Source organism: Amblyraja radiata, chromosome 32 (genome assembly GCF_010909765.2).
Source record: "Amblyraja radiata isolate CabotCenter1 chromosome 32, sAmbRad1.1.pri, whole genome shotgun sequence".
In the NCBI taxonomy this organism is placed as follows: Eukaryota; Metazoa; Chordata; class Chondrichthyes; order Rajiformes; family Rajidae; genus Amblyraja; species Amblyraja radiata.
The window spans coordinates 5,956,718-6,100,896 of NC_045987.1; the positions used below are offsets into that span (position 1 = coordinate 5,956,718).

Below are 144,179 nucleotides of genomic sequence, written 5' to 3' on the forward strand. Positions count from 1 at the left end.
TCTGAACCATTCTTCAGACTCTATGAGGTTGCCTCCCAGATGTGGGAGGTGGGGATATATATTTGCGCCTTAAGTTCCTCTCTGCTAAGTTCTGGAACTTCTGCAGAGACGATGTCTGTCACCAAGATCATGTCGAGAAACATGATATAGACCTTTCTTGTGATGTGGACTTCTGACAATTGCATAGAACAAGGACTTATCATTGACAACATCAAGACCCCATAGCCACACCTTTAATGAAGGGACTGGTACTTGCATGATAACACTATCTTCTGAATGAGAGTTAACAAGAATGTCCACATTAACTGCGCCATGAGAGCTGCTGATGCTTGTTGGTTTGACAGTCATGAGCACTATGTTATCTTCATCAGCCTAAAACAAAGGAACAGAAAACACTGTTGTTAAAATAAAATCAATGTTAAAGATCTAAAAATCCCGGAGATGGAAGCTTTTCTCAGATAACAGCTTACCAGAAATCCGTTGACCACTACCAACAGAAGCTACAAATTGTCCACAGTGTCTGGAATGCCCTGATGTCAACCACTGTTAAAACCTATTAAGGGACTCTTGCTTTTTCTGATGGAAAACACCAAAGATAATTTAATGAGGTAATTAAGGAACCTACGGTCAGCAAATCAAAGCCATTCTTGGACTAGAAACTCAAAGGAAAAGAAACAGCTGCCCAAAAACTCATGCATTTGGTCATTACCTGATTACCAATTACCTGATGGGCTGATGATTTGTTGATTATCTGATCTCTACTTCTCCGCTCTGAACTTGAACAAACATCAAGTGCCCTTGTTCTGTGAAACAACTCTTATATTGGAGAATTGGAAGCACTAGGATTTCTACAGTACCTTTCTTTTGTCCAGCAAACTTAAAAACAACCAATCTCAACCAGTAGCCCATCCATTTTATGTGCCGTTAACTGTTCAAGTCAATTTTTATCTGTATCATTTTCACTTTTCGTCTGACATATTTATCATTGCTTTGGGAAAATCATTTTCCATACTAAACGCTGAGGCTAATGTGTTAGTATTGTTTTGAACACGCACCACAGGGGAAGCCATAGCTGGATATTTTTGCCTTGACAAGACTATACTCCTGACCTCACACTGCCCTCCAAACATTGAAAAGGATTTTTGCATCCAACTTTTCTAAAAATAGTGATATTTTCAGCAATTATCTAATAGTTGCTGACACCCATCTCTGGAGCATTCTGATCTTTGACTCCTGTCTTTGACACCGGGTGCTCAAAATACATCAGTTTCCAGCATGAAAACACCAGACAAATATTTAGAAAAAGTTACCATTAATTTAGCCAGTGGTGAAGAATTGTGACAAGTGTCACACCGAATCACGCCACGTTAGGTGACAATTCTCCCTGTAGCATGAGAGAAGTAAATTCATTGGAAGTAAATTCCAACCATCTTAGTTCTCTTATAACCCCCAACTCTGAAATGGCTTTAATCTTTTCAATTCATTTTATTTTGCATTCTCACATCAGTTTGCAGCCCCACTCTGAATGTGCTGGAGTTTGTTGGGCACACTCCAATTGCTTGTTCAAACTGATCTTTATTGTATGAATTTAGACAGTGTGTGGCAGTGTGAGCAGGATATTTGTCTTTGGGTCCTGAGTACCTGACACCCACCCACACACATTTACCAGCAGGGGTCGCTGGCTTGTGAACAAGAGCAGGATTCCAGGCTGATTTTCTCCTTTCTTGTTGAGCATACATCATAATATGTTGTGGTTTGTGTAATTCCATCAGTGTGTTGCATTATTCTATCAGTATGCTGGTAAGATACACCAATTGTGTTGGAAGTAACACAGCAGGACAGGCAGCATCTCTGGATAGAAGGAATGGGTGACGTTTCGGTCGAGACCGTTCTTCAGACTGAAGATGGGTCTCGACCCGAAACGTCACCCATTCCTTCTCTCCAGAGATGCTGCCTGTCCCGCTAAGATACACCAACTGATCCGTATCATTTATTAACCTAGGAAATTAAAGCCTGTGGTTCTCAATATATCAGCAATAAGATTTCCCACAAATTCTCTTTACATCAGGGTATGGCAATCCAAGCGACTTTGTCATTTGTAACATACTTAAAGCGGTTTAGAATTATCCCAGAGAAAGCCTGGCTATGTCTTATTAAGCAGAAATGGAGCAGTGTCCATGCCACAAATATTCTCCAGTCCAATATTTTCACATTGGTCCTATAATATTTCTCGGAAGTTTGGTTATGATGTGTCCGCATAGAACTCATTTCTATCTGATTTTTTAAAATAGGAGCTGAGTACCTGTCTCGACACTTTAATAGTTTATTTACCAACAGTCTGCTTGACTAAATCAAAAACAGACTTTTACATCTATGCTGACAAGTAGGCACGGAAACAATGTAGACACAATTCCAAACATAAACACCAAATTCCTGCTTCTAACGGAAGACTGACCACACATTATGGAGATAGTGTATAGAGCAGGGGTATAGAGTGACAATGCAAACTTACATTCAGTAATCAGGTCCAATAAATGTTAGCAGCTGAGGACTAAGCATTGCCTGTGACATGAAGAATGTTTGCACGGCACTGGATGAGAGGGTGTCTGCGGCTAGACTGCATTAAGAACAGTTTGTGCAATCCAGCTTCCAGACAGCTTCAGCTCTCTGGAGTAATTTAGCAGGAATGGTAATTACAAACCCCCTTTTGTTTTGGTCTGACTGACTGTCTGTGGACCTCGGCACATGTTGCGTGCCAGACGCCTGTTACTGCCTGTCAGCCTGAAGCAGCTTGGAGTGTGCTTGAAACAGCCAGGAGACTAGCAGATATTTAAGTTTAATTTCTCCCTTGTCTGTGGTACACAAGCACACACAAAGCGAGTTTGGTTTCTTCTTTGTGTAATTTTCTAGTAATGTTGCTGTATACAGGTTAATACACAATAAGCGAGTTTGGTATTCCGACTGCACATGCCCAGGTCATAGGTCACTCGCGATAAACATTCTTGGCAGCTGTGCTGCTGCGTGTGTGCAGGCCTGCGTTTTGTCCGTGGTCGGCGTTGGGGCCGGGTCTCTGGGCACTGTTGAGTTGCTGCTAGGCCGTCCCCATCCCCTCCCGGGTGTCCTGTCCCTGTCCGGGGGGCGGCCGGAGGAGTCCGGGGTGGCCCTGGGGCTTGTAGCAGGCGCTGGGGGGGGAGACGCTCGCTCCAGCTCGGCTCTGCCTGTCCCGCCGGGTTGGCCCGCAGCCCTGGACTGGTGTGGCTCCGGGCTTGCAGCTGGTGCGGGGGGTGGGGCGCTGGCTCCGGCTCGGCTCTGCTCCGGCTCCCGAGCCGGCGACCATCAGCTGCGCCTCTCGCTTTGTCCAGTGGCTGTCAGATGGCCCCCTCGACCCGAAACGTTAACATTTCTCCGGGGATGCTGCCTGTCCCGCTGAGTTACTCTAGCATTTTGTGTCGATCTTCGGTTTAAACCAGCATCTGCAGTTCCTTCCTACACACCAATCTAGCTATTTTGCACTCTTTTGGACGCTCCCCATACCTTGTGATGTTAGTCCTGTTCCCTCATACTATTTCTCAATAGCTCTAACCCTGGCACACTGTAAAACTAATTGTGACTGTACTGATATTAATCCAGTTTTCTTTCACTGTCACTTTGTAATCTCTTGGCTCAGCAACTTGTACCACTGACCATGTCTCGAATGATTTAATCCGACTGTTTTACACTGTAATGTAAGAATCCATCTATCACATCCTAGTTATGATCAATGTCTATATTGAAAGTATTCCACACATACACAGCAATCCCTTTGTCCAGCACCCTGGGCCATCCATTGACAAGAACTGTTAATTTTCAATGAAATAACTATTTGTATTTTTTAAAATAGCAACCAATAATGCACATTGAAGTCAATGATCATATTTGGAATCAACGTTCAAAGGAGGCTGTTTGAAATCTCTCTGTTGCTGCGGTATAGTCCTTAATTTTGACCTTCTGGCTTTACCCATTTGTCTTTTAAGTGCAGCTGAAGGGGACAGAGAGTACAGTGTGCAATTAAAGAGCAATGACAACCTCCCAAATTCATGGCAGCTGTTGCTCAAGAACATTTCCTCACCCCAAGCAAAGGTTTTAGATTGTGTCGGCTTGCAAACAGCTGATGTGTGGGACATTTTCTAGTGCTGGGTGCCTGGCGTGTGGTTAACTCCCTCTCACAGTCCATGTGTGAAGCTGAGAAGATAGTAAAAGTTGAATTTGTTTGAACTTCTGCAAATTGTTGCATTTGTCAATTTAATTATGAAGCAGAAGTATTGATAAAATTCTCTCAGTATTGGTAAATGCCCAGGAACTGTGTGTTATATAACAATCTGAGAGTAGAGAAGGAGTTATTTTCCCGACTTTTTTCAGTCTTCAACACTGCACTAACTAGCTGCTGGCATGAGTGAGGTTGTTGTATAGAATGGTCAAAATGTGACTTTGCAAGAGCAACAGGGTGAGCATGGATTGTTACGGATTTGAGATGAATAAAGTACATGTGTATATATATTGTTCCATGTGGAAATAATTTTGCCCCAGCCTGCCGTCTCTAAAGTTTTCTCCACTGTCTAAAATTGATTTACTGGCCTTATTCCACTCCTTTTTTTGTTCAGGGATGTAATCTTCTAGCCTCTGGTACTATCTGTGCATCTAAACAGACTGGAACATTATGGAGCTTTACATTTTCCACCCGAACCTCCTTCAGCAATTTAATTGGTATCCTTTACAGGCCAATTGCCTTTTCAACTATGAGTGCTGGCAAGCTTTATCCTTCCCCTTTATTTTTTTATCAGATTCAATTTCTCACATCCCTTTTCTTTCCCTGTGACAATGAGACCAACTCACCAGGAAATAATTTCTTCATGGAATCCTTTGCATAGTGTATAAAACTGCACCATATAGAAATATTGTACCAATAAACCTATTTGTTGCATACAACAACATGTACAGTCTCTGCAGAAATTCATTGTTAGACATGAATGTCTGGGGTGAGACTCGTCCTTGATTATGCTGGTGGCCTTGGCGAGGCTGCATGACGTGTGGATAGAGTCAATGGAAGGGAGGTTGGTTTGCGTGATGGTCTGGACTGTGTCCACAATTTCTTGTGATCTAGGATGGAGCTGTTCCCTAAACATGCTGTGATACATCCAGATAAAATGCTTTCTTCGGCACATCTGTAGAGGTTGGGGGCATGCTGAACTTTCTAAGCCTTCTATGGAAGTAGAGGCATTGATGTGCTTTCTTGGCCATTCCTTCGATATGGCTGGTCCAGGACAAGTTGATGGTGATATTTACTCCTAGGAATTTGAAACTTTCAACCATCTCTACTTCGGCCAATGTATACCAGGGTAACAGGTATCACCTTTGTCTTGCTAACATTGAGGGAAAGATTGTTGTCTTGGCACCAGGTTAGGAGGTTCTCAATCTCCTTCCTGTACTCAGTTGCATTGTTTTTTGATATCCGGCTCACTACTTGTGTCGTCTGTGAATTTGTAAATTTATTGGATTTGTATTTGGCCGTAGAGCCGTGGGTATATATGGAGTAAAGAATGGGGTTGAGAATGCAGGGAGGATTGAGGATTATTGAGGATTATCCTAGTGGATGATATATCACCATTTCTCACTGATTGTGGTCCATTGGTCAGGAAGTTGAGGATCCACTTGCAGAGGTGAGTGCGAACTCCAAGTTCCACGAGTTTGGAAATGTGCTTGGATGGGATGATAGTATTGAAAGCAGACCCATTCTATGAATAGGTCTGTCGCAGGTATCTCTCTTATCCAGGTGTTCCAGAGATGAGAGTAGGGCCAGGGAGATGACATCAGCCATGGATCTGTTGTGGCAGTTGGCAAACTGCAGTGGGTCAAGGTTGCTTGGTATCCAAACCCAATTATCCTTAAGTAGGTAGTAATAAGCTGCTTTCTTGATTGAGGGCAGTTCACATAGATCAGGTCGTTCCCACAATGAAATGGGAGAAAACATTTAAGAATTGGTCAAAAAGGGTGCCAGTCAAGATGGTGCATGGAGAGGGGCACCTTATGGACACCGGACAATTCCCTCTATAAAGGAAACAATTCCAAAGGATACATTCTTTTAACTTGTGCAATCTCAAGTTAATAGGTTCCTACTGAAGAGTTTTTCTCATATACAGTTCCAGCCCAGAAAGTGCGACCATTCAGAATGTGGAGAATGATGCATTTAAAATGTCCCGACATTTACATTCGCAGTTGGAAACAAGCCTACCTTAAAAGAGCCTACTTTAACTGACATGCTGATTACTGCTAAGTCTTACATCACCCTCAATTAACCTCAACTATTTTGCTTCTTTTAGAATGAATTAATATTTACATGAATTGCTTTTGCAGCGATTTCATTCTCCTAATGTTCCATTTTACACTCTATAAACAGGTATTAATGTTGAGACGTGAGCTGTCCAATACCAGACAGCTGTATGTGTAAGTTCGTCTTGGATCGCATGCAATTTCTTTCACTATTACATCAATATCAACCGTGCTTCCATTATTGTTGTGATAAATGTGTGTTCAGAGTGTCCCTTCAGAGCTATCAGTTATCAGTGAGCAATAAAACATTCAGCACAGCTGCTGAGGACAGCTTTATGCACCTGCAGGTGTGCATTTCTCAGAAGAATTGGTGTCCATCAGAGCACTGCACTTGTCAAATTCATTCAGCTTTTATTAAAGAAATGTGTAGTATTGCCAATGGAAAATGTAATTCTTTTAAATTATTTTTTTTAATCATTTCTAGAGACACATTCATATGGAGTATGTTTGAAATTTCTGTCAAAGTTCCCCTGTCATTCTTTGGAAAAAAGAATGATCTTTAAAGAAAAAGAGAAAGGAATAACTAGTGATTCAAAGCAATTCTAAAAAGTATGTAGATGCTATTTGGCTGCAGAGCACCCAAGAAAACACTCTCATAGACACGTGTCCATATATATTTGTCTGTATATATACATGCACAAACATAGATATAAATTTGCACATACATACCACAATGTACTTGCACACATATATTGTTCAAGTAATAGGTGGATTCCTTCATGAAATTGCCTGTTACTGAATTTCCACTTGCTTCATGTTTCATAGGTGTTCCCAGACCCTGCACTTGTCCAAGGATTGTCAGCCATTGAACTTCTTTGGAGATGTATTGTTGCTGCCAATGGTATACAACAGGTAGGAGCTGTGCACCCGTTCAGTCAGGCAATGTGCAGTGATTTATTTCACTGTAGATTAATTAATTCACAAGAAAATTAATGCCTAGAAATTTTAGTATACCCTAAATGGCAAGAAACGGAAATGACACAGCAAATGTTTTAGTTGTCGGCGTACTGCATCTAAATTCAGTTGCAACTGAGTCTCAAGGGATTGAGCACTGCACATTGTGATAGGCAAAAATGTGCTGCCTAGACCCCTTCAACCTTGCTCGAGCAGGGAGAAGTGAAATTGGGGGGTGAGGGAGTAAGAATTGGGGAAGGATCACAATCTTGCTTGGGAAATCAATGGTCAAGGAAGGCACTCCAGATGGTGATCAAGGGTAGGGGAGAAGAAACTAGGATCACTGTTGAGGATCAGAAGAAAGGGAAGCATCTGCAGAATCTGGGCGTTGTGGGCAGGTTGAAGATTATGGAATCATTGCACTGCCAGGAATGAGACGGGTGCCTAAGGGTATTTTATTAAATAATTTATTTGTTCCTCGGTTTCCCAGGTCGATGCTGCTGCAGTACGGCAGCCAAAGATGATCCCAGTTCCCTTGCAATTTTCCAAAAGCATTGTTGTGAATTAATTTACTCTGGAAGTCAAGGGACCCAAAGATGATCAGAACTGGACAGGCCCACTTGAATTTTTATGAGTGTCACAAAACCACTCTGAAGTAGTTGTTGATGAAAGGAACTTCAGATGCTGGTTTACAAAAAAATAATACAAAGTGCTGGAATAACTCAGAGGGTCAGGAAGCATCTCTGGAGAACATGGATTGGTGATATTTCCAGTCAAGCCCCTTCTTCAGACTCCTTCATAGTTTTTACCATGCTTCACTCATGGCAACATCACATTCAATTTCACAATGATGAACACAGTAGCCCTATACCCTTCCATCTATTATAAAAACCCTTTCATGTCCCTTCTGTCCCTTAGCAAATTCATACTCAGACTGCTAAACCCGCTTTAATCTAAGGGGTTTCAATTTTGCCAAGAAGCCCATTGCATGTTACTTTGTTAAATGTTTTTATTGCACACGATCTTATCTGCACCATATTTCTGGTACTTCATGAACAAATCAGTCAAGTTAACTAACCGTTATTTGTCTTTGATATATTTGCATTGGTTTTTATTATATTAGTCTCCCGTTTCATTTTTAATTCTAATTCATTTTATCTCAGATTTTACTTCGGAGTCACGTGAGTGACTACGTGAAGAACCCATCCAGCACGCATGCGCGACATTGCGTTCACGCAGTGCAACAGCGACGCAGCGGGAGTCAGGCGCTCCCGCTACAGTTTAAAAAGATGGACCGGAAGTTTATTCTGAGGTCGTTTTTTCCAGAAAAGAAGGGTTTTGTTTTGTTTCAACAGGGAGAACATGAACAAAACATGACTATCCAAGAAATCTGCCCCCCGTTCGACTCCAACGGAGGAGCGTTCCATCAGTGGGGGGCAAGAGGCGGTAGGACCGCTAACCCAGCGAACCGCCATCCCCGACACCGAGCCGAGTCCAGTCCCGCTAGCGCAGCCTGAGCAGCGGGCTGGATGTAAAGCAGCACGGAAGACTAACCGGACGGTGGTTTCCGATTCTTCGGACGGGGACGTCTCACCGCCCGCTCGGGGCAGAGACAGCCGCCTGAGCCGCATGGAGCGGCTCGTGGAGCGTATGCTCCAGCGAGACTTGGTTCGAGAGGGGCAGTCTCGCAGAGGGAGTTCAGGCACTCCCACCACAGTGCCTCATGCACTGGCCATCTCTTTTCCTCATCCGAGGGCAGCTTTGGCGACCAGGGCTGGGCTGGTCAAGAAGAGGGGTCACTGGCCGAAGATGTCGGGAGTATGCTTGGGGTACAGGAACAGGAAGAGCTGCTGGGTGTGGTAGACCGCTACGTGGCAGCTCCATGTGCAGGACGGCCATTAGAGCCAAAACTGGCGGCCACCATTAACTACCTATCCTTCAAGCCCCTACAGGAGCAGGTAGTTAATGAGGCCCTAGAGCTATATTCGGCCCCTGAATATTGCGCCTCGCTCAACGTGCCGCTGTCAACAGCCAAATCTGGGGGCACGTTGGGCCAAATATCCGCAATCAAGAGCTCAAACTAGAGCGGATCCTCAGGCTCCTGACGTCAGCCATCACTTCGTATGCTCGTTCTGTGGATGGGACAGAAATGACCACGAATCAGCAGGATACACTCGCACTGCTGTGCAATACCCAGTTTGAAATTAACAACCTCCGCAAGGAGATTATAAGACCTGCCCTCAACCCGAAATTCACGGGTTTGTGCAAAACGCCGATCACAGAGCCAGAAATCCTGCTCTTCGGCAAAAACCTCTCCAAGAAAGTAAAAGATATGGAGGAGTCCAAAACATTTGGCCTCATGAGGGCAGGCCCCAGGACAAGCAAACCCACTAAACCCAAGCGGCAGTACCCCACCGCGTCCACCAGTCGACGTCTACCCTATGGGACTGGTGAAAGCTCGGGGTCCGCACATCACCACCGGAAGCCTTTTTTAGGCCAAGGCCCAGAACGGACCCCATGGAAAATGCGCCACCCCCAACCAACAGCAACACGTCAGACAATGCAACAGAAGACTCATCGTCCGACAAAGAAGCAAAAGAAACACCCATAACCATGGAGGTAGGTGGGTCTGGTTCCTACCAGCATATAGAAAGTGGGGTCTCTATACTAACAGGGGGGAGATTACACCTGTTTGAGCAAGCATGGAAGTCTATCACGAATGACAAGTATATACTCAACAGCATTCGTGGATACAAAATAGAGTTTACTCTAGAAAACTTGCCACCAGTTCAGCATTCACCACAAAGGGTCTTTTCCCTCTCAGTTAAAGAAAAACGAGAGGGACAAGCTGAACTGGTGAGGCTAATCACAAAGGGTATCATGGAAAAAAACAAATATGAACCCTTGGAATTTGTCTCTAATATATTCACTAAAACTAAAAAAGATGGTGGATGTCGCATCATCATTGACTTAACTTCACTAAATATGTTTGTTAAGTATGTACATTTCAAAATGGAAACGTTTGTAACTGCCAAACAACTGATTTCCAAAGGATACTTCATGGCAAGCATTGACCTTAAAGATGCTTACTATTCAGTACCCATTCATAAGGATCATCGCAGATACCTGAAATTTACTGGATGGGGCAGCTATAGCAGTTTAAAGCGTTACCCAATGGGTTCACATCAGCCCAAGAGTGTCACCAAGACACTAAAACCAGCTCTGGCAATATTCAGAAGACAAAAACATATTGTCATGGCATATCTTGATGATATCCTAAATGGTAGGCAAGACCATGAATTTGACTATGTTAGCTGTTCAGCTACCAAACAGTTATTCGAAACCCTGGGGTTGTCTTACATCCAGATAAATCTAAGTTGAAGCCATCCTCTATCATGGACTACTTGGGCTTCACAATTAATTCAGTCTACGTGACTGTAACATTGCCAAAAGACAACATAGTTGAATTGGCACAATCATGCAACAATTTAATGGTCAGCAAACTACCAACTACTCGACAAGTAACAGAGTAATTGGGAAAATGGTAGCAGCATTTCCGGCTACATAATTCGGACCTTTGTACCAAAAACGACATACAGGTCATTATGATCGTTTCATCGCAGATACCTGAAATTTACTGGATGGGGCAGCTATGGCAGTTTAAAGCGTTGCCTAACGAATTAACATCAGCCCCAAGATTATTCACCAAGATACTAATGCCAGCCTTGGCAATATTAAGAAGACAAAAACATATTGATAGATATAGATAGCCTTTTATTGTCATCCAGACCGAAGTCTGAACGAAATTTAAGCAGTCATACATACAATACAATACAATAAAAAACAACAATAAACACATATTAACATCCACCACAGTGAGTCCACCCAACATCTCCTCACTGTGATGGAGGCAAAAGTCTTAGGGCTGCAGTCTCTTCCCTCCTCTTCTCCTTCTGCGCTGAGGCGATACCCCCCGGGCGATGTTAAAACCTGTCCTGCGGCTCAAACACCGCGGCCCGGGGTGGTCGAAGCTGCCGCTCACCAGACCTGCTGACGCAGCCGCTGGCCCGCGGCCGAACCCCGGTCTCAGGCCACCGCCACCAGAACTGCCGTCCCAGCCCCCGGAGCATCGTTCCAGCCCCGAGCCGGATCGCCCTCACGTGAGTACTGCCACCGTCTCAGCCTCGCGCCAGGCCGCCGCTCCTCCCTCGCGCCAGGCCGCCCCGACTGGGCGCCGCTCCTCCCTCGGGCTGGGCCGCCCCGACTGGACGCCGCTCCTCCCTCGGGCTGGGCCGCCCCGACTGGGCACCGCTCCTCCCTCGGGCTGGGCCGCCCCGACCGGGCGCCGCTTCTTCCTCGGGGTGGGCCGCCCCGACTGGGCGCCGCTTCTCCCTCGGGCTGGGCCGCCCCGACCGGGCGCCGCTTCTCCCTCGGGCTGGGCCGCCCCGACCGGGCGCCGCTTCTCCCTCGGGCTGGGCCGCCCCGACCGGGCACCGCTCCTCCCTCGGGCTGTCGGGGCATATCTTGATGATATCTTAATAGTAGGCAAACCCATGGAATTGGCTATATCAGCTGTGTCAGCTACCAAACAATTGTTTGAAACCTTGGGATTTGTCTTACATCCAGATAAATCTAAGTTGAAGCCATCCACAACCATGGACTATCTGGGCTTCACAATTAACTCAGTCCACATGTCTGTAACTTTGCCAAAGACAAAAACAGCTGAATTGGCACAAACATGTAACAATTTAATGGTCAACGATCGACCAACCATTTGACAAGTGGCGAGAGTAATTGGGAAAATGGTAGCAGCATTTCCAGCTACACAATTTGGACCTATGCACTATCAAATCTTACAAAGAGCAAAAGTGCAGGCACTAAAACGACATGCAGGTCATTTTGACCGGATCATGAAATTACCCACTGAAACAATATCAGAGCTACAGTGGTGGCTAGAGAACATTTGGCATAGTTCCAGCCCTATCATCATCGTTAACCCTACATTAGTTATCCAAACAGATGCCAGTGTTCAAGGCTGGGGAGCAACTAATTCCATATCCAGCACAGGTGGTAGATGGACTAACCCAGAGTCATCGTTACTACTTACACTGGGCATAAATTATCTAGAAATGTTGGGTGCATTTTATGGATTAAAAGCATATTCAACAAATATGCATCACTTGCATGTTCGGTTACAAATAGATAATACTACGGTAGTGGCCTATATTAACCATATGGGCGGCATAAAATCGATATCATGCGACAAATTGGTCAACACAATCTGGCAATGGTGTGTCGACAGACATATTTGGCTATCAGCAACTTACCTGCCAGGTAAGCTAAATACAGTGGCAGACACCAGGTCACGCAAATTCAATGACAACACCGAATGGATGTTAAATCCCAAAGTATTTGCTAAAATTACCAAGCAATATGGTACGCCAGATATCGATCTATTTGCATCCAGACTAAATCACCAGGTTCCTATGTATGTCGCTTGGGAACCAGACCCTGAGGCAGCAGCGGTAGATGCGTTCGCGCTTGATTGGGGAAATTTCTTCTTTTATGCATTTCCTCCCTTCTGCCTCATCAGTCGGGTACTACGCAAAATACAAATGGACTCTGCTTCAGGTATTTTGATAGTACCTGACTGGCCTACTCAGCCATGGTTCCCAGTGCTCCTCGACATGATCGTCGAGACCCCTATGACTTTTCCCAGTAACCCAGAATTGCTAACCCACCCAGTATCTGGCGCAAGCCACCCATGCCATGATAAAATCAAACTCCTGGGTTGCAGATTTTGAAAAGGCCTTTGCTGGGCCTGGGATTGTCAGAAAACACCATCAACACCATGACAGCATCCCACCGTGTATCCACAAGGAAACAGTACTTATCTAGTATCAAGAAGTGGGAAAAATACTGTTTGGATACAGGAACCACCTATTCAACCTCAACAGTCACCAATGTACTGGAGTTCCTGGCAGGCCTTTTCCACAATGAAGGACTCAGCTACAGCGCCATCAACACAGCCAGAAGTGCTCTGTCTGCCTATTTAATACAGGCACCAGGACAACAGGCCATGGGGTCCCACCCGCTGGTGGTCAAACTCAAGAGGGGGATAACCCCTCTAACCCCCCTAGACCTAGGTACACCCATATCTGGGATGTCAGTGTGGTCCTGACATACCTCAGGGGATGGTCACCAGCCAGGTCCCTCACCCTGGAACAATTAACTCTCAAGACGATCATGCTGATGGCACTTGTGTCAGCACAAAGAGTCCAGTCACTTCACCTTTTACGACTGGACAACATGATCATAACTCCAGACCATGTCTCATTTACTATCCAGGGGCTGGTCAAACATAGCAGGCCAGGAACATCTAATCCAGTCATGGAATTCCCGGTCTACCCACCAGAACCACGGTTATGTGCCATGACCCACCTACTGTACTATATAGACACAACTAAAATCCATCGAGGGAGTGAAAAAGCCTTATGGGTCAGCCACAAGAAACCTTATGGTCGGGTGACGAGCCAAACCATTTCTAGATGGCTCAAGTAGGTGCTGAAAGCTGCTGGTATAAATACTAACATGTACAAATCTCACTCCACCAGGGCAGCATCCACGTCGGCGGCTAAGAGAATGGACGTAGCAATAGACCACATCCTGGCTACAGCGGGGTGATCTGGGGAAAGAACGTTCAGAACTTTTTATAATAAGCCGTTGGCAAAACCTGCTTTGTTTGCAGAGAAAATATTACCAGATGCAAATATATAATTTAAGCCCGGGGGAGCAATTTGTTTTTTTTTGTTATTGTTAATAAATACCATTATTGTTTTTACAAACAGATTCATTGGTTGATTACGATAACACGCTTCCTCCCTCAAGTGACTTCGGCAGTGAGTGAAGTATAATAATAATAATGGATGGGATTTATATAGCGCCTTTCTAATACTCAAGGCGCTTTACATCGCATTATTCATTCACTCCTCAGTCACACTCGGTGGTGGTAAGCTACTTCTGTAGCCACAGCTGCCCTGGGGCAGACTGATGGAAGCGTGGCTGCCAATCTGCGCCTACGGCCCCTCCAACCACCACCAATCACTCACACGCATTCACACACATTCACACACAGGCAAAGGTGGGTGAAGTGTCTTGCCCAAGGACACAACGACAGTATGCACTCCAAGCGGGATTCGAACCGGCTACTGCCGAAGTCTTTGAGGGAGGAAGTGTGTTATCGTAACCAACCAATGAATCTGTTTGTAGAAAAACACAATGGTATGTTTTAACAATAACAGCAAAGAAATTAAATTGCTCCCCTGGGCTTAAATTAAATATTTGCAGTCTGTAAAATCTTTCCTGCAAATAAAACAGGTTTTGCCAACGGCTTATTATAAAATTTCTGAACGGTCTTTCCCCCCACCATCCTGCTGTAGCCAGGATGTGGTTTATAGGCACGTCCATTCTTTTAGCCGTCGACGTGGATGCTGCCCTGGTGGAATGAAATTTGTACATGTTATTTTTTATCCCAGCAGCTTTTAGCACCTGCGTGAGCCATCTCGAAATGGCTCGTCACCCGACCATAAGGTTTTTTATGACTGACCCACAAGGCTTTTCATCTCCCTCGAATATTTTGGTTGTGTCTATGTAGGATAATAGGGTCATGGCACATAACCGTGTTTCTAGTGGGTAAACCCGGAATTCCATGACTGGATTAGGTGTTCCTGGTCTGCTCTGTTTGATCATTCCCTGGATAATGACAGAGATCTGGTCTGGAGCTGTGAGCATGGTGTCCAGTCGCAATAGGTGTAGTAACTGGACCCTCTGTGCAGCTACAAGTGCCATCAACATGAGTGTTTTGAGCATAGATGGTTCCAGGTTGAGGGATCTGGCTGGTGGCCATCCCCTGAGGTATGTCAGGACCACACTGACATCCCATATATGGGTGTACCTTGGTCTAGGGGGTTAGAGTTGTAAATACCCTTCATTAGTTTGACCACCAGCTGGTGGGACCCCATGGCCTGTTGTCCTGGAGCTGGCTTTAAATAGACAGGCAGGGCAATTCTAGCTGTGTTGATGGCTCTGTAGCTGAGTCCTTCATCGTGGTGAAGGTTCGCCAAGAATTCCAGTACGTTGGTAACTGTAGCGGTTGAGTAGGTGGTCCCTGTATCTAAGCAGTACTTCTCCCATTTTTTGATGCTGGACAAGTGCTGTTTTTTAGTGGATGTTCGGAGGGATGCTGACATGGTGTCGATGGTTTGTTATGATAATCCCAGTCCCAGAAGTGGTTTGTGCAGAATCTGCAACCCAGGAGTTTGATTTTTTCATGGCACGGGTGGCTTGTGCCCGACACTGGGTGTTAACAACTCTGGGTCACTGGGGAATACCATCGGAGTTTCAGCAACCATGTCATGGAGTATTGGGAACCATGGCTGTGTAGGCCAGTCGGGTACTATCAAAATACCTGAAGCAGAGTCCATTTGTACTGTGCGTAGTCCCCGACTGATGAGGCAGAAGGGAGGAAATGCATAGAAGAAGAATTTCCCCAATCCAGCGCGAACGCATCTACCACTGCTGCCTCAGGGTCTGGTTCCCAAGCGACATACATAGGCACCTGGTGATTTAGCCTCGATGCAAATAAATCGATATCTGGCGTGCCATATTGCTTGATAACTTTTGTGGAAAAAAAAAAATTTGGGGGTTTTAACATCCATTCGATGTTGTCATTAAATTTACGTGACCTGGTGTCTGCCACTGTATTTAGCTTACCTGGCAGGTAAGTTACTGATAGCCAAATATGTCTTTGGACACACCATTGCCAAATTGTGTTGACCAACTTGTCGCATGATACCGATTTTATGCCGCCCATATGGTTAATGTAGGCCACCACCGTAGTATTATCTATTTATAACCGTACATGCAAGTGATGCATATTTATGCATATGCTTTTAAACCATAAAAGTCACCCAACATCTCTAGATAATTAATGCCCAGTGTAAGTGGTAACGACGATTCTGGGTTAGTCCATCTACTACTTGTGCTGGATATAGAGTTAGTTGCTCCCCAGTCTTGAGCACTGGCATCTGTTTGGATAACTGACGTAGGGTTAGTGATGATAATAGGCTGAAACTATGTCAAACGTTTTTTGCCCACCACTGTAGTCTGATATTACTTCAGTGGGTAACTTCATGAAACGATCATAATGACCTGTATGTCGTTTTTGGTACAAAGGTCCGAATTATGTAGCCGGAAATGCTGCTACCATTTTCCCAATTACTCTGTTACTTGTCGAGTAGTTGGTAGTTTGCTGACCATTAAATTGTTGCATGATTGTGCCAATTCAACTATGTTGTCTTTTGGCAATGTTACAGTCACGTAGACTGAATTAATTGTGAAGCCCAAGTAGTCCATGATAGAGGATGGCTTCAACTTAGATTTATCTGGATGTAAGACAACCCCAGGGTTTCGAATAACTGTTTGGTAGCTGAACAGCTAACATAGTCAAATTCATGGTCTTGCCTACCATTTAGGATATCATCAAGATATGCCATGACAATATGTTTTTGTCTTCTGAATATTGCCAGAGCTGGTTTTAGTGTCTTGGTGACACTCTTGGGCTGATGTGAACCCATTGGGTAACGCTTTAAACTGCTATAGCTGCCCCATCCAGGTAAATTTCAAGTATCTGCGATGATCCTTGTGAATGGTACTAAATAGTAAACATCTTTAAGATGAATGCTTGCCATGAAGTATCCTTTGGAATTTAGTTGTTTGGCAGTAACAACCGGTACCATTTTGAAATGTATATACTTAACAAACATATTTAGTGAAGTTAAGTCAATGATGATGCGACATCCACCATCTTTTTTGGGTTTAGTGAATATATTTGATACGAATTGCAAGGGTTCAGGTTTTCCCATGATACCCTTTGTAATTATTCTCACCAGTTCAGCTTGTCCCTCTTGTTTCTTTAACGGAGAGGGGGAAAAATACCCTCTGGGGTGAATGTTGACCTGGTGGCAATTTTTCTAGTATGAATTGTATTTGTATTCACTAATGCCATTGAGTATATACTGATCACTCGTGATAGACTCCCATGTGTTAGTATTACTCTATATACTGGTAGGAACCAGACCCACCTACCTCCATGGTTATGGGTATTCTTCTGTTTCCTGCCGGTCCAACGAGTGTTGCACGTCGTCTGACGTGGCGGTGGCGTTGGGGGGTGGCACATTTTCCATGGGGTCCGCTCTGGGCCCTGGTCTAAAGATGACTTTCGGTGATAGATGCGGACCCCGAGCTTTCATCAGTCCGATATGGTAGACGTTGACTGATGGACGCGATGGGGTGCTGCTGCGCAGGAATTACTGCTTTTGGTTAGTCGTCCCGGCCCTGCCCTCATGAGCCGAAGGTTTTGTAAAACCTCTTGCATGTCCTTCATATGCTTTGTGAGGTTTTTGCCAAAGAGCAGTGGGTCTGGCTCAGTGGCTGGGGTATGCACAACCCCTCAATGTAGGATTTATGGCAGGTCTTATGACTTGTTTACGAAGGTTGTGGTCATCTCCGTATTTGTCCATGGAACGAGGAAAAAACGATGTGATGACTGTCGTCAGGCTTTTAACGGCCTCCTGCACGTGGGGTTTCCACGTAACTGTCCACCACACCTAGCAGCTCTTCCTGTTCCTGCACCCCTTGCATACTTCCGAGATCTTCAGCCATTGCCCCTGTTCTTGACCAGCCCAGTCCTGGTCACCAAAGCTATCCTCTGGAAAGGAGGAAGCAATGGACAGTGCACAAGGCACTGTGGAGGGAGTGCCTGACCCCCCTCTCCAAGAGCGCCCCTCCTGGGGTGCACCTCGCTGGAGCTCCTGGACCAAGAGCCGCTCCAAGCGGCTCAGGCGGCTGTCTCTCCCCCGCCTGGGTGGAGAGACGTCCCCGTCCGATAAGTAGGAGCCACCGGCCGGACGCCTCTTCCTTGGCTTTACATCCAGCCCGCTGCTCAGGCGCTAGCGGGCTGGGCTCGGCGCGGTGTCGGGGTATAGCGGACCGCCCGGTAAGCGATCCTACCGCCTTGTTGCTGCCCCCGCGAGATGGAACGCTCCTCCGTGGAGTCGAGCGTGGGACAGGTCTGTTCTGTTGCTGCCCCCCCCCCAGATGGACGCTCCTCCGTGGAGTCGAGCGGGGAACAGGTTTGTTGCAGAGCCTTTCTTCTCTGCCGGACAGCAGAAGGCTCCCTGTGAAAGAAAAACCCGACGTCAGCTTAACTGACGGTCCGTTCTTTCACCTCCATAGCGGGAGCGCCTGACTCCCGCTGTGCCGCTGTTGCTCTGCTGGACGTAATGCCGCGCATGCGTGCTGAACGGGTTCTTCACGGAATCATTCATGTGACTCCGAAGTAAAATAGTAAGATTAAACGAGAACTTACCAGTTTGAAGTTTGATCTGTATTTTATGAGGAGTTACGATGAGGGATTACGTGCCCTCCGCTCCCACCCTCAATATTAGAGATCAAACTGGTATCTAAGCTCTCCTTTTCTTTACTATGTTTATTTCAATTACTGTGTCTGTCTGTGATTCCACACCGCTGCTTTGAAGTATGTCGCGCATGCGTGCTGGACGGGTTCTTCACGTAATCCCTCATCGTAACTCCTCATAAAATACAGATCAAACTTCAAACTGGTAAGTTCTCGTTTAATCTTACTATTATTGCCTCTAAAGTCTAGGCTGAAGGGTCTGCAGTTACAAAGATTTAGTTTTATCAATTTTGTTGAAAAAAGGAAAATAATTCACAATCCCCCAATACCCTGGCACTTTCTCGCATCCAGGAATGATGGGACAATTATTCCAAACCCTCTGCAGTTTCCACCCGTTATTTCCGAGTAAACCAGGATACATTCTCTCCGGATGAGGTGACATTTTTACTTTGAGGATTGCCAGCCTTTTAAATTCTACCTCTATTATTATATTCTCCAATTTCACTGCTGCCTCCTCTTGCTGATACCTTGCCAGCATTCTACTCTCTGCTGTAGACAAATGCAAATGACACATTTACTACTTCAGGATGCACTGCCTGCACAGGAAAATCTCATATATTTTTCCGTTATCATTCTCAGATTTCCTTCGTCTGTCTTTTCACTGTATTGGTTTATTGCAGAGATTGTAGTTACCTTTTTAGTTAACAGTGAATCTTTTGGTTTACTAATTCCTTTCCTTCTCTGAATCGTTTTTTCTGAGATCTCATCTCTCCTTTCCACCATTAGCTCGGTTTTTCTTATCAACTTTATCGCTTGTGATGAACCTTGCAATAGTTCTGAGCATTTTTCCTACCGCTCATTTTACCCTGTATCTTTAATCATTTCAGTCTACCTTATACTCACACCATTGCCTCTTTACCAATGCTTCCCAAGAGTTCCTATCACTATTTTAAAGAAATAAGGAACTGCAGATGCTGATCTATCAAGGAAAAACATGAATGCTGGAGTAACTCGGTAGGTCAGACAGCATCCCTGGAGAACATGGCTAGATGACGTTTCGGATTGGGACTCTTCTTCAGTCAGTCTTGAGAAGGGTCCCAACCTGATGTGAAACACCATCTATCCATGCTCTCCAGGGATGCTGCCTGACCCGCTGAGTTACTCCAGCATTTTGACTCCAGCCCACCTTCTCCAGAAGTCGTTTCAACCCAATATAATTTCCTTCTTGACTGAAGCCTTCATGTTGTTCTTTATAATTATTCTATTTTTAAATTTACTTGTGCTTCTTCAATTTAGTTTACTGCCTTCCGTCCTTATGTTGTGGTATTCACTACTGGAGAAAAAACACATGAAACATGCCCCACTCACCCTAGCCATTCCCCAAGCTGGATCAGGTATTGCGTATTTCTATATTGGTTGGTAAAACCATTTTCAAGATAATTCAGCACATTTCTTTGCACTCTAGAATAATTATCTCAGCCTATATTATGATAATTGAAGTGTACCATCACCCTTCTACCACAGTTCTTGCCTCTTTCTCCTTCCCATTGTTTGGTAGTTTTATTGTATACACTTAGCGTATTGGTATTTTATTATACCTTAACATGAACCAAATAAACTCTACTTTTGGGACATGCTTACAATAATCCTCTTCGCTGTAATAATTGTATATTCAATCAATACTGCTGTCTGTTTCCTCTTCTCTTTTCCAACATTCCAGAATACTTTGAAGCCAAGAAGGTTAAATTCCACTTCGCCCCCTTCATCTCTCTTATTACCATTAGATGATAATCTCATATGGAGTCTTAGACAGACCATCACACTTATTTACTAAACTCTATATACATACTTATCATACCTTGCATTCATCCTTCCTGTTTCTCAATTCATCCTTCCTGTTTCTCCACTATTCTTTATTCTAGTGCCATCTTCCTCTGCTGTCCTCCGCATGCTCTTTTGTTATCATCTAACATTTCACTTTTGTGTGCCCTCTAAAATGTCACATTTTTAAGTTTAGTAAATAAGTGTGATGGTCTGTCTAATTGTTTCACTTGACAAATTTGTTAAAAAGTCTCCCCAACAACTATAGTCAACTTTCCTGTATAGATGTATGTCACAGCTCTGTTGAGGTATAATCACTCCACTATGGGCTCCCACACCAGTGGCCCACAAGTTGAATGTAGTCTGTAATATTTACAAGCAACAAACTGATGGAGAGCAAACCAAATGAACTCCTCCAAGCATTAACAGTGAGTTGAGGGGCCTCCCCAGCTCTAATCTACTTCCTTCAGTTGACACTATATTATTAAATGTTATTGCTCAAGGTGCAATATGTTTTGAAAGTGAATGTAAATAGATAAAAAAATACTGAACAACACCATACAGAAGTTGGTGATGAAGTTGTTAGAAGTTAAACAGTGTATCAATGATACATCTTGTTCCAATAAACATTCAGATTCTGATGTATGAAAATTAATCTGATCTATGTTCAGCCAAATGCATTTTATTCATTATTAAAAACTGTAAAATAAGAACTAGCATAAAAAAAAAGGTATTTGATATTTTATACAGATTAGTGGTTTTATTGCAGTGTGGCAGACTATCATGCTGTCAGGTTTCTATAACCTGACAAATTCCACCCAGAATTTGTTAAAGGAATAATGTAAATAACAAGTGTTGGAATGTGCCAGAGAATAGAGCATGGTTGTGTTGGACAATGCACCATCCACAGTCATGGAGACACATTTGAATAAGTTTTCATTTCTTCATCAGGCATCTCAAGCATTGCATTTTACCCAGGGCAGATATAACACAGGTTTGCTGAAGACTAAAGCTTCCTCGGATACTGAGTAACAGCACAAGGCACTGCCCTACCAAACCCTTACAGGAAGCCAATACAATTTAGATATTTATGCTGCTCCATCCACTCTTCCAGAAACTACACTAAAGCTAGCCACAACATGACTTAGACACAGAGTACATTCCCTCTACTATCCCATGAAATCTCTATAGGGTGCAGCAGGATGGGTTGGATAAAAAATCCTTTCTCTATTTAAGACAGAAGCTACTGCCAATGCTGAAATCTCAAGTAAAAAATAAATTTCTGGAGGAATTCAGTGGTCAGGCAGCATCTGTGGAGGGAAATGGGCAGACAACAATTCAAATTGGGGCTCTTCTTCAGACTGAGGGAAATGAACAGACAACAATTCATGTCAGGACATGTCAACTCAGCGGATGCTGCTGCACCCGCTGAGTTTCTCCAGCTTTTTTGTGTACAGACAACAATTCATGTCAGGACCAGACTGAAATGTCATTAGTCCATTTCCTTCCACAGATGCTTCCTGACCCGATGAGCTCCTCCAGCAATTTTTTTGTTTGCTCCTCTATATTTGGCTAAACAGGAATAGAATGAATTAGATGCTGATCTAAAGTCATTGTATACTGTCCCACTGAAGAATCACAGGTGAGGTATAGAACGAGTTTGATAGAGTAAAGCAACTCATTTTCAAAAGGCAATATTATCTGACGGATTTGTTTTAATACTTTTTAGGTGTAATCCAACATTGCTAGAATATCTGAAAACAGTGATCAATGTAGACTTCAGAATTTCAGATTTCAGATATTATTGTGATGGAGCAGGCAGGCAGATGGGGTTTTGAAGGGTGTAGATGAAAAGAAAATCTTCACGTTTCACAAACACAAATCCTTAAAGGTGACAAGGCTGATGTTGGTTAAGAAATCCCATAGATTACTTGGATTAATAAATACAACAACAGAATATAGCATCTGAAAATTGTGTTTACATTTTAAAAATAATTACCAAACATTCATCTTGCGATTTTGAACATCACCCTCCAGGAGTGGCAAAGACCTTAGGATGGATGTCAAATAATTTCCATGTGACCAACAATGAGGGCTTCACTGAAGTGTTGTTGGAAAGTTAGGCCTGTTGATGTTAGAGCAGTGGAGATTGAGATGTGACATAACAAGCATTTCGATGGTGTTGATGGAAAAAAACAATTTCCTCTTACAATAACCAGAGGTTGTTCATTCAAAATCTCTGGTGACGTATCTAGAGTGGAGGTGAGGAGATATTTTCACTCAGTTTTCAGGGTCTGGATGCTCAGTGAAAATGTGATAGGAGCTTATCCTGAAACCATGTCCTCTAGCCATTGATGAGTCTTCATCAAGAAGAAACAGCCTCTTGGCATTTCCTTGTCAACCTTTCTCAGAATTCACCCATTACTATCCCATTAGTAGTATAATCAACTAGTAACATCCCATTAATGCCAAACAGAATATATTTTAATGCCTGTCCTCTCCTTTCTGACCATTAACAAATGTATTTGAACAGATCACATGAAGTTGGTCCACTTAAAATCTGCAATTTTCTACGAGTTTTAGCAATCCATAAAATTATATTTGTTCAAGAAGGGTTTGAAGAAGGGTTTCGGCCCGAAACATCGCCTATTTCCTTCGCTCCATAGATGCTGCCGCACCCGCTGAGTTTCTCCAGCATTTTTGTCTACCAAATGATATTTGTCCTGATACTTACATGGAAACCAAAAAGTGCAGGTTCACTTTAACAGTTGCATAGTCTGGCCGCTGGCCAGGAAACCCAGCAGGGAGCTGCTGATAGCAAGTCAGCTTGGGGATAGTCAACAGAGGTGAATGGTGAGGGTCACTAGATTCAATGGGATAGTGGGCAGAATGACAAATGAGGTGCAGTGGATGGTAGAATGAGAGCCAATGATTTCCTTGTGGGTCCTGGGATCTATGCTGTTCCTTCTGGCCCACAAATGATGCTGGAAAGACTATCTATTATGTGAAGCCAGCTTCTCCTAATTCTTCCTTGGAACACAGGGACTGGTGATTTTAAATGCAATGGAAGGTAAATTGAATAATGCTAATTATCTGCATTGTTTCTCCATATTGGAATATTCATAAGCCATGCAACCCAATGGCATCAAATGAGTTTGCAGAGAAATCTTGGGTCCTATTCCTCGATATTTCATTTATCCCACGTATACATTAGTACACCTCTTACCTTGCCAGATTTCCTAATCACAAGGGGTTATTATATGACCTTTCCTGTTTATAACCTTTCTCCCTGTGCCAATATACAATTACTCAACCCCCTTTTCTCCTGGAGCAATCTCTGTTAAACATCTTATATTCTTGCAGACAGCATCCCACTGACTGGAATCTTTCCACCAGGTCCCTGTGACATGAATGGTGTGCAATTCATCATTCCATACAACTTCTTCCAGGTCACTTTGTCCACATGTCTGACCTGCTAAAATAAAGTGCAGTGCTTTGTATCTTTCTCAACCTCCCAGTAAATATCTTATTTTATCTATTCTCACTATTACAGAAAAGATTGATATTGCTGCAGGTAAGAAAATATTTGTAGAGGTCTTAAATTTGTAACATTTTCATATTCCTCTCCCTCGTGAAACTTTAAGCCTCTCACTTCAACTTTCCTCTGACTTCATCTGTCAAGCCAAAAACAATCTGCCAGCAAGTAGTTCATTGAGCAATGCTCTCAAATGGTGTGATTAGCTGTAACTAAAAAAAATGCTTCCTACACCCGGTCTTGAAGGCTGGTTCTTGCAAGCAGGTGAAGACTCCTGAATTTTTTTTAAATGACCAGAGCCCTGACATTTACCTGCAATGTTACACATTGTAATAATGAAGTGAAAAAGTCTGTCTTCACTCTGAAGTTCTATGCGTGCTTTTGATAGGGAGAACACTGATGTGCCTTCCCAGGCCCCCGATGGTATTACAATCTCAGTCACAGAGGCTGACGTAAGAAGATACTTCAGGGGGTGAACGTGATGGTCGTGATGGTAAACGTCTGGACGTGACGGTATACTTGGTCGTGTTCTTAAAACCTGTGCAGCCCAACTGGCTGGAATTTTTGAGGGCACCTTCAACCTCTCATTAATGAGGTCTGATGATCCCACCTGCTTTAAAAGGGATCCAATATTACCGGTGCCCAAGAAGAGTAAGGTGACATGCCTCAATGACTACTGACCAGTGGCACTAACGTCCCTGGTGAAGTGCTTTGAGAGATTGGTTATAGTGTGTAACAACTCCTACCTCAGCAAGAACCTGCACACGCTACAATTTGTCTACTGCCACAACAGGTCAACAGAGGATGTGATCTCACTGGCTCTTCACTCTGCACTGGACCACTTGGACAATTAAAAAAAAACATATGTCAAGCTGTTGTTCATAGAATACACTCAGTGTTTAACACCATCATCCCTACCAAGCTGATTTTCAAGCTCACGGAACTGGATTCCTGAGCATCCCCCTGCAACTGGATCCCCAACTTCCTCAAAAGACCACAATCTGTATGGATTGGCAGCAACATATTATCCTAGAAAACCATCAACATGGGAGCACCTCAAGGCTACATGCTCAGCCCCCTGTTCTACTCACTCTATACCCACAACTGTGTAGTTGGACACAGTTCGAACTCCATTCTCAAGTTCCTCAACGACACCACCGTTGTTGGATGAACTACAGATAATGATGAGTCAGAGTATAGGAGGGAGATCAGTCAATTGATCAAAAGGTGCCAGAACAACAACCTTGCTCTCAACGTAAAACCATGGAACGGATTGTGAACTTTGAAAGAGGGAGGATGAGGATCCATAAACCTGTCTTCTTCGATGGGGCAATGGTTGAGTCAAAAGCTTCAAATTCCAGGGCATGCATACCTCTGAAAATCTGTCCTGGACCCAACACATTGATGCAATCATAAAGAAAACTCATCAACACCTCTATTTCCCTAGATAATTGGAGAGATTCGATTTGTCAGTCAATGGATACTCTCTTAAACTTCTAAAGGTGTACGGTAGAGAGCAAGTTGGCTGGTTGCATCACGGCCTGGTTCAGCAACTTGAATGCCCAGGAACGATGAAGATTGCAAAAAGTGATGAACATTGCCCAGTCCATCGCAGGTACTGACCTCCCCACCATCGAAGAGATCCACAAGAGTTGATGCCTCTAAAAGGCAGCCAGCACCACCAGAGACCCACACTACTCTGACCATGCTCTCATTTCACTTCTGCCATCGGGAAGAAGGTATAGGAGCCTGAAAACTGTAACATCCAGGTTCAGGAGCATCTTCATCTCGACAACCATCAGGCTAATAAGTACTACAACCTCCAAATAGGCTCCAAACTATATAGACTCTGGGGTATTACTTTTAATTTTGCACGATTATTGTTTTAGTTGTCTGTTTGTTATTTTAATATATTGAATATAATATTGAATATATATATACTAAACTTTTGTTGTTGTTTATTATGGGTTTTACAGAGTACTATGCTTATATATCTGTTGTGCTGCTGCAAGTCAGAATTTCAGTGTTTGTTTTGGGACATATAACAACAAAACATTGACTTTTGTCCCTTCTGATTGTAACATGATTCCTGGTGCCAATGCAATAAGCAGAAAATAGTACTGGGAGTAAATTTCTCACTACCAAGAAGCTGTACTGCAAAGTTCATGGACTTACAATCCAGGGTTACACAATAGCACTTATTTCATTTGAACATATTCAGTTCACACAGTCAACATTCCTAGAAAGAGAAAATCTAATTTTCAACATACCAAAGCATGTTATCTGGTTAACAAAGGACAAAACTGATTTTCAGAAGAATTCTTATGCTTGTACAAGTTAGAAGTAGATGGAAGATGCAGGCATGGTCCCTATATGTATTAATATACCTTTCACACTTACCGTGAATGCTTTAAACACTTATATCTTAATGGAGACACAGGAGATTGTTCTGATATCTGGAAGGGGTGGGGTGAGAATAAAGAAGAAACAGAGGAAATGCAGAAGGCCTTCATTAACCACAGTAGAAAAGGGAGACATCTGTCCTGAAAAAGGGCATTTCAGATGTCCTATATTTTAATTATGTACTCATGGTAAATAAATTGGGCTCCCAGTGGAAATCATTGGCGTCTTTTGTTGGGATTTATATGTTCATCATGGTCTCCATGCCAGATAGGGTGGCAATATGGCAGTCCAGCAACCCAGGTTTGAGAAGGAACTGCAGATGCTGGAAAATTGAAGGTACACAAAAATGCTGATGAAACTCAGCGGGTGCAGCAGCATCTATGGAGCGAAGGAAATAGGCAATGTTTCGGGCCGACTGAAAACTGACTGAAGAAGGGTTTCGGCCCGAAACGTTGCCTATTTCCTTCATTCCATAGATGCTGCTGCACCCGCTGAGTTTCTCCAGCATTTATGTGGACCCAGGTTTGATCCTGATCTCTGATGACATCTATGTGGACTTGTACATTCTTCTTGTCATTGCATGGGTTTCCTCCAGATGTTTTGCTTTCCTCTCACATCCTAAAGGCATGCAGGTTAGTAAATCATTTGAATCTGCTACACAGGGGTAGTAGATTTTATGGAAATATGGAGGGAATAGTTTAGTGGAAATTCATGGGACGATAAGATGGCTTTGTCAGCTAGCATAGACTTCCTTCTATGCCAATAGGAAGTACAAACTATGAAAAATTAACGTATCAGCCTGTAACTCACTAAATCTTAAATCAACCAGTATTTATTCCTTATTACCAAAATTCACTGGACAGCTGTATGGAATGGAGTAAAATCAACACCAATGCTGCTTCATAGGAAATATTTTCAATTGGATGACATAAAAAAAATTAAAATGTACCTGCCAATTTTTAACTTTTGTTTTACAATCTCATATGCTTAACAAGGCTCACTGCGTACTAGAAAACAGTTTTAACAAACTAGCAAAAGGGATGGAATAAATGTGTCAGGGTGGGTCTCAAAGTTTAAAACAGTCCCAGCATTTTCTTAAACGTCCATTTTTTGAGGAATTCAGTACGCAGACATAAACATAGACATGCCAGCTCTAACCTGGAGCACATTCCCTCTGATGTTTTGCTTTATTGCCAGTTTCAGTTACATCCCCAGATACAGGTTACAGTGGCCATTTTCAGCCAAAATACTGAACTTAGCCAAGCATTTCTGAGTCGGCAAAACCCACCCTGACAGCTGTTTCTCTTATTTAATCATGGCCATAATTTATTTTGAACACTTGATATTTCCTAGCACAAAAGTAGAAGGTAAATCCATCTTAAGGCAATGAATTAATGCATAAAGGCAGATAGAGTATAGGGAAAATAAGCCTGATATTTCATAACTGAAAGCCAGTATGTCTTTTTTTTAGATTAATCTCTGATAAATGCTACACTGTTGACTCAAAGTGCTGCTTGTGTTTACTTTGGAAGATGATCCTGATCTCAATGGTGACCACATGCACATTTTGTTTTTTACAATGGTTGCCATCAAATCTTGCTATCAAGGTCCTAAGTAATGAAGCGTGTAACCACAGCTGAAATGCACTATGTGTGAATTGACACATTTTTACTTTTAAATAACAAGCATTTGAAGGTATTGCATTAAAGTCGGTCCAATTGTAAGACAACTCATCTTAAATGTAATACAGACCCCCGAAAATTCTCATGCCAGATTATATTACTTCTACAGGCCTCGACATGTCACTTCCAATGATGAATCATGGATGCGTTTTACATTTTATTCTCTTCATATCTTTGCTTCTTCACACTTAGTTAATGATCTTGAGAAAACCTTAGGTTATCTCAATCAAACATTTTAATTATTTTGCAGTGATCTAGAGGAAGATATGAGTTGTTGACACAATACTTGAACATACTAATGGGTATATCACATGAAATGCTAACCCAAATGTCACGTGATTGACGACGAATGGGAAATATTGTGATTTAATCATTTTTAAAAGGTGTCTGTCTAAATGCCTTTCAAATGCAATCATATTTTTCTCTATCACCTTCCCTGATGACACATTCTAAACTTTAAACTTACCTTCCATCACCTTAAACCTATATGACCTTTTCACCCTGGGAAAAAGACTCTCACTATTTTCCCTTTCTATGGCTCTCAATATTTTATATACTTCTATCAGATCACCAGCACTCCACTGAAAACAATCCAAGTTCATTCAACCTCTCCTTACAGCTTCCTATAGTGTGGCGGCCAGAACCTCACAAAACACTCCAAATGTGGCTTAACTATCACCCTATAGAGGCTTCCTAACTTTTATACTCAATGTCCCGCAAATGAAGGCAAACATGCCATATGGTCTCATCACCCCAACCACATGTTATCACTTTCAATGAGCCACAGATCTGTACTGCAAGATCCCCTGACACCAATGCTCCTAAAATTCCTGCTATTATTTGTATATTTATCTCTTGCACTTGACCACCCAAATGTAACACCTCACACTTGTCTGGATTAAATTGCATCCACCATTAAAGAGTTTGGTCCTGAAACAATGGGGTTTGAAAAATGATTACATTCCTATAAACCTTCCTCATCAAGAAAAAAAAAATTAATGAATGCAGATGGCCCCAGAAGAGATCACAGTCACATCAAGCTTGTGACTTGCTGAGATGGAGGCAGTGAGTGAACACTGAAGATCCTTGTTGTGGATAAGTTATTCAATGTCAGCAAAGATGGGGAAGAACTAGGAAGAGATGGATCTAGGTATGAAGTAGGTCAGAGTAAAATCGAAGAAGCAGTAAGATATGTAGCTACCTGCTTACCCAGGCTCATAAAAGAAGTGGTGGCAGATATAGCTGTTGCATTTGTCGGCATTTTACCAAAATATCTATGGTTCTGGAGAGAACATAGAATAACAATTTTGATGCCATTATTCAAAAGAGGGAGGCAAAAAACAGATTCCGGAGAAAAGCAGATTTTCAGGTTATCAATCAGCATTTAATGGAGTGCCACAGGAATTAGAGGCCTCAAATATTTCTAATTAACAACTTAGATGAAGAGATGGGGTTTACTGTAGCTAGGTTTCCTGATGATACAAGGATGGTTGTGTTAGCAGGTTCTGAGGAAGTCACAAAGAGCATGTAATGCTGGATAGATTAAGTGAACGGGTTAGAATCTGGCAGGGGGAGAACTAGATGATAACTAGAGGTTATCCACTTTGTGACAAGCAATGATAGAGCAAATTATTATTTAACTAGTGTGATATACAAATTATTGTGGTACAAAGGAACATTTGTACCTATGTTGCTGGAGCTGGGAGGCAGCAGCACTTCTATCATCACTTATCTGGTATGCTTTCACTTCATTTATTTTATTACAATACTGCATGCATCCAGACAAACAACCTTTGATTTAATCTCACAATTTTTTTATTTCACCTATTCCTGATGCACACTGTTTATCATTACTCCTAACATTGCCTTACACTATGGCCTTCTCTTTTCTCTTTACCTTGCTAAATGCCCCTTAACCTGAACCACTATCTTCTATTTTACCTTCTATTCTACCTTTAGACTCCAACCCCACTGCCAAGCCAGTTTATACTTCCCCAACTGCTCAAGAAACACCCACATTCTCATTCATATTAAGCTCCAACCCATCTTGCAGTCCTACCACCTTTCCCAGAAAAGGTCTGAATTCTTCAGCAAGCTGCAACATCAATCTGATGATACGGATCGTGTAGTTTGATGGCAAGGCTTGTAATGATCCTCAACAAAATCGGTTGCAATTCATTAATGGAGAATATTGTGCAGGTTGCACAGTGAACTTGAGCTGGCTACACAAAAACCATTAGTTCCAAATCCTGTATTTGGCCATTAATCGAGAGATTATATTGCTCACAGTTCACTAAAGAAGCACTTGGCCACTGCTTCTAGTTTGTTTAAAGGTTTATTATTTAGCAAATTCCACAGTTAGAATGTCTACAACACATTGGAAGAAGCTGAACTTCAAATTTCTTCCAGATGTTTAGGTGCTACGTGATACTTCAACAATAACCTGGGCAGCCTCCTGTCTGAGGAATGTCTTGTGCTGTTCCGCCTGTGTATTAGAATCTGTCATAGTATGGGTATAACTGTCATTAAACCATGAAATCAAGTTCTGTTTTCACAGCCTGCAATTTGTTTTTATTTAATAAAGACACTATTTAAAATAGCTCCTAACGATTACAAGACCAAATAATTTGTATTCTGTTATATTTCCTAGAACAATTTTTTATCTTAATCCAGGAAGGAACTATTTGTAATGACACATGGCAACATAATTAAATATTCTTGAAAATTTGCAATGGTGTTTACAGAATGGACAGAAATCTGCCAAACAGTTGACATGGGGAAATATAGAATCAAGGTTCCAGGGCTTGCCATCAAAATTCATGAACTGAAGTAATGCCAACCACACACCTCAAGCTTTCAACAACAGTGGAACAGGCATCTGTCTGAATCAAGCACCTGACCTCAGGTGGGAATAGGAGCACTTTTACACAACAAAACATAAAAACTCACTAAGGCTGAATAAAGGAAGCTTAAAAGCAATGTTCGGAAAAATATCAACGGTAAAAACAATATTTTAAAGCAAGTGGGTGAGAAAATAGCACATAATTTAGTCATAATACCCCAAAACACTCTTGATTCAGGAATTACCCATTGAATGGAAAATTAAGAAGGCGACTCCATAGGTTCGGGAAGAGACAGTGAGAAATTAGGAAATTAAAGACCCATTAGTCTAAACATCTGTTTGGGGTGAAATTACTGGAACAAAGAATTTAAAAAAGTAGCAGCGAGTTTTGACAGGGGTCATGCATCTAATCTGTGCATAATTCCTTGATATATAGAAGAGATGCATTCCTGGAAAATGTTTTAAGTGAAACTTCATAAATCAAAACGGTTGTTGAAAATGCATTATGAGTATTTCAGAGGTATTCCTTGATTTTACTGAAGTGCTGTGTTCCAGCAGAATGTTTTGTTAGGCAGAATTTCATAATAGAAAAGGTGGTGAAAATGCATTGTGAATATTTCAGAACAGGTTTTCCTTAATTTTACTGAAGGGTTGTGTTCCAGCAGATTGTTTTGTTGGGCAAAAAATCATAATAGAATAGATGTTTTCCATTAGTTCCAATGTAAATTTCCGATTGCATTCCAGAGTTCAAGAATCTCAGAAAAAAAACAACTTAAAAACAAAAATATGTCAACACAAGTATCTGAAATAATAAAATATATTTTTTTAAACAATTAAATCTAAATTAAGATAATAAAAACATAAGGTATCTTTTCATGAATGCATCAAGTGATCTTGACATTTCTTGTAGTAGAAAAGTCACAGTGAGGATATGCCCATTTATGGCAAAATTAGAGGCAAGTTTTTTTCTCAGATGTTTGAGTCTTCAGAATTATCGTGCTCAAAGGCAAACAAAAGCAGAATCTTCACCCCTTGTTTATCAAATTATTGATAAGCACAGAATGAATAGTTGTCATGAGCTGGCAGGAATGCTGAGCAGAGTTTTCGAATTAATCATCCATGATCTTATTGAATGGCAGAGTTCATTCTAGGAACCAAGAGGACTAATTCATGTCTACATGTTAACAGTGAAAGAAGTGAGAGGTAGAGTTGTCACCGGTGCTTGGATTAAGTCATCCTGATGAACCTGAGTGTATTGGAATTTGTGACATCGATGGCGACGATTCCTCCCCTGACAGATGAACAGTGAACAAAGAATGAAAGCAGCAGTGGAAATTTGGACTTCTCTCTTTTTCATCTGATAACAAAGCACAGTGCATACTGTCAGGCAGCTATATCTAATGCAGCACCATATTGGGATTGTAGTATTTGATGATGACTATTGCTTTCCCATACCTCCAAAATACTCTTCAGTGAGCTATTTTGGTGGTGTGGTGCTATGTCAGTGGCTTCTTCCTTTTGTGACCTCTGTTGCTCAAATGTTAACAGCTCTTCATTTTTAGGCTCAGTACTTCAACATGAAATTTCAATAATTCTTCCACATTATCTTGTTCTACTTCATTTGCTACCTTTTACGAGATATTTCACCCATGGGAGTTGTGCACATATTCTGGTGATAATTTGCTCCATAAACGATTCACTCTTGCATGGATTATACTGTAGCTATCCTGATGGTGAACTTTTTTCAAATTACCCGAGTGGTGAATTTTCCATTGCTGTTTGACGCTCAAATGACATACTTTATTATGTGCTGCAGTGAATATCCTAGTTGATAGGCTGCAACTCTGAAGTTAGGGAGCAAAATTGCTACTAGATGATCATTCACTGTCGGTCTGTACATGTGATAATAAACCATTGAACCATGTCATCAATATTAATCAGACATCCAAAGGCATTGTCAATGTTGATTAAGTTCTGTTGTTTAGGTTATTATTTTAAATAATGAAAGGGAAGAAAAGTGATACCATCTTGGAACAACAGCACCACAATAGTGGAAGACTGGCCTTTCAATTCCTGTATGGTGAGTTTTAGAGAAACAACAGCTTTCTTGCTCTTTTAATATCTGTCATATATTACCTCATGTCTTTGGGACTTTTATACATTCAGCTTTGTTTTTCTGTCGATTACCATTTTTAAACAATCTTTTATTTCATCCTAGCCCTTATTTTGCTTATTCACTGTCACATTTTGGCATGTTGAGATATTTTGAATTAGTTTTTCATCAGAATTCCCACATTTACTTTATTTTCTGTTCATATCATTTCATATTCATTTGGTTAATGGTTTTTTCTGCAATTGTTTTTCTGCCCCCATATTACTTAACATTCTTATGTTTTTACATTTTTACATTCATGTGCAAATTATCTGAATAATTACCATATATATTCAGATCCCATCGCTTATGCTGCTCAGCTCTGGAGACTTCCATTCAATAGTTGTGGATCATTGTCAATGTATATATCAGCTCCAATTATTTTATAAAGAACATTAAATAAAGAAGGTTATTATTCATCACACTTAGGTCAGACATTTTGGCATGTCTATTTAATGATAAAGCATTCCATTAATTTTTCAGTCATATGTTTAAAAAAAAAGCAGATGTTGAGTTCAACATTAAACATGTTAATGCTCTTGCCAAACTTGTGGTTTCACATAGAGAAAAAATCAGAAGCTATGAAACTTTAGAAGCTGAGAAATCCAAGTATTAACTGAAATGGATTACCCAGATGGGTTTACAATAAGCTACACAAACATAGCAAAGTGATTGAGGTTTTTAATTGGACTGAAGCTCACCTCCAAAAGCAAGATGACGCTGAAGCCAGGTGACTCTTTGCATGTTGGTCCCAGAAATGGATCTGCTATCATACATTACAATCACTCCATTCTTTTAAATCTTTATTTCAACGGCAGCATTTCTCACTAAACTTTATACCCTTATCCTGTACCTGTACACTGTGGACGACTTGATTGTAATCATGTATTATCTTTTCACTGACTGGATAGCAAGCATTTCACTGTACCTCAGTATACATCACAACAATAAACTAAACTAAAACTAAACTAATCATCCACATACTACATAATTTAAAGATACTTGCTATTACTACTGTGTGTGTGCTGACTTCAGTAGGCCTTTGGTGAGGTCTCATGTGGAATGTTGGTCCAAAAGGTTAAACCCAATTAGATCCAGGATCCAAATTGGATCCAAAGGGGGTTTGATATAGGAGACATTGGATAACGGTGGTTTATTGGTTTTGTGAATAGTCACCTGTGATGAATGATATACCACAGGGATCAGTGCTGATACCCTTGCTGTTTGTTATGTGCAATATAATATAGAAGGGGTGAATAGTAAACTTGCAGATGATATGAACATCGTTGGGGTTGTTTATAGTCAAAAGAGAATCGTGTTAGGTTACAGAATGATAATGATCAGTTGGTAAACTGGGCAGAGCAATGGCAGAAGTAATTTAATCCTAATGTGTGCGGTGCTGCCTTTTGTTGTTCTAAAAAGGGTAGGGCATGCACAATGAACAGTAGATTCCAGGACAGTATTGAGGAACAGTGGAACTACAGTATTCAATTCCAAAGCTCCTTTCTTACTAATCATCCTGTCTATGCCTCTCATAATTTTGCATAATCTATCAGATACCTCTATCAGATACTATCAGATAGTAAGTGACAGTGCAGACAGACAGGTCCAGAAGACATTCGGGATGCTTGCTTACATTAGCTGAGGCACAGAATATAAGAGCAGGAAAGTTTGGATACCTTAGATACTAAACATAGGTTAGACCACTGCTGAAATATTGGGTACAGTTATGGTTGCTACACTACGGGAAATATGTGATTGTATTGGAGAGGATGCAGAGGAGATTCACCAGAGGAACGTTTCAGTAATGAGGAGAGACTGGATTGGCTGGGTTTGTTTTCCTTAAAGCTCAAGAGGCAGAGGGGTATCTGATAGAATTATGCAAAATTATGAGAGGCATAGACAGGATGGATAGTAAGAAAGTTTTGTCCATGACTGGAATATCTAAGGTGAGCAGTAAGGTGAGAAATTCTACTGTTGATTCTGCCTAGACTGAATGCTACTGCCTGCAGCAATGCAAAAGAAACCCACAGGCATCACACTGGAAATTACAATGAGATATTGCTGTCCGTGAAGTAATAGGAGAGGGAGCTCCAGTTTGGTGAATCAATAGAAGCAAGTTGTCCAAGAAGGAGCACATATGGTGAAATTGTCAAGTACTTTGAGAAATATGAGCAGACAAAGCCATTCGCCCTGTGTGTCGACCAAATTGAGTTTTTTTGTAAAGTGAATAACATTTACTCAAATTTCACATAACATAACTCAAATATCACTATACCTTAATTGGTACATGTGACAATTAAATTTAATCTTGAATCTTGAACTGTTGAAGTCCAGGGAAGCCACAAAATAAGGTATGTTGATCAAAGCATGATAATAAGGAAGGAAGGGAATGCCAGTGCTAGTCAGATACATACTGTGCAAAGCATTGGTGAGTGGTACTACAACCCCACCAAGTGACAGTTCTTGCAGAGACATTATATTATTTTTTAAAAACTGAAGCACAACCATCATCAGGAAATTATCTGCCTGAATGTTTACTTCTGAGCAAGATTTCACCAATTCAGACTTTGTGTCATTCCCCTCAAAATGCACATATTTGCAGCAAATACTGAATATTCAGTATTTTTCTACTTTTATAGGGAGTAGCTTGTGCTCCTACACTGACTTCCTTAATCCAGTATTTTTTCACTGAAATACTTTATCTATACCAATCGATTTTCATCCCAGCGTACCAATCTATTCCCTCACACCAAACCATGTTTCATTTCATTCTGTCTAATCCAGCTCTAATCACCTGACATCATGTACCTTCAGTAGTAATTAAAGATCTCCCAATCCACTGATGATATTCATAGGCTCCTATACTACATAGTCTTCAGTGCATTGCCAGCAAAAGATGAGGAATGAATTGAAAGGGGTGTATATTATTTGCTCTACTGTGAATCATCTTTAGGTAATTTTAAATTGTATTTTCTTTTGCTGTGTCTGTGACCATGTTTTTCAGATAATTACAACAATTATGTTGGTCAACATCTGCTGACAGGAAATTTAAAAGATGACCTCGGGGGAAAGTATAAAGACTCTTTCTCCCTTTATTTCATGAGATTTGATTCAGTCCACCTGCTGTCAAGCAGAGGCCATGTATTGTAGCATTCTGTTGTATCCTAGCAACAGATTTGACCATACATCTCTAAAAATAAATTTTGTAGGAAGGAACATCAGTTGCTGGTTTACACCAAAAATAGACACAAAATAGCTCAGTGGGTCAGGCAGCATCACCCCAAATAAGAAAACACAATTGGAGAAGGGGAGAGGAAAATTGGCCCTTTCTGCAACTTCCCCTTGTTCCCCTATCTTCTCTTGCCGTACCACCCTTCCTTCTTCTTCCCCTCTCATTCTTCTCCGCTCTCCCATCCTATCCACCCACTTTTACCCAACTATTTGGTTTCTCCTACCTTCACCCTTTACGATCTCCATATTATATTTCTTTCCTCCTCTTCACCTCTTCCTCCTTTTCTCTTTTTTTATCCTGGCAATAAAAGACTGCAATTGAATATCTGATTAATGTCAAAAGTTCATCAACACCACTACTATCAAACTCACTAAAATGGTAAAGCATCTCAGGCCGCGGTGATACGAAACTTACAATCAGAGGCTTGAAGATTTATTTGAATTTTCAAAATGGGATTATAACATGGGATATTTTATCAGGCAGCATTTAAAGCCACAATTAAAATACATGTGGTGTATGCACATGGAATTGATACACACACATGAAGATACACATGATGTAAGCACATGGTGTATCCACAATGCACATGAAATTAAATGAATTTAAAAGGTCATTAGTAATGTCCTCATGCTTAATTCTCAAATCATTGACAAACTTAAATCTAAGAAGCAGACAGCCACACAAAGTCAAATGAATAATTGTGCAAAAACAGTCCTATGAATGGATTCTCCATGCACGTGTGCTCTGATATGTCTTGGGACTGCTCTTTAAAATGTTATATGGATTAAGTTATTATACTTTACGACTTTAGAGTTGATGTCTTCAACGTCATTTCTTTGCACCATAGTTGTTGTAGTGATTGTGATATATGTCTAAACTCTTGGATGGTTTAGACCTCATATTTTCCTGATTGCATTGCACAAAATTATTCAGCTGAGCAGTTTAATAATCATATTTGATCAATGCTGGATACAGAAGTGGTACTAGGGAGAAAATACAAATTCTCAAAACTTAATCCTATTGTCAGGATTTGTTTTGTTGCACAGAAGTATCTCGTGGTAGTGAAGTTTGACAGGGAACAGAAACAGCTCATCACCTTTCCCAGGACTCAGTATTGTGCAATCCATGCAGACCTGGACTGGGTGAGAATGAGATGTTCAATGCCAGAGTTCTCCCTCTCCAGCATCAGGATCTGGCTGTACGATCTCTCCGGATTATGACTGACTGCATGTTTATGCCAAACGTACAAGAGCTACTGCAGCTGCACCTCAGTACAGCAAATTGAATATTCATGTACAACAGTACTATACAGACAGAGAGTAGCTTTTAGAATATGCTTGTATTTTTTCATCTAATTTGTTCCATTATGTCAGCGTTTATAGATTACTGTAAATGGATGGAAATTTGGCAAATGCAATTCAAGCCTCATTAAGTCCAAATTGTTATGTATGGATAAAATGGGAAGACAAGAGTAGAGTTGGGTCAGAGGTTAAAAGAGATCTGGAATAATATTAAACTCAACAATAATCTTGACCAGTCACAAAATAAAGATGACACAGAACAATTTATTCATAAAATATTGCAATGCAGATTCTAGAGGTTAGATTCTGTGCTGAAAGAAAATACATACAAGCTCTTGTGACATTCTGCTGACATTGTAGTGACTTCAATAGATGTTACAGCCCTTTACTCTGTGCTTTGCTAATTTTCTGCCAAATTAATGGCAGATGTTTGAATGAACCTGTTCCGAAATGAATGATAAGGATGCCCATCTTCAGGTTCAATGTGGGTGCTCATCTGACACAGATATTCTCAAAGACAAGCTCAGCATGAGTGTCCACCCAAAGTGAGTGCTCAAATGGTGATCAATGAGAGTGTCATCACAGAATTAGCCTGGAGGGGCTTCACAACGAATCTGATGTCCATCGAAGGATGTGATTGTGCAAAAGATGTGCTCAATGAAAACGTAATTTTCCTAATTATCTTTTATTTTCAATCTCCTGAGTTATGGAATTAATTTTAAGTCACGCATAGACATAAAACATTCTTATATTAATTCATGAGTACAAATAAATCCTTGATTTGAGGATCATGTTTTAAAAGTCAAGAAATAGGCAAAAGTATCAATTTAACACATCTCTAATTCCATGCATACAAGACTGAAATATTAACACTTATTACAACATTTAAAAAAAAACAAATTCAATCCTGATCTTGGGTGCTGTCTGTATGGAGTTTGCATGTTCTCCCTGTGACCGCATGGGTTTCCTCCAGGTGCTCCGATTTCCATGCAGTATCTCTCAACTAAACTAAGAAACCGCTAAGTGGTTGGCAGTAGTTTTACTTTTAACCTTGTTATGTCTTGATATATACCTGCAACTCTATTCTAATCTAAATAAGATTTGTTCTATCTAATGGAACTTAACTGTTAACCCATCTATTATTTCCTTTTTACCTGATGGATACACATTAAAATTAATTAAATGAGTAAGAGAGAAAAGAAAATGCTGATAGAATCAGATATAATTGGTGGCAGAAGGCTCATATGGAGCATCAATCCTGCATAGATCACTTGACTGAATGGCCTGTTTCTGCACAGAAAATTCTGCTTATCATCGCTTATCGAAAGTGTTTATTTTCCAAGTGGCTATCAATATATGTAGTTAGCGACTCTTAGCAGACTATTTCATTCCCCTTCTTAATCCAATAGTAATGAGCAAATTGTATTAATGTTAACATCCACATACACTTTCAGCAGTGCATCAATAGATAGATAATTTAAGCATAATAACCAATTCTGTATCAGCTTCCCTTGACTCTTACTTCTATTTGGCAAAGAACATGGATTTATTTAATTGTATATGTGCGATATCAAATGGTGCAATTACCCATTGAACATGTTGAAAGCTTCTTTGGGATGTCTTGGAATATATGCTCACAGTAACACCTCACCTTTTAAAGCACCTATTGCTTTTCTTATCTCACTATTTTTTATGTCTCTACACATTTACAATCAATCATTCATTTAGAATAACAAACTCATAGTTGATAATGTGATATAACAGTAAGATTTCATGATATATTTTGAACACTTCAAATCAGTTTGGAGGTATGATACAGAACTCTAATGTCGTATCATTGAGTGCATATACAGTGTCATTTAAAAAGGAATGGATTGTAGAAATATGTTATAATGGAAGACAGAATTGTTACCATTTTCAAACGCAGCAGAGTGTACAGCAACTTAGTTTTACTGGATTTCCTCCATTTCCTGCTTGTGAGTTAATCTTCGGAAGAAGTAAGATAAAGGAGGCAGCCAAACTGCAATGGTAGAAGCTGTGTACGTAATTATAATCCCATTCCTATGATGAGAAGAGAGCAAGGCTGCATCATTTATCCTGAGACCTGCTTCCTAATGTTATACAAAACTAACAATTTTAAATTAATAACTAATTTAGCTCTATGTATCAGAACAAGTTGCATTTATGTAGTGCCTATCATTTACTTTAATTATTCAATACATAAAGTTAACATTTGGCACATTATACATGTGCTGTCTCTTTGATAAAGCTCTCTAAGTAGTTCTATCCTTCTGACCTTTCACAGTAGCCCTATTTCTATTACCCTTGCAATACAATTTTAGGTGACTTAATTTAAATCGGGTGCAAGGTGTGAGCCCAGCCAGATGTGTTAGTATAAACACATTGAGAGTTAATATGAAGGTGTAATTAAGGGGTTCAGCAAATGGGATGAGACAGGATCAAGAGACATGACACTCCAAAGTTTAAAGATGTCAATCTTAATGATGCGGAATACAAGTGGCTAAGAGTTCATTTTAAGATCAAATATAATACCGAGGATGCAAAAATGCTGGTTCAGGTTTAGACTATTACTATGAGAGAAAAAGAGTTGGCTAAGGAGCATGTGTTTCTGGAAGAGACCAAGGATAATAAATTAAAAAATTAAAATTTCTTTATTTATATAGCACATTTTTAGTCAACTTGCATTGACACCAAAGTGCTTCACATAATTACATCCACACACACAGGCAAAGGTGGGTGAAGTGTCTTGCCCAAGGACACACACAGGCAAAGGTGGGTGAAGTGTCTTGCCCAAGGACACAACGACAGTATGCACTCCAAGCGGGATTCGAACCAGCTACCTTCCGGTTGCCAGCCGAACACTTAGCCCATTGTGCCATCTGTCGTCCCTCTGATTGATAATAGCTTCAAACTCGCTAATATTTAAATAATTTTTTTCTCAAGTAATAGATGCTGGATTCTGGCAAGAATCCCTTCAACTATGGAATTTATCTTTCTGTCGTCTAACTTCTTCTTCTTGCGTATGGCGTGCACAGCCTAAAGTTGTGGGACAACTTGTTCTATTTGATCTTATTTGATTGTGCATGCCAGGTTGATTACATTAGTTGAAACAGGGCGGACCACGTGAAGGTTGCAATCTCCCACCCTGTCTAACTCATAAAACATTTAAAAATATAATTCCTCTAAATTCTATCCATTTCAGAATTCATTCTTAAACAATGTGTATCATTGTTAAATATTTCAAACATAGCATCAACTCAATTGCCCTTTCAGATGTGAGACATTGGATAGTAGATCGTCAATGAAGAAAACAGATCGTCAATGAAGAAAAATATTTTGCTTGATTATTTTATTGATGGAAAGCTGTCCATCTGAGAATTTATCTGATTGATTCACTAGGAAGCTAACAGTAAATTCTGGGAAAGAATTCAGCTATAAAATGAACAAACGGCAAATCTGAAATCAATCAGAGGAGTGTTGAACATAGTACAGCACAGGCATGGCCCATGATTTTGGTGCCAATCATGACACCACTTTAAACCGATCCCATCAGCCTGCACATGGTTTATATATTTTCATTTATTTGTCTGTCTAAATGGCTCTTAAATGTTGCTCTTGTATCTGCTTCCATCACCTCTTCTTTTACACAAGGATTGCTGGTGGTCTAGGCACCAACCAAGCTCTGTAAAAACCTTGCCTCATAAATCTCATTTAAACTTTCTTCCTTCCAACTTAAAGCCATACTCTCAAGTATTTGACTTTTCCACCCTGGGCAAAAGACTGAATATCTACCTCTTTATGCCACTTATAATTTTATATATTTATAACAGATCGCACTTCAGACTCCAATTTGTTGCATCCATTTATCCAACCTCTCAACAGCTAATACCCTCCAACCGTGGCAATATCTTGGTGAACCTCTTCTGCATCCTCTCCATAGCCTCCACTTCCTTCCTGTAACATGGTGACCGGAACTGCATACAATGCTCCAAATGTGGCCCCAAACCAAAGTTTTATACAGCAGGAGCATGACTTCCAATTTTTATACTCATTACCTTGCCAATGAAGGCAAGAAGATAGGTACATGGATAGGGAAGGTTTCAAGGGACATGGGCCAAACACAGGCAAAAGAGTAGCTTAGGTAGGCAAATTGGTCGGCAGGGAGGAGTTAAGCCAAAGGAACAATTTCTATGATGTATAGCTCGAATGGCATCTGCCTCCTTTACCACCATATTTACCTGTGTTGCCATTTTCAGAGAGCTATGGTCTTGCACCTCCTCAAATCTGTTTGTAAATCAAAGCTCTTAAGGATCCCACCATTCTATACAGTTCTCAATGAGGTAGAGGTGAATCAAACTGTACCCTTGTTTATGGAAGGTCCATTCAAAAGCCTGATAATGAAGGGCAAAAAACTATCCTTGAGTCTGATGGTAGACACTTTCAAGCTTATGTACCTGCTGCCAAATGGGAACAAGAGGAGAAGCAATGACCGGGGTGGGACAAGTCTTTGATTCTCTTGGCTGTCATTCTGAGGCACGAAATGTAGATGGAGTCATTGGTGCAAAGTCTGGACCTATATTCTACAGTTGTATTTATTTTTTAAATTCAATGCATTTTTGAACAACATATCTCAACATATTTGACTAACTAGCACATCAAAACCAGCAACCAATTGGCAAAAATCTTCCCTTGTAAAAATGAAAATAAATCCTCAAAGATACCTCAAAGAAGAATCGGAGCATCAAAGCAAGAGCTCCAAAGCAGAAGCCAGGGCCGATTTGTTGTGTGTAGATGCTCTTATCTGGGTAAAGGCCTTTTTTGTCTTTCATCTTTTTCAACTGAAATTAAACACAGTAGTCATTCAGCATCTAACTCACACTTGAGTATGTCCTTTAAATTAAAATTTTTTAGTAAAATAATTAAAAATACGTCATCCTCCCATCAAATTATTTGAGCTTAGCATGATCATTTCACGGATACCATCCTCACTTTTGGAATAGTGATTACAACAGATTCTGGCTCACTATCTAAGTGGTTAGGGAATATCTGCAAACAAGAATGAAGTAGAATAACATAGAATATGCAGCATAGAAACATGCCATTTGAGCCATTCAGCTTTCTATTTCTTTATTACATTATATGTATATTCACCTTACATTCTATATACAGTGTATACACGTTACATTTACACATTATATTTACACCCTTACATTCATACCTAGGTTCCACTAAAATACATATTTACAATTTGTCTAAACTAGATCCTATGGAAGTGGCATCCACATTACTCTGATTAAAAATATTTAGAGAATTCCTCTTTTTTTTTCATTTAAACTTTTCAATTGGATGGCGTTTCCTATTGTTCGTCAACGGGTAGAATTACAATGTCTACTCTATCTAATTATTTGATTGCATGTGTTTTCAGATTGGTTTATTGCCACATACATCAGGGTCCTTTGAAATTCCTATTCCACACGAAGCTCGCAGAATAAACAGTATGCAAATAGTAATGATAAATATAACAATAAACCCGAGTGGTGGAATGGTGCAATATTCTAATGCAAATCCAATTGGTGTGAAACATGTTCCAGTTCACCAACTTCAGGCAGTCCTGCAGTAGACCGCCCTCCTCAGACCACTGCTCTATTACTCTTTCCACTGATGCCCAACGCTTCCGTCTTTGGCCGTAAACCGACAGGTGCAGTGCTGGCAGGAATAGCACTAATATATGATCAGACTGAAATGAAGCTGAGGGCTGGAGCGATATGTATATTTGATGGTGTCGTAGCAGTGGTCAAGAGTGTTAACACCCTACATGGGGTACAAGACATGTTGATGATATTTGGGGAGTACATCGGTGAGGTTGGCTTGCTTAAAGTCACCAGCAATAAACAAAGCATCAGGGTTTGCTGTCGCAAGAGAATCGACAACTCAATATAATTTGTCCAATATCACCTTAGTGCCTTATTGGGGATGATATGTACCACGGAGAAGATGGTAGAGGTGAATTTCCTCAGCTGATAAAAAGAACAGAATGTTATGAACGGTATTCTAGGTCATAGAAGCAGAAATGTGTAAAGGCCATCACATCAGTGCACCATGAAACATTGATCATAAAGCAGACGTCACTGCCTTTCCCTTTGCCTGAGGATTGGATACAGTCTATAGGACAAATGGTGAACCTTTCAGGTAGTATAGAGGGGTCAGGTGTCGGGATAAGCCATGCTTCTGTGAAACAAAGAACACAGCATCTCTTCAAACTTGGTCTCAAGTGATTAAATGTTAGCTGGGAGTATGTTTGGGGGAGGAGTTGGGATCCACAATGTTTCAGTCTCATCTCAATTAGATCACCCTTTTTCTGCCAAAATGAAAACACGACTTAACTTGTTTAAGAAGGAACTGCAGATGCTGGAATAAAAAAGGTAGACAAAAATGCTGGAGAAACTCAGCGGGTGAGGCAGCATCTATGGGGCGAAGGAAATAGGCAACGTTGCGGGTCGAAACTCTTCTTCAGACTGAAGAAGGGTTTTGACCCGAAACGTTGCCTATTTCCTTCGCCCCATAGATGCTGCTTCACCCGCTGAGTTTCTCTAGCATTTTTGTCTACCTACGAGACTTAACTTGTTCCTTACTGATAACAAGAGCCAGGATTTTGCCATGTGCATTTTCATGCCTTTTTTGATGATTTTACCAGGATAATGCATTTTTTGTGATCGAGTGCCTAAATCAGCCTTTTTTTGCCATTTTGCTAAAAGGTCGTGCTAGTTGTACTGTGATTACAATGAAGTTTTCTATGTTAACATGTTAATATTAATGTTATTATTAACGTGTTAACATAGAATAACTTTAAAGAAAACTTCCATCACCGGGGTGAAACTGGGGGCGCCACCATCGGTCATTCATTCGTTTGTGCCGCTGGTTCAGTCTTCTCCAAGATCTATTTAAGAAAGAACTGCAAATGCTGGAAAAATCGAAGGTAGACAAAAAATGCTGGAGAAACTCAGCGGGTGAGGCAGCATCTATGGAGAGAAGGAATAGGCGACGTTTCGGGTCGAGACCCTTCTTCAGACTGATGTGGAGGGGTGGGAAAAAGAAAGGAAGAGGCGGAGACAGTAGGACTAGAAGGAGAGCTGGGAAGGGGAGGGGGAGGAGGGTGAAGAAAAGGGGTGTAGACTACCCAAGCTTGTCTCCTCACTACATTTACTGCTGGCTCCAGTTGCAAATCTGAGTTTTCAAGTGATCTGTGCAAGGCATTCATTGAAGCTGGAATTCCACTGTGAAAATTGGAAAACAAATCTCTCAGAGGTTTTTTAGGGAAATACACAGAGGAACCTATACCAAGCGAGTCATCATTACGGAAAAATTATGTTGACAGCAACTTCAACATTGTTGTGCAGAAAATTAGAGATGAAGTTGCATGCAACAAAATATGGATCTCAATAGACGAGACAACCGATGCTGTGGGGAGTTATGTTGCCAATGTTGTCATCAGTAAACTGGAGGCAGGTCAACCATCAAAGGAGTTGACATCGGAAGTACTGGAGAAGTCAAACAGCTCAACCATTGCTCAGTTGTTTACATCTTCACTTGCTGTGCTTTGGCCGGAAGGTATAAAATACAAGAATGTTCTTCTGTTTGTGACTTAGTTTTATTCCCCAAAATGTTGCATTTGACATGCTTAGCTCAACAACTTCATAGAATTGCCAAGCACATACGTAGCTTGTTTCCAAATGTCGATCGCCTAGTTTCCAATATCAAGAAGATCTTCCGCAAAGCACCGTCACGTGTGCAGTTCAAGAAAATGGCACCCGAGATTCCGCTACCTCCTCAGCCAGTTTTGACAAGGTGGGGTACATGGCTCTCTGCTGTACTCTACTATGCTGCAAATTTTGAAAAGATAAAATAAATCATCAACTGTTTTGAAGAAGAAGAATCTGTTGCAGTCAGGATCGTCAGTGAAATCATGCAGAAAAACTCCCTCCACCGCGCTTGTGTTTATTGCTTCCAATTTTGCAAACTTTCCACAAGCTATCACTTCCCTTGAGAAATGTGGCAAAACATTAGTGAATAATTTGCAGGTTTTCAACAAAGTAACTGGCGATATTCGTAAAGTTCCTGGCGATGTAGGTAAAGACAAACAAGGAAAATGTGAGAGAGTAATTTTAGCTAACAAAATCTTGAAGAAATAGAAAACATAGCTAAAGTTCTCAAAGGTAGTTGTAATGCACAAGATATCAACATGAATATAGAGTCTGTAGCTTGTTTTGGGTATGCACCAGTGACCTCAGCTGAGGTAGAAAGAAGTTTTTCACAACTGAAGCATATTCTGTCTGACAGACGGCATAATTTAACACCAGATAATTTGGAAACAAATGCTAATAATTATGTACAACCAGACAACTTTGGTCATTTAATGTTGTACACCTTTACATTATCATTTTTAACCATATTTTGGTGGTGGAAATAAATGCCTTTTTATGCCTTTTTTGTCAATAAATGCCTTTTCGTGCCTTTTTTGTAATTTTATTATGCCCTTTTGCCTGCCTATTTCAGAGTTTTTTAGTGCCTAAACATCCTGGCTCTACTAATAACTATAACCTAGTAGCTCTGGTATCTTAAGTCTGTATCTCTATATCCATTTTATTACATGGCCAATGAGGCCTGGACAGATTGCTCCAAATATGATGTAATTAAAGGTTGAAGGGGTGATACAAATTTAGTTCTACACTCCAGTTCTCCCTTTCGCACATGGTTTTCTTTCCTTTTATGCAAGCAATTTAAGTGATTTGTGTATTTGTACCTGTACATATTTAGAATTCCTTTTTCTAAGCAAGGTACAATCTAATTTTTTAAATCAAATTATTATCAAATTACCAGAACAAAATAAATACTTATGATTGTTTGCAATGTGACAGAGATCACTCAATAAAATATAAAGTTTGTAGCATTATTAAGTATCAGTTATCCACAGTTAAAAATTTCTAACTCCATTTTATAAGCTACGGACTCAAAGCACGAGAAATGTTAACACGCCACCAAGTGGAGGTGATTCTTTGAACATTTCCCTATAGAGTGAGTTTCTGTTCAGAACTGAGCTTGCTAAGGGGTCTCTTTAGCACTTTAACCAATAGAGAAGGTAAAAGTGTAATCAAATGCAATCTCACTTTCAAACATGAAGTTCCATAGTGGCATTAGCAGAAGCTCAGGAAACATAATTAATTTACTGACTAAAATTTGTAAGGGAGCTAAAATTCCCTGCAATAACGGGGCATGGAGAAAATAATATTTAATTGTAATTTGCATAAGTAGGAAGAGTTAAAGAATTTCTGCTGAATGTCTCAATTTATTTGAAAATCAAAAGTGACAGACAACAGGAACCCAAAGCTTCCTGTGTCTATTACTTGAATTCTCCATCCAACTCTGTCTGTGGCCTCCTGCACTGTTATAACAAGCTGGAGGAAAAGTATCTCGTCCATCATTTGCACACATTGCAGACTTCTAGACTTACAGAAATCTACACTTCTGATAAATTGTTTTCTCTATATTAAAAAAAATTAAAAATTTAAGTCATTCATTTGTGATATTGGCATGTTTTCTTCTTTAATTCAGTTTAGTTTAGAAATACAGTGCGGAAACAGGCCCTTCAGCTCACCGAGACTGCACCGACCAGCGATCCCCGCACATTAACACTATGCTATATACACTAGGGTCAATTTTACGTTTATACCAAACCAATTAACCTATAAACGTGTACACCTTTGGAGTGTGGGTGGAAACCGAAGATCTCGGAGAAAACCCACACGGTCATGGGGAGAACGTACAAACTCCATGCAGACAGCACCAGTAGTCGGGATCGAACCTGCGTCTCTAGCACTGAATGCGCTGTACGGCAGTAACTATACTGCTGCACCACCGCACCGCCCTTCCATTTTTCCCTCTCCATTCGCACACTATGACTTACTATTTGCAACACCTCACACTTCCTTGTCACCCTCTGACTGCCCCATTATCAACCCATTCCTACAGCAAACCCTGGCCCAACCTAGTATTAAATGTTTTCATTATTTTCTACTTTTGTTCCTCATTTTATTATTTTGTGATTATTTCAACTTGATAGCCTTTCCCTTTGCTCTTCGGCATTAGTGGAATCATTGTGTTTACTTTTTATTAAAATCCTGCATAGTTTTAAAGATCATATTGGGGTCACTTCAACTTTATTTTCAAGAAAAATGAGTGACAGCTCATGATCCAAAACCCAGATAAATAATTGCTTTATTATCCCACTTCTCGACTGCCTATGAAAGCATTGCATATAGAACAAGAAACAGCTATATAAATTTGTACAAAGTAAATGGTAATGGTGATTCTACATACAAATTTGACAGTTATTATGAAGACAGCTGTTCCAATTGGTCCAGAGTAGACTCCGTAGCCCCATCGATCTTGATAAATACGCACACTCATTGTCAGCACTCCAAATATAACCAAGGTAGACCTTTTTGGTTCCTCAAATTCAGCCAATGCTAAATAGCAAAGAAAGCAATATTTACATTTTTATGAATATGTACTAGTTCACACAATTAAGTTGGAAGATGCAATGGTAATTATGCACATCACAATTTAAAAAACTTGATAAATACGCACACTCATTGTCAGCACTCCAAATATAACCAAGGTAGACCTTTTTGGTTCCTCAAATTCAGCCAATGCTAAATAGCAAAGAAAGCAATATTTACATTTTTATGGATATGTACTGGTTCACATAATTAAGTTGGAAGATGCAATGGTAATTATGCACATCACAATTTAAAAAAATAACACTTTAAGTAATGTGCTCCATATTTCTTGGTAACTCTTTGATCTTCTATTTTGTGAGAAATATATTGTGCACTGTTGATATTTTAATCCTTATATAAACAGTCATAGTCATACAGCCATTCGGCTCAACTCGCCTACACCAACCAAGATGCCGAATTTAAGGTAATCCCATTTACCCACATTTGGTCCATGTCCTCTAAACCTTTCATGTCCATCCATGAAGAATGCATACCTAGAAATGAATATTGACCAAAATATATAAATACTGTCTGATGCAGGAACTTGACCAAAAATGCTTGCAATTTATTTCCTTCCACAGATGCTGCTTGTCTTGCTGAATTGCTCTTGTGGTTTGTTTTTTGTTAAAGATTTCAGCATCAGATTTCTCCACAAATACTACACACTCAGCAAATTCATCATTTCTATTTTTGGTAGGGCCCTTGCCTCAATAAATACCTTACTCAGGTATTTAGTTGCATACTGGAAACTTATGTCAATAAGTCACAGAGTCCGAGAGCTGTATAAAACCAACACAGAAAAGAGTCCTTCAACATACCTTGACCCTGCCAACCGTGATGCCTATCTATCCTAATCCCATTTGCCTGCATTGGGTCCATTATTCATTACTTCTTTCCTACTCAAATACCTGCACAAATCCCTAAGTATGAAGTTGCATTGCATCATTGTATTTGTGTTAACTATTTTTCTGGTTATGCCACTTGGATATTTTCAAATTCAGAAAATACAGCTTTTCATTATAATTTATAATTTTATATTTCTTTTCTTATATTTCATTGATTAATCCTGGTCTGTACCTTGATGAGCCCATGAATTGCATTGTCTCATGCTTTTTGGTAACCTTTCTTCATGTAAGATTATTATTAACGCAGTATCAGTGAACTGAATTTAACTGAACTATTGATTTAGAGTTCAAACCTATTCAAATCAGTCACACACACTTTCCAGTTTGGGGGAGGGGGGGAGGGGGTCAGTCTCCATTACATAGATTAAGCAAAGTGTTTGCTTTCCATGCTAAAAAAATTAGGCCAATTGGCATGAGCTAAACCTGCATTTAAAGTACCATGAAAGGCAGTCCCCAGACTCAGTAATAGCTTCTTCCTCTCTGTTATCAGGTTTCTGAATGGTCGTTCCATAAGTTGCATAAATTGGACTTTGTCTATGGATGTGGTGCGCTACAGTGCTGAGAACTATATTCTGCACTCTGTATCTTCCACTTTGCTCTGCCTATTGTACTTGAATTTGACCCAATTGTATGTATGTATTGTATTATCTGATCTGATTGGATAGAATGCAAAACAAAGCCTTTCACTGTACCTCAGTACGCATGACAATAATAAACCTAAACTTAAAATGGAGATTGAACTTGGATTTGTAATATTATGTCTTTATGCTTTGGATCAGTTTTATCCAACAAATGATATAGGAATGGATGGGGATTGTGATTAACCTGAGTTTGAAGCTCAAACAATTATTTTCAAAAACATGATCTATTTACCAGATAGAGACAAAACTGCAATATAAATATGCTAGAAAATACTGTGCATTAAGTAAAACATTCCACCCTCAGCCATACACGATAACAATAGGTGCACAAGAAACATGACAGCTGCACATTTGGCCTGCCTTATGGGTGACAATTTTGCCGATTAATCAACCATATATTGCTAATCAATTTTAATAAGAATGCAGCGCAACAGCATCATGTGTAGATGCCCTTGACTGCAAATATATCTGGTCATTGGGATAAAAACTAAATTCATTTTCAAACTTGCTAGGGATTTCAAGCCATATAGTGACAATGGATCTAAATGATTTTTATTAGACTGAAATTCATGAATTATAGCCATCTACACCAAATTCCCTCCCAAAACCAATAAATTTACTATATCAGTAAATGCTCCATGAAGAAACGAGTCTAGTTTATCTACCTACAAACATCTTCACCCTTTCTACTCAAGGACTCCCTTCTAAAAAAAATGTTCATATGAACAGACAGACTTCCTCACAAACCCACTTCAATACTTTTATTCACACACTCCTTTCAGAAACACATTCACATCAAGACACCAATTTCCTTTAGAAACAAATTCACAATATATACTCAAGACTCCCTCTTAAATATTTTAATGTCCATGCATAGCACAACCGTATAAATGTTAACTTCTGGAATATTCACATGTGCATCCAAACTCCATTCACAGATATTCACAACATCCTTAGACATCAATATAGTGACATATTTTCTTAAATAGTTCTGCAATGTTATATAAATGTTACATTTCTGATTATGCATAATTAAGATATGCTTTTTTCAGGGTCTGTTAAGTATTGGGATGCAGGAAAAGGTAAAGTTAATTATCTTTATTTTGCAATGCAATGCCACACAGTGTGTTGGTGCTCTCCTCTCCAGAGTTTTATTCTGGAGTTTGTGAATCAGGCTGCCACTTACCTAATAAAGTGACCCACATGGATAGAGCAGTGCCATAAATGCTGAAATACTGCAGAACGTCATGCCGCATGATACACAAAATTGTCAGGCCAGGACCTTCGCAAGCATGGAAAAACTGCAGTGAAACAAATGCAGATTTAATAGATAGCAAGTATTTTAAAAAAGGAACAAAATTTAAATCATGAATAGACTAGATCAAAATTAAACCATGCCACTCATGAGATGCAATCTGCGCTTCAAATAGCCGTGAACTGTGGTTTAGTCACACCTTCACGGCTCAGTATTAAGAAAACAGAGAAAAGTCCACTGTTGCCATGCGACCTATGGTGGCAACAGGACGTCAGCACTTAGCATATTGCGATGGGTAAATAACAAAAATGTACAAAATCTCCTCACCGCAATAAAAAACATTGTGAAGAAGTAAACCATTGCCTCCATGTGGAATCGCCGCTTCGCTGCAATTGTGATGATGGGGAGGAAGACCAAGCTGCTGATAGTTGGAAGGAGAAGTTTGGCAATCGCAGCCCCCATCTAAATATCCACAGAGGAACAAGAATTAAAAAGAAGTATGCATCATTAAAGGTTTCTTGTCTCTTGAGCACAAATAGGTTGAGACGTACTCTATCGTGTTGATTGCTGAATGTTATAACTCAGCTGCCAAGGGACCTTTAAAGTTTAAAAGTCCAACACTCAGTTCACTCTAACACGTCATTGGATCGTAACAGCTGCGGTTCACCAAGTCCGTAAATGGACCAGAAAACCAATAGTTTTTTGGAAAATATCAGAACATTTGTCGTTGTTTCTAATCCCACTTAGCATCTGCTACATTAAGATTCAGTCCCTTACATGGTGCTAACACAGTGTTTCATGGCAGCATGGTTTTTAAAGCACTATACATTTTGATAATAATAAGAACAACATTTTTGATTAAAATGTACAATTAAATCAAATCTTCCACTTTCCAAACAGGATTGTAGACTAGAAGTTATTTTAATGTCATAAATTATTCCTTAAATTTATCTAAGATTTCCAATTTGTGTAGAAATATATTGGAAATAAGCTAGCACCAAAGGTTAACATGGATGTGGTTACTTCTGTAAAGATGAATCAGGAATAATGTAACACATTAAAAAGAGCTGGTATGAGCTGTGATCACACAATGCATTTCAGTTTAGCATATGTCTGGAAGAGCAGCTGGTTGCAGTTGTTTGGTACTCAAATCCAGCAGCAGTTCACACAAAAAAGAATTAGAGTGACTCACACCAGCAAATGCAATCCCAAGCTTTCATCATACCAGCTGCTTCTACACCAAGCACCACAGTACATATTTCTCAAAAATCAATAACTCCAATACTTGTATCAAGCAAAATGTTACTAATCACTTAAGTATTAACTACTCCAATGCCACCCAATATCATGTCAACCAGCCTAATGCCACCAAATCAATTGCTAACCCTACCCATACCATCTTCCCTAATACCAACCAGGGCCGGCGTTAGGAGTTGCGGGGCCCAATTGGGAACAATTTTGGTGAGCCCCAGGTTCCCAGACAAGGTTCATAGAAATATAATTAAAGTCTATTATAGACTTTATATCTCTAGGGTAGAATGGAAAGTAATCAAAATGTGCACTTAAAAAGTGCATGCGACTTAATGGACCAAACAGATCTGAGCTACATTTCAATATAAAATTGCATACATGTAAGCCTACAAATAACAAACAAAATGTGTAGATCACCTCTGAAAAGTACAAAGTTACAATACCACTTGTTTTAGTGATTGTGAAATGAAAAATAAAGTAATTTAATTAAATAGATCCTGGAAAACCAATAACCATTGGTGAAAAACCAGTACAGGCATTAAATTTTGGACTTCAGCCCCATCCTACCCTTTGGGCTTCTACCCCATCCTAACTTAGTTGTGTGTGTTAGTTGTCTGTGCGTGATGTTTGTGTGTTAGTTGTCTGTGCGTTATGCGTGTGTGGGAGGGAAGGAGAGAAGGGAGGGAGGGAGAGAAGGGAGGGAAGGGAGGGGAGAGAAAGGGAGGGAAGGGAGGGAGAGAAGGGAGGGAGGGGGGATGAGGAGGGAGGATGTGATGAGGAGCGGATTGATCTGAGGATGGTCTTTCTTCAGGCCCTTCCGAATTTTCCTTGCCAGTATCCCTTTTTCGGTCGTGAAGAAAATGAAGTCAGCGAAGAGGACCTTTCGCCCGTCTGAAGGAGGGAGGGCTCCTTTCCGCCTCGTGTCGTTCCCCTGGAAGGAGAGAAGGGTCTTCGGCGAGAGTGGATTCCGGGGGCCGTGCGGATGGGTGTGAGCTGAGGCCGATGTTTGTAAAAGTTGCTCCAACCACCGGCCCGGCCCTCGGTGTATTGTTCACCGCGTCTCCCCGGGGAGAGGGGTGGAGCCGGGGCTGTGTGCGTGAAGCAGGGCGACTGGAGGGGCGGGAGCGCTGCCGTGAGCGAACGACCCACGTCCCCCTCTCCCCCTCTCCCCCTTCTCCATTCCCCCTCACAATCCCCTCCCCGTTTACCCCTTTCTTCCCCCTCCACCTCTCTACTCTCTCTCCGCCCCTCTCTCCCCCCTCCACCCGGGGTAGAACTACCCGAGCCGAGAGTAGATTACTCTGGCGCGGGGCCCAATTGGGAGCAATCGGTCCAATCGGCTTAAGGCCGGCCCTGATACCAACCTCTCCATTATCAATCAGCAAAACTCTCAATATTAACTACTGATAAATGGTAATCTAAGATATTAACTCTGGTTCTCTCTCCGCAAATATGATCTATCCTGCTGAGTATTTCCGGTATTTTCTGTTTTTATTTCAATTTTCCTTAATACTGTATACGGCTTTTTTCATTATTCTTTTCCGATTGAAATGAAATTTAACATTCTTACCCCAAACACTCATGTAGCAGTTATTCTTAATCCTACCCAGCAGAATTCCAACATCAATTATTCCAATTATCTTTAATTTAGTTTAGTTTAGAGATACAATGTGGAAACAGGCCCTTTGGCCCACTGAGTTCACGCTGACCATCGATCCTGCCACACTAACACTATCCTACCCACTTTCGGGACAATTTTACAATTATACCAAGCAATTAACCTACAAACTTATACCTTTGGAGTGTGGGAGGAAACCGGAGTTCCCGGAGAAAACCCACGCAGATCACGGAGAGAACATACAATCTCCATGCAGACAGCACCTGTAGTCAGGATTGAACCTGGGTCTCTGGCGCTGTATGGCAGCAACTCTTCTGCTGCGCCAACATGTCTCTTCTTAGACAATCCCTGGGAATCAAAGATGACCTTGTTCTTTGTCCAGTTTGGTCGTTTCTGAGATGGCCAATGAGGCCAAAGTAGGAACTACAAACTCTTTCACACCTGGAGGAGCCCCAGGGTGATGGAGCTGCAGCAGATTAGTTTATGAGAGAGTGTTTCTTTTCCCACTTTTACACTGCATGTCTGTGTGCTTATGGTGCATGGCTTCATGGTTCTCAACACCATCTTAAATGCTTTGAATGCCCATGGGCCAAAGGTTCGCATGGGCCGGGTGTGAACAGACCCATGGAAATTGGGCTGAGGTCCCTGATGGGTTGGCAATGTGGATGAACTGTGTGACCTGACCCATGGTTCAGATTTGTGTGCCAGAATCAATACTGATAACTAAAATACTAACAATTCTTGTATACCTAACCTAAACTAACACTTCAAATATCAACCACTCCATTGCCTGTCATTCCACTTCACTGCGGCATGAACCGCTGCATCCACTTCAATATTAACCATTCCTCTATTATCTATCATGATGTTATATATTCCATTGCAGCTTGTCTAAAGCTATCTGCTCTAATACTAACATTATCAATCATACAAGCTACAATACTGGACTACTGTGTATATGTGCTAAAGTGCAGAGGCAGTGTGTTATTGATATTAGCAGAATCCCACAATGGATCATATCAAAGCATTACAGTTTAGCCATACCATCATAAATGGTGGTGTCAAAAGCGCAACGACTGTTTACGATATATTTTCTGACTTTTTTAATTCAATTTAAAAAAAAATTTTGGACATAAATTGGTCATCAAAACTAAGAAATTGAGCCAATCTTCAATTTGGCAACACCCTGTCTCTTATTTAACTTTCATACAGACCAAGTCGCTAACTTAATTCCTTCATGTCAACTTCGGGAAGCTCCCCACCGACCGTTACGGAGACATTTTACTTACTGAAAAATCAGCCCAAATCAATCGTTCTGATGAATCATCGGCCATCGATATAGCTCAAATCCATAAGGTAATGTACCGTTTAGATCACATAGATAAAAATGTTTGGTTTTCACTAATAATGTAACGTTCGTTTTCTGGGACAACAAATCTTTTAGTGTCCACCACAACTAATGTTTGTGTAATGATGTGTAATGCGCATTGCGGTGTCAAAGGACAAATGACATTTATTGTCACATACACCAATTGGTGCAGTGAAATTTGAGTTACCATGCAGCACACAAATAAGATAAACACAACACTATAGAATTTAACATAAAACATAAAAACATCCCCCCCACAGCGGAATCAAAGTTTCCCACTGTGAGGGAGCGCAGCAAAATTCAGTCATCTTCCTCTTGTTCACCCGTGGTTGGGGCCTATTAAGGCCCCCGCAGTCGCCGCAACGGTGTCCCGATGTTTCAGGCCCTCTCGCTGGGATGAACGGATGATCGGAGCTCCGGCATCGGAACGGAAGAAAACTCTCAGGGGCTTGGAGTTTCCGAATTGGCCACTTCCTACCGGAGACCGCGGCTTCCGAAGTCCACAGGCCGAGCTGGGCAGAACACTGGCGATCCTCGGCGAAAGATCCCAGACCTCCACGATGTTAAAATCAGCGCCACCCGCAGCTGGAAGTTTCGCAGACCACAGCTCCACGGTGTTAAAGTTGGCAGGCCCAACACTCCGGAGCTCCAACACGGCTATGCCAGTAATGCCCCTGTCCCACTTAGGAAACCTGAACGGAAACCTCTGGAGACTTTGCGCCCCACCCAAGGTTTCCGTGCAGTTCCCGGAGGTTTTTGTCAGTCTCCCTACCTGCTTCCACTACCTGCAACCTCCGGCAACCACCTGCAACCTCCGGGAACTGCACGGAAACCATGGGTGGGGCGCAAGGTCTCCAGAGGTTTTCGTTCAGGTTTCCTAAGTGGGACAGGGGCATAAGGCATCGCCCGCTCTGCGATGGCAACTCAGTGCTGCGCTGCTGCTGTAGCTCTGGCCGGTCTCCGGCAGGAAAGGCCGCGCCAATCCAGATGGTAGGGGGGGGGGGGCGAAGATGCAGCTTGGAGAAAAGACGCATCCTCGACCAGGTAGTGACTGAGAAGACGCTTTCCCCCTTCTCCCCCCCACACAAAAAAGACTAAAAGAATACTGCATCCACTCAGATAGACGCAGTATTCTACTACACGATCAGGTGAATGAAGTGGAAAAGGTGTTTGCAATTTTATTGTTCCATGCGGTATTCATAAACATAGAAAGGAATAAGAAATACGTGCACTTACTGTGCCAACCAGGTCACTGGTGGACATCACGCGACAACCATTGCACAAAATGTATTTGTGTATTATGATGCCATTTTCGGAAACTTGCCATCAATATGCTATAGTTTCTAATATTTATTGTTGATGCTATGTTAGTCATGATCCCAATGAAGTGCTTGTCGACATTTTTGAAGAAATTTGAAATTTGACCCCGTCACATTTTTGTGTGCAGTATTGTAAAAAGATACATATATATGTGGAACGCAGACTCGTCCAGCCTGCAAAAGGGGCAGGCAGCTGGCGATTCTGTGAACCGGGGCAGAAACAGGTTGCATGGGACTACTGGGTGTAGTGCCCTCCAAGTTGCCAACTTTCTCACTCCCAAATAAGGGACAAAGGTCAAAATAAGGGACAAAAATCCTGACGGCAATTCGTTGACCGACTCGGCCGTGGCTTGGTGAATGATGAGTTGGCCCGGGTGCTGGACTGCACACAAAGCCCAGCCGGCGGGCCAGCTGAAGAGTTTTGGTCCGGCGCCCCATCCAACTCAAGAACCGATGATCGGCCATGAGAAGGTGGTGGTGTCGGCGGAAAGCGAAGGTCCGAAGGTCGGACAGCTGGCGGCCGGCTGCCCTCCCACGGGGCCACAGGAGAGGTGCTGCTGCTGCACTCCATGGGCTGCACTACGTCGGGACGGGTGAGGCGGGGCCGGACGTGGCAGTCCCCCCATCGGAGTAGTAGCAGTCAAATACGGGACAAACCAATTCAGCCCAATATGTAGGATGTCCCGGCTAATACGGAACAGTTGGCAACTCCACCCCCACCACAGGTCCCCGATGTAAAGGGGGAGCGTCGACGGTCAGGCCACTTGTCGACGGTTGGTGTTCAAAGAGGCGTCTCGCGGCCGCCACGTGGCGCGGAAAGAGCGCGAGTCGCCAGGGCAAGGCGCGCGCGCGGCGCCCCCGCCCGTCGGCGCAGCCGCAGAGAGGGCGGGGACGCTCCGGCGCAGACGCAGTCGGGCGGGAGGCGGGCTGAGGGGAAGGGAGGGTGGAGGAGGAGGAGGAGGGAGGCGGTTATGGGGGGAGGACGCGAGTGCGCCCGCTGCGCCAGGTATAAAACAGCTTGTCAAATGTACGGTGGAAACTATCGCAAAGAGCAACGGAGGAGTGAGTCTTGGGGCGTTTTGCTGCACGGTGAAGGGAACACCCGGGTGAAGTTGTACGGCAGCGAGATCGACGCGGTGAGGCGAAGCCGAGAGCGGTGTCTGTCAGTCACTGGCAGCGCAGGAGAGCGGCCACAGGTACCGTGGACATGGTGCTGGGGGCAGCGCGGTTAGTTCATGGGGCTCTGACATCGGGGAGCGGCCACAGGTAGCTTGGACTTGTACCGGGGGCAGCGCGGTTAGTTCCCTGGGCTTTGATATTGGGGACCGGCCACAGACAACTAACTGTGTGTCTGCGCCCCTACATACAAAGAATGTGAATGAATGCAGGAAGGAACTGCAAATGCTTTACGTCGAAGATAGACACATCAATGCTGGAACAACTAAAGGCAGGCAGCATTTCTGGGGAGAGCATTGAGGAGAGAGCGCGGGAATAGGGAATTAAACGGGTACAGGGCACCACACAAGTATAGGGCATTGGAGTTGGCATGAGCGATGGGCATAATCATTAGGGGTTGTGCTATGGCAGCACAATTGTAATTTTACACTTGCTTTGCCATCATTGATTCGGACATAACACAACGGTTAATCAATGCAACTACTGATAACCCTCAGTAGTTGCATTGATTGACCGATGAGTATGTGATCTGATGGTACACTATCTTCAAAATGATTGTTTTCACCCTTCATATCTGCATTTAGATCAGCATCTATGTGAGTTCAAGTAAAACAAAAAGTGCAGGAAGTAGGAGAGATGCGAGACCGCAGATGCTGGAGCAAAAGTTAAATTTAAAAAAACCCGTCGGTGGAACTTACAAAAGTAATGTGCTGGAGGAACTCGGATGTGCTGGAGTAACTCAGCGGGTCGGACAGCTTATCTGGAGGGAATGGATAGGTAAACGTCCCGACCGAAACTTCGCTTATCCATTCCCTCCACAGATGCTGCCTGCCCCGCTGAGTTACTCCCTGCTGCCTGCTGAGTTCCTTTATGTTTTGTTTTGTGCAAGATGTACTTTGCAGACTAGACAGATTTTGTGGAGCACGAAACAGTATTTCAAATCAGTGACCTTTCATGTTCCTGAAACACCCACTCTGTTTATTTCTGCAGGGATAGGAAGATCATTGACTTGAAATGTTAATTATTTTTCTCCTTCCACAGGTGCTTGACATGATGAGCAACACTTTCTGTTTTACTTTGAATTTTAATATCGGTTGCATTTGATTTGAGGATGTATGTGAGCACAGTGCAGGAAAGTGACATATTTCACAAACGTGTCAATAAAAACCCATATTACACCTTTAGGGTGCAATGAAAACATTGAAATTCATTATGATTTTCAATCATGCTATTATTTAGTTCATTTAAAATGTTCTGGAAACTTTATACGTTGTATTTATACATTGACAATTTCTCCATCAATTGCAGTACTCAACACCTCTGGAAATAATCTTCTGAAGAAGAAAGTAATTTTGGACAACAGTGTTTGATTTAGTTTATAGACTATTTTATGTTTTATTTTCTTCTGAGAATGTACCAATTTAATAAATGCCAGATGATCCTGTAGCAGTCACTCACCTGCTATTGTGCCAATATGTCAAAATTGTTTCATAGAGTTATGTTCTTGGTGGATGTATTACATGAATACATTAGAACATAGAGGGTGTAATAAAATCTATTGATCATGGTGCATCAGAATGAAATAGTATAGTAAAATATATTACATTTAATCCATTTGTACTGAAGAACACAGTTATAAGATCAGCTGTAATATTCATTAGTGTAGAGCAAACAAGTTACCCTTTTGTATTAGTATAGGGTGATTTCACGAAAGGTCACTGGAGCGTAAATCCCCACTCACGTGACCGAAAATTTTAACTGGGGGACAAGCGTCACTTCCGGTACATGTTAGTGGATGGGAAAACACGCACTTTCACACCCGTTAAAAACATCGAAAACGGCCAGGTTTTGAGCTGCAATTTACTGAGCCGGTCGGGGTGACCGTGAGGAACAGCTACCTAAATTTACAGTCCAAAAAAAAGATAGAAACTAAGGTAAATACAAGAGCGAGCTGAAGGTGTAAAAAAGGCAGAAGTGCTAGCGGACTTTTTTCTTGGAGATTTAAAGATCCAAAATATCGGGAATTATCGCGTTTGCTCGCTGCATTTCATCATAAGTGGCATTATTGGCTTTGTTATCTTTATTCATTTGTTATATGAAAAGTATTAAAAGTTAGAAATCCGTCAGTAAAATTGCAAAATCGCCCATGGTTCTCGGGTGGGTTTAACATGCAAAATGAACACGCTTCTGAAGCTCCATTTACCATTTAAATAATCGTAAACTCTCAATGCGTTTGGAAATCAATTTTACTGAGATGCAAGCTTACGATTATTTAAATGGTAAATGGAGCTTCAGAAGCGTTTTCATTTTGCATGTTAAACCCACCCGAGAACCATGGGCGATTTTGCAATTTTACTGACGGATTTCTAACTTTTAATACTTTTCATATAACAAATGAATAAAGATAACAAAGTCAATAATGCCACTTTTGATGAAATGCAGCGAGCAAACGCGATAATTCCCGATATTTTGGATCGTTAAATCTCCAAGAAAAAAGTCCGCTAGCACTTCCGCCTTTTTTACACCTTCAGCTCGCTCTTGTATTTACCTTAGTTTCTATCTTTCTTCTGGACTGTAAATTTAGGTAGCTGTTCCTCACGGTCACCCCGACCGGCTCCGTTAATTGCAGCTCAAAAACTGGCCGTTTTCGATGTTTTTAACGGGTGTGAAAGTGCGTGTTTTCCCATCCACTAACATGTACCGGAAGTGACGCTTGTCCCCCAGTTAAAATTTTCGGTCACGTGAGTGGGGATTTACGCTCCAGTGACCTTTCGTGAAATCACCCTATAGAGGTGGTGCAGTAAAATAAACCAGATTAGTACCATAGTAATCCTTTATTTGTTTTTAATATGCATAGAATCATGTCACTTGGGTCGACCATAATAATGCAGGAAAATGTGACAGGTAAACGTTGTAGATGAATGTAGTCAAGTCAAGAGAGTTTATTGTCATGTGTCCCAGATAGTACAATGAAATTCTTGCTTGCTGCAGCACAACAGAATTTTGTAGGCACAAATACAGATCAGATCAGTGTGTCCATATATCAGAATATATATTATACACACATAAATTAACAGATAAAGTGCAATAGGCAGTTATAGTTCAGAGTTTGTTTGAAGTTATGTTTAATAGTCTGATGGCTGTGGGGAAGAAGCTGTTCCTGAACCTGGATGTTGCAGATTTCAGGCACCTGTACCTTCTACCTGATGGCAGCGGACAAAAAATGTTGGAGCCACTAGGTTAGGCAAGGTAGAGAGAGAGAGAGAGTAAGGGGTAACATTCAAGACTGATAATTTGATCAGAACTAAGCAAAAACTGAAATGTAGATAAGCACAGGGGGACTAAAAAGGAAAGTATGAAAGGCAGCAGAGATTAAATGACAAAAAGCAAATAGATTTGAACTAGAACAAAAGTCTGGTTTTATAAAACAGCAGAATCACCTGTACATGAGGAAAATACTGTGAATTTTGAAAAATGGAAATTAAAAAAATGCTAATAAGCCTTGATCTAAAATCTGTGAAATGAATGTTGAAAAGGCTGTGTGATTGGAAAAACTGCTATCCATTGGTTCATTGGAATAGTATGTAAGGCCAAGGGCAGAAAGGTCATTATGGGAGTGGAATGTAGAATTTGATCTCAGAGAGCAAAAACTCAGGTTAGGTGTGGACTAAATGGGTGTTGCCTGCAAAACATTACATCACAAAAGCAGTTCAGTATATTAAGTAAGTACTTATAAAGGCAGATTTTGGATATCTGCAACAACATTCAAAATAGTGGAGAGAAGGAGATGAGCCAGCTTCTGTGAAGAGAAGCAGTCAATGTTTTAGATCTGGAACCCTGCATTGGCACTAGGAAAGGGAGAAAAGTTTTCAGTAGCAGAAAGGATGGAAAGAAATGGGGAATTAATATCTATTAAGTAGCCTCCAAGATCAGAATAAGCTACTTTTTTCCCAATGCAATCGGTGGGGGGGGAGAGTGTTATCTAAAGTTGGCAAATTCTCTATTAAGTCCTGAATGTAGAGTGGGGTTTGAGTGAGAGTCAGATGATAAATTAAATCATTACAGTGTCAAGTAATTAGAAGCTCAGGGTTTCTCCAGGGGATTGAACACACGTGCTCTGTAAAGCAATCATCCAATCAGTGTTTAATTTCTCCAAAGCAGAATAGACTACATTGTAAGATCTGAATGCTACTGCACCTCCCACAACCTCATCTATTCATTTAGTGCTCGCGATGTTGCCTCCTCTACATCAACCAGACCAAGCATGGACTAGGCGACCATTTTGCCGAACACTTGCACACTGTCTGTTGGAGCTCTGGATTGTTACCAATTTTATTCTCCTTGCCATTCACATAGTCGTCTCCGCCACTGTCAAAGCGAGACCACATGCAAACTTGAACAACACGTCATTCTACTTGGGTAGCGTACAACCCATTTGCATGAACATTGAATTCTCCAACGACAAAGAAACTTAATCAATGTTAACTGCTGCTGAAATCCAATTAACACAGCCCTGTTGTCTGTACATTTGGTCATTGCATACTTATGTTATGACATTTTCCCCCAATTTTTTTTGTATCCTCCCCATAAATGGAGTAGTAGCCGACCGCCTTGACATCAGCAGTGTTTATTCATGCAGCTGTTCTTCCGAATTAAAAACTGATTTGGAGGCTAGTTCTTGACTCTTGAATTGATACATTCTTGATGCGACTTTTGTTTTTATTAATGACTACTCCACTGTAACCCATGGTTATAGCTGTCACTTCCCAATAGTTTTACCCATCCCTCCCACCTCTGCTAATGAAAACAACCTCATTTTCTCTTTCTCATTTCTGATGAGGATCCTGGACCTGAAACATTAATTGTTTCTCCTCCCACAGATGCCATTTGACCTGATTGAAGTCAGTATATTAAACCAAACACAATACACATTAATTGCTGTTTCATTGAAAAGGGCTGGTAGATTCTGTAATTCCATAAAATATATAACATATCTGGGTAACTCAAACTGTTGCTGATATCCAAATGACCCATGGTTTAGGGATGCTGCGAGAAAGTACCACAGTGGCACTGGGCTTGAAAGAGTTATAGTCAGGCAGTTTACCAGAGTAAAACACTGATAATCACCATGGTGTATTGGCCACATGCATCAGGCTTGCCAGAGCGTTGGATTGAGGTGGGCATAAATTTAAGCTGAGGGAATGGATCTTCCTGCTATTCTAATCATTAACCAAACATCCAACTTGATCAATCAAAATTAAATTAAATTATTTTTGAAAAGAGTATACACGGTATAATCCAAATAATAAACAAAACTAAAGGAAATTTATCAAAATAAATAATAGTCATTCCTGAATCTTAAAATGTTGCAGCCACATGGGCATCAAAGTTAGTAATGGACATCACATGCTCCCTTTCCAAGAACAGGCACCCTAACCTGAAATAACCTCATGAACAGGCACCCTAATCTGAAATAATTTCATGAACCAGGTTCAACCTCGACCAATTGATGGCAACAATTGAGGCCAGGGGTATGTGTGCCTGTCTCCCTTTTGTAGATCCATTAATCATGTGGACTCGTACATCATTCATGAGAATTACGGAGCTATCTATTCCCCATTCAAGTTTCCATTTCTGCTTGTGAATGGTCAGGTGCAGACTAGGTATTCCGTTTGCTTTCTTTCTTGCAGGAGGAGTGAAACTGCCTTTTATCATCCCACCTTTGAACTGAATGTATCAAATTTAATAACCATCAATAATTATAAAGTATTTATGTTTGTAAAATCTGCTATTGAAATAGAAATGGCTGGAAATTCTCGGTAGGCCAGGCAGCATGTGGTGAGAAAGGAACAGACAAAGTTTTCAGGTCTTCCATCGTATTGATTACCTGCAATGCTAACCCTATTCCGGTCTCCACACATGCTATCTGGCTGGCCGATTATTTCCAGCATTTTCTCTTTTGTTTTATGACTTTTAATATCTATAGTTTTTTGTGTAATATATGCTATTTCCCATCTACTTGTTAGCAAATAATTATTCAATTAAAATTTCCATATGTCAACTTTCTTGCAGTATGAACTTCATAAAACGTATTTCCAAACGTACTTCTGGCTGGAATGCAGCTTTCTCTTTGCACTGCCTGATCGGTGCCACATTATTTATTGAAAATGTTGCTGCTTTAGCATTATACGTGAGTATCAATCTATTTTTTCATCCTTTGCACCATCACTATTGTTTAAGTGATTCCTTTTAATTCTTGGAAAATTGTTTAACGTGACCAACTTCTTAGTCGTTATTCATGTGAAAATAGTTAGTACAGCTAATCGGTGATCAGTGCTGTTGCCAGCATATCTGTTGGCTACAATGTGTAGCACAGAACATAGAAATGTCCCACAATGTCTGTGCCAAACATAATGCCAAGATAAATTAACGTCATCTGCAGCATATGATCCATATCCTTCCGTTCCCTATGTATCCATGTGCCTATCTAAGAACCTCTTAAGCCCCACTACCATGTCTGCCTCCATCACCACCCTGCCACACTATCCTCTGTGTAAAAAAAAACTTGTCCCTCGCACTTTAAAGTCATGCCCTCTCTTTGACATTTCTATTGTGGGAAAAAGATTCTGACTTTCTTCTCTGCCTTTCATAATTTTATGTATATCAATCAGATTTCCTCTCTACCTCTGGCGTTCTAGAGAAAACAATCCTAGTTTGTTCAACCTCTTCTTGTAGCGATACCCTCTAATGGTGGCAGCATTCTGGTAAACTGCTTCTGAACCCTTTCTAAAGCCTCCACGTCCCTCCAGTAATGAGGAGACCAGAACTTCACACAATACCAGAATATGGCCTTAGCAAACCCTTGTTAGGCTGCACCATGACATTCCTGACTCCAGCAATTGTACCAATGCTGATGTGTTAAAATAGTAATGGGCTGATTATTTTTCCTTGAAACAAATGTTGTTGCTTTACTGTCCTTAAAATGGGATAGCAATGTTTCCTGTCCAGTGTTCACATTCCTGAGGTAACTTAACGGTATTGCTTGAATTTAGGATTTGGGACATATGAGGCTTTATGGGAAGCAAGAAACTATCCAAGTATTTTGAAATACAAATAATATAGGAATTGATGTATATATTTTCAACAGTAGCTGCTTTGATTGTGTAGCATTATTCTGTTACCCTTGTACAAGCTTTGAAGATGTGAGTGCTGCATGATTAGTGCCAAAACACGTCCCCCTGAGACAAAATGTTACATCTTATCTGCCAAGATCCTCTAACTTTCTACTTGTGAGGGTCACAGCAGGTTACTATTTTAGGCTTTTTACAAATTCCAGTAAAGTAAATTTTAACACTAGGTTTGAATGTTTTTTTAAACTAAACATTTGTTTTGGGGTTGTATACAATTATAAAGAAATAAATACTTGCATGTCTGTTGGCATTAAAACAATTTTACATCCGCCCTGGGCAAATTGCCTAAACCCTGCTGTGCCCTGCAGGGCAGGGCATACTGATGTTTCTGGTGATCTGTGCAAGCTAATGTTTAAACAATTTTTACTAGTTATTTTAATGCAATTCAGACACAGTCGTCTAGACAAGTAATCTTGCTGACCTTTGTGAATGAATTTATTATGTTTTTGTACACCACAGTAATGTCATTCGTTCATGAATATTAAAGGGAAAGTTAAATGAAGAAATGATGGAAGAGTATTTTTCAGAATATTCATCTCATGAATATTCATTTTCAGCTTGAAAATAATAATATCCCAAAAATGCTAAATATCCTATAATTATAGTGTGAATTCTTCCTGGTCCAGTAATTAGGATGGAGAGCGGTTACCTTGATAATTTCTCTTCTTCCTTCTAGCAAGTAGCTCAGACATATAATAGTTTAGAAGAAGGACTGGATAATACTGCATATTGGTGGGGTGAATGGGCCAAATGGACAGGATGCACTCGGACCTGTGGAGGAGGCATCAAAACAAAAGAAAGACATTGTTTGAAGCAAAGGTGAAAAAACATACTTGTAGTGTTTTCTCTTCAGTAAAGTAGATATTGCTGCTCAATTACTACTATAATTCAATGGAAATAAGCATCTGCGGAAATAAATCATACAATGATATAACCATTTCCCAGAAATGATCTGATTTTCTGTTTGATCTGTACTTTAGATTTATTGTTAGTTCTCCCACAGCAGCTCATTGATAGTTCAGTAATCAACTCCCATATTCAACTGACCCCTAAATGAAATAAAAGGGTAGTCGAGAGTCGCTTAATCACTAATTATTACCTTTGCTTTATACCTCTTACTGAAAGTTTAACTATTTCACAAGAGCTTTACAAGCAACATTGTAATATCAAACACATCCATAGTCTGAAGAAAGGTCTCGACCCGAAACGTCATATTTTCCTTTTCTCCAGAGATGCTGTCTGACCCGCTGAATTACTCCAGCTTTTTGTGTCTTTCTTCGGATTTAATCAGCATCTGAAGTTCCTTCCTGCACATCCATAGTAGTGTAGTACTACACCTTAGATTGCCAGAATGCTTTATTTTAATCAATTTTAGGATCTAACAGTCATTTTCAGTCTGTGCTTCTGCAAAAATAGTATTTGCGAATAATCTTTTCTGATCCATGCAAATTTATTGTTGCTTTTACAACAGTAATCTGATTTTTTTGTTTTTGCTTTTCTCCCATTGCTTTTCCTTTCCCCCAAATTATGCCCCTGTATCATTGATACAGGTCAAAAAGAAGCTTTACCTATAGTTCAGATGCATTTCAGGATTAGGATAGAAGGGAGAATGGAATGAGAAACTTTTGCTATAGACTCTAGAGCTTTAAATGTTGGGCAGATTGACCCTGTTCTTTGCTATATATGCCATGTAATGCAGTAACTTCTGTGCAAATGATTTTGTATAAGAGCAAATTACCTGTATTTATATTTGTATATTCTTACAGTTTATTTGGATAGATATTATGAAATCAACGAAAGATACTATTACATTTTGCCTACAAAATGTATAATAAATATTTATCTGATTTATTAAGCAGAAGGATAGCAGTGATGGCAACTGATAACCAGACTTGTACAGGCACTTCCAAAAGATATCAGCTATGCAGCCTACAGGTCAGCAGAATCATTCACTTGTAATACAACTTCGGAATTGGGATAAAGTCAAAATATGTGAAAATACTTCCTGATCAGAAATGCAGTACATGGAAAACAGCTGAGAGCTGGGAATATGCTGCTCAAGGGATTGACTATTTTTGAGTATGTGACACCGAGCAACGTACAGAAAGGAGTAGAAATTTAACTTGGCAGTATTAAATACATTGTCCATTATACTCTTGCTGATGTGCATTCTCTGCATTCAGGAAAACTCGAGACACTATCCCTTTCTCGTGGTTTCTCCGTCTCTGCTGCATCTGCTCTCAAGATGAGGCTTTCCACCCCAGGACATCTGAGATGTCCTCTTCAGTAAACGCGCTTCTCTCCTGTCCCCACAGTTATACTGTAGATGGAGCCCTTGTCCGTGTCTCCTTCATTTCCCGTAGTTCTACTCTCTAAATGGAACGGGGATAGAGTTTCCCTTGAACTTGCATGGGTTAGAGCGAGAAACTGAATAGATAAGGGGATGGATTTACCTGAAATTGGAAAATTCAATGTTCATGCCATTGAGTTGTATACTGTCCAAGTGAAATATGAGATGCAGTTCTAGTTCATAATCATAATCATACTCTAGTAGCCAAGTATGTTTTGCAACATACGAGGAATTTGATTTGCCATACAGTCATACTAATAAAAAGCAACAGAACACACAAAATACATTTTAACATAAACATGCACCCCACAGTCTTCTTCTTCTTGCGAATGGCATGCACAGCCTATAGTTGTAGGCAACTTGTTCTATTTGATCTTATTTGATTGTGCACGTTGGGTTGATTGCATTAGTCGAAACAGGGCAGACCATGTGAAGGTTGCAATCTCCCACCCCATCCACCACAGCGCCTCCTCCACATTCCTCACTGTGATGGAAACCGGAAAAAAAGTTGAATCTCTTCCCTTCTTTTGTTTGTTTGTAGTTCCACTTTGGCAGCGGAATGCAATAGACTAGGTTCGAGAAGGTGCAAGTAATCCACTTCTCTCTTGCATAGTTTTATTTTATTTATACCTTTGTACAATTTGCTTCAACAAGTTTCTGATCATTATCTGCATTGTTAGAGGATTGGATGAAGATTCCATTTTTCTTATTTGATTTCTTGAAGATCTCGCATTTATAGCCACTGACATTATTCTTGCCCTTGTGGTAGCACGATTTTTGTGCCTAGTCTATCCAAAGCTCTCAGAATTTTTATTTTCATTTTCATTTTAGGACAGAAGGAAGTAGTCCATTCACCCTTTCCTGATGGGTTTACCATTGCACTTCTGGTACAATAAAATTGGTGCTACAATAGACAATGAGGAAGTATTTCTAACATTACAACAGGTTCTTGACCAACTGAGTCAAAAGGCTGAGAAATGGCAGATGAGTTTAATTCTGATAAATGCGAGGTGTTACATTTTAGTAAGCAGGGCAGGATTTGCACAATAAATGATAGGGTCCTGGGGAATGTTATGGAAGAAAGATCAAGGAGTTCGGGTATTTACTTCCTTGAAGGTGGCAATATGGGTAGACAGCATGGTTCAAAGGTTCAAAGGTTGATTTATTGTCACATACACCTAGATGTAGTGAAATTCTTTTTGCCAATGCAGCACATAAAAAAGAATACAAACATAACAATAATAAATAGCTTTAACATAAAAACATCCCCCCACAATGGTTCCCATTATGGGGGAAGGCACAGAGTCCAGTCCCATCCCCAATGTTCACCCATAGTCGGGCCTATTGAGGCCTCCACAGTTGCCTCTACGGAGGCCCGATGTTCCAGGCCGTCCTCGCCGGGTGATGATGTTCCGGCGTCGGGAGAATCCTCTCAGCGGCATGGGAACCCTGGAACGGCCGCCTCCCTACTCGAGACCGTGGCTTCCGGAGCCGACAAGGCCGCGCCGAATGGAGCTTAACTGGCGATCTCGTCGAGAGATCCCAGGCTCCCGGTGTAAAGTTCAGCGCCGCCGCCCGCAGCCGCTCCTCAGACCCGCAGCTCCACAACGGACCCAGCTCACCGGAGTTCCAGCTCAGCGACCCAGGCAAGGCACCGCCCGCCACGCAATGGCGCTCCAGCGCTGCACCGCCGTCCTCAGACCCGCAGCTCCGCCGGTGCCGCCGATGCCGGTGCCGCCGATGCCGAGGCTCCGGGCGGTCCCCTCGCTCCTCGGACCCGCAGCTCCGCAGCCGCCGATGCCGATGCTGAGGCTCCGGGCGGTCCCCTCAGGAAATGCCGCTCCAGGCCCGCTGGTAGGCCGCGAGGACGGGTCGAAAGTGCAGCCCGGAGAAAAGCTGCATCTCCGACCAGGTAGGGACCCTGAAAATTAGTTTCCCCCTTCCCCCCCCCCCCCCCCCCCCCCCCCCCCCACACACATAAAAAAGCTAGAACTCCTTAAAAACAAAACACTAAACTAACTAAAAATAAGAAAAAAGAAATGAAAAACAGACAGCTGCAGGCTAGGCAGCCATACCCCCTACAGGTCGGCGCCAAATTTTTTTGTGGGAGAGGCAGGTAAATTGTGGTATTCAAAAGACACTTAGCCAAGCACGTTAGAACATAAAGTTAATATACAGAATGTCATTAATGTCCAATACGAATCATTCCAGCTCATGGTGCCAGCCTGGAACTCTTGGCATAGACAATCTCTCCTCTGAGAATTACCTCATCAACCAAGGTGCATGGTGAAGAAGACATTTGGCATGCTTGCTTTCCTTGGTCACAGTATTGAATGCAGGAATTGGGTTATCATGTGGCAACTGTAAGAGAAGTTGATAAGGCCACATTTGGAGTATTGTGTACATTTCTATTTACCCTGCCACAAGAAGGATGTCATTAAAATGAAAATTGTGAGAAAAAATTTCTGAGAATGTTTCTGGGACTCAATGGATTGAGTTATAAGGAGAGCCTGGATTAGCTAGGACTGTAGGAGGCTGAGGGGTGACATAAAAGTATATGAAATCATAAAGGGCATAGATAAGATGAATAGCCACAGCCTTTTCCCCAGAGTACAGGAGGCTAAAACTAGGGAGCACGAGTTTAAGATTAGAAGGGAAGGATTTATAAGGGACCCGATTGACAACATTTTCATACATAGGGTGGTGTGCACATGGAACGAGCTGTCATAGAAAGTGCGAGAGGCAGGTAAATTGTGGTATTCAAAAGACACTTAGCCAAGCACGTTAGAACATAAAGTTAATATACAGAATGTCATTAATGTCCAATACGAATCATTCCAGCTCATGGTGCCAGCCTGGAACTCTTGGCATAGACAATCTCTCCTCTGAGAATTACCTCATCAACCAAGGTGCTTGGGTCATAATTTGTACAGTAAGCAGCACATTCCTTCTCATGCAGAGCCTCCTTTGCAACTATATTTGCCTTTTCAAATTTGCTTAAGCTGCAGCTTAATGGAGAGTGTCCTTTGAAACTGGTGCTCCAAAGTCAGTTTGCCTCAGAGTATTGAGGCAATTGTGATCAAATTCTATGCATTGAGTTTACAGATAGCAATTAAAAATCACTTTGACATTTTCACACCAATTCCAATCAAATGCTGTGTCGGAACCACACCACCATGAATTGGTGATTTAACCACGTAAAACAGATTTAACATGATTGTTCATGTCTGTACTTTAAGCAAGCATTTCATTAACTGTTGCAGGATTGCCCAGCTAATGGGAGGAGCTTCCGCGATGAGCAATGTTCATCTTTTAACTCTCGTATTTATAGTGGAGGGACTTACAAATGGAAACCACTGTACCCAGGTGAGAAAGCTTGTTGCACTTACTTTGTTTAATCAGCCCCTTTGTTTAAACAATAATGAACAGGAGAATTAATCTGCTTCAAGCATATTAACTTTAGTTGAAAAATGTAAATTTATTACTATATTATTTATAATATAATTAAAATGTTTGGAAACTCTAAAGGAAAAAAAATGTACCAATGCAAAATTAGTTTATTTCTCTGCCTCCTGTGCTCAATAAATAATGCTTTGCATTCATATAGGGGGAACAATTAGCAAATCTGTTTTGCCACCTCCCATTCTAATAACTATACAATGCATAGAAACATAGAAAATAGGTGCAGGAGGAGGCCATTCGGCCTTTCAAGCCAACACCGCCATTCATTGAGATCATGGCTGAATATCCACAATTAATAACCCATGCCTGCCTTCTCCCCATACCTCTTGATTCCGCTAGCCCCAAGAGTTCTATCGAACTCTCTGTTAAATTCATCCAGTGAATTGGCCTCCACTGCCTTCTGTGGCAGAGAATTCCACAAATTCACAACTCTCTGGGTGAAAAAGTTTGTTCTCATATCAGTTTTAAATGGCCTCCCCTTTATTTTTAGACTGTGGCCCCTGGTTCTGGACTCCCCCAACATTGGGAACATTTTTCCTGCATCTAGCGTGTCCAGTCCTTTTATAATTGTATATGTTCTATAAGATCCCCTCCCATCTTTCTAAATTCCAGTGAGTACAAACCCAGTCTTTCCAATCTTTCCTCATATGACAGTCCTGCCATCCTGGGTATTAACCGTGAACCTACGCTGCACTCCCTCAGTATGCAGTATGGAATTTTTTTCTGTATACATATCTGATAATTTTAAAAGGATCCTTGATACTGGAAATCAATTCAAACACATAGGTAAATGTGCATCTTTTAGCTGGTCTTCTCTACAATCTGTTTGGGCTGCTCGTAGATTACTTTTAGTCCAACTTACACCTTCAGCTGCATAGCATGATTTGTCTGACATTGTGGAATGGCAGGGTTTCGAATTTAGATTATGGAAAATACATTCAACATCACTTAAAATGTTAACACAACCTGAGGATTACTAAAGTAGGCATATGGGGCCCATTTCATTTGTTGGAAGAAGAAATGGACTTCCTCAATGTCCTCAATCTGCCATAATTTCTCTCTGTGGGGTTCCAGGGGTTGTGATAAGGGGACCGGACAAGAGAGAAATTATACAGAAAGCAGAAAACCATTGTTGCCAGCTTTTGCATTAGAAAATGGTTTTCAAGAACATATGGGTCAACAAAATACTATTCTTTGCCACCGTACTGCCTAATTTTCGGACAGAATTGCAGTTTAAAAAAGGCCGCATTGTGTGTCAATTGATGTGTGGTGGAAGGAACTGAATATGCTGGTTACTCAGTGGGACAGGCGGGATCTCTGGATGGAAGGAATGGGTGATGTTTTTGGTCGAGATCCATCCAAAAGTCACCCATTCCTTCTATCCAGCGATACTGCCTGTCCCGCTGTGTTACTCCAGCATTTTGTGTCTATCTTCATGTGTCTATTGATGCTTTCTTGAAAGAGTTGCCTTTTGTTATCAGTTTTTCTTTTCATAACCTCTTTAATTTTTATATTGCTGAGAAGTTCCTGGAAAATTCAGGGAGAAGTTGTTTTATTGTAATCATTTGAAAATCATTCCTTTTATATGTAGCTGTTTAGTTTCCACAGACCAGTAAGAGTTTATAATTGTTACGTCAGGAATGCAACAATGAAATTCTTGCTTAAAGGTTTACAAGCACAATATTAACGTAACAACAAATCAAATAAATAAACAATAATACAATAACATTTCAGTTGCACCACGTAAACAGCCCTTAATATTGCAAGCCGAAATGTGAGGCAGTGCTAATTAATATGGTTTAACAGTAAATGTGCAGAAAGTGGATGAAAATAATGAGTGTACAGACGGAAGGGGTGGGGGGACGGCTGCTCCTTTTCAACCTAAGCTGTCGGTAAAGTACTGTGACAGAGCAGGTGGATGGCTGGACCTTTATACCTTGGTCCTAAAAAATGTTTTACAAGAGGTCTGCCATGGATGCAGTTCACATTGTTATTTTGTATATTTACAAAGACCTAAGTTTCATCTTTTTTCTAGGTTAATATCTGTATAATATATCCAAGGAAAGGTTAAGATATCCATGGCTTTATTCAGGATTTCTACATTGTTGAGATGTTTAACTAACGTGCTAACTTCACTATTTCATGTGGCACTCAGCATCGTATAGCTCTGTTGAAGGATCAACAGGGGATTCTGCAGGTGTCCTTAATAAACTTCTGAGCCATCACTTGTGTACAAAATAGTGACTGCGTTTCCACTTGATTTATTTTTGTTACGTGCTTCATGTAATATGAGACATGTAATAAATTGTTCTTGTTCATTTCTTGTAGATGATTATGTGCACATCTCAAGCAAGCCTTGTGATCTTCAGTGTACTACAACAGATGGACAGAGACAGCTGATGGTCCCAGCACGGGATGGAACATCTTGTAAATACGGGGAATACAGAGGAGTCTGTGTAGCTGGAGGGTGTGAGGTTGTTAACGTAACATGAAGTGATAAATGGTAGAATTCAGAAAGTTATAACCTTTTTTGACTCCATTTTTCAAAACCACTTTGTATTCTGCAGCCCATAGGATGTGATGGAGTTCTTTTTTCCACCCTGACCTTAGACAAATGTGGTATTTGTCAGGGTAATGGAAGCAGTTGTATACGAGTTACTGGAAACTATAGGAAAAGAACGGCTCAAACAGGTAAGAGCACAGCTGCAAATGTGCTATTCTTGATCAGTTAATTTATTGGAATTATGACATTTTGGATATAACCAATAGCAAATTATACTGCTTTAAACTGAAGCACTGCAAAGGATAGAGACTCGACTCTTACTGATTTAAAAATGTATTTTTCCTCCATTTTCCTTTCTTCGTTAGTCTTCCGTGATGTCTTGTGCTGTGTGATTGTTCTGTTCATTATGTGTGTATCTAAACAATGTACTGTTACAACAACTACCACAAAAAACATAACATCAAAGGTTGATCATGTTCGCTCACCTGTGCAAATTACAGAAGGAATCACTGATAACTAATCAGAAATAGTTATAACTAATTTATTTTTCCGTAGCTTAGACACTGAGACCAAATGATGACCAATGCCTACATCCTATGCTGTTGGGAAACAAAATCTAGAAAGTAGATGTCAGAGGATTCATTTTATAACTTTTCATCCCTATTTAAATATTAGTTTTGGGCTGAGGCTTGAAAATGCTTCATTTAAATTATAGTAAAAGAAATTCAAGTGCACGGTGCATTAGTAAATTAAAGATTAAGAGGAACTTGGTTGAATCTAACTCAGATTCCCAATAACCGCACTGCGAACGACAACATTACAACATCAACAATCTTCATCCATTGTCTAATTATACAGAAAAATTGCATTAAGTAAGTGCAGCGTAGGTTACAAGGTTAATTCCCGGGATGGCGGGACTGTCATATGCTGAGAGAATGGAGCGGCTGGGCTTGTATACTCTGGAATTTAGAAGGATGAGAGGAGATCGTATTGAAACATATAAGATTATTCAGGGTTTGGACACGCTAGAGGCTGGAAACATGTTTCCGATGTTGGGGGAGTCCAGAACCAGCAGCCACAGTTTAAGAGTAAGAGTTAAGCCATTTAGAACGGAGACGAGGAAACACTTTTTCACACAGAGAGTTGTGAGTCTGTGGAATTCTCTGCCTCAGAGGGCGGTGGAGGCCGGTTCACTGGATCCTTTCAAGAGAGAGCTAGATAGGGGTCTTAAAGATAGCGGAGTCAGGGGATATGGTGAGAAGACAGGAACGGGGTACTGATTGAGGATGATCTGCCATGATCACATTGAATGGCGGTGCTGGCTCGAAGGGCCTAATGGCCTACTCCTGCACCTATTGTCTATTGTCTATTAATCTTACACCTTCAGGACTTTGGGAATGCTGGAGGAACATTTTTCCAGACATTTGGATGTTATTGCAATTAATACTCAAATACATTTTTTATTTATTTATTTTACGTGGCACACAGTAGAATAATAATTCTTCCAGTTATTACTCACCGATCTCTTGACTGAGAAGGGAAGGGAAGGCTCTTTGGTCAGAAACAAGAGCAAGGAACATGTAAGATATATGTTATCTGCGCTTTCACCACAGATGCTTAACTGTTCTTGTTTCATGATTCATTCAAACCTATCCTAATTTCTAAGCTTCTGGTAGTTTCATCACACAGACATTTGTGTGTTAGCTACGTGTCCCACCCCTAACTTTTCCAAATTTAACATCGTAAGCTGTTAGGAGTAAGGTCCATCTCTCTCACGTTCTTCAAACCTTCCTGCACACTGTAGCAAGTTCAGTTTCAAAACAGACACCTCACCCCCAAAGAGAAGGGGAAAAAATGAAAAGTGCATCGCAACCGCAGTTACCACATCAGGAATCAGCCGAGAGACAAGGTTCGGGTATGAGCTGTAAGTTAGATGAAAGTACCTCACAATGGGACACCAGGGGGCAGCAGCCACGCATGGCAAAATATCTTCTTCTTGCGTATGGCGTGCACAGCCTAAAGTTGTAGGACAACTTATTCTATTTGATTGTGCACACCAGGTTGATTACGTTCGTCGAAACAGGGCGGACCACGTGAAGGTTGCAATCTCCCACCCCCAGCAAAAAATCACAGCAGGCATTACAAAGCCCCATTTTGGCATTGCTGCATAAGAATTAAATGAGTGCGAAAAAAGATAATAGGCGCAACAAGCCAAATATTTGACACAACAGTCAGAGGAAAATTATTGGTTATGAATAGGGAGAGATAAAATCCACCTTCTACCTGGAGCCCATGTTCTCAAATGTGCAGAAACTTATCAATTCCAGCCAGCAATCTATGGGATCTTGTGTCTGATGGCTAAAAACAACACTTTACACTCAAATTATTGCAGCTTGCATGGAATGGGAAACTGCTCCAGCTGAAGCATATGTAGATGTCATGCTGATTTTTGGCTCCTCAGCTGAAAGGAATTGTTAAGTGTATCGAGCCATGTTTCTAAGGTGGTGCATTGGCAATCATTAGCAAGAAAAGATTGCCAGAAGCCAGCTTTTGTGTTCCCTCCCCCAGCCCTTCCTCCTCCCTTTACCCCAAACGCCATATGGTGACCCTTAGCCCATGGTTATGTGGTGCAGTCAGAAACATTCTACTGGATGAATTGTTATCCAGTGGTTTAACAGTGGCTTTCAGAAGTCATGCTAATGGAAAGTATCCCTTGTCACTCTTTAACCAGCCATGAAATTGTGTTAGGGCTCAAATCTTTGGAATGGATGACTGTCTCATAATCTATCACGGCAGTCTACATATAGTATTCATTTACCTGACGGGTGGACTACTGATGGTCATTGACAAGGAACATATTGTTGCTGTTGGAAGAGTTTATTAAATTAGACAATTATAAAAAATGTACAGCACAGAACGAAGGCATTTATTACTTTCTTTCTACTCCAAAAAGTGCCCAATTAAATTGAACCTTCCAGCAATTGGCCTTCAAGTACACATGCAAGCTGTTGATAGTTTTTATATCACCATTATAATCGTCAACCACCCACAAGGAAAAGGATCTTCCTCATTTCCCTTCATCCACTCAATATTGTAAATGTATGTCCCTGGTTTTACCAACCTGTCAAAGGAAAAAAATCCTTCCTGTTTATCAAGGCTGCTCATAATTTAATGTAAATCCAATAATGTCTCTCCTCAGCCACCTCTTTTTCAAAGAAAGCAATCCCAATCTTTCCAGTCTTCAACTAAAATGTTCCAATCCTTACAACATCCTTGTAAATCTCATGTCACCCTTCTCTAATACAATCACATTTTTACTATGGTGTAACCATAACTAAACACATCACTCCCCGCTCCTGTATTTCATGTGTCGGTTTAAAAAGAGAAACCTCATGTATGCTTTTTCAATTCCTGCTACTCTTAAAGATCTGTTGACAAGCACCTAAAGCTTCTGTTCATACCGGTCAATATCATGCATTTTGTTGTGTTTCCTCGCCTCGTAGCACCTCCCTAAATACATTGCCTCATACTTATCTTGTTCCACTTGCCACTTTTCTGTCTAATTGACCTGAAGGGCATCTTTCTGTATATGTTTCTCCAACGTGCATATCTTCCTGACTTGGAAGTATTTTGCCAATCCATGATCTTATCTAACAGCTCTGCCAGCAGTATTTCTAGTGGGCCAAGGTAGCAGCTCACAACCACCTTTGCATGGGTTATTAAGAATGGGCAGTAAATGCTGTCCTTGCAAGGGATGTTCATAACACATAAACAAATTATTTTTTAAAAATTGGAAATTAGCAACGAGGAGCATCGTCAGTTTAAAATTGCTACCACTAGTTGAGGATTGAGATTGGGAGAAATGTATTAAAATTTGCTTGGGTACTGACTGCTTTGCCAGGAGAAATGGATGCACCTCTAACACAATTTTAATAAATGTTTGAACCCAAGAAAAACACAGGCTACAGGATGAGGATGGAGCAGTGGGGGTTAAACATAACATAGCTGACCAAATGATCTCCTCTGTTCATTAATAACCAACAAGCTTTTAAATGTAAATATATTTTGAATATGCATATTTTAGTTTAATTAAAACATCCAGTGAAATACCCATTAACTTTATTTAAACTGTCAGATAGTGACGTGTGCATGTTACATAAATATGCTGTTTATTTCCAGCAAGGTTATTTTAACCTTATTTATCCATTTGTAGGATTTTCTTGATCACCTTGGTTCTAGCACTATGTTTTCTCTGCCGTGTAACTACTATGACAGCCTGCTCTCTTGGTTCCTTAATTGACTGCATTCATTCTGCACAAGCTTCTATATTCCATTGTATGATTTTTCCATGTCCTTTGATCTGGAGAAGAAGATCATCAGATACCTATTATTGCATTCTTAGCCCCTGAATATCTTGTATCATATTTTATTGTCTGGCATTTTAATAAGTTTCTAGATTAGTTTAACATGGACTTTGAACTCAAAGTGTGTCATATTTCCTAGGTTATTCCCTCATAACACATATCCCAGTTGGTGCAACAGATATACAGATAATTGAAAGAAAACAATCTGATGATGTTCTGGGTATGTATAGAAACAGCAGTGTTTGTTATATCTTTCAGTGTATTGTATGCTAGAGTTGTCTGCTAACACTGGCTTATGTTAGTTTGCTTCTTATGCGGTTCATCGTTGCTAAGGTCAATCAGTCTGAATTCAACAATCCTAATGTTTTCTTTATTAAATCTAAAATGTGTTATAATTATAATTACAACTTGGAAAATAAGTATGCACATATAAGGAGAAGAGTTATAGGGAATGTGGAAATCGAGACTGGCTGATGAAATGTAAGTACTTAACTGTTTCATCGATTACTTATAAAGCATTTTTTTGTTCCACATTAAGCTTTTCACAGACATTTGTATGATTATGGCAATAACAATGCCATAATCAAGAGACAAGTTCAATCGTATGGAAAGAAAGGGATGCTGCCTGACACAAGTCACTCCAGCACTTTGTGTCGTCTAATTGTATGGAAAGACTGAGTAGCTCAGTGAGTCAGGTAGCATTTCATGAGATCATAGACAGATGCTGCTTTGGATCCAGACCCTTCTTCAGACTGATTGTAGTGGGGTGGAGAAAGCTGAAAGAGAGGTGAGGGGCAAAGCCAGGCAAGTGATAGGTGATGCATAATGAGGTTGGTTGATAGGCAGGTGGGTGAATAGAGGCCAGAGATGAAAACGACCCAAAGGACTGAGATAAGGAGAGAAGAGGCATGGATTGTGAGGCCAGAGGAAGGGATGTAGGTGGAAGGGGAAAACGGAGTTGGATAATGGGACAAATGGGTGCTCATCCAGCTGGGGAACAGGAAGGGAGTGAGGAGGAAATAAAGGTGGGAGGGTGGGTTGTTGGTTTGGTACCTAAAGTTCATACCGTTGGGTTGTAAGCTACTGAAGCAGAATATGAGATGCTGTTTCTCCAGTTTTCTCGTGCCCTCACTCTGGCATTGGAAAAGGCCCAGGACAGAAAGGTTGGTATGGGAAGGGGAGTTAAAATGGTTAGCGACCAGGATATCCAGTAAGCCTTGATGAACTGAGTGCAAGTGTTTGGCAAAATGGTTGCCTAGTCGACTGTAGACCACATCAGAAGCATCCAAAGCATTCAATTTGGTTAGAAGAGGTCACAATTCATGCATCTTTTCTCCTTATCTCAAAGTATTTGTCTCTTCTCATTTCTGGCCATAGCCTTTATCCGCCTATCTTCCAATCAACCCCCACCTTACAATGTCTACAAATCACTTGCCTGGCTTTGCCCCGCCCCTACTACCTGTTCCTCTTTCCACCCCCTACTAAACGTCACCTTTCCAAGTTCTACAGAGATGCTACCTTTTTAACTATTGATTTATTCCAGCACTTGTCATTGAGTCACAGAGTGATACAGTGTGGGAACAGGACTTTCGTCCCAACTTGCCCACACCGGCCAACAATGTCCCAGCTACACTAGTCCCACTTGCCTGCGCTTGGTCCATATCCCTCCAAACCTGTCCTATCCATGTACCTGTCTAACTGTTTCTTAAACGATGGGATAGTCCCAGCCTCAACTACCTCCTCTGGCAGCTTGTTCCATACACCCACCATCCTTTGTGTGAAAAAGTTACCCCTCGGATTTCTATTAAATCATTTCCCCTTCACCTTGAACCTATGTCCTCTGGTCCTCGATTCCCCTACTCTGGGAAAGAGACTGTACATCTACCCGACCTATTCTTCTCAAAATTTTGTACACCTCTGTAAGATCACCCCTCATCCTCCTGCACTCCATGGAATAGAGAATCAGACTACTCAACCTCTGCCTATAGCTCACACCCTCTAGTCCTGGCAACATCCTCGTGAATCTTTTCTGAACCCTTTCAAGCTTGACAATATCTTACCTATAACGTGAGGCTCAGAATTGAATACAATAATCTAAATGCAGTCTCACCAACGTTTTATACAACTGCAACATGACCTCCTAACTTCTATACTCAATACTCTGACTGATGAAGGCCAAAGTGCCAAAAGCCTTTTTGATCACCTTATCTACCTATCCTCCTAGATCGCTCTGCTCTACAACACTACGCCAGAGGCCTACCATTTACTGTGTAGGTCCTGCCCTTGTTTGACGTCCCAAAATGCCATACCTCACACTTCTCTGTATTAAATTCCATCAACCATTCCTCCGCCCACCTGGCCAATTGATCCAAATCCTGCTGCAATCTTTCACAACCATCTTCACTATCGACAAAACCACTAACTTTTGTATCATCAGCAAACTTGCTAATCTTGCCCTGTACGTTCTCATCCAAATTGTTGATGTAGATGACAAACAGTAACGGGCCCAGCACCGAATCCTGAGGCACACCTCTAGTCACAGGCCTCCAGTCGGAGAAGTAACTTTCCACCATCACCCTCTGCTTCCTTCCATGGAGACAATTTGCTATCCATTCAGCTATTGCTCCTTGGATCCCATGTGATCTAACCTTCCAGAGCAGCCTACCATGCGGAACCTTATCGAATGCCGTACTGAAATCCATGTACACAACATCTACAGCTCTGCCCTCATCAACCTTTTTGGGTTTGGTTTTTTTGGCCAAGATTCCAGCATCTGCAGTTTCTTTACTGAGACATTGTCACAGGTTAACTATCTCTCAAACTTGTAGGGAATCATTGAACCATGGAACCTTTGTAAAGAAAAGGCGACAGTTCTTCTGTGTTTATTGACATGTTCTCCTGATTTTCAGTAAAATATTTCTTGAAAGGTGCAGTGAACTCTGCTGTGATGACTCCAGAGTTTGGGTAAAATCCCCAATGGACATTATCCAGCTGTAATAATAACAGAATCTCTGGACAGCCATTTTTCATGGTTTTCCTAGGATTTTGCTGAACCAACAACAAGGGAATATCAATGGAAAATATACTTCAATATTATACCTTTCAAGTTAGTAACTTGAAAATTCTAGTGCATCTTAATGGATGTGCTAGATGAGCACAGAGCAGTGACATTTCAATGACCATTTCAGTTATGGACCTTCGATTGCAGAGTTGTACTTGCTTGTAGTTGAAATTGTGCCTACCAAGATTGAGGCTGGATGTGGGGTTCAAAGTAGAGGGAGGGATCAGTGGTCATAAGCTCAATCAGAAGCTGGAATCCAGTTGGTGACTAAAAGTGAGCAGGAGAGTGACTCCACACAAAACCTGAGTTGGGAAGAGAAGAACGGTATTGGCAAGAAATTGGATCAAGCAGTGGGGTAGGATATGATGAAGTTATAATTTCATGCTGCGTGCAGTAGCTGCAGAAATGATATCAGGTGAGCAACCAGAAGTAGTCAGTCAGAATAGTGAGCTTCAGCTCACAATTTTCAGGCACTATTGGAAACTATGTTTGATTTTTTTTTCATTTCCTCCCATATGAGAGATATTTTTGTGTCATCATTATTGCTTCCTCCCTAACCTCAAAAGTTGAATATAGGAAACAGGAAGCCCATTCTCTTACATCGACGACAATATCAATTTGGTTTGCACGCTTGCACAGTTAACTGCCACTCGCAATATACTTGTAATGTAAATACAAAAAATGCTGGAAATGCTTAGCAAGCAAGATAGTCTCCAAAGACAGAAACAGAAGTGATGTCTAATGTCAATTACTGTTCATCAAAACCTTCTGAAGTCTGGCCTAATTCATCTACCTAGAACAATGCGCAGTCCAGTGTTATTTACAACTTTTGTTTTTTCTCTCCTGTCTTGAAAGCCAAAATTGTTACATGCTGCAGGAAAAATGTGTTTTACCTGTGCTGTTATTTTTGTTGCAGCTATTGCTAATGAATTTGGAAACTTCTTTGTGAATGGTGATCTGAAGGTAGAAGGCCCAAGAAACATCCAACTTGCCGGCACAATTTTTAAATATAGAAGGCCAATGGACGTATTTGAAACTGGTCTTGAATATATTGTGGCTCGAGGACCTACAGATCTGGGGCTTAATATACTGGTATAACTTCAATAATTTCAAATTAAAAATCACAAATTCTAAGTAACAAATTATTTAGTGAACATCTATCATCACAGTAGCGCTGTAATTTGGAGAATGTTAACTAGTTCTTTCTCTCCTGAAATAGCTGGTGTTATTTCTGGTTATGCTGATTGTCGTCAATCAAAATGGCAGATAGTTTAGGATTTATTTTCTGCTTCTATGTGCACCGCCCCCCTCCCCCCCTCTCTGAACAAACAAGCTAATCATTTAGGCAGAGCATAAAATATGAAAATCCATTCAACCACTCCTGTCCACCTCCTGTCAGCAGTTAACAAGCATGTGTTTAATGATATTCAAGAATAACCCAGAATAACTACGTACCTAATTTCACAGGCCAGGATCTGGATGCACAATAAAACTTATTATTTTAGTCAAATCAGAAGTGCCCAATGTATGGACCATCCAGTGATGAGATTTGTGCTAGAATTAGCATCTATATCCTTACTTACTGAAGTGCATCGGATACCAGGGGTGGATTACCCCATAATGGCTAATAACTGAACAGTCAACACTTAAGAAAGTCAGCCATGGGGATCACCCATAACAAAGAAAATAAGTAACTTGCTTATGAATAAAATCTTTAGGTCCTCTTTATCCCTGATCCTCCCTATCTTACCTACATTATTTTCAAATTCTTAATCAGCTTCCATGATTCTTGGCTCTAATCCCAACCTTGCATTGCGTTGTCCTTGGACCACATTGCCCCACATTCCCTCTGATTTGGTCAAATTCTGATCCAGTTACATGACTGATGCAATTTTTCATTGTCATGATAATCAGACTGTTAATGTGCTTCACTATAAAACATAAAACTAAAGCTCAATATTTGTATAACCTCAGACTTTACTATTTTAATAGATAAATGAACAGAAGGGTGTGGTTTTAAATACAGATCAGTAGAAACTAGCTTTACGAAGATGGTATAGTCAAGAATAAATGTCACTCTTTCATTAAAACTTTACTACTATAATTTATGACTATCTAGCTGTATGGCTGAGACCAGTGGCCACTAAGATTTAAGACCCAGATATAATGTCCAATATGTTGAAAACTAGTCTCAATAAGCGTGAAATGGAGGAGAATAGGTAGAAACTCAGTAGGCCACATTCTCACATGATTGTGTTCCTTGAGAAGTTCTGTGCAGATATTAGTGTGTTGTACTTCATAACACCGGAAGTGCAAATAGTTTCTTATGCAAATTTATAACGTTCCATCTACAGCATAGAATTGAACCCTTTGACCTGATATTTCAATGCCAGCATTTATGCTCCACACAAACTCGAGATGCTTCTTCTATCTTGCATTATCAGCATCTCCTTGTCTTGTTATTTGCCTTGTCTATTAGCCAAGGGTGCCTTCCCTAGTTCACTTTGACAAAAGGCATTAATCCTAAATTCCTTACTGTATTTACTTGTGAATGTCTTATATTTATGGTCTTTCCGTTTGAAAATATCTTCAGATCCATCAATTAATTTAATTTAATTACCTTAAAAGATCATTCTTCCTCCTTATCTCAGGCTGTTCATCCCTTCCTGATGGTTATAAATATGGTTGCAATATGTTTTTTATTCTTTCCTGATGGCAATCTACTGCTTTCATAATACGGATGGCAGAACAGTGCATTGTCAACTCAATAATCAAATCAGCATTCATTTTAGCGTGTTTTTCAATTCTATTCCTGTAGAATTGGACCCCCGTTGTTTAATTTGCTATTTTATTGCCTTACTAACCTGCTGCCCAATTCTGATAGTGCCTCTATCTGTTCCCTTGCTTTTGTATTTAGTTTGGACTAATTATTGTATAGATTGGAGTAGAGGTTTAAAAGAGTGGAGCGATTGTAATGAACGATTGCAGATCCACTCCTGGGACCAGCACGTAGAGTTGCTTGGCTTGGGCGCATTTTGTAGAAAGGAGGTCACCCCAATCTCAGCCTTCAAAGGTTTTTGTTGATCCTTTGTATTAACAGGAGGCATACATTCATTCTGTATGAAAGCAGGTCCATCAGCTCACTGAGAATGTGCTAACATCAAGGACTCATTTAGACTTAATCCTTTTTCTCCCGATGTTTCCTCTCAACTGCCTCTAAATTCTATTCAGCACCTATCTACTGGGGTCAATTTATACTGGCCAATTAACCTACCAGCTCACACATATTAGGGATGTGGGAGGAAACCCAAGCACCCAGAAGAAACCCACGTGTTCACAGGGGAAAAAGTCTATACCTCACACAGACAGCGTTTGAGATATGAAGCTCAATTAGCTATATTACTTCAGCAGCATTTTCCTTCTCCAGTCTGTTAATTCTTCAAACAATGAGAAAGTTTGATCAAGAATATTCTTCCTTCTGAAATCTTTATTGATTTTTCTTCATTTTAAGTTTCTAGGGTGCTTTCACCTAAAGAATCTGTTTTCTTTTACCAGTTGGAATTGTTCAGTCTTTTTATGATATAAGGACAGCATTTTTTGTTATTTTCCAGTCATTTTCACTATCCAGTGTTTTTATGAGTTTCTACATGCATAAAATAGGATGTTGCTGCCTCTATAGCTTCCTTTAGTATCGACACCATCCAGAACACATACTGTTTTATCCTCTCCAAGTTTAATCAGTTTAACAATTATCTCCTCTCGTTATCTTGTATGTCTCCATTTATATTTGATTTCCTCTAAGGTCATGTCTTATAAATGTCTGTTATACTGTATCTTGCACAACTATTCATTGTCCTATCCCTGATGTGATTTTTTTTTTGTTCTATTAACTATTCTAATCCTTTTGTATTATTTTCTTACTCTTTATTTTCTCTAATTCCCTTCTCCTTTCCCTAAAAAATAGATTTTTTTTCAATCTACGACTTGGAATATGATATTTTAAATGATAGAAAATGATGTCATAGGCTTACACCAAACCTTCTCCTACTTAGGAGCAGGTAATCCATGCGAAAATGTACAGCTGGTCTCATTACCACATTACAATGACTGGGTGATTTTAAAGGTATATTTACCAGTGAATTTATAATGTTCTCTCATTGTTCAAATGCTATATTTGCCGAAATTCTGAAATATAATGTAACGGTTGCTGCTCCCTCTGTGCTCTCCACATTCTAATAGATTTTATTACATTCACAGTTGTTAATTCAAAGTGGGAAGAATCCTTACATTTCCTTCGAGTACACAATGCCACGGATTCTGCACTTCAAACGACTTCGACCTTCAATTGATTCGTATCTTACGCCTGGATCAGATACTCAAGGCAAAGAAAATGATGAAAGGACTGGCTTAGACAGAGATGAGAGTACGGGTGTCGTTTATACAAATGCAAGTTACAGTGAGAAACTGTCAAAAGGAATTACAAGAAAGGAAAACCAGATGTTGAGACCAGAACATGATCTGGCTGATTATGATGCGACCAACACAATCTACAATGGGGAAGGTCCAGAACCTGAATCAGAAGGTGAGATTTTGCATCAAAACAAAGGAATGGGTTCCAGAAAATTTGAGGGAATATTTCATGTGTGATATGAAAAATTCTCTCACTTGTCTTTTCCCTTGCTTTTTTTCTTTTTTTAATTATCTCTGAGTGCAACATTTCCTATATGAGGAGCTTCAAGACAGATTATGTAAATATATATTTAAATTTGGGTGACAACCTCTGGATCTATCCATGTATGAAATACTACTGCCAGATAAATCAAAGATGATCAGTTTGGATTAGTTAGTAGTGGATGCGAAAGTGGGATAACATGGAGCTAGCGTGAATGGGTGATCGTTGGTCAGCATGGACTCAGTGGGAAGAAGGGCCACTTTCCATGCTGCATCTCTAAACTAATTATCCATGGCAATATGAGAGCAGTGAGAATTATGTAATTAATTTGCTTTAAGCCATTTCTTTTTATGACATATATATAAATAATTTATACTCCCACAATGAAGAAATTTGCAATGTTCAATGGGAAGAAAGTTCTTCATGTTCATAAGTTATAGGAGCAGAATTAGGCCATTCGGCCCATCAAGCCTACTCCGCCATTCAATCACGGCTGATCTCTCTTTCGCTCTCAACCCCATTCACCTGCCTTCTCCCCATAACCCTTGATACCCTTACTAATCAAGTACCTATGAATCTCCACCTTAAAGTCTTCAGGAAAGTGTAAGTGGATGTCTGGTAGGCACAAAAGTGGTAAATAGAACTCAGTCAGACAGCATGTGAGGTCATACAGTAAACCAGGCAAGGAACATTTGAGATTGCAGTTGCTGACGTCTGGAGGAAAAACCAAAAACCCTGATGCGGGGTCTTGATCCGAAACAGTGACCATCCTTCTATTTTTGCAGTTGCTACTTTCTGCCTGACACGCTGAGTTTTTCCAAGTTTGTTTTGGCCCAAGAAGTCTCTTGTTGTGGCAATTCTCTATAATAAAATGTCCATATCAGTGTACGTAAATAGGGAAAACTCTTTCCAATAATATTTATCAAATCAGTCGTTTTCTAGTTTGTACATAATCACTTTAATGCTGTTACCTTTAGAATTTATATGTACAACCCCACCATGCTACTTGATTATGAACTGAGCTTACACACATCAGAATCAGAATCAGAATACTTTATTGTCATTGCATGTGTCACATACAACGAGATTACTGTGTCTCTCCATTTAAAAGAACTTCAAACATTCACATACTCATACTTTTTACACTCCCTCCCTCCCCAAACCCACCCATGGATTCACATTTACATAAATTAACACTGTCTCCAACCCCCCCTCCTTCCCCATAACCCGCTCCCGAGACAGTTCAGTTCCAAGATTGCTGATGGGTAAAAGCTGTTCTTGAGTCTGGCAGTGCGTGACTTTAGCGACCTGTACCTTTTTCCTGAGGGCAGCAGTGTGAAAAGGTGGTGTCAAGGATGTGTAATGTCTTTCACGATATTACAGGTCCTGCTGCGGCATCTGGAGTGGTAAATGTCCTCCAGAGGGGGCAGGGGGTCCAATGATACCCTGGGTAGTTTTTATCACCCTCTGGAGAGCTGCTCTATCAGCTGCTGAACAGTTCCCAAACCAGGCAGTTATGCAGTAAGTCAGTATGCTTTCTACCAAACAGCGGTTTAGCAGACAGATGGGCCTTCCTCAGTGTTCTGAGGAAGTAAAGTCTCTGTTGTGCCTTTTTTACAACCACAGCAGAGTTCACAGACCATTTAAGATCCTCACTGATGTTGATCCCCAGAAATTTAAAACTAGGCAGCCTCTCCACCTCCTTGCCCCCTATCTCCAGTGGCCTTAGCTCCGCTCTATGTCGCCTGAAATCAGTGATGATCTCCTTTGTCTTTTTAGTGTTCAGAGAGAGATTGTTGTGAGCACACCACTCAGAAAGTCTGTGCACCTCCTCGCTATAGGCGACCTCGTTCCCATTTGAGATGAGCCCCACCACGGTTGTATCGTCCGCAAATTTTATGATCCTATTTGCGGGGTGATGGGGCAAGCAGTCATGTGTGTATAGGGCGTAGAGGAGCGGACTGAGCACACAGCCCTGCGGTGCTCCTGTGCTGAGGGTCAGGGATGTCGAGGTGTAGGGTCCAAGTCTCACCGTTTGTGGGCGTTCACTGAGAAAGTCCAATATCCACTGACACAGTTGACTGCTGAGGCCAAGGTCTAGCATTTTTGTGATCAGCTTGCTGGGTATGATCATTTACTACTTGTCCCAATTGCAACACAAGGACCTCTGATTCCGAAATCCTCGTCTAATCTTTGTTACTTTCAGACTTGATAATACTATTCTCTCCTGATTACACTTCAATCGTCTGTCCTTCTTAAAATTAGGATCATCCAGAAATCTTCCTATGTTGTATCCTTCACCCATCTCTGCTCAGCCAGTAATCCTGGTATAACTGATATACACTGGCTCAGAATTGTCAACTTAAAGTTTTTAAGTTCATGCTTAATTTAATTCTTGTCCCTTCTTGCAATCTCTTCCAGTCCAACAACCCACAGCTAAATACTTGTATATGTCCCCTTCAACCTAACTTTGGTATTTGATCCTTAATCCTTTAGGTTTCATATTTGTAATTCTCACCCTTACCTGTCTCCTTACTTCCCACAACCATCTAAACCCAGTTTTATGATTAAGATTTTAGTAACTGCAACACCTTTTTAATATTTTCTACATATAAATCATTGTTTAATGTAGCTTACTAGTTTCATGTACTGCTCTACCATTGCATAATATTTAGTTGGCCTAATCTATGTTCCTATTTTTGCTACAGACATTAAAAATAACACCCAACTTAACAGTGTTGAAGACAATGATTACACGGCAATAGATTACACAGATTCAAAGTTGACCACGCAAGAATATATATTTACGTCGGAGAATCATTTGACAGACGCACTTGCTAATGGACGTTCTTCAAATATAAAGGAACAAACTGAATTTGGTGTAAATGTGACTGATAATACAGAAGAAAACCCATTTTATAATGCGGAGTCCACTGCTGCTAGTTTCCCGATGTATTATGACGAAAACGAAAAGTTGGGGAGCTACAAAATTAATGATACATTTTTGGAACTGACTTTTGGCAATACGTCTGCAGAGATTCTCTTCTCCAATGAAACAATTATGCACATTATTCAACATGCAAACCGAACACAGAAATTACGGTAAGTTAAAATAATTGACAGTTGTGATTTTGCATTGTTTAATCTATTGATGCTCCGAAATTTTATTACCATGTTATCAAGAAAATCTATTGAGAATTGCACAATTTCTTGCCAAATGTTACATGCATTAGTTCCTGTTGAAGGCCACATATATCCTTTGGCTGCGATTGTTCAGTGACCTTCAAGTAATCAAATAGAAACCTGCCCATTCATTAATGCTCTCTTGCCAAGAAATGGTGTGAAAAGCTGTCAACTCTAAATTTTACCTGACCTGTAACTGTACAATGCCTTACAATGCTTGGCCTCTTGTGCTTGAGTCACACAGTCAGGTATCATTCAGCAATATCAAAAAGCTGGAAAAGCAAGCTCTATTTGGTAAATGGTATAACAACCCTACTTGTAAAATCTTGAGAGATTCAGTCTTTTATTGAACCAAGGAGCTAAATATGACATTGATAGTGAGTACATAAATAGATGAGTGAAATTCCACAAAACAAGGCGCACACAGGGAATCAAGAAGCTATGGAAATATTGATCCTGAAAATTAATATTTCCTTATTGTGTGTAAGCTCACCAGCGGCAATATTAGATCATTCAGTTGCCTTTTCTTGCTACCTTTTCCTGGAAAGTGCTGCCAGCAGGACCCGATGGGATTTATTTTCGAAAATATTGTAGAAAGGCTAGTGCATGCCAAGTGACTGATAGATCATATAGAAACATAGAAATTAGGTGCAGGAGTAGGCCATTCGGCCCTTCGAGCCTGCACCGCCATTCAATATGATCATGGCTGATCATCCAACTCAGTATCCCGTACCTGCCTTCTCTCCATACCCTCTGATCCCCTTAGCCACAAGGGCCACATCTAACTCCCTCTTAAATATAGCCAATGAACTCGCCTCGACTACCCTCTGTGGCAGAGAGTTCCAGAGATTCACCACTCTCTGTGTGAAATTGGTTGATTCCCTAAAGATACTGCCTTTTTTTAAATTCCCTTATACAAGGATAGACACAAAAAGCTGGAGTAACTCAGCGGATCAGGCAGCATCTCTGGAGAAAAGGAATGGGTGACGTTTCGGGTTTCCTCAGACAGAGAGTCAGGGGAAAGGGAAACAAAAGATATAGAACGTGATATAGAGAGATATAGAACAAATGAATGAAAGATATGCAAAAAGTAACGATGGTGTAAAAGTAAAGGTGGAGCCCACAATGGTCCACTGTTGGCTGTGGGCTAGGTGATAACAAGTTATAACAAGTTATACAAACAGAGAAACTCAACAGGACAACAGTGAAACTAGTATGATGACTAGGATGGGGGAGGAACGGAGAGAGGGAATGCCAGGGTTACTTAAAGTTAGAGAAATCAATATTCATACCGCTGGGTTGGAAGCTGCCCAAGCAAATTATGAGGTGCTGTTCCTTCAATTTGCATTGGGCCTCACCCTGGCAATGGAGGAGGCCCAGGATAGAAAGGTCAGTATGGAAATGGGAAGGGGAGTTAAAGTGTTTGGCAACCGGGAAATCATGTAGGCCAAGGCGGACTGAGCGAAGGTGTTCCTTCTCTACGGTTCCTTCCTGCACATTTTGTCAACCATCATCTGCAGTTCCGTAGAAGGGTCTCGACCCGAAACGTCATCCATTCCTTCTCTCCAGAGATGCTGCCTGTCCCGCTGAGCTACTCCAGCATTTTGTGTCTATCTGCAGTTCCTTCCTACCCGTATACAAGGATATATGCCTGAAAGTATTATATGTTGTCTGAGATCACTGCCAAAAATATTCCACCCTTCAGCTAAGCACACCTGGATGCTGCCCATGCTACCTTGAAAATACACTATAATATAGATTTGCCAAAAAATCTGCAGTTCTCTTCTTGGAATCCAAATCTGAAGAGATGGAGATTTTTATTACTTTCATTATGCAGTTTAAAAAAAGCTAATATTGACACTTACTGCAAGCACATTCAGTGCCACCTTTAACTAAAATAGTAAATCAGATTAACACTGCATCATACAGCGTCTCCAGAAAATTTAACAATATAAACACGGATAATCCAAATTTAAAAATAACTAATTTACATGGCCTCTATTTGCAGTTTTCCATCATTTAAATAATTGTGAACTTGACTGAACTCTGTGAAGGACTAAATGTAAATTTGATGCGAATTCAATTTTATGTAGCCCTAAATCTAGGAAAGTCAGATTTGTCCACTATTGAAAGTGTTGTCAGAGCTGTACCTGCCAGCAGAGTTATGCTCACAGCAAGGTAATGGGAAGGCATGACCAAAGTTAGAACGTCAGGAACGTCTCTAATTCTTACACCAAACTTCACATCACAATGTTTTAGAAATCTCAATACGAGCAATGCCCACAGAAGTTTGTACAGAAGCTCTGTGCATAAATAGTGAGCCATTCCTGAGGACGTTAATTTCATGCTGCTGTGCATCAGTGATGATGTTCCTGGAATCAGTGCTTTTCCTTGTTTGTCGTTCATGTCAGAGCTTCTGCTGTCTAGAGATTATATATGGAGATATGTGCAGTAACAAATTTGCTTTAATATTATGCACATAGTTAAATCTTTTACAGCTATATCAAATTGTTTGAAGCAGAAATCTTAAAGGCATATTTAATCATAGGTGCAATATGATATTTAACCAAAATATTGTAATTTGAAAGTTTCAGCATTACAGTCAGAAACTATTTCAACAGTCAAAGCATCTTCATTAAATCAGTCATCTGTTGGGCCGGTATATTGATATTGGAATATCAGTCATAACACATGATATTTAAAAAGTGCCGCTGTCTGATATTTAAATGGTCTTTTGTTTCTTTAAAGCTGGGTATTTTTATTACATTCTCTCTGTTTCTAGCCAGCTGAAGCTCTGCTTGTAACGGGTCTTGGAATTCTTCTTGAACAGCAGGACAGGTAGGTTTGTAACTCACATGTTTGTGCAGCGCTTCCTTCGCTTTACATTGCTTCAGCTCTAATTTCTTTCTCCATTGCTTTCTTTCAGGAACAGACTCAAGCTGCTGAGAAAGGGTCTGGGAGTGAGCCCTGCAGACATGTATCGATGGAAACTGTCCTCTCATGAACCTTGCAGTTCTACCTGCACAACCGGTATCCTGTAGACTTTTTTTTTTAATTTGTGCTTCAGTACCACAACTTACTGTATAATATAGTATATCTTGTATATTTATATAATATATTAGTATTATTTAATAACACAATTATAAATAATTTATAATTAATATATCTGGTATATGAGACTAGATCTTTTACAGCTATATCAAATTAGTCTCTGCAGCTAAAAGGACTTTGAAGTATAATAATTTACCTGGTATGAGCAACCCATCATATTACATGCAGGCTCTAAAACATCTTCCAAAAAATCAAGCATTATCATTGACTTTTGTTGACAAACCCCACTGAGTCTCAGCATTTCACTACTTGGTGTCAGAATTGGCAAGGGATGTTTAACTTAAGTCAGGTCGTCGTGGTTCATTTCCCATTTCAGAGACTCAAGAACACAATTAATAATTGGGAATCAGCAGATTTTCCCAGTGGAGCAGAGGAAAGTTGATTATATAAGTGGGAGTTCTGCCAAAATAGTGGTGGCCATTCAAAAAAGCCTTCAAGGAATTTGCAGCTCAGAAATGGTTGAAATATTCTGAGGTCCTGATAGGCACCAAATAAATATAAGTCTTTATTAATTTTCTTTGCATGGATAAATGTCATAAATGTCATAGATTTTGGATGTTTTGGTGAAACAGTGAAATCTAACCATTGAAACTCCAAATAAAGAAATTCCAATACATCTCCTTCACAGTAGCTATATACACTTCCCAAACAGCTTGATCAGTATATTTGCTTTCTATCCATTTCAGAATGGAAGGAACGTTTTCCCAGTGGGTTGTATTCAAAGGGATTTTTTAGATATGTTAAAACTAATCTCTGCCTAAGTTTACACTGTGGTGAAAATGTGTTTATATGTAATAAGATTAGTCTGACCTCTGCATCCATGGTCGTTGCAATATTAGACAAACTGAAACTCCTGCATGATTATTGTGGGCTTATAGAGATTATAGTTACTTCGTCTCTATAATTCATATGCATACACGCCTAAAGCAAAGTTCACATTATGTGTATCCAAAGTATTTTAAATTTTTACATAAATGCTGCTTTTTTGTCATTTATTAACTGCCTCTCAGCAAAATCACTGCACACATATTTATGATTGGCTTGCAACTAGAATTTCTGACACACTGGCAAATAAATTACTACTATTGAACATATAAAATCATATTAATTCATATTTCTGTAAAAGAGCATCAATCATTATGAAAGTTCATACTTCGTAGTGTAATAATTCTAGGTACCAAAATGGTGTCTACCTGACTTTCAGATTGAGACATCAACATTTGTTCAGAGCCCATAATTCACTTCAGGTGAGAGATGTTCAACAGCATTAGTATGAATCATGGCAGATGCCATTAACTCTTGGCAAGGCAGATTATTACACAACCCTCCGTCAAACAAATCTCAAATATACTGACTCAAACTTGGATGTCTGGTAGCAGACGCTGATGTGATTTCTACAAGGTCCCTTTTAAAAATTAAGAAATGCCAGATGAAATCCTGCAATAAGATAAGTGTTTATATGTTCACAGATCAGAAGTTAGGTCTATAAGATCAGAAATGAGTTTTAATAAACAGAGTAATTTGTATATGCGGATATAAGTGCTCCTATGAACACCTACACTTTGAGGAGCCTTGTCATGCCCTCAAATGTTCACTCCACGTGTGAATGCTAACCATTTGACAGTAGAGATTCTTTTGGCTTCTGTACCGCAGCATCAAGTAGCAAAGTGTTATGTTTGGCACATATCACCAGAGATATCTGGCAGGAATACTGAGGCAAGATTTCAAAGACTGAGATGACCCCAACTTTGATCATTTTGACTAGGAAATCAATGTAGGCATCTATGTTTGTCTGCTGGTTGTTTAGTTAAGCAACTATTGGGTTATTTGTGCAATGGATAATAATCTTACCCAATCAATATTTGGAACTAACCTCTCAGTGCTATACTAAACAATCACTATTATATACCTACACTCAACTGATTTTGATTATATTTTGGTTCTCTCCATTCTTAATATTAAGCAAGCGTTACTTTTTTTTATATAATGAGAGCCAGTTCAATGCTTCTGATGCTACTTCACCAACTCTTGCAGTATCTAATGTATACTAGTAGAAACAACATTTCATTCCCCCTGCAATCAATCTGAAGAAGGGTCCCAACCCAAGACATTACATATCCATGTTCTCCAGAAATGCTGCCTGACCCACTGAGTTGCTCCATAGCTTTGTCTTATTTTTCGGTAGAAAGAACAATTGTGCACAGTATGGGAGATAGTTCGAACTTCTTGCATAGCATTCACATTTCAGATTACCCACCATTTTCATTTTTAATGTAAGAGGTTTAGGTGTACCAATGATCGCCTCATGATGGCAATCCACAACCGACAATGAGAAAAGTTAACAGAACAACAATTTTTTTGTTAGAGACTAAGTTTCCTGACCATTGTCTTCTCAGTTTTTCTGCTGGACTGATTTTCTGTCAGCAGCTTTGAATTGCTTCCCACAGGCTACTGAGATTTGGACTTGGTAGCTAATTATTTCAAGATGGGAGAGCATGGTTAAGAAAGCATATTTAATCCTGTGACATTCAGAATCCTCAGACACATGGAGAGCCATGTGACAGTATCTGTTAGACTCTATTTTTGGATAGTTTTATAATGTTAGCTTTGTTTAATTCTTCACTAAGAAATAGCTTAAACATGATGAAGTAAAACTACCTTGCAGTCAGATTGTAATGTACTGAGATTACGTCACAATAAAATGACGAGAGCTAATATTAGCTCTCCTATCCTTATCCATGGAGCAGAAATAAAATGTGTATCATGTACTTTTCTTTAAACACTGTTTATTGTGTGCAGGGGTAGCCACTTCATTTGCAGTGTGTATTCGTTATGATGGCATTGAAGTTGAAGATTCGTATTGTGATTCTTCAACTCGACCAGAGCCAATTCACGAGTTTTGTGTAGGAAGAGAATGTCAACCAAGGTAAGCACTCTGTTCTATTTTTATATTATTCCTCCTGGTATTATTGAAGGAAATATTTTTCAAAATGTGGCTAGAGCTGGGCATCAAATATTGCTGCCTGACAAAAATTAACAGCATGAATAGTCGTACAGCCACAGAAAAAGGCTTTTCGGCTCAACTCGTCATAATAATAATGGATGGGATTTATATAGCGCCTTTCTAGAATACTCAAGGCGCTTTACATCGCATTATTCATTCACTCCTCAGTCACACTCGGTGGTGGTAAGCTACTTCTGTAGCCACAGCTGCCCTGGGGCAGACTGACAGAAGCGTGGCTGCCATTCTACGTCTACGGCCCCTCCGACCACCACCAATCACTCACACACATTCACACACATTCACACACAGGCAAAGGTGGGTGAAGTGTCTTGCCCAAGGACACAACGACAGTATGCACTCCAAGCGGGATTCGAACTGGCCACCTTCAGGTTGCCAGCCGAACACTTAGCCCATTGTGCCATCTGTCGTCTGCTGACCAAGATGCCCCATCTAAGCTAGTCCTATTTGTCCAAGGAAGACACAAAATCCTGGAGTAACTCAGCGGACAGGCAGCTTCTTTGGAGAGAAGGAATGGGTGACGTTTCGGGACGAGACCTTTCTTCAGACCCGTCGAGACCAGAAACGTCACCCACTCCTTCTCTCCAGAGATGCTGCCTGTCCCGCTGAGTTACTTCAGCATTTAATGTCTATCTTCGATTTAAACCAGCATCTGCAGTTCTTTCCTACTCCTAATTGTCCACGTTCCTCTACGGCTCAATATTCCTCTAAACCTTTCTTATCCATGTATCTGTCCAAATCTCTTTTAAATGTTGTTATTGTACCTGCCACAACTATCTCCTCTGGCAGCTAATGTTATGTCACCTAAAATGTCTCTTTGACTCCTCTCACTTTCTTCAAGTCAAATAGGGAGCCACGGGCACTCGCAATGGCCCTAGCTAATCTTTTTTGTCAGTTTTAATGAATAGTCCTTGTTTCAAATGACATCGAACAGTCTAAACCGAAGATAGACACAAAAAGCTGGAGTTACTCAGCGAGACAGGTAGAATCTCTAGAGAGAAGAAATGGGTGACGTTTCGGGTTGAGACCCTTCTTCTCTCCAGAGATGCTGCCTGTCCCGCTGAGTTACTACAGCTTTTTGTGTCTATCTTCGGTTTAAACCAGCATCTGCAGTTCCTTCTTACACACTTACTACACACAGCATGGGGAAGTACATCTCGGACCCACTGACCATCAGCATAGGAGCACCACAAGGCTGCATACTCTCCCCTCCTTTATCTACACCAACGAGTGCACCTCCACAGACACCTCTGTCAAGCGTCTCAAGTTTACACAACCCTGATTGGACTGATCCAGGATGGGGAGGAATCTGCCTACAGACAGGAAGTGACACAGCTGGAGTCCTGGTGCCATCGCAACAATCTGGAGCTCAATGCTCTTAAGACAGTGGAATTGATTGTAGACCTTAGGAGAGCTTCCCCCTCCCCTCCCCTCCACCCACTCACCATCAACAACATCAGTCACATCTGTGGAGTCATTTAAGTTCCTTGGAACCATCATCTCCAGGGACCTTAAATGGCAGGCCACCATTGACTCCACATTCAAAAAGGCCCAACAGAGGATGTACTTCCTGCAGCAGCTGAGAAAACACAATCTGCCACAGGCAATGATGGTCCAGTTTTGTACTGCCATCATAGAATCTGTCCTCACTGTCTCCATCATGGTTTGACTCAGCCACCAAGCACGATATCCGGAGGCTACAGCGCATCGTTCGATTAGCCGAGAAGGTTGTTGGCTGCAACCTTCCCCCCCCCATTGACGAACTGTACACTGCAAGGGCCAGGAAGCGAGTGGGTAAGATCATCTCTGATCCCTCTCATCCTAGCCACAAACTCTTTGAAGTACTTCCCTCAGGGAGACATAAAAACAGCTTTTTTTCCCACGAGCAGTAGCTCTACTCAACAGCCAAATGTCTGTAGCCTCCTTTTGCTCTGGTATTTTATTTTATTCTTCACATGTTTTAATTATAATGTTTTATTTTTAATTGTCTACTGTATATTGTGTTGTTATCCTTGCGAGCAGAGCACCAAGGCAAATTCCTTGTATGTATACACACTTGGCTAATAAAATGTATTCAATTCAAACATACACTGGTGCCATCTGCCAATTTTTCGTCATTGATCTAAAGAAGGGTCCCAACCCAAATTGTCGTGTGTCCATTCCCTCAGCAGATGCTGCCTGACCCCCTGAGTTTCCCAGAACGTTGTGCTTTGTGTCCTAGATCTGTTTTTACCTTCAATCAATTATATATTATCCTGCTGGAGCCAACAGTGAGTGTTATGTCAGCCACAATATTGGGTCTGAGGCCCTCTGGCTGGACTCTGCACCTCACATAATACAGAGCTGTGGCACTATAATTAAAGAAAATATAGTAAATTGGCAGCTAGCTGGAAGACAAAAAATTGGTGTTTAGATTGATAAGACTTGAATATTTTCTTTGCTCTTTGCTAGAATCTTTTCAGTTTTCTAGATGCTTTTATAACTGATTTAGCTATAGAGAGAATAGGACTGAATCTTGCTGAAGGAAAATTAGAAGTCTTAGCTCCAAGATGTTTAACAGGCCATGGAATGCTTTAGCAAGTAAAGGAGAGGTTCAATTATCCCCTGATTTTTTTTTTTTGTTACTGGCAGTATTGCCTGGCATTTCTCAGAGTAAGTGCTGGCAAATTTCAGAAAGCCTGAGCAAATGCAGAAGCTCTGAACTTATTTGGCCGAGCTTTATTGGTAATTTCCCAACTGCTCTCAGCTGCTAAACTTCACAAAGTCCAGTGGCAGGAGCTTGCTGAGATTCTCCAGCACTTGCCCTGAAGAATCTGCTCTCAGATTCTGCGCCAGTTAGACCTGGCATAGAATCATCAAGCACATCCATTTGAATGATGGCCCTATGAATAAGGTAGGTTATATTATGTTTAATTATTGGTGTGTGGTTTAATATCTTTAATTATTTAAGGTTTTTATGTTTGATTTGATTTTTATTAAAAATAAATTAAGTACTTTATAATGATTTTTGAATACCCCTAAATCCAGAATGACTGAAAAAAATCACAATCTGAGGGCATGGTTTTGCTGTCTAATTTTTCCAGACGAGTTTCCTTCTAACTTTTCTGGAGTAGTTTCATGAGAAAGACTGTTTTGGCCTGCCCAGAATACATGATTGTCAGTTGGTACCTATTGCCACTTGGCTCTAGGACCACCTCAACCAACAAGACTAGCCTTCCATAGTTGAAGTAAGTAGGTTCATGAGAAAGTAGGCAGAGGATCTGAAATAGGAAAGCCCATGCCAATGATTGGAAAAAGCATTTTATATTAGAATATGGGAGAAAAGCGAAAAAATTAAAGTAAGATAGTTACTTTAGAGATTATAATGTGCTTTGACCTGATTAAAGCGGGGTTGTGTGAAGGACTTAGGCTAATTTAAGCACTAAGTCCTCTGGCAGCAATATGTTATTGTGCACAATGCCTTAAGTATTGTTCATGACAAAAAAATCCTTGCATGCAGAACTTCACAAAGATTTATCGTTCAATCGCACCTACCATTCAGAAGTGGACAAATATAGAAAAAAGTGTTGGAGCATCTCAGTGGGTCTGGCAGCATCCCTGGAGAACATGGATAGGTGTCGTTCCTGGTCGGTTGGTACACTTCTACAGACTGAGTTACACCAACTTTGCCTTTTTTGTAAACCAGCATCTGCAGAAGTGAAGGTCAGTTAGGCAATGATTGCAAGACTGAGTTGATGGCATGGGTTGAATCACAGAGGAAGGCAGATATAGGGAAAAGGAGAATTATGAGATGACAATTATAGTGGAGAGCACTGAGAATTGTCGAGGTTGGAAAAGATGACCACGTGTGGTTTAAACAGGGACATTATATAATGGTTGGTTGTTAATATGGGAAGGATTTACATGAAGCCGTACATTGAGGGGACTGGGCTAGTGGAAATTGACTTAAAAATTGAAGTCATAAGAGTAGAAATGTGCATGGGCCTATTTATGGCCATGGACCTACTGTTATGTGAGAAACCACACAAGAATCAAGAATTAATAAGGATAAAGCTTGAGACTCCAGCAGTTTACCTAAGAAGAAAATTCCATTTATGCTGGCATATCTCGTGAAGAAAGAGAATCTTTTGATTTTAGCAGAAAATCCATAAATAATCAATGGAAAGCCACATTTGGTTTATTGAATTTTTTATTACAGAATGTTACTAGTGAGCGGTAAAAGCAGGAGGTCCAAGTTTAGGATTATTTTGAATAGTCTGATCAATGCCCAAATTTAAAAAAAAACATTTGTCATTCAATGAACTTCTCTAAATGTCTATCCAATTGTCTTAGAATTATTGATATTATTGCCCTTGCTTGTCTTTCTTGAGTAATCCTAAGTATTCCAAAAATTATGGTGGACTTATTTATTTTCATTCCATCTTTACATTCTTATTCTGATCTCCCGGCTCATAGATTGTGATGGCATGCAAAGTTTTTCATGGCTAAGCTTTTAAAGTCCTCAAAACTACAAAATGTTCCCCTTATTTGGCTCCTTTTTATTCTGGAGTAGATCGCTGGGAATTATTATTTATATGGTTTGTCCACTTTCATTGCAGATGGGAGACAAGTAGTTGGAGTGAATGTTCACGAACTTGTGGAGAAGGATACCAATTCCGAATAGTCCGTTGCTGGAAAATTATTTCTGCAGGATTTGACAGCTCGGTGTACAATGAAATGTGTGAATCTGCTGATCTCTTCAGGCCATCAGAGCGTAAAATCTGCAAAAATCCAGCCTGTGGCCCACAGTGGGAGATGTCAGATTGGTCAGAGGTAGGTTTATTTTCAAGTGTTTACATATAATTTATCCAGTCTTCATTTATCTATTTGATAAGTTCCACTTACCTTATGTGCATGGAAGATAATGGACATATACATGCCTTGTGTAGTTATCCAGGTTTTAATTTTACACCAAAGCAGATCTCTGGAAGTGTGTAGGAAGGAACTGCAGATACTGGTTTAAACTGAAGATAGACAAAATGCTGGAGTAACTCAACGTCCAGAAGTCTTGGCACACAAATTGTTGACCCTAAGTGCAAGTGATTTTTATGTTTTTGTTTTTGCAAGTTTCTCTACAAATTTGTTTTCACCTCATTGCATTCACATCACTACTGGTGTAGACGGGTGTTTTCTGCAGAATTCAGAAACCTTTTTACAGGACTAGAAGGAGTTCTGATCCAAATACATCAGGACATATGTACAAAAGCCTTGAAATAAATGGACACAATTGCAATAAAGAAACAGTGCTGGTCAGTTGAAAATAGGTAGCGAAGAGCAAAGTTGAACCAATTTCCTTGGGAAACGTGGCTCCTGACGTTTCAGCAGGATTTTGTATTAGCATCTTACACCCATTCCCAGTCTCCTTTGAGAATTCATCTGTTGAGGGGCACAATGTTATAGTAACTGAAAGATTACTGCTTATGTTGTGATTTGTTTCTTTAAGGGCTGGGTGCTGTTTTCACAACTAAGTGCTGGCTGCTGCAAAATCTTTCAATAGATAAAATCAGCAGCATACACAGGAAGCCTGACAACATAGAGCTGGGAAGTTCATAATGGGAGATCGCACTGTTGATGGGGCTGTTAACATGAGACTCATTGCTGTTTTAGTGCCATCAAAGTGCAGTAAAATAAGTTCTAGCCTAAAATATTAATGGAGTCAAAATTTTAAATAGTTACAAATGGAGTACCTCATTTATTCTGACGGATATTCCAAGCTAGGTTCAATAAGAAAGTTTAGAGAAATTCCAGTTGTATAGTTCCAGAGATGCGTACTTCTGCCTCAATTGCTATGAGGATAAACTGGCAAGGAATCATCCATAAGGCAATGGAGACACAAGAGATTACTGATGCTGGGAACTTAAGCAAAAAACGAATCGCTGAAGAAACTCAGTAGGGTCAACCAGCATTCATAGAGAGAAATGGGCATGTGATGTTCGGGTCGGACCCTACCCGCCACAGAAGGTGCCAGAGTGCTTTCAGCAGTGTATTTTTATCCTTGAGGATATTTAGTTCTTTTTTTTTCAGGTGCAGAATTAACGACAGTATGTCTTTTGAATACAAATAGCAGACAACACAATACCTCATCATATAATGTATTGAAAAAGGTTTTTAAAAAAACCCAAATTAATCCTTTATGAATAGAATTAAATTCTTTGGACGTACAAGCAAAATCAGTTGCAGTGCTGTGATAGAAAGAGTTGACAATGCTCATACTGCGGCTGATTAAACTGAGCCTTTGTCACAACAGATCTCATTCATCTACTCTTTCGTGTAATGTGAAATCAATTCATGATCTACGAGTATGACTGCATATATTCCATTTGTGGCTCGGCAGTATATTATCAGTACAAACCTTGTGCTGAACATGTTGTTCTTTGACGGCCACTTGCTATCAATCAAAATCATAAACTCTGGTTATTTATGCTGTGCACAACATAACTTGGTGGCTGCATAAGTTTACTGTGGCTAGCTCGTTTAGATATGCTGAGAAATATGGAATGGAATGGAATACTTTATTGTCACATGTGACAAGGCACAGATTAATTCATTGCTTGCATACCCAATGTATACAAATAGCGGCCGCCTATGGTACAGACAAAGTTACAAAGTACGCCGGCTCCTCCTTTGTTCTCCCTCTCCCCACAGCAGTTCCCCCACACCGGGTCCCGATTGTCCTTTGTTATCCCTCCCTCTCCATTGTTCTTCCTCTCCCCAACCACCCCCTCCCCCTCCCTTCCTCACGGCAGTCCTCCCTCACTGGGTCCTCCATTGTCCTTCCCCCTCTCTCCACGCTGTTATTGGCCGTCGACCTGCGAGGCATCGCCGCCACCACGAGGCTTCACCGCTGCCGACGCCCCACTTCATGTGTCCGTCTCATCCGTCAGTCGGCGCCATCATCGGCCGTCGCACTGACCTCTCCACATCGCTGCCAGGTCCTCTCCTGACCCGGGCCCCAGGCGCTCCGACCCGCGAGGCCCCAGCAAGGCGAGGCTCCTCCGACATGCGAGGCCCCAGCCAGACTGCGACCCAGGTTTCTCACGACCATCCGGGAGGCACAGAGACCGCGGCGCCTCGATAAAGGCCTCCGGCTGCGTTCTGAGTCCGTAGCCGTGGCCTGGCGGGAAATATATCAATTTGATAGCTTTCATACTACTCATCCAGAGGATATCAGCAAATGGAATCCTGTCCAATTGTGGTATTAGATTCTCAAAGGCAACATAAATGAAAACAGCCAAGGTAATATGTTACAAAAATAACTGCTGGAGGAACTCAGTAGATCGTTAGTAGAAACAACTAATGCCATTTATTTTTCAGTGTACAGCAAAGTGTGCAGAACGGATTGCTGTGACCAGGGAAGTGAGATGTTCAAATGAAGAATGGAGGTGTGATGAAAAAACAAAGCCACCATCTCAGAAAGATTGTGTTGGACCCCCTTGTGATCGCCAGTGGACATTTTCAGATTGGGGGCCAGTAAGTCCAACCGCAGGACCCTTTGAATAGTGTTTACTTTCTATCCAAAAGCTGTGAATTGTCTTCTTTCAACTTTGAACTTCCTTATTTCACCTTGATATATAAATGATCTTTTCACTGGCAGAAATTAATAGTTCAGACTGTTAAAGGAAAACAAATAATTACACTGACAACTGTTTCCAGCAGCGCCATTTATTTTAAATAACAAACAAATTTAGTTCTGGACCTCCAGCTCACTGACTCCACTTGCCATTTTAATGCCTGCAGAAAACAGTTCAATCATTGTACCTGCTACATTACTGGCTACATCATCCTAACGATGACAGGCGTAATAATCAAGCTCATGTTGACAGCTATTATGCTGTAAGGACTTTTACATACAGACCAATGCAATCTATTTCTCCGTTAGTATTAATTGTTAAAATTTTTATTAATTTGTGTTGGAATTAAAATGTTAAATTATATATTTTCATATATCATGTGCATAAAACAACCCATTTTAATTTTCAAATAAGTTCACAAATAAGTTTTCGGTTTCCTTCAGAAATTTCCAGATATTTCAGTGAGCTTGATTTTCCTGTCATAAAGAGTAATTGGAGTGCAATTATACTTTTCTTGAGCCGTTAAATTGCCATCTGTTGTGAAGAATTATAATGAAAATTCAAATTCTGGCATTAGTACAGGGACTTTCATAACCTCAGGGGATGCACTAGTGCTTTAAAGTCATTTAAGGACTAGGTGTAGTGACTTTTTCTAAAGTAAGAAACACAGCAACTAATTTAAACATTACAAGCTCACACAAATAACAGTATGTTTATGAGCACAGCATCTTCTTTTGAAGGATAAATATTAACCAGGATGATGGAGAGAATTCTCTGCTCTTGTTCAAAATAGTACCCTCGGTTCTTTGCATGTGCTCCCTTGAGGCAGTAAAGAGGCCATGATTTACTTCTCATTTGAAATACTTAGGAAAATTAGTTACAGGGAAGTATTAGGCATTATGAGAGGGAACGGAAAGATTTATATATATCTTGTTTCTCAATTAAGTTTTGACAGCAGGTTCTTAAAGAGAAAAGGTAAGTAATGGAAGTCAACTGGATAGGGTTCCAGTCCCAAACTATGAAGGCACGTTTACCCCTAGAGATTCGACGATGGACGATAAAGGGGACGTGTTTTTGCTGACAGTTGTCCAAAACAGGAATTGCATAGGAGATGGCAATCATTTGACATAGAAATTGCATCAGATTCATAAAAGTGTTGAACCTGATCAAATACCTGGAATGGTGCAATTCAACATGAAACCTGTGACCATCGTGTTCCACTCTGGATAAAGCATGCATCCCTGTAGTAAACACATCCAAACTAACTTTTAGGTTCAGGATTCAGTATCTCTCCCATCGTGTCTTTAAGCCTATTTACCAATTTAATGTAGTTACGTAAAGTCTCCGGCGGATACTTTACTGTTAACAAAGGTATATTAATGGGTTTATGAGTCAGTACCATACTTGGTCTTCCCTGTGCAATAGCAATCTATAAACAGTACCCTTGTATTAGTTTTTGAAGTAATTCTTATATTTTGTGGTCTGTACATTGATGCTAATTTGATCATTTATTTCCTCTGCAATCAGTGTTCAGGTCTTTGTGGACAGGGAAGAATGATAAGGCACGTATATTGCAGAAATTCAGATGGCAGGGTAATGCCCGAATCACAGTGCAGCTCACAGATAAAACCCCTTGGAATACATCCCTGTGGAGCCAAAGATTGCTCTCCCCATTGGCTGGCCCAGGATTGGGATCGGGTGAGCTAAGAAATTGTCATTACATTTTGTTAGGTGTAAGCTATCATTGTGTGTTACGTATAAGTAAGTGTCATAGTTTAAATATATACTGTATAACCTTCACTTCATTCTACAAAGCCTTCTCATGTTACCTTCTCATTGTACCTTTTTTAGTCGGAGGGTAGTTAAGCTATGAAACTCATTGCCACAGAGGGCCATGGAGGCTGTCAGTTGATATTTTTAAGGCAGAGATAGACAAATTCTTGATTAGAATGCGTTATGGGGAGAAGGCAGGAAAATTGGATTACAAGGTAGAGATCAGCCACGATTGAATGGCGGAGGAGACTCGATGGGCCGAATGGCCTAATTTTATTCCTATAACTTGTGAACGTTACTGGGTTAGAGGGATTATATGTTGATTTTGTTAGTAGATGGTTGTGTACTATTGTTGATCTTGAATGACAGGTTAAGACTGATTATGAAGCGTAGTTAGACTTCCTCATGCTCGAGGCTCATTCCTCTTAGTCTGGCAGCATCTATGGATAGAAGGAATGGGCTAATGTTTGTCCCTTTACTTAAGAAGGGCAGTAGAGAGAAGCCATGCAACTGTAGGCCGGTGAGCCTTATATATTGGAGAAAATCCTAGAGGATAGGATTTATGAACATTTGGAAAGGCAAGATCTGATCAGGTCAACAGGAAATCCAGCTTCACAAATTTGATTAAGCTTTTTGAAGAGGTGACTAAGAAGACTGATGAAAGCAGGTTGGAAACATTGTATGAACTTTAGAAAGGCACTTTACAAGATCTCACATGGTAGACTGGTCCAGAAGGTACATGGGATCCAAGGGAAGCTGGCCAATTGGATCCAACATTTCTTGATGATAGGTCTGAGGGTAGTGTTGGAAGGATGTTTTTCTGGTTGTAATTCTGTGACCAGGGTTGGTGCTGAGGCTGGTTGTTTGTGATATATACTAACAACATGGAAGTGAATGTAGGAGAATGATAGGACATTTATTTATCACCTGAAAATTAGTAGGACAGTAAGGAAAGGTTATCCAAGGCTACAGCAGGATACAGATCAGATGGAAACTTGGGAATAACTTTGGCCGATGAAATTTAATCCCAACTAGTGTGAAATGATGCATTAAGTGAAGTTAAATAGAGTAGAACATACGCAGTAAATTGTAGTGCGCAAGGAGATTAAAGGAGGGACCTTGAGGTTCAAGTCCATTATTCCCTGAAGTTAGTAACCCAAATAGATAGGATGTTAAAGAAAGCATGTGGCATTTTGACTTCATAAGTTGGAGCATAGAATATAAGAGTTGGGACATTATGATGTAACTTTACTAAACACTAGTTCTAGAGATTGGATAGGCTAGTTTATTTTTCCTTGAGCGAAAGAGGCAGAAGGGATAGAACGGGTAGGTAATCAGAATCTTTTTCTTGAAAAACAAGAGGGTATAGTTTAAGGTGAGAGAAAAGAGTATTAAAGGGGATTTGAGGGGAATATTTGTTTATGCATTCCCTGCATCAAATGATCTGTGAATATTTTACCTAGAGGTTTATGGATAGGAATGGTTTAGAGAGCTATTGGCCAAATGCAGGCCTAGCCCTGTATGCCAACTTGGTGGGCATGCACAAAGTGGGCTGGAGAGCCTGTTTCCGTTCTCCATAGCACTATGGCTCTATGGATCTTCACAGTGTTTGATATTTAGATAAGCTGCTTGAGAAAATGATGGTCAGGTACAACACTATTTTTTCCAAAGGCATTTAGGCACTCAAACAGACAAGGCCTTGAAGAATGTAAACCTAATAGGGGCAAATAGATTTAAGTGTAGTTAGGCAAACAAGTCAGCATGGACAATGTGGGGCAAAAGGTCCATTTCTATGCTGTACAAATCTATGACACTGCAGCTCACTTGAACTGTGAATTGTTAGGAATCCCAATCAAACTGAGAAATTGATGTTTCTTTTTATGGTCCTTGTTGGAGATTTCCTGACCAGAGATCACTAGAACATTGTTAAAGTTACTCTGTGTAGTAATATTAATGAAATTCCAGCTGCATTAAATTCAAGATTCTAGTCATAACATTAACCTGAAGATTTCAATCTGATCTACTTCCACAGTGTAATACAACGTGCGGCCGAGGGACAAAAAAGAGAGTTGTTTTGTGTGTGGGAATTGTGAATGGAAAAGTTAACATTTTCAATTCTGAGGAATGCGACCCAGCTCAAAAGTTAATTGAAGAAACAACGTGCTTCGAGCGCCCATGTTTCAAATGGTTCACTACTTCATGGTCTGAGGTAAGTAGTGCAAACCTTTACAGCAAAGTTTTAACAGGTATCAGCTGTAATCAAACCAATGACAATGGTTTATATCAGTGGTTTCTAAAATGAGCAGTATTGCCCTCTGGGGGGCTGTGGGATTACCTAGGGGGGACGCTAAGAAACAAGGAGGTGCCGGAGATGGGCGTGGCAATGGGCAAGAGCTGTCTGTACGCCCTTAACATAGGTTGCTCTGACGTGCGCTCCTCTGACCTCTAAAAGGGCGCACTGTTTTGCAAAATAATATTTCTTGGAACTTTTCAAATTTGGGGAACTGGCATCACTTCATGAAGCCCATCCATCCCATTGAGAATTTACTGAACAGTGAAATAGCTACTAAATGTATCTAAGGCTCCCTCTAAATGACTTCAGACTTTGAAAAGTCACTGGGTCAAGTTCATCAATTTTGTTAAATTAATTAAATTAAAAAGTTGGAATTGGATTTGAATAAATATTGAATTGAATCCCTTTATTGTCATTCAGACCTTACGGTCTGAACGAAATTTCGTGCCTGCAGTCATACATACAATCATACAATAATAAACAACAATAAACACAAATTAACATCCACCACAGTGTATCCTCCAAGCACCTCCTCACTGTGGTGGAGGCAAAAATCTTAGGGCTGCAGTCTCTTCCCTCCTCTTCACCCTCTGCACTGAGGCGATTCCCCACCGGGCGATGGCACAAACAGTCCCGCGGCTCACCGAATCCCGCAAACGGGCCGGCTCAAACACCGCGGCCCGGGGTGGTCGAAGCTGCCGCCCTCCAGTCCAGCGGACGCAGCCGCTGGCCCGTGGCTGAACCCCAGACTCAGGTCACCACTGCCGGAACGCCGTCCCAGCCACCGGAGCACCGTTCCAGCCCTGAGCCGGATCGCCCTCACGTGAGTGCCGTTCCTCCCTCTAGCTGGGCTGCTCTGACGGGAGCGCAATTCCACCTCGAGCTGGGCCACTCCGACGGGAGTGCCGTTCCACCTCGAGCTGGGCCACTCCGACGTGAGTGCCGTTCAACCTCGAGCTGGGCCACTCCGACGTGAGTGCCGTTCCACCCTCGAGCTGGGCCACTCCGACAGGAGCGCCACAGCCCCTCACGGGAAAGTCTCAGCCCCTCACGGGAGCGCAGTTCCAGCCCTGAGCCGGGCCGCCCTCACGAGAGCGAGCCCAGGGTGAGTCCTGACAGGCTGCCTCCGGAGTCTCGATGTCGCCAGCTCTGCCATTAGGCCTCAGCGCAGACGGAGGCAGAGAAGGGGGATACGACAAAAAAGTCACATTCCCCGAAGGGAGAGACAGCAAGCCCCGTTTCAACCCCCCACCCCCCCCACATAAACACAACCTAAAAACCAAAAACTTAACTAGACAAAAATGAAAAAAAACAACACAAAAAAGTAAAGACAAACGGACTGCAGGCGAGCCGCAGCCGTTCCCCAGCGCCGCCACTTCCGGTTATGTAATATGTAATTAACTGCTACTCTTCTGAATTGTGTTGTGTTATTATCTTCCTTAGTGGACATGTAAACCACTATACTGAGTAATGTTTTTTATAGTGTAGGGTAGGGAGCACTGGCCATGAGTTTGGGAACTAGTTTATATGATGTATTTTCAAGTTAAAACAATGTTATTTTCATTAGTTGGTGTGATAATTTTATTCCCTTGCCCCATGGCTGTGATTACAATCAAGCCGTCCACAGTATACGGATACAGGATAAAGGAAATAATGTTTAGATAAATCCAGTAAAGATAGTCCGAATGTCTCCAATAAGGAGAAGGTGGGTCAGCATCACTCTCTAGTTGGTGACAGGATGGTTCATAACAGCTGGGAAGAAACTGTCCCCGAATCTGGAGGTATGTGTTTTCAAACCTCTGTACCTCTTACCTGATGGGAGAGGGGAGAAGAGGGAGTGACCGGGATGAGACTTGTCTTTGATTATGCTGGTAGCCTTGCCGAGAGTGTATGAAGTGTAAATAGAGCTAATGGAAGGGAGGTTCGTTTACGTGATAGTCTGGGCTACATCCGTAACTCTCTGCAATTTCATGCGGTCTTGGATAGAGCTTTTCCCAAACCATGCTGTGATGCGTCCCAATAAAATGCTTCTACGGTACATCTATAGAAGTTGGCAAGGGTTTTTGGGTACATGCCGAACTTCCTAAGCCTGTGCTGCCTTGGCCATTGCTTCAATATGGCTGTTCCAGAGCAACTTGTTGGCGATATTTACTCTTTGTGACGTAGTATTCAACCATCTGCACTTCAGCGACACTTATATGTACCGAGGTATATGTGTTGCTTCACTTCCTGAAGTAGATCACAATCTCCTTTGTCTTGCTAACATTGAGGGAAATGTTGTTGTCTCAGGTTACGAGATTCTCAATTTCCTTCAAAATTGTGTTTGGATTTCTTGTTCTTGCACTCAATTTAACAACATATTCTTTTGTCGCTTTTATATAGTGCACTAAAACCTGTGGTGTTGGAATAAGAATGCGAGATGTGAAATGTTATCAGGGAAAAGAAATTGTCCGAGGATGCGATCCACTCTTGAAACCTGTTGCAAAGCAAACCTGTGATCTCCAGGCCTGCCCTACACAGCCCCCAGGTAATAATGTGTACATTAAATTCCAGTGTGCTGTGCTTCTTACACTTGTCATAGAGAGCTGGTTTTGAAGATTTATTTCTATTGTATTTCTACACATTTTAATTTGAACCCTGACTTCAAAGTCAGCCTTTGAACGTGTGCACATATGAGCATTGTCTGAGTACTGCAGCCCAATAACCAACATTGGGGTGACTCTAATTCAGGAGTGGAGGTGACATGGGTCGAACAGTTCCCTATTTGTCCTGTTGGTTAACTCCATTCCAGTGGAAAGCCTGTTGAAGATGATGCAGCATTGTACTGAGAAACATTCTGAAATGTTTTCGGGTGATATTCCAAGCATGCTGCATCATAGTGGGGACAGCTGTAGACCTCTTGATTAAGTTCACCATCCACCCATATATGCCACTGTTATGCAGCTTTCCCTCAGCAGCAGACCAGGATATGGGCAGCTGATGGCAGAAATCAGATCGACAATCACAATGCAGTGCACTCAGCCACACAACTAATCTTTTTACAAATTTATTCGCAAGTTATAGTCAATATTAGTAAGGCCATTTCGATTGTCCATCCTTAGCATCCAAGAAGCTGTTGGCAAATTGTCTTTCTCTGTTGTTCTTGATTTTAAAAATAGTTCTTCATTGGTGTTAGGTAGACTGTTTAAAATGTATCCAATAGATCAAGATATTGTGAAATTGTAATAAAAAGGAACTGCAGATGCTGATTTATACCAAAGATAAACACAAGGTGCTGGAGTAACTCAGCAGGTCAGGCAGCATCTTTGGAGAAAATGGATAGGTGACTTTTCAGGTCGGGACCCTTCGAAGGGTCCTGAGCCAAAACATCACCTATCCATGTTCTCCAAAGATGCTGCCTGACCTGCTGAGTTGCTCCAGCATCTTACACCTATCTAAGGTATAGTGAAACATGTCTTCGTTAAAATGCCATGTTACTTGAAGGGGGATTTTAAAGTAACAGTGCTCTTGCACTTCTCAGACTTTAAGGTTTGGGAGAGGTTGGTGTCATCAAAATAATTTTGAGTTGCATTGTTGCATGCCACCAAAAGATTTGGGATCGACCATGTTCAGTGATCTTGCTGTTTCCTCTATTCCTATTTTATTTCTGTTCAGTATTGTGAATCCATCAACGTCTTCACTGCCAGTTTGTGCAATCTTAGTCTCAGAACAGGGCTCTGAATTTGATCTTCAGGTTGATGACCAAAAGATTGGATTTCAAGACAACACGACAAGGATTAAAACTGTTTTTTATTTCTCGTAAGCCAAGTTGACAGCTTCTTAAGATACTGACTATCACAATTATTGTTCCACAGATGACAGTTGTCAAGATCAACTTGGGACTAACTGTGTGCTGGCAATAAAAGTCAATCTGTGCTCTCACTGGTATTACAGTAAGGCATGCTGCAGATCTTGTAGAGCTGCTAATTCATAGTACAGACTGGCAGAATAATTGTATCTCTCTATAAGTGAACAAAAGAACAATGTGTCTGGTGGAATTAGTTTTATTGCAAGGATTTAACGATTTATTTTGTCAGAATACCTTACCTGATTTTAACAATGCATTCAAGCTGCTCCAAGCTACTCTGAGCGGCTGTCAGTTCCCTGGATATTCAGCGCAGTTAATCCCCCCCACCGGTACATGCCACCATATATATCTACCTATCAGTAATATGGTAAAGCTAGCATACTCCACTTACAGTATTATCTTATAAATTATTTCAGTACAAAGCCATTCCGACTAATGCTACTGAACATTTTGGAACTATGGTCACTAGTTCTCAAACTATCATGCAAAATGGGCTGCCACAATGTTGTTTCCCTCTTAATTTAATGTGATTCTTTATTACAAGCTAAATAATAGATTAGGTGATGTTTAAACCTTGGTTTTACATACCGTATCGCGTCTAATACGCAACTATTTTTCACTTAGTGATTGACTCCCATAAGGATGGACAAGGCATCAAGTATCAAAGATGCTGCATACTAAAGTAGTAGCCTCAGTGCATTGCCTTTGCCTCAGTCAGTCCTGTCCCTCAGCTTTAGTCTGTCTGCCCTGGTGCTACCTGTATGTCTGCACTTGAGACCCATTAACCCTTTGGGATTAATGTTAGTTCAGTGTTTAGGTTTCTGACACATTCCTGAACCTTGTTAGATTCTATGTTATCAGTGAATTTTACCTTCAAAGCAGTACAATAAATATCTGCATTGTGTCAGCAACTGGTGAAACTGCTGATGGTTTTCACAGTATTCTCAGATGTAATATTATATAACTCTCCATCAAAAAGTAGTATGGATAGGAAATGAGTTTGTCCAGCAATCACTCTGTTTTATGATCATTAATAACCATATTTAGTTCCTCTTACTTTCCACAGATAAAATGCTCTAAACCCTACAATTTCTCTTTAGAAAGGACTCAGTTTAACAGCCAGTGACAGTATGTTGTGAGGTATAATATAACAGTCATAGATTGTAACAGTAAAGATCTTCATCTCGTAAAAAATATTAATAAATTCAGCTACTACATCAAAGTCAAAGAATTTTGATTTTTCTTGGATAATTACTTTACGCAAGCCGAACAAATATCATGCTTAAGTATTGAAATTGGAATCATCTGATCGACCTGAAAATAACTTGACCTCCCAGTATATTAGTTATACTGTATCTGCCAGTATTTATGTTACATTTGATACAACATTTGACCTAGCAGCACTCAAGACAACCTCCAGACCCTTCATTTTGCTGACAAAGTGCATGTGAAAATAAATACTCCATGATATCCTCTTCCTCCTCGTGAATATTGGCAACAAATATCTTTAAGTTCCTGATTCACCACAGGAATGTTACCGGTTGTTACAGATAATCCCAGTTGTTTCACTTTTCCGATGGTTAGTGATAATATGCAGATGTGATTTTGTAAAGAAAATAATGTTCTTTTTGTGTTATAAATCATGTAAGCATGTGCAAAAGAACCCAGGCTGACTGAGGCTATCATGTTTTATTATGATATTTAATAACGTAACCTGTAATTTTATAATTCTATTATTATTAATGATAAAGTGATTTCCTTGTTTTTCCCAGAGGCATTTTATGAATCAGATAAATTGTTGAAGTCTTAAGTTTTAACTCAGTCCAGAGTATTTACCCTGGCTACTTGGAGTTAGGGAAATGGAAAAAAAGACAATTGGAATATTTTATGTACAGTTTGTATATATTTTAAACTATTACATTATGAAAAATAATAATAAACATGTTTGTTGACCACAAGGCAGTTTTGACATTAATTTCATACGATAACTCATATTTACATGTTTTTTATTGCGAGTATCACTGTTTTTAACTGATTAATGGTATTCATAATATAATCTATATATTACTAAAACTCTCATCTTGTTTGTAAATATGTGTGTGAGTGTGTGTGACCCGAAACTATGCCAAAACGGTACACAATAGCACTACAATTTTTGGCCCACCTTGTTCACCATTGTCCTGTGGTGTGCTGTGGCATTTCGTTCAGATTGATGGTATATTTTCACATTTTAAACTTTACAAAAACCACTTTGACAAAAATCACTTCCACTTGCACTGCCCGTTAGCAGCGTACGAAGTCACAATGACGTTACAATGGGATCCCAAATCTCATTTACATTAAAAAATCACGATTTTTAAAAAAAAATCCGTTTTATTCAAATTCTTCCGTTTTCATTCACAATGACGTCACAATGGGATCCCGATACTCCTTTACATAAAAGATTGCGATTTTAAAAAAAACTCCGTTTTATCAAATTCTTGGGGGGAGGTTTCATTTACCAAAAAAATCATGATTTTAATTGTAGGGAGGGGGGGGGGGAGGTGAAGAGTGGGGTAGCAGGGAGATAGAGGGAGAGGAGGGTGGGAGAGGGGTTATGGAGGGAGGGAGTGACTGAGGGTAGGGGAAAGGAGAGGGGAGGGAGTGGGAGGAGAGGGGAAAGAAGAGGAAGGGGAGGGAGTGCTGGGGACGAGGGGGAATGGAGGAGGATAGGGGTGGAAGAGGGATGGCGAGGCGCAGTTGTGGGAGGGTTGCCGTGACTCGTGTCACAACGGGAATCTTGAGTCACAATGGGAACCCATCAGCCGTGCCTGCGCAGTTGGGGGCTATGGGTGAGTGGTGGAATATTGCGTTGGGAGAACGGGCCCCAACGGGTCCCACTTGGTCTATTATCTAGAATCTAACCATTCTAGATGCACAGAGTCTCTTGCCCAGAGTAGGTGAATCGAGGACCAGAGGACATAGGTTTAAAGTGAAGACTTAATAGGAATCTGAGGGGTAACTTTTTCACACAAAAGATGGTGGGTTGAGGCTGGGACAATCCCAACATTTAAGAAACAATTAGGCCCATGGATAGTACAGGTTTAGAGGGATATGGGCCAAACACAGGCAGGTGGGACTTGTGTAGCTGGGACATGTTGGCCGGTGTGGGCAAGATGGGCCAAAGGGCCTGGTTCCACGCTGTATGAATCTGTGTCCCTAGTACTCGTTCCAGTCGCACTCTGTATTTTTGCTTGAAAACTGAGATGAGAACTTTGATGGAATCATTTACAAGGGGTGATCAGCACTCACAAGATACTTGACCAGCACTCACAAGCCCATCAAAAATGCTGCATAAAATATCCTGGAGCACAGTTCACTTGGGTTGGAGCACATTCTTCGAAGTAAAGAAGTGGTGGAAAACTCCAGCTATTAGACACCACGTTGCAGTGCCTGCCAATATCTCAACTTCCATTGTAGCACAAGCAGAAACCACTCATCATCAATGATTTGACCCTCTTCAGGCACTGAAGCTTAGATCTTTTGTAGAGGTAGCTGAATGGCAGTAAGCTTCTTGCACTTGTGTAGAGGGACTCTGAGTGGGCAAATAGTTCCATGTCACAGGTAAATAAGTAAAAGTAAAAATAATTAGTTTGACTAGTTTTATTCGAACTACTCAGAGTCATACAGTGTGGAAACAGGCCCTGCAGCCCAACTTCGTCACACCAACCAACATGTCCCATCTACACTAGTCCCACCTGCCTGCATTTGGTACATACCCCTCTAAGCCTGCCCTATCTATCTACCTGTCTAAATGTTGCGATAATACCTGCCTCAACCATCTCTGGCTGCTCGTTTCATACACCCACCACCCTGGATAGCACACAACCTTTTTCACTGTACCTCTGTACATATGACAATAAACTAAACTGAAACCCTCTGTGTGAAAATGTTACCCCTCAGGTTCCTATTAAATCTTTCCCCCCCCTCACCTTAAACCTATGTCGTCTGGTTCTCGATTCTGGGCAAGCGACAGGGTCTACCCGATCTATTCCGCTCATGAATTTGTACACGTCTAAGATCAATTTAGAGATCAATAAGATCACTAGCCGGTAAATGTTTTATGTTGCACTATCCCTTCTTACTATTCCAGACCATTTTTTCCAGATTCCCCCATTGATTTCCATTTAACCTTTTGCACAGAGATCATAAACTAAGAAAACAAGGATGCTTTTGTAAATCTATAGCTGGCAGATAAAGTGATAAGCGGTAATTTATTTTTGATTCATAAATTTCTCTGGTTTATTCATGTGAGTTGAACAATAATGTTCCTGAACAACATAATGTTAATCAGTGCCACAGAATACATTACCAGCCGTGTACTAACTAACTCCTTTTGCAAAATTAGATCAGACGTACTAAAGAACATATAAACTATATTAGCAGCCATTATTATACAAAAAAAATTACTACAATGTATCTGGCCCATTTAAAGCAGCAGTTATAAAACTTTCATTTAAACAAACATCTCATCCATTAGAAGATAAATTAATTTATAAATACATCAATAACTATTTGTTTCAATTACATTTTCTAATATTCAGGCCACTCCTTTTATAGGAATAGTAAATGTTTTTTCGTAGTTTGGGTTTGAAAAAAATTTAATGATGCTTAAGAAATTGCATTCAATCATTCCATCCATTTTTTCCACGAAATGTGTAAACTAATGGTCTAATTTTGTTATGTGAAAGCAGCTGTGGTAGAAAATCATTCGTAACAAACCTCTTCACACGTCAGTGCTGATACTTCGACTTCTGCTAAAAATGTCTCTGGCTAACTTGGCCCTGCCCAGGGGCAGTTCCTGAGGATTATCCAGCATTTCAAAATCCTCCTCCCTCACAGAGTTGCAGCTCATCTTTCCGCCCCCATTTCGAATCTCTTCTATCTGGTGCACATAGAAGAGTGGCTTGCAGTTGGAGCAGAGAGTTCGGGACTGGCCGTGATCCTGGGGATGGGCTACAGAACTAAAGTGAAGTCCATTTCCGGCATTGTGGTTGTAGTAAGCAGCCGGTAGACGGGAGTGCACTGCAAAGTCCGGCTCCTCCTCGTCTCCATCCCATTCCTCTCGCTTACAGCAATAATACTGCGAGAGAAAAAAAACAACAAAATATTAAACTTACAGAACAGCAATTACAAAAGACAGGATGCAGCTAAGAGAACAAGTGTGTCATCATTACTTTTTTGCATATCTTTCATTCATTTGTTCTATGTCTCTCTATTTCACCGTCTATATCTCTCGTTTCCCTTTCCCCTGACTCTGAAGAAGGCCCTCGACCCGAAACGTCACCAATCCTTTTCTCCAGAGATGCTGTCTGACCCACTGAGTTACTCCAGCTTTTTGTGTCTATCTTAAGTTTTCTCCACCTTCAGGCTAAGCAGTAAGGGAGGAGGAAGTCAAATGCGGGATTAAACTATACAGTGAATTGGGGGGGGGTTGAGGGGCTTTGGATCATTGAGGGGGTCTTGATGGGAAGATCAGCCACAACTCTGAGGGAGGAAGTCCACAGCTGATTGAAAGTGGGAATATAAGTGGACAGAATGGTTGAGAGTAAGTTTAAAGGAGATTTGCGAGGTGTTTATTATTCTGAGAATAGGAGGTTCCTGGAATGCGCTGTCAGGGAAGGTGGTAAAAACAAAAGTAATGTTTAAGAGGCATAAATAAACAGCAGCACCTCACATTTCGCTTGGGCAGCATACAACAGAGTGGTATGATTATTGATTTCTCTAACTTCAAAACCCTTGCATCTCCTCTCTCTCCGTCCCTCCCTCACCCAAGCTTCAAAGTTGTCTTGTTGAGTCTCGTTGTCTAACTCGTTTTCACCTAGCCCAGAGATAACAATGGCCTGTTTCCTTTATCCTCGTTACTTTATTGCATATCTTTCAATTATTTATTCTACATCTCTCTATTCCCTGTCAGTCTGAATATCGGTCTCGACCCGAAATGGCACCTATTCCTTTTGTCCAGAGATGCTGTCTGACCAGCAGAGTTACTCCAGCTTTTTGTGTCGATCTTCAGTTTAAACCAGCATCTGCAATTCCTCCCTACAGAAAATAGAGGGCCACAGACCATTGCAGGCAGATGGGATTGGTATTAGAATGATATAATTGTAGGTGCAAACATGACAAACAAAAGGGCCTGTTCATCTGCTGTGCTGTTCTATGTGTTATAACCTATGTAACAATTTCACAACTGCAGAAAGTCTCAGGACCTTGCCCCGCCAATGAAATGTCTTTGAAGTATGATCATTGTTTGCTGTTGGAAACACAATGTATACATAAGAGGCTTTTAGATAGGCACATGGATATCCAGGGAATGGGAGGATATGGATCATGTACAGGCAGATGAGATCAGTTTATCTTGGCATCATATTTGGCATAAATACTGTGGGCCGAAGGGCCTGTTCCTGTACTGTACTTTGATATGTTCTAAGTTGTAATATATCTCAGCTTTAAATGTGAAGCCAGAGCATACACTACACTCAAGCCTGCACGAATGCCCTTCAACGTGTTGGGCGGTGTTATATTATTCAAATACCCTGTTATTGACATGAAATAAACAAACAGGAAAGCACTAATCAGTCCGTTAAACCCTCTCGATAATCACATCACAACTAGGCATCAATGAGTCGGCACCCGATGGGCATGTCTGCCCTATAATTTGCAATTCTCCGCAAGGGCATGAGTGAAAAAAAGGTCAAACATCACGTGGTGCACTTGGAATTACAGCATTTACATATAACATCAGCAGAATTATCCAAAGAAATAGAACCATTCACAGTTCCAGGCTAGACGAAAATGCTGAGAAACTCCACGGGTGAGGCAGCATCTATGGAGCAAAGGAAATAGGCAACGTTTCGGGTCGAAACCCTTATTCACACCCGAAACGTTGCCTATTTCCTTCGCTCCATAGATGCTGCCTCACCCGCTGAGTTTCTCCAGCATTTTTGTCTACCTTCGATTTTCTAGCATCTGCAGTTCCTTCTTAAGCAGTCACAGTTCTATCTCACCACAGCCACTATAGCCCCTTCTGCTTCCTCTGATTTACAGTAGATAGGGTGAATGCACAGTCTTTCACCCAGGGTAGAGGAATCATAAACAAGAGGCAGATGTTTAAGGTGAGATGGGCAAGGTTTAATATCAACCTGGGGGGGGGCAACTTTTTCAGGCAATGGTGGGTACATGGTACAAGCTGCAAGAGGAAGTAGTTGAAGCAGATAATATAGAAGCATTTAGAGTCATACAGCATGGAAACAGGCCCTTCGGCCCAACTTGCCCAAGTCGACCATCATGCCCCATCTACACTAGTCCCACCTACCTGCATTTTGGACCATATTCCCCTTAACCACTCCTATCCATGCACCTGGTGAAATGTTTTTTGTGATAGTATCTGCTTCAACTGGGCGGCATGGTGGTGCAGCGGTAAAGTTGCTGCTTTACAGCGTTTGCAGTGCTAGAGACCCGGTTTCGATCCTGACTTACGGGTGCTGTCTGTATGGAGTTTGCACCCGGTGACCGCGAGGGTTTTCTCCGAGATCTTTGGTTTCCTCCCACACTCCAAAGACGTACAGGTTTGTAGGTTAAATGGTCTGGTATAAATATAAATTGTCCCTAGTATGTGTAGGGTGGTGTTAGTGTGCGGGGATTGTGGGTCGGTGTGGACTCGATGGGCCAGTGAGGGTCAGTGTGCGTGTGTGTGTGTGGGGGGGGGGGGACCTGTACCCCAGTGAGGGTTAGTGTGTGTCAGATCTGCCCATTGACTAAAAAAAAGTAAACATAGATGCCGGACATAAAAAGGTGTAAAGAACAACCATCATTTGCTAGTGACGGTGACACACAGTCTAGGCACCTCGTTGACAGCAGTGGAGAAAGGTGTGGAAGATCCCCAGGGCCACTCCACTAAGAGGCCACTGGAGATCCCTTTGCACGGCGTACTAGAGCAGAAACGCTCCGTCATTCCCATTAGAGCTATGTGTACCCAGAACTGAAGTAATTCTCCCGGGGAAGTATCAATATTGGGACCTTGGACGTGACGATTAGAGGTCACTGAAGCTCCCTCCCAGTGATCGTACCCTCCAACCATTGTACCTGTAGGGCTGTCTGGCCCCAACGTCACAACCAAGGTGCTCTAGTTACGCTCGGCACTCCTTATTGAAGGCCAGTGACATCTCGAAGACTAGCCATCATAGAAACATAGAAAATAGGTGCAGGAGCAGGCCATTCGGCCCTTCGAGCCTGCACCGCCATTCGATATGATCATGGCTGATCATCCAACTCGGTATCCTGTACCTACCTTCTCTCCAAACCCCCTGATCCCTTTAGCCACAAGGGCCACATCTAACTACCTCTTAAATATAACCAATGAACTGGCCTCAACTACCTTCTGTGGCAGAAAATTCCACAGATTCACCACTCTCTGTGTCCACGCTGTATCTCTAAACTACCTCCTCAAGCAGCTCTTGGGACAGGCGCATAGATAGGAAAGGTTTCGAGGGATCGCGGTGAAAGGTAGGTGGACGAGTTAAGCTAAAGGGCCTCTTTCCATGCTGTGGTACTCTATGACTTCATACCTCTACAACATCTTAGCTTACAGCCTTATAATGTCCCCTCATAAAGATTGCCAACATCCACATCCGGAACATTGCCATTCCTGCTACAACCCCTCTTCAGACAAAAGCCCCAATCGTGCCTTCGTTCCTCAAGCTCTCCCGGACAGTCACCTGTGTTTCCATTCAATGTAAAATTGACCTTCTTCAAAAATCTGTTGCCGATATTTTAATCCTTGCTGCTCAATGGCCATAACCCAATTTTGAGCTAAACCATACTGTCTTGTGGTTATTTACAACTCGACCATGAGCTTCTGAATCAATATCTACTCAGTCACAAGTAATGCCCGCTTCCACCTCTGTATCACATCAGCCATGATCACATTGAATGGCGGTGCTGGCTCGAAGGGCCGAATGGCCTACTCCTGCACCTATTGTCCATTGTATCTTGCCCCATCTCAATCATTGTTGAAAGCCTCATTCCGGCCATCCAGACTGTGGCAACTGTTTTTCAACCCCGATCTTATCCAAACCTTTGCTCCCAATCTGCACTGTTCTGGTGGCACGTCATTTCTGTTCTCAGTTACCTACTGTGAATAATGACTCCTTCAGTAATTCCAGTCATGGCATTAGCCTTCCCTTTTTCTGGAGCACCCACTGACTAAAAGCCTTTGAGATTCCTGGCTGTTACATACACTTTGATTTAACAGCTTTGCTGCCCAACAACCGACTCCCGAAATCTGGTAAGCTCTCTCTACACCCCTTATTATTCCATTCTTTCTTTCCTCTTTTAAGACTGTCTTTAGAACTTATCTCTTCAATCAAATATTTGGTCATTCAACCTGATAATGTATTTGTGAGCTGCAATCCAGTTCTGTTATTTTTCAATGCTGCTGTGAAACGCCCTGGGATGTTTTGCCATATTGTTGGTGCTATATGGGTGCAAGGTGTTGTTTACAAAGGGTATCTGAAGCACTGCAAGTTGGGCCAAACACAGGCTGGTGGGATTAATGTAGATGGGGCATGTTGGTCAGCGTGGGAAAGTTGGGCCGCAGGGCCTGTTTCTAAGCTGCATGACTCTACAAGTACTTGGAAGTCCATCACCATAATTTAAAAATACAGATTCAGATTCTCCTGTGTGCTTCAGTTGCACAGACTCTGCATCTATCAGAGTGTAAACCTCAAATGACATCTACCCTGAATCAGGAATACCTTTAAAATGGTTGTACTTTGGCTCAGCGGCTTATTCTGACACTGACCTGCAGGCGGCAATAACACAACACGATTATTATAAAAAGAAGGATAATCGTAGCCAATATTCCTCCAGTGATGACTACAGTCCCGGCTGTCATTCGACCAGCTCTCCATTAACAACCTGAAAAGGAATGAGCAGGAATTACAGGAACCAAAGTGAGATTGGGAGACCTTTAGTCATAAGAGATATCATAGAATATTAACCTAAAACCATCTTTTCTTCAGTTAATAGACACAATATGCTGGAGTAACTCAGCGGGTCATGCAGCATCTCCGGAGAAGTGGAATAGGTGTTGTTTCTGGTTGGGATCCTTCATTAGATTCTCGAAACTGAAGAAGGGTTCCGACCTGAAACGTCACCGATTCCTCTTCTCCAGAGATGCTGCCTGACATGCAAAGTTACTTCAGCATTTTGTGTCTATCTTTGGTGTAAACCAGTTCCTTCCTACACATTTTGTCTTCTCTTCAGTTTAGTTTAGTTTAGTTTAGTTTAGAGTTACAGCATGGAAGCCGGCCCTTTGCCCACTGAATCCACACTAACCATCGTTCATCCGTTCATACTAGTTTTACTTTAGCCCACTCTCTTCCACCCCCTACACACTAGGGGCAACTTACACGCCTGCATATCTTTGGGATGTGGGAAGAAACCGGAACACATGGAGGAAACACGTGGTAACAGGAAGAACATGCAGACTTCGCATAGCCAAAATCAGCCAGTTTCATTCACAGCTGTGATTGATCTGATTCTCAGCCGTGTACAATCCTATTTAAAGCCATAATCAATCATGCCATTCCCAGCCATTGTCAGTCCCATTCCCAGCCATAGTAAATCCCCGGCATGGCCATTCCTATTCCCAGTGCCCATCATCAATCAAGCCCCTTGCCACTCAGTTGATTTCATTTACAGTCTTAGTTGTTCCATTCCCAAACATAATCCCTTTCCCAACTGTGTTACCTAATTCTACTTCCTACTGCAAACAATCACAATAACAGTCACAGTTCACCCTTTGCCAGCCTTGGTTAGCATTCCCATCCATAACCAATCCCATTTCCAACCAGGTCAATCAGTCTGACCCCCAGTCCCAGTCCAAGGGTCCGAAGAGGGATTTCATACTGATTGTGGATGATCAGCCATGATCACATTGAATGGCGGTGCTGGCTCAAAGGCCCGAATGGCCTACTCCTGCACCTATTGTCTATTGTCTATTGACCCGAATCTTCACCTATTCCTTTTCTCCAGAGATGCTGCCTGACCCGCCGAGTTACTCCAGAATTTTGTGTCTATCCACAATGCCCACAACAGCAGTGGTGTTCTCAGCTACAGTCTTAGATTTAATTCCCAGGCAGAGTCAATGCATCGAGGGATAAACATTTGGATATTGCTGCATCTCTCATGGTGTTCAGGGGGGGGGGGGGGGGGGGGGGGGGGGGGGGGGGGGGGGGGGGGGGTGGGGGGGTATGTTTCTTTATTCTCTGTTCGATGTGCTGCACAAATCACCAGGTAGGATTTTCCATGTCAGTTGCTGATCAGATAATACAAGGCCAAGTTTTATAACCCAGCGATAATCCAAGCTGGCAGCGTTATAGGAGGATTTACTAATTATAACACAGCTTGTTATGTGCATCATACTCCTTTACTTTCAAACAACCATACTCCGCTCTGGCTCAGATATGCTGTAGATCTCCATCTTTGTCTCGTTTTCCTAACATTAAACATTTCTTTTCACAAACTTCCTCCATCAGTCGGATTCCCTTTTAATGTTATCATCTCTCATGAATCTCACATCTCTTACCAGCCACCCTCATGAAGCGCTACATAGCTAATAGCCTTCCATGTGGAAGAACTCCCACCTTCCTTTCACTTGAGCTCTCTGCGGCTTTTAAGTTTTGTGTGTTGCCCACATTTTCTGCACGGGGCTTGTTTGTGTAATGATCGACTGACTTAAAGCTAACTGGCATCATGGTGGAATGACAGTGAGCTTAGATCATCAGCTTCCTCGACAATAAACACATAGTCCATGGCTTAGATGACAAGTAAAGAACGTACTCAGACGGCAAACACCATAAACATAGTGAGTCCAGACCACAGACAGCAACACAGCAAATTACCTGCCACTTTCAGGGTAAGATTCGGGCCAGGTTTTCCCACACTGGCTCCAGAAATACCTGTCACATCACAAAAAGCTCACAAATCACAAATATATTCCTGTCTCAACAACAGTCTGCAAAATATAAACAGCACATGATGGAGTAGAGAGTGGATCACCACCTGTAGGCCTACTGGCGCATTGCAACCTCGCTGTCATGGCAATTTCATCCAATCGCCAATCCCTCCCGTTTCCCTGGTTATGGAAGGAGGCTCTGCATCCCCGGTTGCCGTGACAACAGTGATGCAGCAATCTTCTCACAACCAAAAAAACCCCAAACGCATTTGTTCCTGAACAACATGAATCATTGTGGTTGGGATGCCACCCACAGTCAAGTAGCCGGTTTTAGAATACAGCCTGTAGTTTAACCCTGAAGGACACAGAGTGCTGGAGTAGCTTGGCGGGTCAGGCAGGCAGCATCTCTGTGGAACATGGACAGGTGACGCTGCAGCTCAGTCTACCTGTCAGTCTGAAGGATGGTCCCGACCTAAAATGTCACCTGTCCATGTTCTCCAGAGATGCTGCCTGACCCGCTGAGATACTCCATCATTTTGTGTCCTTTTCTGTAAAGCAACATCTGCAGTTCCTTGCTTCCACCTTAGATTTAACCCTAGGTACACAAAATTGCTGGAGAAACTCAGCGGGTGCAGCAGCATCTATGGAGCGAAGGAAATAGGCGACGTTTCGGGCCGAAACCCTTCTTCAGACTGATGGGGGGTGGGGGGGGAGAAGGAAGGAAAAAGGGGAGGAGGAGGAGCCCGAGGGCGGGCGGGTGGGAGGGTGGGAGGAGACAGCTTGAGGGTTAAGGAAGGGGAGGAGACAGCAAGGACTAGCAAAATTGGGAGAATTCAATGTTAATGCCATCCGGACGCAAGGTCCCCAGGCGGAATATGAGGTGCTGTTCATCCAATTTCCGCTGGTGCTCACTCTGGCAATGGAGGAGACCCAGGACAGAGAGGTCCGATTGGGAATGGGAGGGGGAGTTGAAGTGCTGAGCCACCAGGAGGTCAGGTTGGTTATTGCGGACTGAGCGGAGGTGTTCGGCGAAACGATCGCCCAACCTCCGCTTTTGGGCCCCGACCCGAAACGTCACCCATCCTTTTTCTCCAGAGATGCTGCCTGACCCGCTGAGTTACCCCAGCATTTTGCGTCTATCTTCAGTGTAAACCAGCACGTGAAGTTCCTTTCTACCTACAACGTTAATGCAATTGTTATAGCCCAGATTCCTCCAACCCTTCAAGGCTGCATTTACAATTGCAAAACGCCATTCACTCTGATTTTCCAATTATTCACCCACAGAGTCAACTGTTCCACAGGGAAAAAGTGGGACTTCTGTTGAATCCAAAGAATCAGATCTCTGTACACTAGAATCTATCCTCTATATGCCATTCACTGAGAGTGAATCTGAGGAAAGCAACTGGGGAGGATGGAGTCCCTGGCCACATCTCAGGACCTGCGCAGATCAGCTGGCATAGGAGGCGCAGCGGTAGAGAGCTACTTCCTTACAGCGCCAGAGACCCGGGTTCGATCCCGACTACGGGTGCTTGTCTGTATAGAGTTTGTACATTCTCCCTGTGACCTGCGTGGGTTTTCTCTGAGACACATGGTGTCCAGACATAAACCTTGCGTTCAATGTCAGCAAGATGAAGGAGCTAGCTGTTGACTTCAGGAAGCATGGTGGAGTACATCATTGGTGCCGATGTGGAAATGGTTGAGAGTTTCAAGTTTCTTGGCGTTAATACTCCCAACAATCTGTCGCATTATGATATCTGATCTGTTTGGATAGCATATAAAACATGTGGCAATAACAAACCTAAATCTAAACCTATCCACAACCATCTCCATTCCCAATGAAACATGGCTACAGGAAGTGCTGTAATGCCATTGTTAACATTCTGCTCAATATGGGTCTCTTTGGGCTTTTATCAGCTCGTAAATTATAGGTGTAAAATTAGGCCACTCGGCCCATCAAGTCTACCCTGGCTGATCTGTCTTTTCCTCTCAACCCCATTCTCTTGCCTTCTCCCCATAACCCCTGACATTCTTACTAATCAAGAATCTGTCAATCTGTGCTTTAAAAATACCCAATGACTTGGCCTTCACAGACGTCTGTGGTAAAGAATTCCGCAGATTCATTACCGTCTGACGAAAGAAATTCCTCCTCATCTCCTTTCTGAAGGTGCGTCCTTTTATTCTGAGGCTACGGCCTCTGGTCCTAAACTCTCCCACTGGTGGAAACATCCTCTCCACATCCACTCGTTTTTGAAAGCAAGGATCCCAGCACTTTATGGGTATCACGGACACATTACACATGCATTTGCAGGAAATGCGATGTTGCTTCCCATAAATTCCTGCATGAGGACCAAGTATCAAACAGACTATGTGAACGCGATTGTTCACACTTCCTCCACCAGTGACGCACCCTGCACCAGGGAGGGTGCTTGACAACAATTTCCATGGCAACCGCACAAAAATAAGTTGCAGCTCACCCTCAATTAACATAACATTTGAAAATATACTTTTAGCTGGACTGTTCATGTCTCTGGTTGCTTACGAGTTTAGAATAAGAACTAGTCAGAGGGTGGTGAATCTGTGGAATTCTTTGCCAAGGGAGGCTGTTGAGGCCAAGTCAGTGGATATTTTTAAGGTAGAGATAGATAGATTATTGATTAGTGCGGGTGTCAGAGATTATGGGGCGAAAGCAGGAGCATGGGGTTAGATCAGCCATGATTGAATGGCGGTGTAGACTTGATGGGCCGAATGGTCTAATTCTACTCCTATTCCTTATGACCTTAGTGGAAAATAGTTTCCTTACCATGCTAATATTGCCGGTTTCCTCCCACACTCCAAAGACACACAGGTTTGTAGGTTAATTGGCGATATAAATGTTAAATTGTCTCCAGTGTGTGTGGGGTAGTGTCAATGTGCGAGGATCACTGGTCGGTGCAGACACGGTGGGCCGAGGGCCCTGTTTCCGCGCTGTATCTCGAAACTAAACTAAAGCACCTGAAATCAGTATTGAACCAAGTCTTTAGACCCCTGTGGCAGCGGGACTACCTGCTGTACCATTGCACCACCCTTCAATGGAGCTTCCTACCGCAGGCTCCTGATTTCTATTCCCTGTTTTCATAAAAGCTGCATGGTTTCACCTGATCCCTGAGCCCACTATACGCTTGTTGAAATGTCTCCTATAATAGCTAGCCATCTGAGATAGATTAAATTATCAAAAACGAATAAGTGGAATAGTGAAGGAAATCAAATTATTGGGGGAGTTGCAGAACATTGAATGAACTGGGAGGATGCAGAAAGACCATTATCAAGTGATTGGTTCCGTGCTGAGAGAGACTGTGAAATTAGAACCTGATGTGATTTAAAGCAAGTGGAGAATAAAGCTCTCAGTTTTCAATGTGATCTTCAATCCTGCTCTGCAGAACAGAGAAGGTGAGAATCAGGTCATGTCTGTGACACTTAGTCAGTGCAACAGCAGCAATTTAATCATCAGCCAAACCTTCTCTGCTTCATCATTAAACTTACATCATTACTTTACAGTCAGATTCAAATGATGCGTACTATGTGAAAATATAAATTGTCTATTAGAGTTTGTCCTAACGTTTCATTATTATAATACTTCTGCGTCAACAAATGCATTATTTCCTCGAGACACTGGGGAAACAATATTCCTTTGGTAATAATGATGTTGAAGAGAGGTTGAAATGGACAGGTATCCATTTGCTACAAAGTTTATAGCTGTATCTCTGTGTACGAGTCCACAATAAACCAATACCAATTCCAATAAGTGAAGGGTCTCGACCTGAAACGTCATCTATCCTTGTTCGTCAGGGTGGCAGGTCTCACTCCACATGACATTGTTCCCTTCTTTTCAATTTTATACATTTACTGAGATAATGCGTTTTCTTGCTCCCATGTCAATAGACCACACATTGATCATTTGTCCGACATGTCTCCTAATTAAATATAGACAGTGTTTAAGTGGGGCCGGAAAGACCTAATGGATTTGCGATCAAGTGGGTCGACCCTGCACAGGGGAGTGCCTTAAGGCAGTAAGAGATCTGGACTGGATTAGCCACCCTGTGCTTGACTTGCACAGTAAAATGTCTGACTAGCCAAACACACCAGCTTCAGTCCTTCGTATTGACAACAAGTCACATCTTCAATAAGCTCTATTAAACTTGTCAAATATAGCCTGCCTTTAGTAAATTTGCTCCCAGCCCTGATTAAATGATTCAATTAATGTAAATCAGATGATGGATTCTAAAAGTTTGTCCACATCAGGCTGGACTACTAACTGGTTTATAACAAGCTGGATCATTTTTCTCTCTCTCTCCAGTCAGTAAAGTGGATATATATATAACCATTAAACATACTTTATATACTCGCATTACATATGATGAACGCATTGTGGAGATAAAACACATACACCACACACACATATTACACATTACCAGCTCACAATAGTTACATGGAAAAATGTATACATTACACAGCAAACATTGTTAAGCTAAGCACGCATTATATATATTGTGCATATAATATGCATTAACCCATGGTTACTGTGGAGATTAAACCTACATACGTTACAAACTAAAGCTGACATAAAGCCGACATAAACATTAGAGATCGCGCACATATTTTGTATCGATTACAGTTCGAAGGCACATATATTACACATTAAACATTCATTAACACACATACAGAATGTTTTGGGCAGTTTTTGACGGTTCTCACCATTACAGCCGCTCTGATCTTCTTTGATTGTATATAATTCAGTTTGATTGAGGATCAGGCTTCTGTTGCTAGGTGATGAGAATAAGGTGGGTGTTTGTGAAATGCTAAAAAGACTCAATCTGATGGCTCAGAGACTCAGATTTTTCTCCCTTCATACTGGCCTCACATTGGAACTGGCTTCACGTCTAGCAATGAGTCAAATGCTACAATCTGCCCGTGACAATCTCCCCACTGTTTTGCATTGGGTCCTGTCTCATGAATGGGAGCAGTCTCATTATCTGCTACTAAGCCAAGCTTCACCACCTGCCAGTGGTTTAGGGACAACTGCTTTCCTGCGACTACGGGAATTGATCGGGTAGACCCACAGAGTCTCTTGCCCAGAGTAGGGGAATCGAGAACCAGTGGGCATATAGGTTTAAGGTGAAGGGGGAAAGATTTAATAGGAACTTTTTCACACAACGGGTGGTGGACATATGGAACGAGATGCTGGAGGAGGTAGTTGAGGCGGGGACTGCCGCAACGTTTAAGAAGCAATTAGGTACTTGGACAGGACAGGTTTAGATGGATATGGGCCAAGCGCAGGCAAATGGGACTAGTGTAGATGGGGCGTGTTGGTCAATGTAGGTAAGTTGGACCAAAGTGCCTGTTTTCACACTGTATGACTCTGTGATAAGGTTCCTCAACCAACCTACACAACCCTGAGAAAGACACAAGGGCTTGAGTAACTCAGCGGGTCAGGCAGCATCTCTGGAGAACATAGATAGGTGAAGGTTTGGGTCAGGCCCTTTCTTCAGAGTTATTATTACTGCACAACCGTAACCATACCTCGAAAACAGAACGCTATTTCCTGCACCTTTTTTTAAATATTTATGTTTTTCCACTAATGCCTTGTTTTGGTTTGCAACTATTTTTGTATGTCTAATTTGTTATATGTGTCTTTTCCTGAGTCTTTCCCCCCTCACCTTAAACCTATGCCCTCTGGTTCTCGATTCCCCTACTCTAGGCAAGAGATTCCGTGTGTCGACCGATCTATTTCTCTCATGACTTTGTACACAGCTATAAGATCACCCCTCATCCTCCTGTGCTCCAAGGAATAGAATCCCAGCCAGCTCAACCTCTCCCTATAGCTCAGGGCCCTGAGTCCTGGCAACAACCTCGGAAATACTCTTTGTACTCTTTCCAGCTTGACATCGTCTTTCCTATGACATGGTGCCCAAATACTCTAAATGCGGCTTCAGCAATGTCTTATACAACTGCAACATAACCTCCCAACTTCTATACTCAATGGTCTGACTGATGAAACTACCTTAGACACATACCTTAGACCTTAGTACCTTAGACATAGACACAGAGAAAATAGTTACAGGGGTTGGCCATTCGGCCCTTTAAGCCAGCACCGCCATTCAATATGATCATGGCTCATCATCCAAAATCAGTACCCTGTTCCGGCTTTTTCCCCATATCCCTTGATTCCGTTAGCCCTAAGAGCTATATCTAACACTCTCTTGAAAACATCCAGTGAATTGGCCTCCACTGCCTTCTGTGGCAGAGAATTCCACAGATTCACAACTCTCTGGGTGGAAAGGTTTTTTCTATCTCGGTCCTAAATGGCCTACCCCTTAGTCTTAAACTGTGACCCTTGGTTCTGGACTCCCCCAAAATGGGGAACATTTATCCTGCATCTCGCCTGTCCAGAATTTTAAGAAGTTGACCATGGGTCCCACAATCGTACAAGGGATGAGATGAAGAATGAGGAATGCAGAGAATTTGAGTATAAGATTTGAGTTTAAGAGCAGGGAGGTTCTACTGCAGTTGTACAGGATCTTGGTGAGACCACACCTGGAGTATTGCGTACAGTTTTGGTCTCCTAATCTGAGGAAAGACATTCTTGCCATAGAGGGAGTACAGAGAAGGTTCACCAGACTGATTCCTAGGATGGCAGGACTTTCATATGAAGAAAGACTGGATAGACTCGGCTTGTACACGCTAGAATTTAGAAGATTGAGGGGGATCTTATAGAAACTTACAACATTTCTTAAGGGTTTGGACAGGCTAGATGCAGGAAGATTATTCCCGATGTTGGGGAAGTCCAGAACTAGGGGGTCACAGTTTAAGGATATGAGGGAAGTCTTTTAGGACCGAGATGAGAAAACCATTTTTTACACAGAGAGTGGTGAATCTGTGGAATTCTCTGCCACAGAAGGTAGTTGAGGCCAGTTCATTGGCTATATTTAAGAGGGAGTTAGATGTGGCCCTTGTGGCTAAAGGGATCAGCGGGTATGGAGAGAAGGCAGGGATGGGATACTGAGTTGGATGATCAGCCATGATCATATCGAATGGCGGTGCAGGCTCGAAGGGCCGAATGGCCTACTCCTGCACCTATTTTCTATGTTTCTATGAGAACGTGACAATGGAGGGTGAGACAGGGAAGAATGCAAAGGTAGCAAAGAATCACGTCATTAAATAATTTCGCTGAAACTAATTTGGAAATGACAGGTGGGGCATTGAATGGACTTCATAACCAGATAAATGTAAAGTTAAAATGAACAAAGGGCAGCTCGTCTCCTTCGCTTAACTGATGATGAGCGTGTGTAATGGGATTACGTGATGCTGAAATGTGTTTGCCCAGAGGCTGAGGAATAATTTGATCAGAACCCTGAACTCTGGCCATTTCCCTTAAAGCCGGATCCGCCCTGGTTCCCTGCTTCAGTCGAGGTTCACCAGCCATGCGGGAGGCAGAGTGTTGCCGCAACATGAGGCTACGGGAGACCGTCTCCATCTACATGACCACCCTGCTGGTCATCGTGGTGATGCTGGTGCTGTGCTTCAGTCCCACCGCCCCCAAGCCCAGTCCCTTCCCCTACCAAGTACCGCTGGACCCTCAGGGACTGGCCACGCTGAGCTGGAACGTCAGCTATTCCCAGCAAGCCGTGTATTTCTGCCTGGCCGTCACGGAACTGAAGTTTGGCATGCTGTTTGGGATGTCTGAACGAGGGGACATGAGGAACGCTGACCTGGCCATTCTGTGGAGTGACGGCCACAACTCCTACTTCGGGGTAAGTCAGTGACAAGCCTTTTCTAAACCAGCAGCTTCTACACTCTAAAGCATCACGCTGACTCACATTCAATACAGCCGCTGATATCTGTGTTCACACCAATAGTAGCTGGTCACTAGCTTCACAGTTAGAATGTCTCTGGTTAGAAAGGCTTACACTTACTCATGTACAGATAAATTCATAAGACAGTGCAGATAGACACCAAATGTTGGAGTAACTTAACGGGACAGGCAGCGTCTCTGGATAGAAGGAATGGGTGACGTTTCGGGTCAACACCCTTCTTCAGACTGAGTCTAAATGCTGCCTGTCGTGCTGAGTTACTCCAGCACTTTGTGTCTATGTTCCGTGTAAACCAGCACCTGCAGTTACTTCCTACGCATAATATAGTGCACATGTAAATGGAGTTATATGACCAGACTCTTTTAGTCAGGGTAGGGGAATCAAGAAACAGAGGACAATCGTTTGAGGTGAGGGGTTAAAACTGAGGGGTTGCCAGCATCATGGAACAAATAAATGGAAGTTGGCACAGGCTAGAGAGAGAGATTCATATTTATTGTGGATTATGAGAAGGAATAGGTCGGGTAAACAGTTGCCCAGTGTAGGGGAATCGAGAAGCAGAGGACAGAGGTTTAAGGTGAGAGGGGAAAGACCTGAAGGGTGACTTTTTCACACAGAGGGTGGTGGATTTTTGGAATGAGCTGCCAGGGGAGGTAGTTGGGGCAGAAACTGTAACAACATTTAAAAGAAGGTACACAAAAATGCTGGAGAAACTCAGCGGGTGCAGCAGCATCTATGGAGCGAAGGAAATAGGCAACGTTTCGGGACCGAAACCCGAAAGGGTTTCGGCCCGAAACGTTGCCTATTTCCTGAAATGGTTCCTATTCTGCCCGAAACGTTGCCTATTTCCTTCGCTCCATAGATGCTGCTGCACACGCTGAGTTTCTCCAGCATTTTTGTGTACCTTCAATTTTCCAGCATCTGCAGTTCCTTCTTAAACATTTAAAAGACATTTGTCCAGGTACATCGATAGGAAAGGTTTAGAGAGAAATGGGCCAAATGCAGGTAGTGTAGATTGGGCACTTTGGTCGGCATGGGCAAGTTGGGCCGAAGGGCCTGTTTTGCTATTGTATGACTCTATGACTCTGTACACAATGCATGAATATCCAATGCACCTAAGCAATGCATACAGAGGTGGAACGTAAACACCAACGTAAACACCACTACCATCCTCACGAACAATTGACGCAAGCAATTTACAAACAGATTCACATCCATGAATAACAGCTTGGATTATTTCTGATTCTAATTCTAATTCTAATACCTGTCGTTTTGTGCCGTGTTTGTTATTGTGTTCAATCCTACATCAGAGAGGGAGAGGAGAGGGTTTCACAGAGAGATCAGTCACACCTCATTACAAACTAGATTCTATTAAAATAGATAGGCATGAAAGGAAGGTATCTCTCTGCGGCAGGTCCCCTTGTGGGAAAGTGTGGCTGTGTTACCTGTTTGATCTTCATTTTGTTTCTGTTTCATTAGGACGCCTGGACTGATCAACAGGCTCAGATTCACTTAGACACACAGCAGGATTACCAGCTGATTGATGCTCACCAATCTAAGCAAGGATTTTATCTCACCTTCAAGAGGCTTTTTAACACTTGTGACAAAAGAGACTACATCATTGATGTAAGTGGGGCCGTTGGTCTCTGCGGAGTAAGCTGCTGAGTGCTGGATGATGTGCTTTTAGTTTAGTTTGGTTTAGTTCATTGATACAGTGTGGAAACAGGCCCTTCAGCCCACCGAGTCCGCACTGACCAACTATCACACCTGCACACTAGGGGCATTGTACAGCCTACAAACCTGTACGTCTTTGGAATGTGGGAGCAAACCAGAGCACTCAGAGAAAACCCTCGCGGTCACGGGGAGATCGTACAAACTCCGTGCAGACAGCACCCGTAGTCAGGATCGAACCTGGGTCTCTGGCGCTGTAAGGCAGCAACTCTACTACTGCGCCACCGTGCCGCATCAAGTAATCCCAACGTGCTCGCAAAGGGGTCGTGTAACAGACTGGGAAGAAATCTATACAGAAATACGGTCCCTCGTCAAACAATCATTTGAGAGAGAGCCAGCCCTTCAATTGTATATGTCCACCTGATCTAGTTGGGAACACTGTGTGTACATGGGTCCAATCTAAACTGTCCCACACTGACCCTTCTATCCTGGGCCTCCTCTACTGTCAGAGGGAGGCCACATGCAAACTGGAGGAACAGCACCTCACATTTCACTTGAGCAGCTTACAACACCGCAGTATGAACCTTGATTTCTCTAACTTCAAGTAAGCCCTGCATCCCTTCTCTCCCCGCCACTCCCCCACCCTAGACATCCTGCAGTTCCACTGTTGGCATCTATATGTTCCTTCGTTATCAACTCTTCCCCAGCCAACACTGTCAATAGACAATAGACAATGGGTGCAGGAGCAGGCCATTCGGCCCTTCGAGCCAGCACCACCATTCAATGTGATCATGGCTGATCATCCCCAATCAGTACCCCGTTCCTGCCTTCTCCCCATATCCCCTGACTCCGTTATTTTTAAGAGCCCTATCTAGCTCTCTCTTGAAAGTATCCAGAGAACCTGCGTCCACCGCCCTCTGAGGCAGAGAATTCCACAGACTCACCACTCTCTGTGAGAAAAAGTGTTTCCTCGTCTCCGTCCTAAATGGCTTACTCCCTATTCTTAAATGTCCATTGTGAGCACCACCTTGTCACCTGTACCTTCTCTCCGGAGATGCTGCCTGTCCCGCTGAGTTACTCTGGCATTTTGTGTCTGTCTTTGATCATCCTCTTCCTTCTAGAGTGGAACGGTTCACCTCCTGTACGGGTTCCTGGAGCGACCAACGGCATCGGTGGAAACGATAGACTTGCGATCGGTGCCAAAGGGCATACAGAGGGTGCAGCTCCTGAAGCCGGACATCCACCCACCTGCCATGCCCCCGGATGTTAAAGTGTTGGAAGTCCTTGCCCCCAACGTGACCATCCCCGACCAGGAGACCACCTACTGGTGCCACATCAGCCATCTTCCTGGCAACCTCCCGCCACATCACATTGTCATGGTAGCTACTGTGTTTAGTTTGGTGTTGAGATACAGCGCGGGACCAGGCCCTTCATCCCACCGAGTCCGTGCCGACCAGCGATCCCCAGGACTATCCTTGATCGGTCTTTACTGGCTTCACCTTGCGCTAAACGTTATTCCCTTATCACTGTAAATGGCTCGATTGTAATCATGTATTGTCTTTCTGCTGACTGGTTAGCATGCAACAAAAGCTTTTCACTGTACCTCGAGTACATGTGATAAAAAATTAAACGAAACTAAATGAAACTAAATTAACGCTATCGACACACATTAGGGACGGAAGAAGTGTTTCGACCCGAAATATCACCCATTCCTTCTATCCAGAGGGACACCAGCTTCGCAGTTAGACTTAATGTCTGGGTTAGAAAGGCTTACGCTCACTAATGAACAAATGCAAACTGCTGGGCAATATGTACACAATTATAGGGTAGATAAAGGGTGGCCAGTTAGCCAAGTTGTTTCCATTGCTTACAGATCTGGCTGGCTTATAGGTGAACGAAGGTAATTAAAGGGGGTAGAAAAGGTGGTCAGGGCTGTTGCTGAGACCAAAAACCAAAACGAGAAGGATGAAACAGCCAAGCCTTGCCGACCAACATGCCCCCCCTACTAGTCCCACCTGCCTGCATTTGGCCCATATCCCTCTGAACCTGTCCTATCCATGTGCCTGTCTAAGTGTTTCTCAAACATTGTGATAATACCTGTGTCAACCATCTCCTCCAGCAGCTCGTTCCATACACTACCGCCCTTTGTGTGAAAAACAATAGGAACCTCAGGTTCCTATTAAATCTTTCCCCCTTCACATTAAACCCCCTCTCATCCTCAAGATCTCGGTTCCCCAACTCTGGGCAAGAGACTCGGTGCGTCTACCCGATCTATTCCTCTCATGATTTTTGTACACCTCTATGAGATCAATTCTCATCCTCCTGCGCTCCAAGGAATAGAGTCCCAGCCTTGCTCAACCTCTGCCCACAGCTCAGGCCCTCGGGTGCTTGAAATCTAAATAACCAATGTTTTAATCTTCTTCCCTGATGAGTACGAGCCAGTGATTACTAAAGGGAATGAGGCCATCGTACACCACATGGAGGTATTCCAGTGTGCGGCGCTCGTTGACCAGATCCCAGCTTACAACGGGCCATGCGACTCTAAGATGAAGCCTGCAAAGCTGAATAACTGCAGACATGTGCTGGCGGCTTGGGCGATGGGTGCTCAGGTGAGTGGGTGACTGACCGACACAGAGTGGGGGGGGGGGGGGGGGGGTGGGGGGAGAGGGGGGGCGGGGGAGGTGAATGAGGCTCCTGTACAGGGCGGGGAAAAAGATTCTCGTGTGCTCCAGTTTTGGAGTGGAAGAAATGAAGGTCCCAAGCAGTGTGGCATTGAGTCAGGGGATATGGTGAGAAGGCAGGAACGGGGTACCGATTGCGGATGATCAGCCATGGCGGTGCTGGCTCGATGGGCCGAATGGCCTACTCCTGCAGCTATTGTCTATTGTCTAACACTATCCTACACACTAGGGGCAGTGTACAATTAACCTGTAATCCTGTACATCTTTGGAGTGTGAGTGGAATCCGGAGCACCCGGAGAAAGCCCACGCGGTCACGGGGAGAACGTACAAATTCCGTACAGACAGCAGCCGAGGTCAGGATCGAACCTGTGTCTCTGCCTTTGTGAGGCAGCAGCTGTACGGCAATGCTACAGTGGCGCCCCACATCGATATTTACTTCTTAGATGAGACAGAGAATTTTCTTTACTGTGAGGGAAACAAGCCTTTCGTATTCTCTACCGCAGAAGGTTGTTGAGGCTCAGATATTAATTGCATTCAAAACTGGGACTGATAGATTCCTGGTTATTAGAGGGATCGTGAAAAATGTGGGCTAGAATGGTGAAATGTGCCAGTTCTAAACCACACTAGCAGAGGTAAACACCTCAGAATCTAGCATGTCTCAATACCCTGTAGCTACAACGCTTCTGTCACTTGTCCCCTCCTGTAAAGAAATCATTGAAGTGCTGCGAGATGTTGTTCAGAGATTGTGTAAGAAAGAGCTGCCGATGCTGGTTTAAATCGAAGGTAGACACAAAATGCTGGAGTAACAGCGAGTTAGTAGAGAAGGAATGGGTGACGTTTCGGGTCGAGACCCTGCTTCAGACTGATCTGTTGTTCAGAGATGTTCAGTACAAAGCTGAGTGTTTTGGGTTATTTTTGACATTTTAGAAGTGTGATGATCTTACAAACTGTAACAACCAGGTCTCTCTGTCCTTACAGGCATTTTATTACCCAAAAGATGCAGGAATTCTTATCGGTGGAACAGATTCCTCAAAATATTTGCGGCTGGAAGTGCATTATCATAATCCACTGAAACTTTCTGGTGTGTTTGAAGTCGTCAACTAACCGCATCTTACAAGTCACTCCTGTGAATCCGAGCATTGGGTACCATTCGATATGTGTGGGTGTGCAAATGTGTGCCTAATTAGTTTAGTTTTGTTTAGAGATACAGCGTGGAAACAGGCCCTTCGGCCCATCGAGTCTGTACCGACCAGTGATCCCCGCACACGAACACTGTCCTACACACACTAGGGACAATTTTACACATACACCAAGCCTATTAACCTACAAAAGACAATAGACAATAGACAATAGGTGCAGGAGTAGGCCATTTGGCCCTTCGAGCCAGCACCGCCATTCAATGTGATCCTGGCTGATCATCCCCAATCAGTACCCCGTTCCTGCCTTCTCCCCATATCCCCTGACTCCGCTATTTTTAAGAGCCCTATCTAGCTCTCTCTTGAAAGCATCCAGAGAACCTGCCTCCACCGCCCTCTGAGGCAGACAATTCCACAGATCTGTACATCTTTGGAGTGTGGGAGGAAACCAAATATCTCAGAGAAACCCATGCAGGTCCTGGGTAGAACGTACAAACTCTGTGCAGACAGCACCCGTGGTTAGGATTGAACCTGGGTCTCTGGCACTGTAAGACAGCAGCTCTACCGCTGCGCCACCGTGCTGATGACATATGGCTGTGTGTATGTGTTTGCGGGTGAGCGTGTGTGTGGAGTGTAATTGTGAATGTGCATTTTTTAGACATTCTCAGCAACAATTTATGGAGTTTAACAGACTTAAAAATAAACGGATTAACAACATCTTAAAGTCATGATATTTTAAGTGCCATATTAATTGCGATAAATGTGAACCAATGATTCATTGGGTTGGACTTGTCCCAGTGTGATCTGCCATTTCCCATGGAGCACATTCAGCCAGAGGGAACTTGCAAGAGAAGACTAAAGGGCCTGTCCCACTTAGGCAACTTCTTTTGCGAGTGCAGGCGACTGCCATGGTCTTGTTGAATCGCCGAAAAGTTGGCATCCTTCGACTATGTAGAAGACCTCCTACGACCTCCTACGACTAGCTACGAGCCATTGAAACAAGCAAAGGCGATATACTAACACTATCTACGACTAGTTTCGATTACCTACGATAACATGCCGACCTACTACGACCTACTTCGACTAAAGCTACGGCTACAAATGTATCGATTTTTCTCCATACCGACCAATTTTTGGTCGCAGAAGATTTTTCAACATGTTGAAAAAATTTCTGCGACCATACTGAGGCCACAAGTAGTAACCACTGTGCAGGAACTCCTCTCTACCATAAAGGAGATTCACCAAAGACCACCCACGGCCATGTTTCGACCATGTTGCGAGCTTGTGGTGGGCACAGTTGGCTCCTAAACTCGCCAATAAGGTCGCCTTAGTGAGACAGGCCCTTAACTCACTCAACCTCACAAACCCTGTTCACTACGACAGATAAGTAATGACTTACACGGGGCAACCTGTTGGGGTCTTGACAGGCAACACCGTTAGTGGAATCTTGCCTCATTCTGTAAGCACAGAGGCTGATGGAGATGCAACATTGTAGTGCAGGGTGGAAATGAGGGCCTCGAGTATGGATGTTCGCAGGTTTGCAGACCATCAGATTTTGTAGATGGCTCGGTGTCAACGGCCATTTTGGGGATCAACGTGCATGCCCATGAAACGACAGTCTAACTGTGTACAATCTGATTGAACACCAGTGTAAACCTTGGCGGCATGGGTTAAACCCAATGTAACATGGTATCATGAATTACAATCATGTATTATCTGGTGTCGTCTATAATTCAGTCCAGTCAGATACAACGTCAGTATTAACCTGTGCAATTTGTGTTAGTCCCAGTACAACTCTGTGAGTAGACTCTAATTGCTGGAGTAACTCAGTGGGTCAGCCAGCATCTCTGGAGAAAAAGAATAGGGATCATCTATTCCTTCTCTCCAGAGATGCTGCCTGACCTACTGAGTTTCTCCAGCATTTTGTGTCAATCTTCGTTATAAACCAGCATGTGCAACATAACCATATGGAGGCTGATTTAGTCCCAGCATAACCCTACTTACTTTACTAAAGGTACACAAAAATGCTGGAGAAAGTCAGCGAGTGCAGCAGCAGCATCTATGGAGCGAATAGGAACCACTTCAGGAAATAGGCAACGATTGCCTATTTCCTTCGCTCCATAGATGCTGCCGCACCCGCTGAGTTTCTCCAGCATTTTTGTGTACCTTCGATTTTCCAGCATCTGCTGTTCCTTCTTGATTACTTTACTAAAGCTTCCTTTAGCTGCAGTGTTATCTGGTTAAAGTCTAGCGTTGCCCAGTGTAATATATTGTGGACCTAATACTGTTGTTAATTCAAGCTTTTCCCATCTGTAGGACGCTTGGATCACTCTGGGATTCGCCTGCTGTACACACCCACCTTAAGGAAATTCAACGCAGGCATCATGGAGCTGGGTCTGGTGTACACTCCCATCATGGCCATCCCACCGGCCGAGCCCAGCTTCGTGCTCACCGGATACTGCACAGCAAAGTGCACCGAGCACGTGAGCAAACTCACTTGGCAAAAAACAAACCAGTGAAATACCGATGCATGATGCGTGGTCTGAAGGCCAAGGGTGGTTCCAGGGGGGAGCGAGCAATGGAGGGGGAAGAGGGGGTTGCGGGGAAGATGCTGCAAGTTGGGTGTGGGGGGGGGGGGGGGACCGCTGAGAACTAAGGGGACCACAAATGGAATGTGTCAATGAAAAATGGTTTGTGTTAAAATGGGATACTTGAAATGTTTGTCAGCGTGCTTTACATGGCGACTATTTGCATACCTTGGGAATGCAGAACAAAGAATATCACTGAGACTTGTCACGTGAGTATCAATTGACAATTGAGTATCATTCATAATGGACCAGGGTAAGTATCGGGGCAGGAAGGGCTAGAGGTGTGGGGAAGGGAGGGGGGAGATGGGGGTGCGGAGAAGATGCTGCAATATACATTAGTGGCATTTTAAAACTTATGGATAAGCATATGGATATGAAGGGAATGGAGGGATATGGGCCAAACGCGGGCAGGTGGGACATGTTGGCCGGCATGGGAAAGATGTGCTGAAGGACCTGTTTCCCCGCTGTATGACTCTATGACTCTATGATATGGAATATGTGCCGATAGATAAGTGATGGTCTTGGCATCATGTTGGGACCAGACATTGTGGGCCGAATGGCCTGTTCTTGTGCTGTAAGGTGTTGGTAGACTGTACGTACACTGTAGGCGAAGGATTAGTGGTGATTTCAGTGGTGGTTTTGATTCTAGACGCTGCCTCGGTCTGGGATCCAGATCTTTGCCTCACAGCTCCACACTCACCTCGCTGGCATGAAGGTGAAGACTGTCCTTGTCAAGGATGGCGTTGAGGTGGACATAGTCAATGCCGATGAACATTTCAGCACTCACTTTCAGGTACTGTTTGCTGTGCGGCCAGAACCCATTCTCACAAACAACCTCGCTCAAACACTTCATATCAATCTTACTGCACGCAAAGCCAATGGGAGGCCATTCATCCCATTGAATCTCTCTATTCTTCAATCAAATCATTTCTAATCTCAAGTTCATTTATTCTCCTGCTCCCATAACCTTTAATCCCCTCCCTAACCAAATAAAAATAAATCAAATGTAATAAAAAGGAACTGCAGATGCTGGTTAATGACAAAAGTTACTCAAAGTGCTGGAGTAACTCAACGTGCCAGGCAGCATCACTGGACAAAATGGGTATATGACGTTTTGGGTCGAGAACCTTCTTCAGTCTGAGCGGGCACAGAGCTGCGGGCACAGAGCTGCTGCCTCACAGCGCCAGAGACCCAAGTTCGATGCTGTCCTCGGCTGCTGTCTGTGTGGAGTTTGCGCGTTCTCGCAGTGACCGCGTGGATTTGCTCCCGGTACCCAGGGTTCATCCAACATCCCGGGTTTGTAGGTTAATTGGCTTGTGTTAAAAAACATTGCCACTAGTGTGTAGGGAGTGGATGAGATAGTGGAATAACATAGAACCTGTGTGAACTGGTGGTCGATGGTTGGCATGGAGACAAACTCTTCAGCCAGCCCATGCCAATCATCGATCAATAGTTTGCTCTCCCAGGGACCATGTGGGATTTCTCCAGGAGCTCCGGTTTCCTCCCACACTCCAAAGACGTATAGGTTTATAAACAACTAAAGAACAATATCGAATACATCCCAGCATGGAAAATGATGGGATAGGTTATCCTGTTGTCTCTCATGGACTTTGTTTAAACAGGTCCCCAGGTCAGTAGGAACTGGAGAAAGGACCCGTTTGTTATTGTCCATGGTTACAACATAAATATTTCCTCCCAGACCTACCTTGACGTGCACCTGCCCCCCCCCCCCCCCATCCCTCCCCCCCCCTCCCCCCCCCTCCCCCCCCTCCCCCCCCCCCCCCCCCCCCCCCATGTATCAGAAAGCCAATTGAGTTACAGATTGTGGCACTCTGGTCATGTTTTGTGTGGGAAGGAACTGCAGATGCTGGTTTACACCAAAGTCAGTCACAAAATGCTGGAGTAACTCTGTCCAGTCTGAAAAAGGGTTTCGAACCGAAACATTACCCATTCCTTCTCTCCGGAGATGTTGCCCGTCTCAGCCGAGTTACTCCAGCATTTTGTGTCCATCTTCTGGTAATGTATTCATGTAAGTATCGCAGTAATCTCTGCGCTACTCCTCACATCAAGAAAAGAACAAATATTGAGGTGACTTTTTTGCTTTTTATAGGAAATCCGTATGCTACAGAAGGAGATCACCGTGTTACCTGTGAGTAATTTACAGGCTATCCTAAGAAATTTTATGTGTAAATTTATCTGCCGGATTAATGACTCTGAAAATGAAATCATCTTAGAAACATAGAAACATAGAAAATAGGTGCAGGAGGAGGCCATTCGGCCCTTCAAGCCAGCACCGCCATTCATTGTGATCATGGCTGAACGTCCCATATCAATAACCCGTGCCTGCCTTCTCCCCACATCCCTTGTCTCCACTAGCCCCTAGAGCTCTATCTAACTCTCTCTTAAATCCATCCAGTGACTTGGCCTCCACTGCCCTCTGTGGCAGGGAATTCCATAAATTCACAATTCTCTGGGTGAAAATGTTTTTTCTCACCTCAGTCTTAAATGACCTCCCCTTTATTCTAAGACTGTGGCCCCTGGTTCTGGACTCGCCCAACATTGGGAACATTTTTCCTGCATCTAGCTTGTCCAGCCCTTTTATAATTTTATATGTTTCTATAAGATCCACCCTCATCCTTCTAAACTCCAGTGAATACAAGCCTAGTCTTTTCAATCTTTCCTCATATGACAGTCCCACCATCTTGGTCTCATCAAACATAAGGTTTAGCACTACACGCTACCAATCCCAGCTGCGGAGACATTGGTATAGTTGTCTCATTGTAGGACACTGATCTTTTTGTTATTCTGGATCTTAAACCATGTTTTGTGTTTTTGTATTATAATGTATGGTGCTCTTATAAGTAATTTACTAAGCTTTTGTATGTAATTAGGGGCTAGTAGAATCAAGGGATATGGGGAGAAGGCAAGCACGGGTTATTGATTGGGGACAATAAACCATGATCGCAATGAATGGCGGTGCTGGCTCAAAGGACCGAATGGCCTCCTCCTGCACCTAATTTCTATGTTTCTATGTAATTCATTGTGTTTTTATATGCAATGTATTCTATGTAATGTCATCTTTTATCTGGACCTTGAGTCTGTAATAAAGTTGAATAATAATAATAATACTAATTTTAATATCCCATTGAGTGTGTGGATTACAGTGTGGGAGCCCAGCGTTATGTGCAGAGACCTGAGGGTTGTAGATCACGTGCAGGTAATTAGTCTAAAGGCCCTGTCCCACTTTTTCCGAGTTACTCACGAACTCTCCCGAGTTTTCCCCTTGAATCGAACTCGGGGAATGTCGGGTAATGTCGGTAGCGAGGTCGTATGAGTCCGTAGATGTTTCGTAGCGGCTCCTAATGCCAGCCGTAGGAACTCGGGGCATCAGGTAAGTCGGGACGTTTCTTCAACATGTTGAAAAATGTCCACGAGTTAAAATAAAAATAGCCCCGAGTACCGACGAACGGCTATTACCGTAATTCCCCGAGTAACTCGGGAAAGTGGGACAGGGGCTTAACCCGCCAAGATGTTCGGCACAAACATTGGTTCCTGTGCTGTCATTAGTTTAGTGTCACGTGTACCGAGGTACAGCTTTTGTCACGTGCTAACCAGTCAGCGGAAAGACAACACATGATTACAATCGAGCCATATGCAGTGCACAGAACAAGCCTAATCTCTATTTATTGCAGTCATGAACCTGCTCTTTAACAAACACCAGTCTTGTACCTTACACGACAATCAGCCATGCTTTTTACCCACTGGCTTAGTGAGTTCACCATCAGCAAACACGCCCTCTACACACCAACCATCGACTCCATCTACACTTCGCATTGCTCGGGCAAGGCCAGCAGCATAATCAAGGACCATTCTCACCCCGGTCACTCCCTCTTCTCTCCTCTCCCATCGGGCAAGAGGTACAGAAGTTTGAAAACGCACACCTCCAGATTCAGGGACAGTTTCTTCCCAACTGTTACCAGGCAACTGAACCATCCTGTCGCCAACTAGAGAGCTGTCCTGACCGACCATCTCCTCATTGGAGACTCACAAACTATCTTTAATCGGTCTTTATCTTGCACTAAATGGTATTCCTTTTATCCTGTATCCATACACTGTGGATGGCTTGATTGTAATCATGTAGTCTTTCCACTGACTGCATAGCATGTAAAAAACATATTTTCACTGTATCTCAGTACATGTGACAAAGATTAACAAAACGAAGCATAGCGCTTTATACAAACAACAGCCTCTCCTATTCTAACGTTTCAAAGAATTATTTTGACTAATAATTTCAGTCAACTAATGTTTAGTTTTGACTAAACTTAGGACTTCAGCACAGCACGGTGGCGCAGCTGCTGCCCTACAGTGTCAGACACGCAGGTTCGATCCTGACTACAGGCACTGTCTGTACGGAGTTTGTACGTTCTCCCCGTGACCGCGTGGGTTTTCTCCGGGTGCTCCAGTTTCCTCCCACACTCCAAAGACGTACGGGTTTGGAGGTTAATTGGCTTTGGTAAAAAAATTAAATTGTCCCTGTAGTGAGTAGAATAGCGTTAGTGTGCGGGGATCTCTGGTTGGCACAGACCCAGTGGGTGGGTCGAAGGGCCTGTTTCTCCAACAAGTCTTTTGTTTACAAAATGGGCTCACTCCGTGTGTTATTTTATGACAGGGTGATGTTTTGATAACGTCCTGCACGTACAACACAGAAGGCCGGAGCTATGCGACTGTGGTAGGTACTTGAGACCCAGAACATGAGATGGTAGGTGGACACACAATGCAGGAGTAACTCAGCGGGACAGGCAGCATCACTGGCACAAGAGATGTTGCCTGTCCCACTGAGTTACTCCAGTATTTTGTGTCTATCTTCGATTTAAACCAGCATCTGCAGTTCCTTCCTACCCACAAGATGGTAGGTCTTGTTGAACTGACTGTACACTCTCTGCTTCTTGTATCTTGCATTTACAGCCCCATAAAATGATACAGAGATGAATAATGGAACGAGGGAGTGCAGCTTTCTGGAGAAGCCAGAAATATTCTTCTGACAGCAGGGGAGGGTGGAGACATTTAATGGAAGTGTTCAACATCTCAGGGGCTTTGATGGGATAATTAAAGACAAAATGGATAAAGGGCTGAGGAAAGAAAATGCCTTGAACGAAACACCGTGGGCAACAAGGGTCGAATAACCTCCTCCTGTGGCACATTCCTTGAAAGTCAGGCTCTGTCGCAGATGTATGAATACTGAGATCAATCTCTTCTGCCACTGAGATTGCCAATCTGTTATCTGTTGTGAACAGTGAACCCACAGTTGTACTCAGTGATGGGGGGGGGGGGGGGGTTGGTAACTAGCACAAGATCAAGATCACTTCCTGGCCATATCCTGACCCACATTTCTTTCCCAACCTGCCCCGAACACCTGACTTCCTCCATCTATCTTGTTGTTACTTGCGAGCAAAGCACCAAAGCAAATTCCTTGTCTGTATACATACTTGTCTAATAAAATGTATTCAAATTTTTATTCAAATTCATGGGGAATTGATGGTGTTCACTAATTATAGTATAATTAGGCCATTCGGCCCATCGAGTCTACTCCGCCATTCAATCACGGCTGATGTCTGCCTCCAGATCCCATTTTCCTGCCTTCGCCTCATAACCATTGACACCCGTTTCAATCAAGAATCTTTCTATTTCGGCCTTAAAAATATCCACTGACTTGGCCTCCACAGCCCTCCGTGGCAATGAGTTCCACTCTTTAACTACCCTCTGACTAAAGAAGTTCCTCCTCACCTCCTTTCTGAAAGAAGCACCCTTTAATTCTGAGGCTGTGACCTCTGGTCCTGGACTCTCCCACCAGCGGAAACATCCTCTCCGCATCCATCTCTGCCTTTCATTATTCTGTAAGTTTCAATGAGATCCCCCCCCCCCTCAACCTTCTAAACTCCAGCGAGTACAGGCCCAGTGCAGTCAAGCGCTCATCATATGCTAACCCACTCATTCCTGGGATC

General features: G+C 41.8%; 4 protein-coding genes across 9 annotated transcripts in view; 2 read left to right on the top strand and 2 right to left on the bottom strand.

The window, feature by feature from the left end:
• Positions 1–37,951: 37,951 nt before the first annotated feature.
• On the bottom strand, positions 37,952–51,722 carry mymk (myomaker, myoblast fusion factor). The gene is made up of 5 exons (XM_033048703.1): positions 51,413–51,722; positions 51,017–51,131; positions 48,103–48,251; positions 42,450–42,566; positions 37,952–39,768 (listed from the first exon to the last, which is right to left on the bottom strand). The coding sequence occupies exons 1-5, from the start codon at positions 51,545–51,547 to the stop codon at positions 39,625–39,627; spliced, it is 660 nt and encodes a 219-aa protein (XP_032904594.1). The 5' UTR covers positions 51,548–51,722; the 3' UTR covers positions 37,952–39,624.
• Positions 51,723–57,612: 5,890 nt separating this feature from the next.
• On the top strand, positions 57,613–112,217 carry adamtsl2 (ADAMTS like 2). Of its 6 annotated transcripts, XM_033049303.1 has the most exons (21): positions 57,613–57,838; positions 59,127–59,164; positions 62,872–62,874; positions 63,891–64,008; positions 65,685–65,827; positions 66,865–66,943; positions 70,622–70,724; positions 73,149–73,294; positions 73,388–73,511; positions 77,827–77,907; positions 81,665–81,840; positions 85,006–85,330; positions 88,129–88,522; positions 91,530–91,633; positions 94,514–94,640; positions 99,335–99,548; positions 102,090–102,245; positions 103,874–104,044; positions 106,152–106,328; positions 108,795–108,939; positions 110,267–112,217. In XM_033049303.1, exons 4-21 carry the CDS (start codon positions 63,892–63,894, stop codon positions 110,383–110,385), a joined length of 2,901 nt encoding a protein of 966 aa, XP_032905194.1. In that variant the 5' UTR covers positions 57,613–57,838; positions 59,127–59,164; positions 62,872–62,874; position 63,891; the 3' UTR covers positions 110,386–112,217. The 6 variants fall into 6 exon arrangements, with proteins under 6 accessions (XP_032905194.1, XP_032905197.1, XP_032905193.1 ...); XM_033049306.1 differs by lacking the exons at positions 59,127–59,164; positions 62,872–62,874 and having other exon boundaries at positions 110,067–112,217; XM_033049302.1 differs by lacking the exons at positions 59,127–59,164; positions 62,872–62,874.
• Positions 112,218–114,517: 2,300 nt separating this feature from the next.
• Positions 114,518–120,193, bottom strand: fam163b (family with sequence similarity 163 member B). Its single transcript, XM_033048709.1, has 2 exons — positions 120,101–120,193; positions 114,518–115,381 (listed from the first exon to the last, which is right to left on the bottom strand). The coding sequence occupies exons 1-2, from the start codon at positions 120,191–120,193 to the stop codon at positions 115,025–115,027; spliced, it is 450 nt and encodes a 149-aa protein (XP_032904600.1). The 3' UTR covers positions 114,518–115,024.
• Positions 120,194–129,693: 9,500 nt separating this feature from the next.
• dbh (dopamine beta-hydroxylase) overlaps positions 129,694–144,179 on the top strand; it is an 18,271-nt gene continuing 3,785 nt past the window's right edge. The window contains exons 1-9 of the mRNA XM_033048889.1: positions 129,694–130,044; positions 131,581–131,727; positions 132,894–133,151; positions 134,205–134,381; positions 135,432–135,534; positions 137,906–138,072; positions 138,827–138,970; positions 140,288–140,326; positions 142,847–142,906. Coding sequence (XP_032904780.1) covers positions 129,715–130,044; positions 131,581–131,727; positions 132,894–133,151; positions 134,205–134,381; positions 135,432–135,534; positions 137,906–138,072; positions 138,827–138,970; positions 140,288–140,326; positions 142,847–142,906 — 1,425 coding nt within the window. The 5' untranslated portion in view covers positions 129,694–129,714. The remainder of the gene's footprint in view (positions 130,045–131,580; positions 131,728–132,893; positions 133,152–134,204; positions 134,382–135,431; positions 135,535–137,905; positions 138,073–138,826; positions 138,971–140,287; positions 140,327–142,846; positions 142,907–144,179) is intronic.

Excerpts from the sequence above, each read along its gene's own strand:
- mymk (XM_033048703.1), bottom strand. The coding sequence starts at position 51,547 with ATGGGGGCTGCGATTGCCAAACTTCTCCTTCCAACTATCAGCAGCTTG. Across the intron at positions 48,252-51,016 it reads CATGTGGGTCACTTTATTAG|CATTGGCTGAATTTGAGGAA; the intron begins GTAAGTGGCAGC and ends TTTGCTATTTAG. Across the intron at positions 42,567-48,102 it reads TCATAATAACTGTCAAATTT|TTGAAAAAGATGAAAGACAA; the intron begins GTATGTAGAATC and ends GTTTAATTTCAG.
- adamtsl2 (XM_033049303.1), top strand. The coding sequence starts at position 63,892 with ATGAACTTCATAAAACGTATTTCCAAACGTACTTCTGGCTGGAATGCA. Across the intron at positions 64,009-65,684 it reads TTGCTGCTTTAGCATTATAC|CAAGTAGCTCAGACATATAA; the intron begins GTGAGTATCAAT and ends TCTTCCTTCTAG. Across the intron at positions 70,725-73,148 it reads ATGGAAACCACTGTACCCAG|ATGATTATGTGCACATCTCA; the intron begins GTGAGAAAGCTT and ends CATTTCTTGTAG.
- fam163b (XM_033048709.1), bottom strand. The coding sequence starts at position 120,193 with ATGACAGCCGGGACTGTAGTCATCACTGGAGGAATATTGGCTACGATT. Across the intron at positions 115,382-120,100 it reads TGTGTTATTGCCGCCTGCAG|TATTATTGCTGTAAGCGAGA; the intron begins GTCAGTGTCAGA and ends TTTCTCTCGCAG.